This window comes from Oncorhynchus mykiss, chromosome 10 (genome assembly GCF_057628025.1).
Source record: "Oncorhynchus mykiss isolate SJ-2025 chromosome 10, ASM5762802v1, whole genome shotgun sequence".
In the NCBI taxonomy this organism is placed as follows: domain Eukaryota; kingdom Metazoa; phylum Chordata; class Actinopteri; order Salmoniformes; family Salmonidae; genus Oncorhynchus; species Oncorhynchus mykiss.
In genome coordinates this window covers 60,243,357-60,387,535 of record NC_143031.1, presented here as the reverse complement: position 1 = coordinate 60,387,535, position 144,179 = coordinate 60,243,357, and the positions used below count along the sequence as shown (strand labels likewise).

The window sequence follows — 144,179 nt, the reverse complement described above, 5'->3', positions numbered from 1 at the left end:
CTTATATGAACTGTATCTCAGAAACATCTTTGAAAATGTTGCATGTTGCGCTTATATTTTTGTTCTGTATACATTATAAATCAATACAGAAAAGAAATAGATACTACTTAATGAATTTTTCCTATATTATTTGAGGTCTCAAAGTAATACTGAACTAAAGTGCATAATTCCACAAAATAAAATGTTGAGTTATAATAGATATAAAATAATTAAGTTATTGCTGTGACTTCAAGGATGATTACTTCAGGGTGAAGGGGACCGAGTAGCAGCAGTTGTTTTAGAAGATCCTACAGCTATTTTATTTTCTCTCTAGGAATCTTTACTCTCTTCAAACTAAATATTATTTTATGATATATTTAAACAATAAGGCCTGAGGAGGTGTGGTATACGACCAAAGGATACCATGGCTAAGGGCTGTTCTTAGGCACGCAGAGTCCCTGGATGCAGCCCTTAGCAATGGTATATTGGCCTTTTACCACAACCCACAGACGTGCCTTATTGCTATTATAAACTGGTTACCAACATAATTAGTTATGTTTTAATTATTAATGTTTTTTTTTTGCCAGAAACATATGCGGTCTTATATACTACAGCTTTCAGCCAATCAGCACTCAGGGTTCGAATCACAAGGTTTATAAAAAATTCTGAATAGGATTTGGTTTGTGTATGTTGAGGTATGTTGTCAAGATGATGATTAGTCTACCAGTATAAGTGAAGCAGATATGACATCACATCCAGGCAGATTGTGAGAAGACTTATCTTCAACTGGAGGCTGCCACTGGAGGCAGCAGCTGTGGTTGTTGTTGCAGTAACAATGGTTGTTGTGGTGGCATCTGTTTTTATTTAGGAGCAGCTATGGTTGTCGTAGTGTCGTGGCTAATCATTTCAAAATATGACACTTGCAAGAACCTGTGAATTCAATAATAGACTTTTAATACAATGTATTGCAAGCCGGAGTGGTCCGCGGAACACACACCTTTTTCAGAGCACTGGCTCTGATTTATACACATACAACATATGAGTCCATCCCACATGCAAATGAAGTTACTTCCCTCAGTCCTTCTGCCACCATTATATCCCAATCTGTGCATCCTTCTTGTTCAGCTCGATAATGCCCATATCTGCTTTCAGTCAAGTTATAATGGTGACAGGACACTCTTCATGTCCCAAAAATAATACATGCCTATCTTATGCTATGGGCCCCCTTACGTTCAGCCTGGTGTGTTCTTTGGTATGTCTGTCCTTATTAGGATTCGTAGACTATGTGTCTCTTCTGACATTCCTTCAGCATCTCCATGTCCTAAAAATATGTGGCCTATGTATATAGTCCATCAGTTGGTCATTTGGCTGACCCCTTCCTTTGTATATCCCTCTGACCTTGGTATGTCCAGCTGTCCTAGGCGCCTATGTGTCGCCTTCTCTTCATGTGGTTATTTAAGATCAGCAGACTATATGTCTCCAGTTTTAGTGTTTCCAGCTGTCCCATACTCTCATGGCCTTAATCTGGCTTCCTGTCCTATACAATAGACAATGCATTTTACCAGAATGGCAAATGCACTCTATAAGTGTATCTCTCTCTTGTGTTACAGTATTATGTTCCTCCATATATGTACATCATTCTCCCATATAACCCTCCTCTGGTGCTTATTAAGCACCAAACATTACACTAAAAGGACATATATGGAGCTTAATACCAACAGTTGATTAACAAAAATAAAGCTTACTAATCACCTAGACCAAACATCTCCAAACAATAACATAGATAGGAGTAAAAGATCCAATTAAAAACATTTAAGGAAAACCTAACTAGACCAAACATCTCTAGTATTTCATAAGAGTAAAAGATCTCGTTCGGTATAGAAACAAAAAAAATTATACATTACATTTTGATGAAGCATGAGCATGTAGTATGCCCACACATCCAGAAACTATCAGCTATTCCTTAATCCTGATTCTTTAACATTTCAAGATATAATGTTACTTGTGTGATATTACCACATTTGACCTTTGTGTTTTACAATCCTTACTTTATCAAATTGACTAACTCCTGCAGTTTCTAACACCCAAATAGTTCATTCAATTAACTATAGTGTTTCCCACATCCATCCCATTATCTCCATAGCTGTAAAAACATTCATTTATTCGCCCTTTTCTTTTCCAATAGTAAACCCATCATTCTGAGGATCATTCAATTCAGTTCTTATGTTGCACATTCATGTTCTCCCAACATATTTTTATTTAATTCACTTCTGCCTTTAGGTGTTACCTAGTGCCAAACTGCATTCTATGTTACACATAGGAATGTAGTATTTTCTCTGAATATTGAACATTTTACATTTAACACACTCTTCAAATGATGCAGGTTCAGGTACTATCAAAATGATCAGACAAAGGTGATTTTCTACACAAAATACAATTTTCCCTCCTATGTTTATTTCTGCTGTATACTTAGCCCATTCGTACCACTCGTTTTTCACTACTTCTTCTCGTGTGGTATCCTTGAGTGGTTCTGATTCTGAGATAGATGTCGTTTTTACAATGTTCTTGTCTTGAGGTAAATCATTAGAGTTTGTCAAAAAGTTCCAAATGTCAATAAAGAACCCTCCTGGTTCTGATGCTTTCTAGCTACCACAGGCTCTTCCTGTTTAGGTATTGGCGTAAGACCAATTCTAATGACTGAGGTGCTACTCCCTTCGGTCAATCTTCTTCTCGTTATTTCAACTATTAATTCTTCACCTTCTGCTGGTGTTATCTTGTTCATGATAAACTCCCACTCCTCCGCATATTTGATTCATGTCAGGTCACATCCTTTGGAGTTCCAAATTACTTCTCCCTTCGTTTGATGATGTGTCCATCCACTGAATGCAATCTTCGGTAAGGGTTTGATCCTTTTGTCTTCTGTTCTCCTGTTTCAGTTATGTGTTGAGTTGGAACAGAGATTCTAACCTTGTCAGTATTTTTAGATTGTTTGACTGGTTCCTCTCTTCTCTTCCTGTTTCCACCCTACATCTTGATTGTGCGTGAGTCTGTTGTTGCTATACTAGCGTTCACTGTTACTTCTGTTATGTCAATATCATTGTTCTTCTGTGGTTCTAACTTCAATTGTTCATTATGGAGACAATTCAATAGCTGAAAAGTCAATTTTGGGGAAATCCCCATTTTCTTTAGCTTGCTGGACTTTTCCTCCTCTTTGTGGGGTCTCTCCCTCTGTTCCTTGTGAGACCTCTCCTCCTCTTTCTTCCCCTGAGGCTCCCTCCTCAGGCCGGACTGGGCTTCCATTTGGAAGGGTGTCAATTTTTAGGGAAGAGATGTTCCCATTCTATAGGTGATACTTCGGGGTCCCACTGTGGAGGGCTTCTGTCAAAGAGGTCTGCCCCAACAGGTATATCATCAGGAGTATCAGACATGTTACCCCCCCTCCCCCACTTCTGGGCTTTCTGGTCATACTGGAGGAAACTTTGGCTGTTTGTCTCTTTTCTTTTCAGGCTCTTTTCCCCTGGTGCTTCTTCTGAGTGCGTTAGTTGATGCACTCGTTGTTTCTTGGCTTTTATCTGGTCTGCCATTTTCTTGATTCCTCCCCGGCGCTTTGATCATTTCCGCTGCTCCTGCTCCCTCCGGGCTCCCCTCTGGTGAATCAGCATCCTCTGTGTCCTCATCTCTGTATGGTTGTGTCCTTCTCTCCGTCGGGACTCGGGTGCAGTGGTTCAGATGATACCACGTCTTGCTTCCTTTCACTTGGACGGCCGTGTTTGTGGCTATTGCCACCTCGTAGGGTCCTTCTCTCCTCGGCTGATCCCACTTCCTTCGGAACACTCAAACGTAGACTAGATCTCCTGGTATCACTGGGAGAGGTCCTTCTGGTCCCCTTGGATCATCAGATGTGGAACCTCTCGTCCTGGTTCAGGTTTCTGCCTTCTTTCTGTGGGGCATTCATACTTAGAGACTTATGGCCTCTGTTCTATGATTACACCATGCATTCTCTTACTTCCATCACTCATCACACAAACTGACATTCCAGCTGAAGCTGGCGAACCCTTCTCCATCTTTTTTCCTAAACATAAGACTTGAAAACAAAGGACAAAACATAACAGTATTGACAATGTTATGTGTTATGCATGACTGTATTCATGAATACTGAAATCTGAGACCATGACAATTCCCACTTTCTCTTCACCTGACTCTATGCCTCCAGGATACTTTTCTGCTGGACTCCACAAAAATGGTAGCCCCAATTAGCTTCCTCGTGCTTTTATCCAGTCTTCCCCTTTCGGCCGCAGGTTCAGAGAGGTGTTCCCAAATCATGTCATTTTTTACTTAGTTCCCCATCTGCTCTATTTCAACTGATAAGCATGTGCATAACTTTAGTCAACATTATTTATTCTTTAAGTAATTCAACACTGAATGGGCTTTCACATCGAGCCTTCAACATGTTGTTTAGAGTACAATTACCCTAACATCTATCCTTTTCCACATGATACATTAACAAATAAAACAAGTAACCCCCAAACTCAACCCAGTATGTCTACAGTGGAATCTAGTCTCTCTCTCTCTCTTGTTTCACGTCCTCTGTCATGGTGTTTTCATGCTCACCCATTATTCAGCTGGACCTGAGACTTATGCACCCACCAAAGAAAGACATGACGATCTTTACCAATGCAGGTGCTGTAAGAAGTATATCCCCAGCCTGGTGTATCTTGATGTACACTCAGTCTCCAGAATTCAGCCCATGCCCTTCCATCTGGCCTCTTATGTACTGTTTTTTCCTGGGGACATACAAATTAACTTGTGGGTTATTTCCTGACAACAGACTTTCTTCTTATAGCAAGATCACTAAATCTTAATTGTTAAATAACAGCCCTATGTAAACATTCTGTCTCAAATACCTTGCCTCCTGCCATTGATATAGTTATACATAATGATAGCCAAATTATGGTCCCTCAGCAACTGCTGTAAGAATAACATGTAATCAGTCAAGTGTCTTCCAGTTGGAAGAATATCCAATCCTAACAAAAGTCCTAAGCTTCTTAAACTTTTGCTCTAGTGTTCAAATTTAGGTATGTGTAATATTCTATTTACCTTTAGAATTGTCCCTATATTTTATATCCCTATTTTTTTTACAAGACCAACTGTCCTTCCTTTTCTGTGAATTATCTTGTCTATTAATATACATTGTTTCTAGAAATAACACCCCTCCGCTAACACAACCTTCATATATGAGCCCCCAATGTAGTTAGTTGTTCTAACCCATAACACATAAGTCACTACTCCTAATTTCCTTCCATAGTTTGATACATACTTAAACATTCTTAAATCATTTTTAGTCAATTTATATCAGTCCCTCCTCAGGAACAATATACACACTTATTTTCCTCAAAACAAAAATAAATTGACCAAACAAGAAAAATAGTAAAGTAAATTATAATAACTGCATATTTGCAATAAATTACCACTATTTGTAATGTAATTAAACCTGAGGAAAACGTCCATCCATTTCGTTCTACGCCCATATTGGTCTCTTTCTTCTTCATCCTTGGGTGTTATCGCACAACAGACTACCTTTTATTCAATTACTTATGTCATTCCAATGTATCACTCCAATTACAATGGTATTGTAAAACAAAAGAAACAAAAACCTTTAATCTAATATTCTGCAAGTTCTGTCAATCAACCTGTCTCAGGATTAGTTTCCAGAGCTTCCCTAGGCCTAGTACATTTAAACAGTCCTATAACCAAAACATAACTAAATGTTGTTTATAAATTGTCCAACCCAATATTCAGGATATCAGTCCTTAGTGCTAACTTTAACTCAAATTTGCCCTTCTCAATTCAATCCCTTTAATCATTAACATTATACTAAAAACTTTTAGTACCAGTACCTATTTTACAATGCGCCCTTTTGCCTCTGTTTTTCTGTCATGAGTGGCCTGGTAATAAAAGGTCCCAATCCCCTTTAGTCTTTCTTCTCCCAGCACATATCATTCCAGATACAGTTCACAGGTCATCAGACACACTTGTTGTGGTGATAATCTCTCCCAAGAATTAATGCATTCTGACGTCACACTCCCTTATTCTACTGGCGATCTCTCAGACGAGTTTATAGATTATGTAGTTATCAACATAACCCTCGCAGAGATCCCCACTCCAATAAACTATTTGGAGTAACTGTTATCCCTTGTTAACATATATTTCCATTTTATATTTATTTTATTTTATTTTACCTTTATTTAACCAGGCAAGTCAGTTAAGAACAAATTCTTATTTTCAATGACGGCCTGGGAACAGTGGGTTAACTGCCTGTTCAGGGGCAGAACGACAGATTTGTACCTTGTCAGCTCGGGGGTTTGAACTCACAACCTTCCGGTTACTAGTCCAACGCTCTAACCACTAGGCTACCCTGCCGCCCCATATGCAGAATGAACAAAGCACATTTTGTATTTACCCAAAGACCATAACCCCAGGGAACTGATAATTTCTCCTATGAACCCATGTTAAATAAAAATAAACCTATTTGAATAACTAGTCAATTCAAGAAATAATAGAATTTCAAAGTGATGGTACACTTTGAATAGAGACTGGTGTTTCTCAATCATTTTATAATTAAATCCCACCTGTTCCAAAAATTTCTAGTGAAGTTGATCAGTCTTCACAGGAAATTCTTAGGGTTCAGGGCATTTGACACCATTAAAATGTTTCCACTCTCTTTTCTTTAGAAACAACTTAAATACATTTTCAAAAACATTTCCATCCTTCTGCATACCCAATTTGAAACTGAACTGAAAAAACCCTTCCAAAGGAAACCCACTATCGCATATAGACCAAGAATACACATGAGCTGGCCTCACTTATCCGGAACTCCAGTTATAGCCTTATCCAGATACCAAGACTTTTAAAGTGGCCGAATATCTCTAACTGTTTTCCTCAGTACCACAGTCTCCAATGACATTTTGACCAGAGAAAATGTAACCCCTTTTTTCTGGAAAAGAAATGTACATTTCGTTAACATTCACAATGTTACCTTTTAAATCAGCAAGCCAATAGTATTACATATATATTGATTTTATTCTCTAAGCGTCTTAGCAGTTTCAGAAAATGACGCTATATAATGTCTAACAAAACTAAAATCCCCTTACTTTTCCTGAGCATGCGATAAAAGTTTTAGCAATGCACAGAACGCATATTTTCTTCCTGCTCGGTTATCTGTATCTTACCCTTTGAAATTGAAAACACCCATATATTACAATTTGCTTTTCTTCTAACTAATTTTACCACGTTTGTGATTTCTCATATACGTTTATTTTCCGTCTTTTGACGCTAATAACAACTTCTCCATGTATTTTATCACCACTGAAACTGTTGTTTCAGTGCAAAATGATTCCAAGTGGGGCTATTAGTAAATCACATCGGTACCTTACTAGAAGTTTGGTAAAACGTGATCTAGTACGTATTTTATCACATATAAATTGTAATCTCTTTGAACCACTTATTGATCGATCAGAGACTATACATCGCTTGGTGAAAATTCCATTCTTACTAGCCTCAAAATGATTAGTTGCTCTTTTGAAAGGGTGCAAACTCCTGTATAGCGGCATTCTCTGCTACCGTTCCAGTGTCATCTTACACTCATTTTCCCCCATACTTGTTAGCTCCACATCTACCACTTCTTACGCTTAGATATTTTCTATAGCTTTGCAAACCATTCGCACGTCTGCGAGGGCAAGCAGAATCACATCTGTCCCCCATCGTAATGTTTTTTCTGATGATAGAATGCTGACATCAGAACGCTGGTAAATTGAGCTTCTTATTATGGTTTTATATGATTGTTCCAATTCCTACCTGAATCGTTTATTTTATTTATCCTGTTTACCGGGTAATGTTGCCCTACATTATCCAGTTTGTTCTTTCATATTCAAGCCGAATTGGTAGAATTAACGTGCGCTTCTTTCAGCGACTCTATGGCTTTATTAAATTTCGCTATCCCTATATTTCAGGGAGAAACAGTCCATTTGTTTCCATGCCACTATTTATTTCTTTTTCCTAAATACTCCCTTTTATTAACTATTTCCCAAGGTAGGGCCACCCATTTTCCCAGATAATAATTCATTAGTTACAGCACTTAATACCTTCTATTAAAGCCTACTCTATAATGTCTACAACTGTATTACTGAATACTACAGAAGCCTTAATGTCTTATTCTAGTACAGCACCTCAAATATTACTGTGTTTCCCCTTTCACAGATATCATTACTATCATCATTTTATTAGTTTGCTTATTCTATTACTTTAACTTTATTCAGTGTATTAAATCCCATTTCATATAATTTTCCTTCTAATTCAGCTTATTTATAATGTCTGCACTTTCTTATCTCTTTATTTATCCGCTTGCTATATTCTCTCAGCCTATTTTACTGTTTAATTCCTGAGGCTATTTTTAAATTGCAGCCTCCTATTTCGTTTACAGGGCTCGTGATATTTTTAATATGTGTTCTAGACTTCTATTTTCATGCAGTTTTCTCACTTTATTCTAGACCGCCTAGATTTATTTTAACCAGTATATTTTAATTTATCTGTATATTTTTAAGTGATTTCTTCCTACTTCGCATCCGTTATATACTATCCATGCCTTGTTTAATCCCTCTTTTTAACACCTATTGTATTTTTTACAATGGTCGTTTAACTCATTATCCAGTCAATGTTTTATCCTTATGTATAACTTATCTTGCCCAATATTTATCGATTTCGTTTCCTCAAATTACACTCAGTTAACTGTCAGAGGCCTGCGCATTCCCAGTTGGTCACAGACACACAGCCTGTTCTTCCTCTTCTTTCTAATCTGCTCATTCATCACAAAGAATTGTCATTCATTAGTTTATTTTCATTCATTCATTCAATCCTTTTGTTTTTACCTAAAAACAACACAGTCTTTCTCTATTGGCTTAATACACTTCCTCTACATAAGCCTAGACTGATAGGACCCCTATGATATAACGAGACTACTGTCTAATCGGATCAACTTGTCCTTTTGTTTTTACCTAAAAACAACACAGTCTTTCTCTATTGGCTTAATACACTTCCTCAACATAAGCCTAGACTGATAGGATTTATGTGATATGACAAGTCTAATCGGATCAGCTTGTCTTCATATCCTATTCATCCACCCCGTATTGATCTTTATTCTACGTTAGAGCAATATCGTGGCGTGACCTACTGATTTATAAACCCCCGTTTAGCTAGAAGGAGCGTTTTATATTCACAGGATTTCCTTTTTCAGTTGAACGTCGCACAATCAGGCCAGCGTTCTTTCTGTTTTCTAAATATTCACCCGTTCGGACCTCCTTTTCAGAGCGGTAGCCATGAGTATTTATTTACTAAATACTCATCCGTTCAGTCCTCTTCTTTGGAGCGGTAGCCATGAATATTTATTGAACTACTTATTTATTGGTACGTTTATGACCTTATGAGCAGGCAACATCTGCGCACACCAGGCCAGGCAGCTCAGCCAGAACGAGTGCAAGCCCCCTCGACTAAACGCCCGACACCAGCAAGGTCCTCAGCCCCCACTCACTTAGTCCTTACATATGCACATATATGTTTATTTCTCTATTTTTAACAACCCCCACACATGCATGCAATTCATTGAATTCAAAAGTTATTTCGTTTACTGGGTTTTTAGGAAATTTTAAAGAGAGACCTACGTGACGCCCCTCTCGCTGAGACAGGATCTCTGACGCAATCTATACAAACATTTCAACTACATAAGAACAAGCTTACCTTTTTTATAGTTGTGTGGCCACATTTGTTTGCTAGATTGTCCAAAGAACCCGTCGTCAGCCAAGAACGTCTCAGTCCCTGTCACTCCTGGCCAAGCTCGCCAAGTTCTGTCGTGGCTAATCATTTCAAAATATGACACTTGCAAGAACCTGTGAATTCAATAATAGACTTTTAATACAATGTATTGCAAGCCGGAGTGGTCCGTGGAACACACACCTTTTTCAGAGCACTGGCTCTGATTTATACACATACAACATATGAGTCCATCCCACATGCAAATGAAGTTACTTCCCTCAGTCCTTCTGCCACCATTATATCCCAATCTGTGCATCCTGCTTGTTCAGCTCGATAACGCCCATATCTGCTTTCAGTCAAGTTATAATGGTGACAGGACCTCTTCATGTCCCAAAAATAATACATGCCTATCTTATGCTATGGGCCCCCTTACGTTCAGCCTGGTGTGTTCTTTAGTATGTCTGTCCTTATTAGGATTCGTAGACTATGTGTCTCTTCTGACATTCCTTCAGCATCTCCATGTCCTAAAAATATGTGGCCTATGTCTATAGTCCATCAGTTGGTCATTTGGCTGACCCCTTCCTTTGTATATCCCTCTGACCTTGGTATGTCCAGCTGTCCTAGGCGCCTATGTGTCGCCTTCTCTTCATGTGGTTATTTAAGATCAGCAGACTATGTGTCTCCAATTTTAGTGTTTCCAGCTGTCCCATACTCTCATGGCCTTAATCTGGCTTCCTGTCCTATACAATAGACAATGCATTTTACCAGAATGGCAAATGCACTCTATAAGTGTATCTCTTTCTTGTGTTACAGTATTTTGTTCCTCCATATATGTACATCATTCTCCCATAGTAGCAGCAGCTATGTTTGTAGTTGGAGCAGCTGTGGCTGTGGGGGCACTAGCTGTAGTTATGGTGGTGGCTCCTGCTGTGGTTGTAGTTGGAGCAGCTGTGGTTGTTATGTCAGCAGCTGTAGTTGCGGTGGCAGCAGCTGTAGTTGTGGTGGAAGCTGCATTGTTTGTAGTTCGAGCAGCAGTGGTTGTTGTGGCAGCAGCTGTGGATGTGGCAGCAGCTGTGGTTGTATTTGGTTCAGCTGTGGTTGTTGTAGCAGGGACTGTGGTTGTGGGGGCAATTGGATATTTAAAGAGTAGTGGGTCAGTTTACAATAATCAGAATAAGGACTGTGATCATTTTAGCATTCATCTTCAAACCATGTTCGTATTCTTCTAATATCACAGAGTACGGGGTGAAGTCATTACAGTTAACACAGTCGAAAGTTAACACACACTTAGGTTGGAGTCTGTGGATGTACATCAAGGCCTACCTTCAAACTCAGTTCCTCTTTGCTTGACATAATGGAAAAATCTAAAGAAATCAGCCAAGACCTCAGAAAAAAATTGTAGACCTCCACAAGTCTGGTTCATCCTTGGGAGCAATTTCCAAATGCCTGTAGTTACCACGTTCCTCTGTACAAACAATAGTACACAAGTATAAACACCATGGGACCACATCATACGCCTCAGGAAGGAGTTGCGTTCTGTCTATTAGAGATGAACGTACGTTGTGGTGTGAAAAGTGCAAATCAATCCCAGAACAACAGCAAGGACCTTGTGAAGATGCTGGAGGAAACAGGTGCACAAGTATCTATATCCACAGTAAAATGAGTCCTATATCGACATAACCTGAAAGGCTGCACAGCCACTGCTCCAAAACCGCCATAAAAAAGCCAGACTACGGTTTGCAACTGCACGTGGGGACAAGGATCATACTTTTTGGAGAAATGTCCTCTGGTCTGACGAAACAAAAATAGAACTGTTTGGCCATAATGACCATCGTTATGTTTGGAGAGAAAAGGGGGAGGCTTGAAAGCCGAAGAACACCATCCCAACCCTGAAGCATGGGGCTTTCAGCATCATGTTGTGTGGGAGTCCTTTGCTGCAGGAGGGACTGGTGCTCATCACAAAGTAGATTGCATCATGAGGAGGGACAATTATGTGGATATATTGAAGACATATATCTGAAGACATCAGTCAGGAAGTTAAAGCTTGGTCGCAAAGGGGTCTTCCAAATGGACAATGACCCCAAGCAAACTTCCAAAGTTGTGGCAAAATGGCTTAAGGATAACAAAGTCAAAGCATTGGAGTGGCCATCACAAGCCCTGACCTCAAACCTATAGAAAAATTGTGGGCCGAACTGAAAAAGCTTTCACGAGCAAGGAGGCCTACAAACCTGACTCAGTTACACCAGCTCTGTCAGGAGGAATGGGCCAAACTTCACCCAACTTATTGTGGGAAGCTTGTGGAAGGCTACCCGAAACATTTGACCGAAGTTAAACAATTTAAAGGCAATGCTACCAAATACTAATTGAGTGTATGTAAACTTCTGACCCACTGGGAATGTGATGAAAGAAATAAAACCTGAAATAAATCATTCTCTCTACTATTATTCTGACATTTCACATTCTTAAAATAAAGACCCTACAGCATGAGCAGTCATGAGTATGTTTTGAAATCAAAGCGAGAGCTGCATGTCGACATGTGCGCATATTTTGTTCATATCCTTTGCTAGTTAGTGAGTTATTAGCCCAATTATAGGTAATTTGTAGTCAGCAATAGGGGAGTGATTGCTTCCAACAAGAGCACAAATAGTATACATTTCTAGACATCCTTGAAAAGCAAGTCAATTAAAGAGCTTTTTTTTCAGGGCAGTGTTCTATTTTGAGACAGGCTTGAATAACTTCTCATGGCTGCAGGGGCAGCATTGAGTAGCTTGGATGAAAGGTGCACAGAGGTGCCCATATTCAATGGCCTGCTTCTCAGTCGTAGTTGCTCATATTTGCATATTATTATTAGTATTGGATAGAAAACACTCTGACGTTTCTAAAACTGTTTGAATTATGTATGTGAATATAACAGAACTCATATAGCAGGCAAAAACCTAAGAAATTCCACTTCCTGTTTTTTTTCTGGGGTTGGCAGATTTTCAACCAAGCTCTCATTGCAATTACAGCGAGATATGGATGAGTTTTCACATCCTACGCCTTCCACTAGATGTCAACAGTCAATATAACTTTGTCTGATGACTCTAATGTGAAGGGGGATCGAATGACACAGGAAATAGTCACCACTGCCATGAGTTGACCATGCATTCACCAAGCTCGTTCACAGGGGAAGGACCTGCGTTCCACCGGTCATCTGAAGTCATTCTAATTCTCCGGTGTAAACAACATTCTAAAGATTGATTCAGTACATCATTTGACATGTTTCTACTGACTGTTACGGAACTTTTTGACATTTCGCTTTGTGCTTTGTGACTTTGGAATTGTTTACCAAATGCGCTAACCAAAGTAGCTAATTGGACATAAATAACGGATGTTTTCGAACAAATCAAGCATTTATTGTGGACCTGGGATTCCTAGGACTGCATTCTGATGAAGTTCATCAAAGGTAAGGAAACTGTTGAATCGATGTGGCTATGCAAAATCACTGGATGTTTTTAGAACTAGTGAATGTAACGCGCCAATGTAAACTGAGATTTTTTAATATAAATATGAACTTTATCAAACAAAACATACTTGTATTGTGTAACATGAAGTCCTATGAGTGTCATCTGATGAAGATCATCAAAGGTTAGTGATTAATTTTATCTCTATTTGTGCTTTTTGTGACTTTATCTTTGGCTGGAAAAATGGCTGTTTATTCGGTGGCTTGGTGGTGACCTAACATAATCATTTGTGGTGCTTTCGCTGTAAAACGTATTTGAAATCTGACACTGCTGTGGATTTAACAACAAGATTGCCTTTAAAACGGTATAAGACACATGTATGTTTGAGAATTTTTAATTATGAGATTTCTGTTTTGAATTTGGCACCCTGCACTTTCACTGGCTGTTGTCATATCATCCCGTTAACGGGATTGCAGCCATAAGAAGTTTTAATGTTCAACTATATTAGCAAAATAGAGAGGTCAACATTTAAAATTAACGGACCCTGTGTGGAGACTCTGATCTAACCAACTGATCCAAGACTATCATGTACTCACAGACTCTGTTTTAGGATCTGTCCACAAGTTATCACTTTAGGATATTTGGCTGCTTTTACAGGCTACATTTGTATGCTTTATTTGCATATATGTGACCTGATTCAGGAAACTAGGCCTATGTCGCAATTCACTTCACAGGAGAGCCTTTTGAATGCAATTTTTTATTTATAAATTTATATTTTACATTTTTATCAAAATGCGTTCTTTGGCAGAAGTGCCTTCTCGAACATGTGAACTTTCATGTGCCTTAATATCAAAAGTGAATGTCATCATTAAAAAAGTTATATTTCGAGCCTAGATTGTTTAGCCACAGAAAAAGTCAGCAACCTTCCCACTAGCCATGATTGCCTGAGATAATGAATGGGCTGGACATGCCGAGAGATGAGTTTGGATTGGTCGGTGTTGTGTCTATAAAATGAGCTGCTCGTAATGCGCAAATAATTGTTTCTAATGCAGTTTTTTCCCGAAAGATATTATGTTAGCTATGGAGAACTGCAAATTTGTTGCTACTGCTCTCAATAAAATTTCTGCTCTGAACATGTTTTGAAATCAGTGGAACACAACAGGCCAAACAAGCTGTGCAAACTAAACAGAAACACAGGATGTCTTATAAAAGGTGTTGCAGTCTGCCATGAAGCTTTCATCTCATGTATACAGATAAGAATCTAGCTACAGAATCAGATATTTTACGTTTCAAATTTTGTCCAAAAGTAGTTTTCATAGCAAGCTAATGCTTTCTGTTAGCTAGCCAGCTGACGATAGATGGCTGTCTAGCAACAGTGTAGTGATATCTCAGAATGCCAATTTGCATCTATTGTATAATAATGATAAAATATTTGTATCTGGAATTTGTCTTCAGCAACAATCAGTGGAACACGCCTGACTCTAATCCACCAGTCATACAGTCATCAAAAAGAGAGCTGGCCCAAGCAAGCAAGCAAAGGCCGCAGCGTAGTCATTAACTACGTGCACCATTTCTTCAACTACGAAGTTGGGAAAACACGTGTGGACCTGAATTGTGATAACTGCAGTGGCCAAAACAAGAACAAGTTTGTCATCAGTTATTGTGCCTGGTGGACCATGCACAACTTCCAACACAATCTGGACCTTCCCTTCCTGATCACAGGCCACACCAAGTTTGCCCCTGACTTGTGCTTTGGCCTCATCAAGCAGCGCTTCAGAAAGGCCAGACTTTGTCTGAGATTGCTGGTATTGTGAAGGACAGCACTGTGACAGGGGTCAACATCCCACAGCTGGTTGGACTGGAGGATGGTACGGTGCTGGTGGAAAGCTATGGTGGCAACAACACCTGACTCCATACTTCAGGCCGCTGCCACAGATCAAGCAGTACCAGCACTTCAGGTAAAAAAATAGTTTTCTTTTTACGAGGTTATTTTTATCTAAACTTGGGAGGTGAATTGATGTTGTGCAAGGTTGTAATGTCTTCTGATTTTTGTTATTCCCTGTTTTACAACTTCAATGCTCTGGAGCCTGGTGTTGCGTTCAGACTGCGCAATGCTGACATCCTTCCTCCCATAGATGGTCTGCCTGTAAAAGCACCACCTGGACTGGACATAGCTAGACAAACTATATTTTTGACAAAATCAGGGAGTTTTGCGACGAAGAGGCTATGGACATCACATGTTCTGCACCAAAGTCAAGGAACGAACAGAAACAGGCTCTCTGAATATAGATTCCCTTGTTCATGTGTGGTTTAGAAGGACCAGTCATCAGCACTATCTGCAGTGTAACATGATTTTGTGGCATACCATAACAATATCATGTGACCGTATCAACTGTCCACCACTTAAATATATGGGGCATGCATCTGTTTATGTACTGTACATGTGCTCCAAACTCAGGTTTCATGGCCTTAACTTATGCATGGAATACTATGTGATAAGTGCATGTGTAACAGTATATAAAGTACGCCATTGTACTGCTGTGAAGGCATTTTGGCAGTGATATCAAAATACTTTAAAGTACTTTTTAGGTAGTGTTTTGTGGTATCTGTACATTATTTTTGCTATTTACATTTTTGGCAAATTTTACTTCACTACATTCGTAAAGAAAATAATGTATCTTTTACTGTCACGGTCGTCCTCCTCTTCATCTGAAGAGGAGAGGCGAGAAGGATCGGAGGACCAAAATGCGGCGTGGTATGTGTTCATAATGAATATTTAATAAAAGAAAGCACTGAATACAAACTATACAAAAACAATAAACAAATAACGACCGTGAAGCTATAAATGAGACCTGTGCTGACACAAGCAACTAACATAGACAATCACCCACAAACAAACAGTGAAACCCAGGGTACCTAAGTATGATTCTCAATCATAGACAACTAATGACACCTGCCTCTGATTGAGAACCATACTAGGCCGAAACATACAAATCCCCAAATCATAGAAAAACAAACATAGACTGCCCACCCCAGCTCACGCCCTGACCATACTAAATAAATACAATAACAAAGGAAATAAAGGTCAGAACGTGACATTTACTCCACATATTTTCATTGACACCCAATAGTACTTGTTACATTTTGACGGTAAAATTGTCCAATCCAAACACTGGTCATCCATTCTGCCTCTGATCTGGCATACTCACTAAACACAAATGGTTCATTTGTAAATTATGTCTGAGTGTTGGAGTGTGCCCCTGGCTGTCCATCAATAACAAATAATATTGTGCTGTCTGGTTTGCTTAATATAAGTAAGTTGAAATGGTTTATACTTTTACTTATGATACTTAATAAGTACATTGTGCCCCTGGCTATCCGTATTTTTTATATTTTAATTACAATTGTGCCGTCTAGTTTAATATAAGGAATTTGAAATGATTTATACTTTTACTCAAGTATGACAATTTAATACTTTTTCCACCACTGGATGTGGCTGGGGGTTATAGCATTTCTTTCACATGACCAATCAATTTAGACAAGTGTATCTGGTTAAGCATCATCTAATATTTATAAAATAGTTTTATCTGGACACTGTCAAGAGTCCGACCGAGGGTGGCTTCCCTTCCCGGTCGGGTGGCGCTCGGCGGTCGTCGTCACCGGCCTATTAGCTGCCACTGATTGTCTTCCCCCCCCCCCTTGTATGTTTATTGGTAGCACCTGTTTGTGATGATTAGTTGTGCTTCTTTAGACAGCTCTGTTGTAGAGGAACGTGTTTGTTCCTGGTCGTGCATTTTTCAGTTGTACATTTCTCATTCCCCGTGTTTGGGGCCGTTATTATTGTGAGCACCCTGTGGTGCGTTGGTGCATTAAAGAGCACAGCATTGCACTCTCTGTCTCCTGCGTTTGACTCCACACCCACGACACCCGGAGCATTACAGACACTCTGTTTACCTGGAATTTTTCCTTATTGTAGGCTACTACCTCTTTTAGTCTTTAGCTCATGACCTCATGTGCATCCTTAAAGAGATGGGTGGTGCTGGCTTAAGAGGGTGTGAACAATGCTGAATGGGTGTAGACAAAGGAGAGCTCTCCAGTAGGTACCAAAACATTCAAAGACCCCTTTCTCAAAAGTGAGTTTACAGGTGTATCAACTTTCAAAGTAGAATTACTTTCCCATTGTTCCTCAAAAATGATATGTATGATATACCAGTCTCTACTTTAATCCAATGTAAAATACTGAAATTCAAATGTTGCTACTTAAGACCGAATCCAGGTGGTGAGTCACATATTTTTACATATATTTAGCAGTCCTCTTGTGCAGGAATATGTTGCTTGGCACCATCATTTGTCCCAAACGTGTAATTAGTCTGCTCGTTATAATAGTTGTTTATTATCCACAGAATACACAACAACTGCGACACAATCTATTTTGTGTTTTGTTTTGCCTTTTAGATTCTTTACTTTACTAACCGTACAACTTTAAATACATGAAAATGTTTGCGAAGACAGTGTGTCTCCATGCCAAGTTTTCTGCATTGTAATAGTGGGCCTAGATAAACAAACATTTTATTCACCCGAAAGCAAGTTTGTCATCGGTTGATGTTAGAATCTGGAAGAAAGGTTTAACAGTTGCAGGGACTTTGTAATGTTTAATGCTCCTCAGTCACCTTCACATACCCACAGCCTGATTGATGTCATCTTCAATTGCAAGTGACTGAGGAGCATGTAAACAACAGCTGTGCGATGTTAGACAGCTTTGCAATTTGAAAAGTGATTTGAAAAATGCTGTGTTTGTCATTTAAACATCTAGTGATGTTGCAGTGGCAGATTCACTATCGGCAGATTGTGCCTCTAAAACAGCAAAGCCATTGCATGAATAGTCTTACAACACTTCCCGTTGGCCCTGTAACCATATTGATGTGTGCAGATTCAGAGTGAAAGAACCATGCCTATACTGCTTACATCTATCCACACACTTCAAATCTGCAAACATCAAAGGGTTAGGGCTAAGGGGAAGTGGTAGGGAGGGAATTGGGACCCAGATTTATTTCATAGTCACATTGCTTTTTGGGTCGGCCAGGTACGGGAACAAGGGAACTATTCTTCTTGCATTATGCCTCCTTCACATGTCATGGGAGACTTGTTCTTACTAATTATTAGACAGGCAGTAATGCTCCAATTCAAAACATTGATCCTAATGCTTTAAAAATGTAATGGTTTACCTATGATCCTCTGTCATATTTGCAACCAATATCTTGATCATGTCGCGTCTGGTGTGGTCAGTCAAGCCTTTTGTGCGAGCATACTCGTTCATGATCCTTTCCCCTCCAGCTTTGCTCTGGATAATGCCCTCAATCATCTAGCAAAAAGACACAGACCCTAGTAAACCAGGGTTTTTTCTCAATTTTTGTTATTGATTCCTCGCCTCCTTTTCAAATCACATTTGATAATAAGACCCAATGTTCCTCTCCTAATTCATTGTTCTGTAGTTGGTTTTGAGAAGGATGAGAAGAGGACACTTGAAGCCAAGGATAGAAAAATTGAGCTCAGTGGTAGACAGCCATCCTCCTGGAGAGCTACTGTGCAAGCATTGGTTTCAGCCCTGCTCCACCTAACTATATCACTAAGCTGCACGTTAGGATCTTCCAAAATGATTTAAGTCGATAAGAGCAGGACTGGAAAAAGCCTACATATTAAGTAACTCTCCTTGAGTAGGCCAACCCAACACCAAAAAGCTGGACCCTCAGGAAGATCAATACCATTTTTAATTATAAAAAACACAATCATAGCAAATAATGAAAGGCTTACTTTGGCTGCACTATCTTCCTCTGCTCTCCTTTTTCTGTTAGGACTTTGTGTCAGGGTAACAGTGTCATCAAGGTCTGATGAACCATCAAAATCAAATCAAATTGTATTTGTCACATGCTCCGAATAAAACAGACCTTACCATGAAATGCTTACTTACAAACCCTTAAGCAAAATGTACATTTCTGCCTAAATAGACAAAAGTATTTATGACATGCAAACACTTGGTATATTTGGAAAGAAGACATCTGGGATATTATGAGGAAATTATCAGAAGATAGATAGGAGTTACATAGTTCAGAATACACAAGCAAAAACAAAACATCTGTTTGTTTCTTTATTTTGAAAGTCAAAATAAATAATATAGCTTGTCTTTCATTGACAAGCTATAAGTGAATTGTTGATGACTAGACCTGGAAACAAATCAGATAGCTTCCACAACATGTGAACAATATCAGAAAAAATGGGCAGATATGTTAGTAATTGGTGTCCAGTGTGGTCAAAGGACGTTTGCGTGCATCCCAAAATCTCACCAAAGTGTCATATGTTTGTAAATTAGATCATTCCAGTGTATTACATATGAACATGCGTGACATTTGTCTATTGTGTGTCGATTTCAGCACATAAGATTGAGATAAACACCTAGCTAACTTTCTAACATTTGCTATGGTTTTATAAAATCCCTTAATGGCTGTGATAGGAGAGAACTGAGGATGGATCAACAACATTGTAGTTACTCCATAATACTAACCTAAATGACAAAGTGAAAAGGAGGAAGCCTGTACAGAATAAAATCTATTCCAAAACATGCTGTTCGCAATAAGGCATTAAAGTAAAGAAATGAACTTTATGACCTGTATACAAAGCATTATGTTTGGGGCAAATCTAACAGAACACATCACTGACTACTGCTCTTCATTTTTTCAGGCATGGTGGTGGCCGTATCATGTTATGGGTATGTTTGTCATCAGCAAGGACTAGGGAGTTTTTTTAATGATAAAAAGAAACTGAATAAAGCTAAGCACAGGCAAAATCCTAGAGGAAAACCTGGTTCAGTCTGCTTTCCAACAGACACTGGGAGACAAATTCAACTCTCAGCAGGACAAAAACCTAAACCAGGCAAAATATACACTGGAGTTGCTTACCAAGAAGAAAGTGACTATTCATCAGTGGCTTGAAAATGTATGGCAAGACTTGACAACAATTTTAGTTTGAAGAATTTAAAAAAGGATAATGAACCTGTCATGACGTTGGCCTGGGGGGTAGGTTTATGATAGTCATAAATACCTCTTTCCCCCCATTTTCCTCGCCTTTGGCCTACTGATGTTGCATTTGCAAAAACCTTGGTTAACATAGAGATTCTGGGAACATCAGAAGGTGGGTGAAAATGAACTATATTCTGGTAATCCTAACAATGGAACATATGCGGTAGTACTTAATGAATATGATGTCAGTTCGGTTGTCATCTGAGACATTCTCATCAATGATAAGATGACATATACTCTACAGTGGAAAGTCTACACATCAGAGTTATCGGATTCACATGGAATTGTTGTTCAATTTAAATGTTATTATTTGTGATGGTATGAAATGTGATTTTAGCTTCTAAAATGTGAGATTTGGGTTTTCAGAAGACAGGGCTCTGCTCAATGGCCCACCCCTGTGAAGGGACATGGGCTATAAAACTTTTCAAACACGAGCTCCTCTCCCTTCCTATATAAGCCCTTGACGACAATATAACTTCCTGTTCCGAGGATGTAGGACGACGGTCTGATGTCAGAATGGTTCAGATAATAACTACAGAACGAAGCCAACGTCAGCGTGAGCTTTGGTTGCGAATGGTATGTACTTTGAACTCTTATTCACTGTAGAAGTGATACCTCCTGGCCGTTGAGTTAGCAACAGCAGATGCAACGAGGGTTAGGAAGGAACACACAGAGTATCCCGTATATCACCCAACGACGTTACTGACAACCAGAGACATTCTTCAAAGGACTCGGTTTGGCAACACGGCCTTCCATCTACCACCAACCTACCGAAGCGCAGCTCAGAGTAAATATTTATTGCATTTTCCTTTTCCAAATGGGCGGTAATTTAGAATGCATCAGATACTGTACTTACGCTAGCACAGCTTCTCCCTGTGTCCTTCAGTCTTCCCGCTCAAACCCAGCCCTTTTCCTTTGTGTAACAAGCTGTCATATCTGTTCCGCCCGCCAGGGACGTTTTCCTTTATGACGTAATTTGTAATCAAGTTATGATTTAATTATGTGTATGTGTAATTCTGTGTGATTAGTTAGGTATTTAGTAAATCAATAATTAAACCCAACTTTCCGGCAGCGCCGGAGTTTCCGGCAGCGCCGGACAGGCGGGGGACTCCAATAGAGTCCCCAGCACATTATTGTGAACACCACTGACACCCATCTCCAAAAGGACACGGTTGATTAATCTTATGATATCCCCTATCACGTAACAGTCAGATTTCAGCAGATAAACATCTAGCAATAGCACTCTTGATAACCTGGATGAGGATAAGAAAAATAACCAGAACTATTGGAAGTATCATGCTCACAAAATGTGGAAGATAACCACATGCCTAAATCATCTGGATTGGAATCATGATATTTAGTGCCCTCAGTCCTGATCTTTTGGATTAGGTCAGTTATTTCCTCAGATTTATCAGAACTGTATGTACAGCATTCAGCGCCAATATCAGCACATGTACCCCCGTATGCGGACAAGAGATTGTCCAGGGCAAAAAGATTGTGCATCGCTACAATCCGAATGGCAAACATCTCAGCTGTAATTAACTGAAGACTCTCAGCCGTTCTATGAGCTAGGATTTCCAAAGAGTTGGCCATATTAATAACTTCCCATGCTATTTCAGAAATACCATAAGAAGAAACGCAATTGCAAGAATCTCTCAGTTTCTGTAATCACACGTTTATGATGGTGTAAAGAAGGAGAATTCACAGAATGTCTTACATGGGGTATGACATATCCCAAATGACCCTCGCCACAACTCTGGTAACCAGGAATAGGCAGAGAAGAATTAGGCCTCCTCCAGCACCTATCTGCAGAACTAGGTACTCTCGCATGTTGATACTCAACATTCGTACCCAAATTAGTACCAATAACCGTCTCACACCAATTAACATCTCTCCATATACCCAACATTTCGCTCTGGTTAAAATGAATAATCCTTAATGGAATACCTGGCCATGATGTGAATGGAGCATACGTACAAACCCAACAACTACTTTGACTGACTACTGTGGCATAATGTAGAGAGAGAGCTAGAAACGTATTGACGCCCGAGTGTCCCTCATCCTGCTGATGCATATCTGTGTTAGAAATGGAAACACCACCCACATCCTGTATTAGGAGGAAACTCACAAGGAAAATAATTTCAAACATCTTTCACTTGTCTGCAAGACAACAATATTCAATCGTCCTATTGACAAGGTAATCATTCGCAAAGTCCTTTAAAAATGACCAGCTCTTCCACCAATGTATCAGTCCCACATAGATAACTATTAGAAATTATGTTCTGACAGTCTGCAGGTAGTGAGGAATTCTTCTTCCCTTCCACTGGTTGCACTTCACCAGTGATCTTGTATTGTTTGAAGTACAGTCCTTGAATCGAAGGATATTGCTTCAGACTGTAGATGATCATAACCTGTAATGAAGGAAACAAAAAAGTGAATGTAACATGTCCTGATTTCAATAGAAATTGGTATTTCACAAAGATTTCCCTAAGTAAGCATGTCCCAGTTTTCAGGAAAACGTTGGACATTTCACCTAGATATCCCTATTATGATGACTGCGGTGTACAACATAGAAGCTCATCAGATTCTGATCATCTTACTATGCTTCTTCACCTGAGATTGGCCCCCAATTGCTAATCAATCAGTTCTTTATTCTCCAGGCTCTGCTTCGTAATTACAATGGACAACCTCGCAATGAATATGGACAACCTTGCAATGAATGACATGTACCCACCGTGATTTTCCCTGAACTTTTACTGCTTACCTCGTTAGGTGCATAACTTGATAAGGACCTTCCCATTTTGCCCTAATGTGTCTGTCACATATTTGTTTTACCATCACCCACTGTCCTGGTACTACGTCATGTCCCCCCTCGGGAGTTATGCCCCATTAGAGAGTTGTATGCAATAATTAAGCATTGTGTCACTCATAAAGTGAACGTCTGCTTTTCTCAAATCTAAAATGCCTGTATTATCACATTTTCCATTGTAGTAACTACCCAGTAACTACCCATGTCCAGCCTGCCTCACCCCCCCCCCCCCTCCACAGTGCTTGAACCGTCTGTGTATAAGATGAACTCAGGGTTTCCCAACTGATGACTCTATAAACCCATCGGATAGCTGATCCAAAACAACTCGCAACAGTCGTGTTCAAGTAATGTGGTATCTGTAGGATACAACAGGGTAGCTGGATTGCATTGTGTCTTTTCAACTATACCCATGTCCCATAGATCTTTAATCACTACTGTAGTAGCGTCCAAAGCTCCTTGCTAATGGGATACTGTTTTGCTCAAGGTGGGCAACACCTGTCAAGCACACTGATTCCAAATCCAAAATTCCACACTCATTTTTCTTCGTAGTCCAAATAGGATGGTTCTGAACCATAGATTCCTACATCAATCTTCATTGGACCAATGGAAGTTGATAATGGTTTGGTCTGTTTCATATCTGCGCACCCCCCCCCCCCCACCCACTCCTGTTGCTCTCATATCCTTGCCTGTGTACTGAGGACATATATGTTTTGCACAATATATGGGCAATACAGTGACTTCAGCACCCATATCTACTAAACAAATATACTGCAAAGTTATTAACCATCATGTTCACATATATTCCATCTGATTTCATATGTACACCAGCTGAGATGGGACGTCAGATGGGTCTATTAGTTTACCTCCACAGCATCCAGCAAACTCTGCTGCTGAGCCGGAGAGAGCTTCTTAAATTTCTGTACAAGTATTGTGTCGTTGGGGCTGTTGTCTTGTTTCCATCTTCCCTTGGACGGATCCTTCTTCTCCCGGCCACTTCTCATAAAATCAAATTTTCTTTTCCAACAATCTCATTGCCAGTGACCAGAAATCCCGTAATAATGACATACCCCAGGTTTCTTTTCTACTTAACGAATAATGTTGTTGGTTTCACTCGAAACGTGCATAACTCTGATAACCACGTCTCGTGGATGCTTAAAAGTTTCTGACCAACTGTTTTGGAGATGCTGATTTGTGTGTGATTACTGTCACTAGAAGTTTGCCTTTACTTCCGTTTACAGCCTGTGTTCTGGTTGGCCTAAGACATCGTTCATCACTGCTGTCAGAATCTGTTGACTCAAAGACAGACAGTGCTGACCAGTTGCTTGAAACCTGATCTACCTTGCCCAATTCAGTGGGAGAATAGATAGAGAAGACAAGAGCCCACAAGTGACTTTTTCACCCGTGTCTCCTGCTCTACTTTGAAACTTATTTTTATATCACTAGAGAGTGAATTTAAAATCTCAATCATATTCACATCCGGAAGAGCTGTTCCGCCCTCTTCCAGAGTGGTTTTCTCACTTAGCAATGACATTACCTTAACGTCAAAAGTTGGATAATATATATCTCTAGGTTAATATATATATATTTTGGGGTTAAATAAATACCTTGTCCTATACAGTTGAAGTTGGAAGTTTACATACACTTAGGTTCAAGTTATTAAAACTAGTTTTTCAACCACTCCACAAATTTCTTGTTAACAAATTATAGTTTTGGCAAGTCGGTTAAGACATCTACTTTCTGCATGACACAAGTCATTTTTCCAACAATTGTTTACAAACAGATTATTTCACTTATAATTCACTGTATCACAATTTCAGTGGGTCAGAAGTTTACATACACTAAGTTGACTGTGCCTTTAAACAGCTTGGAAAATTCCAGAAAATATTGTCATGGCTTTAGAAGCTTCTGACATCATTTGAGTCAATTGGAGGTGTACCTGTGGATGTATTTCAAGGCCTACCTTCAAACCCAGTGCCTCTTTTCTGGACATAATGGGAAAATCAAAAGATATCAGCCAAGACCTCAGATAAAAGTCCTATATCGAGTCCTATATCGACATAACCTGAAAGGCCGCTCAGCAAGGAAGAAGCCACTGCTCTAAAACTGCCATAAAAAAATCCAGACTACGGTTTGCAACTGCACATGGGGACAAAGATCATACTTTTTGGAGAAATGTCTTCTAGTCTGATGAAACAAAAATAGAACAGTTTGGCCATAATAACTATCGTTATGTTTGGAAGAAAAAGAACACCATCACAAGCGTGAAACACGGGGGTGGCAGCATCATGTTGTGGGGGTGCTTTGCTGCAGGAGGGACTGGTGCACTTCACAAAATAGATGGCATCATGAGGGAGGAAAATATGTGGATATATTGAAGCAGCAACTCAAGACATCAGTCAGGAAGTTAAAGCTTGATCGAAAATGGGTCTTCCAAATGGACAATGACGCCAAGCATACTTCCAAAATTGTGGCAAAATGGCTTAAGGACAACAATGTCAAGGTATTGGAGTGGCCATCACAAAGCCCTGACCTCAATCCTATAAAAGATTTGTGGGCAGAACTGAAAAAGTGTGTGTGAGCAAGGAGGCCTACACACCTGACTCAGTTACACCAGCTCTGTCAGGAAGGATGGGTCAAAATTCACCAAACTTATTGTATGAAGCTTGTGGAAGGTTCCCCGAATCATTTGAACCAAGTTAAACAATTTAAAGGCCATTCTACCAAATACTAATTGAGTGTATGTAAACTTCTGAACAACTTGGAATGTGATGAAAAGAAACAAGCTGAAATAAATCATTCTCTCTACTATTATTCTGACATTTCACGTTCTTAAAATAAAGTGGTGATCCTAACTGACCAAAGACAGGGACTAGGATTAAATGTCAGGAATTGTGAAAAACTGAGTTTAAATGTACATGGCTAAGGTGTATGTAAACTTCCGACTTCAACTGTACATATACATACATATACAGAATTTTCTGAATTGTTTTACTCTGTACTGTAAATACTGTATTCTCATCATAGATCATGCTAATATTTCTACTACTGCATTGCATTTTAGTTACACTGTTTATACACATCACATATTTATTCATATAGTGGACTCTTGACACAGCTCACTCTAATACACATACTGCTGCATATTATTCATAGCATATCTAGTGTAAATGAATCCGGTGTAGATACGTATAGATTGCATTTGGATTACTGCTACAGTGCTATTCGGATTGTTAGTTGGATTCGTGCTGACATTTATTCATCTATTTCGATTAATTGTGTACTGCATTGTTAGAAGGTAGTAAAATAAGCATTTCGCTGCACCCACTATAACATCTAAAAACGGTGTACGCAACCAATAAACTTTGATTTGATTTGAATATTGTTAGATGTTTTCAAAGCAAATTCTGAACATACAGTACTGCACTGTGTACTCCCACAATATCCCACAAATACTTTTGGCACAAACAAATCCTTCTGCATTCCGTTGCAACTATCCAAGAGCTGAAAAGACAAACAAAACTGGTTAGAAGTATTCATAAAATACAATTTGCACATAAATGGACTTGGTGTTGTCCCACCTGGTGGGTTCCCTGTCACAATTGTATCTCTGCAAACACACCTGACACACGCAAATAACTCCCAATAGTAACATATTCACGTTCATTGCTGATTTCACAGGGTTTAGACATTGTTAAAGGGTTTAGCCATTGTTAATGTTGGGAGTGAACGTGCTGTTTCAGTTATGTGGGTGTGTCAGGTGTGTTCGCAGAGATACAAATGTGACGGGGAGCTCACAAGGTGGGGCAGCACAATGCCCATTTATGTTGCAATCTTATGAAAACAAATACTTCTGACCTGTTTTGTTTGTAATTTCAGCTCTTGATAAGTTGCGAAGGACTGCAAAATGATTTGATTGTAACATAACTATTTGTGGGGAGATTCTGTGAGTATATAGTCTTTTCAGAACATAAAAGTATAACTGTTACACAAATCATAGAATGGAGTTGTATTCCCAAACTTATAGAGTGGAAGAAAAATCCCCAAGTTTTCATTAAACCTGTCAGTCATCTTTGTCGTTAAAGTTGTATGCTGCGCCAATTATATGTCCCAAACAAAAATAGCACATACAGGTAACTGACAAAATAAAGGAAACCCCAACATAAAGAGTCTTATTAGGGTGTTGGGACAACATGAGCCAGAACAGCTTCAATGCACGTTGGCATAGATTCTACAAGTTTCTGGAATTCTTTTGGAGTGATATGACACCATTTCCCCCCCAAGAAATTCCATATATTGGTGTTTCGTTGATGGTGGTGGAAAATTATGTTTAAGGCACTGCTCCAAAGTCTCCAATAAGTGTTCAATTGGGTTGACATCTGGTGACTGAGACAACCATGGCATACATCGTTTTCATGCTCATCAAACCATTCAGTGACCACTCGTGCCCTGTTGATGGGGGCATTGTCATCCAATGGGGGGATAGCCATGGTAGACAAAATAAGGCATGCCCAGAATTTTCATACATGACCCTAAGCATGATGGGATATTAATTACTTAATTAACTCAGTAACCACATCTGCGTGCAAGGACCTGCTTCCAATATACTCTGTGTCCCTTATTTACTCAATGTTTCCATTACTTTGGCAGTTACCTGTACATGACTAACAGTATGATGTCCACACCTAATCATTTTCATCCAGATGGACCAGATCTATTTTTCCTTTACATCTCATCCTTCTTCATACTTATGTCACTGTTACTGTTTACTGTTACTGATTATAATAGCGATTCAGAAGTTTTAAGATGTACTGCTGGGAGATAATTTAGATTTAGACTTAATTCTACAGCATCCTATGGGAGAGCATACTTGGCACTCTTGGGGAATAAACTCTTAAAATTACATGCATAATCCTTAAACCGGTTCAATTTCCTTGGGATATCTGACAAAAGTACAAGTATAATGTATAACATTACATTATGCATTACAATCAATTATAATTGATACATAAAGTGCATCAAGGAACGAACGTGTGGTGTATGTCCATGTACTCCTGGATTAGGATTAGGACTTCAGCCTTAATTGGAGAGAGTCGTTATTCTATTTTAGGCAAATGGGGAGTATAGGACACACCTGAGCACGCCCTCTAATCAAAACCAACGTTTCCTTTACATCTCAGCCTTTGTCATTAATGATGTCATCAAGGGTGTTCGTTAAACTATAAAAGCTGTAGCATTCCAGGATTTTAGGAGAAGTGTGGCGGTACACCGTTGGAAGAATGTACTCAGCTGCTAAAATGGTTTCTTCTACAGCATCACAATTGAAGAGCATTGCTGAACTGTCAGCACTTTTAAGGAGTAAACTGAAAATCATACAATTGTAAACCATTTTTGGGGGTAAGTGTGTTTTAAATTTATTGTGTAACAAATCATATTTTGAAGAGCAGTTGTGGATGACTTTGTTTGAAAAGTGAAAATCGTAGATCCCAAACTTTATGCAATACTAGAAAAAAACGAGTGATGGGCTATTACTCTAGTGATCTCCTATATTTTATTTGTCATGGTCATTCTGTTTGTCATCATTTATCTTTTACCTAATGAATCACGTGTTCCTATACACAGTTGAAGTCGTAAGTTTATATACGCCTTAGCCAAATACATTTAAACTCAGTTTTTCACAATTCCTGACAATTAATCCTAGTAAGAATTCCCTGCCAGTTGGGATCACCACTTTATTTTAAGAATGTGAAATGTCAGAATAATAGTAGAGAGAATGATTTATTTCAGGTTGTATTTCTTTCATCACATTCCCAGTGGGTCAGAAGTTTACATACACTCAATTAGTATTTGGTAGCATTGCCTTTAAATTGTTTAACTTGGGTCAAATGTTTCGAGCAGCATTCCACAAGCTTCCCACAGTAGGTTGGGTGAATTTTGGCACATTCCTCCTGACAGAGCTGGTGTAACTGAATCAGGTTTGTAGGCCTCCTTGCTCGTAAAAGCTTTTTCAGTTCGGCCCACAAATGCTCTTTAGGTTTGAGGTCAGGGCTTTGTGATGGCCACTCCAATGCCTTGAATTTGTTGTCCTTAAGCCATTTGCCACAACTTTGGAAGTATGCTTGGGGTCATTGTCCATTTGGAAGACCCCTTTGCGACCAAGCTTAAACTTACTGACTGATGTCTTGAGATGTTGCTTCAATATATCCACATAATTGTCTTTCCTCATGATGCCATCTATTTTGTGAAGTGCACCAGTCCCTCCTGCAGCAAATCACCCACACAACATGATGCTGACACCCCCATGCTTCAGGGTATGGATGGTGTTCTTCGGCTTGCAAGCCTCCCCCTTTTTCCTCCAAACATAACAATGGTCATTATGGCCAAACAGTTCTATTTTTGTTTCGTCAGACCAGAGGACATTTCTTCAAAAAGTACGATCCTTGTCCCCATGTGCAGTTGCAAACCGTAGTCTGGCTTTTTTATGGTGGTTTTGGAGCAGTGGCTTCTTACCTGCTGTGCAGCCTTTCAGGTTATGTTGATATAGGACTCGTTTTACTGCAGATATTGATACTTTTGTAACTGTTTCCTCCAGCATCTTCACAAGGTCATTTTGCTGTTGTTCTGGGATTGATTTGCACTTTGCGCACCAAAGTACGTTCATCTCTAATAGACAGAACGCATCCCCTTCCTGAGGCGTATGACGTTGTCCTATGTGTTTATACTTGCTTACTATTGTTTGTACAGATGAACGTGGTAACTACAGGCATTTGGAAATTGCTCCCAAGGATGAACCAGACTTGTGGAGGTCTACAATTTTTTATCTGAGGTCTTGGCTGATTTCTTTAGATTTTTCCATGAAATCAAGCAAAGAGGAACTGAGTTTGAAGGTAGGCCTTGAAATACATCCACAGACTCCAACCTAAGTGTATGTTAACTTTCGACTTCAACTGTAATGACTTCACCCTTACTCTGTGATTTTAGAATAATACTTACATGGTTTGAAGATGAATGCAACAATTATCACAGTCCTTCTTCTGATTATTGTAACCTGATCCACTACTCTTTAAATTGCAAATTATTTAAAATCGCTAAAATATACTCTAAAATCAATGCTTTAATTTACAACAGCATCAAGAAAATCTCAAAGCACAACAACCAATGCCACCCCAACCACAGTCCCTGCTACAACAACCACAGCTGAACCAAATACAACCACAGCTGCTGCCAAATCCAGAGCTGCTGCCACAACACCCACTGCTGGTCGAACTACAACCACAACTACAGCTGCTGCCACCACAACTACAGCTGCTGCCACCACAACTACAGCTGCTGCCACCGCAACTACAGCTGCTGCCATAACAACCACAGCTGCTCCAACTACAACCACAGCTGCCGCCACTACAACCAAAGCAGCTTCAACTACAACCAACGTAGCCGCCACAACAACCACAGTTACTCCAACTACAACCACAGCTGCCACTACAAACCCAACAGCTGCTGCCATGACAACAACAGCTGCTCCAACTACAACCACAGCAGGAGCCACCACCGCAACTACATCTGCTGCCCCCACAGCCACAGCTGCTCCAACTACAACCATAGCTGCTGCTATGACAACCATAGCTGCTCCTAAATAAAAATGGATGCCACCACAACATCCATTGTTACTGCAACAACAACCACAGCTGCTGCCTCCAGTGGCAGCCTCCAGTTGAAGATAAGTCTTCTCACAATCTGCATGGCTGTGATGTCATATCTGCTTCACTCATACTGGTAGACTAATCATCATCTTGACAGCATACCTCAACATACACAAACCAAATCCTATTCAGAATTTTTTATAAACCGTGTGATTCGAACCCTGAGTGCTGATTGGCTGAAAGCTGTAGTATATAAGACCATATATGTTTCTGACAAAACATTTTTTTTACTTGTCTGATTACGTTGGTAACCAGTTTATAATAGCAATAAGGCACCTCTGTGGTTTGTGGTAAAGGGCCAATATACCATGGCTAAGGGTTGTATCCAGGGACTCCGTGTGCCTAAGAACAGCCCTTAGCCATGGTATCCTTTGGTGGTATACCACACCTCCTCAGGCCTTATTGTTTAAATATATCATAAAATAATATTTAGTTTGAAGAGAGTATAGATTCCTAGAGAGAAAATGAAATAGCTGTAGGATCTTCTAAAACAACTGCTGCTACTCGGTCCCCTTCACCCTGAAGTAATCATCCTTGAAGTCATAGCAATAACTTGTTTATTTTATATCTATTATAACTCAACATTTTATTTGTGGAATTATGCACTTTGGTTCAGTATTGCACAACAAAGGCCTTAATCAATAGATTTCACATGACTGGGAATACAGATATGCATCTGTTGGTCACAGATACCTTAAAAAAAAAGGTAGGGGAGTGGATCAGAAAACCAGCCAGCATCGAATGTGACCACCATTTGCCTCATGCAGTGTAACACTTCTCCTTCACATAGAGTTGATCAGGCTGTTGATTGTGGCCTGTGGAATGTTGTTCCACTCCTTTTCAATGGCTGTGCAAAGTTACTGGATATTGGCGGAAACTGGAACATGCTGTTGCACACGTCAATCCAGAGCATCCAAAACATGCTCAATGGGTGACATGTCTGGTGAAGATCCAGGCTACGGAAGAACGGGGGCATTTTCAGCTTCAAGGAATTGTGTACAGACACTTTGTTACGTTCATGTTTTTGTTCAGTACTGGTTTGAAATTCACTGCTCGAATGAGGGATCTTACAGATAATTGTATGTGTGGGGTACACAGATGAGGTAGTCTTTCATGTTGAACACTATTATTGCACACAGAGCGAGTCCATGCAATTTATTAAGTGAGTCCATTTTACTCCTGAACGTATTTAGTCTCGCCATATCAACTGGGTTGAATACTTACTGACTCAAGACATTTCATATTTTATGTTATTATTATGTTTTCATTCTTAAAACATAATTCCACTTTGACATTATGGTGTATTGTGTGTCGGCCAGTGACACAAAGTCTCAATTTAATACATTTTAAATGCTGGCTGTAACACAACAAAATGTGGAAAAAGTCCAGATTCTGTAATACAGCTATTCTTAGATCATTATCATTGGCATAATAATAGCCTTTATTTACTTTATCAAAGACGTGGTTTGTAGACGTGTCATCAACGGTTGTCTTCATATGTATGCGGAAACATATGGGTGTGGTGTCATTTGAAAAATAACCTTGCATGTTTGTGGTTTTGGCATTTCCTTAGGAAAATTAGCTTGATGAAAACAAAATAAATGTATCACAATGATTATGTAATAGATGAATTTACATTATGTATTGCAATCAAACACAATTGATACATTAAATGGTCCAGGGGTGTAATCATTACAATGGCGTTTCTATTGAGCAAGTTCAGCAAACAGGGAGGTACCTATCTAAATCTGTACAATAGAAACAATAGTTGTAGTTGTAAAACAGAACATTTTGCATCTGTTTGTACAAATGATTGCACCCCTGGTATGTGTGTCTCCGTGTACTGCTAGATTAGGAATTCAGTCATAACGTGGGGGAGGCATCATTCATTATTCTTCAAAAGATTATCACGACACAACACAGCACACCTTTTCCTTTACATCTCATTCATCATAATGATGTCATGAAGGTTGTGCTTTAAACTATAAAGGCTGTAGCAAGGCAGGAGCTTAGTATGGTTTGGAGGTGCACAGTTACTGAACACTGAGGATTTCAGCTACAACACAATTAAAACAAATTGGTAGGTGTGGTTTTTGAAATATTGTGTTACATATATCTTTTTATTATGATTAGACTTCTGTGTATTTTTAAAAGTGAACTTTTGGAAGAAACATTTGTGTATGTTAACTGACAAGGCTATAACTCGTAAAACTTCCTCTATACCGCTGTTCCTTGTCCTTGTTCAGCCATGGATTTTATCACCTCAAATCATCTCTAGTTAAATTCTTATTCCAGGTACCAAGGGTCTGATCAGAATATCTGACCCCTTGGTCCAGGAATCATCTTCTTTAACCTAGAGTGCTTTGTCCTGATAGAGGAATTCAAGGCTATAGTTTCAGACTTGCTGCAGGAGGTGTGCAAATGTTTAAATTCTTAATGACTACATGTGTTTTATGATTGATGGTGGGTAATTACAGTCATTCATATTCATGTTTTTGCTCTGCTGTGTATGTGTTATGGTGAATGTGTAAAAACACTATATCGAAGGATTAGATTCTCATTTGAAAATCTACAGATTTAGTGGTAAATCTATACATTTACGGATTATACAATAACACATGCACTGTAGCGTATCTATGTGTTTTTATTCAGCTGACCTCTTAGCCAGGTCTAAATAAAAAAATACGCCTTCTGACCTTCACAGGACTTTCTGGATAAATAAATGATGGTTAAAATAATGAATAAAAGTAAAAAATACAAATGTGAATTAATAAAATATTAAATATCAAGACAAAGAAGTTGTGGATCACTTGATTAAAAACATCACAAACAAGACTTACTGTACATAAACAGACAAAACTACTGCATTTACCATTAGTGATCTCTTTCCACAATATTCAAGTTAATATTACATTGTTCAAAGTCATTCTGTTGATAAATATTTGTCTTTTACCGTTAAATTAATCATGTGTGCCCATCTCTCTGTGACCACAGACTAAAAAGAAAACAGTTTCAAAGATGAACAGAAAAAATCTCATAGTCCTTCTTATGATTATAGGTAAGTTCATTCTCTAGTCTTTAAATTGTAGATCATTATAAAATTCTAAAAGATATTCTAAAATCTATGCTTTTTAAATTGCAACAGCATCAGGGAATGCCCAAAACCCAACAACGAATGACCCCACAACCACAGCTTCTGCTGCAACCACAACCACAGCTGCCCCCACGACCACCACAGCTGGCATGACGACTACCACAATTCCGGTCACAATAACCACAGCTGCTTCGACTACAACAACAGCAGCAACCACCACAATCACAGGAGCTGCCACCACAATCCCTACTGCTCCAACTACAACCACAGCTCCTGTCATGACAACCACAGATGCTCCAACTACAACCACAAATGGAGTCACAACATCCACAGTTTCTCCCACAACAATCACAGTTGCTGCCACAACAACCACAGATGCTCCAACTACAACAACAAATGGAGTCACAACAACCACAGTTTCTCCCACAACAACCATAGGTGATGCTACAGTCACCACAGCAGGCATCACAACTACCACAGATGCTCATTCAACAACCACAGCCGCTCCAACTACAACCTCAACTACGTCCATGATGACCACCACAGTTCCTGCCATCACAACGACACCTGCAACTGCTGCAGCAGCCACCACAAACACAGTTGCTGCAACAACAACCACAGGTGCCCCAACTACAACAACAGCTACTGCTGCAACCACAACCACAGCTGCCCCCACGACCACCACAGCTGGCATGACGACTTCCACAATTCCGGTCCCAACAACCACAGCTGCTTCGACTACAACAACAGCAGCAACCATCACCATCACAGGAGCTGCCACGGCAACCCCTACTGCCGCTACTACAACCACAGCTCCTGTCATGACAACCACAGATTCTCCAACTACAGCCACAACATCCACAGTTTCTCCCACAACAACCACAGCTGCTGCCACAACAACCACAGGTGCTGCCACAACAACCACAGCATCCCCCACGACCACCACAGCTGGCATGACGACTACCACAATTCCGGTTACAACAACCACAGCTGCTTCGACTATAACAGCAGCAACCACCACAATTACAGGAGCTGCCACAACAACCACAGATGCTCCAACTACAACAACAAATGGAGTCACAACAACCACAGTTTCTCCCACAACAATCACAGCTGCTGCCACAACAACCACAGCTGCTGCCACAACAACCACAGCTGCTGCCACAACAACCACAGCTGCGCCAATTTCAACAACAAATGGAGTCACAACAACCACAGTTTCTCCCACAACAACCACAGCTGCTGCCACAACAACCACAGGTGCTGCCACCACAACCACAGGTGCCGCCACGGTCACCACAGCAGGCATCATAACTACCACAGATGCTCATTCAACAACCACAGCTGCTCCAACTCCAACCTCAACTACGTCCATGATGACCACCACAGTTCCTGCCATGACAACGACACCTGCAACTGCTGCAGCAGCCACCACAACCGCAGTTGCTGCAACAACAACCACAGGTGCTCCAACTACAACAACAGCTACTGCTGCAACCACAACCACAGCTGCCACCACGGCCACCACAGCTGGCATGACGACTACCACAATTCCGGTCACAACAACCACAGCTGCTTCGACTTCAACAACAGCTCCTGTCATGACAAGCACAGATGCTCCAACTACAACCATAAATGGCGTCACAACATCCACAGTTTCTCCGACAACAACCACAGCTGCTGCCACAACAACCACAGCTGTGCCAATTACAACAACAAATGGAGTCACAACAACCACAGTTTCTCCCACAACAACCACAGGTGCTAACATCACAACCACAGGTGCTGCCACAGTCACCATAGCAGGCATAACAACTACCACATTTGCTCACTCAACAACCACAGCTGCTCCAACTACAACCTCAACTACGTCCATGATAACAACCACAGTTCCTGCCGTGACAACAACACCTGCAACTGCTGCAGCAGCCACCACAGCCACAGTTGGTACAGCAACAACCACAGCTGCTCCATCTACTACCACAGCTGCTGCTGCAACCACAGCTGCCCCCACGACCACAACAGCTGGCATGACGACAACCACAATTCCGGTCACAACAACCACAGCTGCTTTGACTACAACAACAGCAGCAACCACCACAATCACAGGAGCTGCCACCACAATCCCTACTGCTCCTACTACAACCACAGCTCCTGTCATGACAACCACAGATGCTCCAACTACAGCCACAAATGGAGTCACAACATCCACAGTTTCTCCCACAACAACCACAGGTGCTGCAACCACAACCACAGCTGCCCCCACGACCACCACAGCTGGCATGACGACTACCACAATTCCGGTCACAACAACCACAGCTGCTTCGACTACAACAACAGCAGCAACCACCACAATCACAGGAGCTGCTACCACAACCACTACTGCTCCTACTACAACCACAGCTGCTACCACAACAACCACAGCTGCTGCCACAACAACCACAGCTGCTGCCACAACAACCACAGCTGCTGACACAATAACCACAGGTGCTCCAACTACAACAACAGCTACTGCTGCAACCACAACCACAGCTGCCTCCCCGACCACCACAGCTGGCATGACGACTACCACAATTCCGGTCACAACAACCACAGCTGCTTCGACTACAACAACAGCAGCAACCACCACAATCACAGGAGCTGCCACCACAACCACTACTGCTACTATTACAACCACAGCTGCTACCACAACAACCACAGGTGCTGCAACCACAACCACAGCTGCCCCCACGACCACCACAGCTGGCATGACGACTACCACAATTCCGGTCACAACAACCACAGCTGCTTTCACTACAACAACAGCAGCAACCACCACAATCACAGGAGCTGCCACCACAATCCCTACTGCTCCTACTACAACCACAGCTCCTGTCATGACAACCACAGATGCTCCAACTACAACCACAAATGGAGTCACAACATCCACAGTTTCTCCCACAACAATCACAGCTGCTGCCACTACAACCACAGGTGCTCCAACTACAACAACAGCTACTGCTGCAACCACAACCACAGCTGCCACCACGACCACCACAGCTGGCATGACGACTACCACAATTCCGGTCACAACAACCACAGCTGCTTCGACTATGACAACAGCAGCAACCACCACAATTACAGGAGCTGCCACAACAACCACTACTGCCGTTACTACAACCACAGCTCCTGTCATGACAACCACAGATTCTCCAACTACAGCCACAAATGGAGTCACAACATCCACAGTTTCTCCCACAACAACCACAGGTGCTGCAACCACAACCACAGCTGCCCCCACGACCACCACAGCTGGCATGACGACTACCACAATTCCGGTCACAACAACCACAGCTGCTTCGACTATGACAACAGCAGCAACCACCACAATTACAGGAGCTGCCACAACAACCACTACTGCCGTTACTACAACCACAGCTCCTGTCATGACAACCACAGATTCTCCAACTACAGCCACAAATGGAGTCACAACATCCACAGTTTCTCCCACAACAACCACAGCTGCTGCCACAACAACCACAGCTGCTGCCACAACAACCACAGCTGCTGCCACAATAACCACAGGTGCTCCAACTACAACAACAGCTACTGCTGCAACCACAACCACAGCTGCCCCCACGACCACCACAGCTGGCATGACGACTACCACAATTCCGGTCACAACAACCACAGCTGCTTCGACTACAACAACAGCAGCAACCACCACAATCACAGGAGCTGCCACCACAACCACTACTGCTCCTATTACAACCACAGCTGCTACCACAACAACCACAGGTGCTGCAACCACAACCACAGCTGCCCCCACGACCACCACAGCTGGCATGACAACTACCACAATTCCGGTCACAACAACCACAGCTGCTTTCACTACAACAACAGCAGCAACCACCACCATCACAGGAGCTGCTACCACAACCACTACTGCAGCTACTACAACCACAGCTCCTGTCATGACAACCACAGATGCTCCAACTACAGCCACAAATGGAGTCACAACATCCTCAGTTTCTCCCAAAACAACCACAGCTGCTGCCACAACAACCACAGCTGCGCCAATTACAACAACAATTGGAGTCACAACAAACACAGTTTCTCCCACAACAACCACCGTTGCTGACACCACAACCACAGGTGCTGCTACGGTCACCACAGCAGGTATTATATCTACCACAGATGCTCATTCAACAACCACAGCTGCTTCAACTCCAACCTCAACTACGTCCATGATGACCACCACAGCTCCTGCCATGACAACGACACCTGCAACTGCTGCAGCAGCCACCACAACCACAGTTGCTGCAACAACAACCACAGGTGCTCCAACTACAACAACAGCTACTGCTGCAACCACAACCACAGCTGCCCCCACGGCCACCACAGATGCTCCAACTACAGCCACAAATGGAGTCACAACATCCACAGTTTCTCCCACAACAACCACAGCTGCTGCCACAACAACCACAGCTGCTGCCACAACAACCACAGCTGCTGCCACAACAACCACAGTTGCGCCAATTACAACAACAAATGGAGTCACAACAACCACAGTTTCTCCCACAACAACCACAGGTGCTGCCACAGTCACCACAGCAGGCATCACAACAACCACAGTTGCTCATTTAACAACCACAGCTGCTCCAACTACAACCTCAACTACGTCCATGATAACAACCACAGTTCCTGCCGTGACAACAACACCTGCAACTGCTGCAGCAGCCACCACAGCCACAGTTGCTGCAACAACAACCACAGCTGCTCCAACTACTACCACAGCTACTGCTGCAACCACAGCTGCCCCCACGACCACAACAGCTGGCATGACGACTACCACAATTCCGGTCACAAGAACCACAGCTGCTTTGACTACAACAACAGCAGCAACCACCACAATGACAGTAGCTGCCACCACAACCACTACTGCTCCTAATTCAACCACAGCTCCTGTCACGACAACCACAGATGCTCCAACTACAACCACAAATGGAGTCACAACATCCACAGTTTCTCCCACAACAACCACAGCTGCTGCCACAACAACCACAGCTGCTGCCACAACAACCACAGCTGCGCCAATTACAACAACAAATGGAGTCACAACAACCACAGTTTCTCCCACAACAACCACAGTTGCTGCCACAACAACCACAGCTGCTCCAACTACTACCACAGCTACTGCTGCAACCACAGCTGCCCCCACGACCACAACAGCTGGCATGACGACTACCACAATTCCAGTCACAACAACCACAGCTGCTTCGACTACAACAACAGCAGCAACCACCACAATCACAGGAGCTGCCACCACAATCCCTACTGCTCCTACTACAACCACAGCTCCTGTCATGACAACCACAGATGCTCCAACTACAACAACAAATGGAGTCACAACAACCACAGTTTCTCCCACAACAACCACAGGTGCTGCCACCACAACCTTAGGTGCCGCCACCACAACCACAGGTGCCACCACCACAACCACAGCAGGCATCACAACTACCACAGTTGCTCATTCAACAACCACAGCTGCTCCAACTCCAACCTCAACTACGTCCATGATGACCACCACAGTTGCTGCCATGACAACGACACCTGCAACTGCTGCAGCAGCCACCACAACAACAGCTACTGCTGCAAGCACAACCACAGCTGCCCCCACGGCCACCACAGCTGGCATGACGACTACCACAATTCCGGTCACAACAACCACAGCTGCTTCGACTACAACAACAGCAGCAACCACCACAATCACAGGAGCTGCCACCACAACCACTACTGCTCCTACTACAACCACAGCTCCTGTCATGACAACCACAGTTTCTCCCACAACAACCACAGCTGCTGCCACAGCAACCACAGATTCTCCAACTACAACAACAAATGGAGTCACAACAACCACAGTTTCTCCCACAACAACCACAGGTGCTGCCACCACAACCACAGGTGCCACCGCCACAACCACAGGTTCTGCCACCACAACCACAGGTACCGCCACGGTCACCACAGCAGGCATCACAACTTCCACAGTTGCTCATTCAACAACCACAGCTACTCCATTTACAACCTCAACTACGTCCACAGATTCTCCAACTACAAACACTGTTGGCGTTGCAAAAACCACAGCTTCACCAACTACAACTACAGCTGCTGCCACTTCAACCACAACAGCTGCTCCCAAAACTACAGCTGCCACCACAACAACCACAGATTCTCTAACTACAAACACAGCTACTGCCACATCAACAACTTATCCAACTACAACCACAGTAGCTTCCTCTGCAACCACACCTTCTGCCACAACAACTATACCTGCTGCCACTACTACCACAGCTGCTCAAACTGCAACCAACACAGCAGCCAACACAACCACAGCAGCTGCCACAACAACCATAGTTGCTGCCACAACAACCACATCATCTCCAACTACAATCACAGCTGACAAAACAACAACCACAGCTTCTGCCACAAAAACTACAGATGCTCCAACTACAACCACAGCTTCTGCCACAAAAACTACAGATGCTCCAACTACAACCACAGTTTTCGTTACAACAACCACAGCTGCTCCTATAACATCCACAGCTTCTGCCTCAAACACCACTGTACCAACGCCAACCAAAATTGTTCCCACAACCACCACAGCCACCGCTACCACAACTAAGTCAACAGCGGCACCGACAGCGAATGAGGGGTCAATGGGATTAGGATTCAGAATGTTCCGTGCATTCCAAAGTGACTATACTGACTCTACCACAACAGCATATCAGGAACTGGCAGAAAATGTTACCACAGAGGTAATCAGCTCATCTTTTAAAAACATTGTGTCATTAACATGGTGTCACTGACTTAGTTACTGAAAATATTGATACTAGTTTGTTTCTTTTTTTACAGGTGAATCATGGTTACAAAAGAATTTACCCTTTAACATACGTAAGGTGTAGGATTATTCAGTTCACGTAAGTAACAATAATTGTTTCTGTATGTCTATGAATCTCTCCATTCAAATAGAATGATCTCAAAATAACAGTGATAGTGATATAAGTTTGAATAATACACTGCTCCAAAAAAATAAAGGGAACACAAAAATAACACATCCTGGATCTGAATGAATGAAATATTCTTATTAAATACTTTTTTCTTTACATAGTTGAATGTGCTGACAACAAAATCACACAAAAATTATCAATGGAAATCAAATGTATTAACCCATCGACGTCTGGATTTGGAGTCACACTCAAAATTAAAGTGGAAAACCACACTACAGGCTGATCCAACTTTGATGTAATGTCCTTAAAACAAGTCAAAATGAGGCTCAGTAGTGTGTGTGGCCTCCCACGTGTCTGTATGACCTCCCTACAACGCCTGGGCATGCTCCTGATGAGGTGGCGGATGGTCTCCTGAGGGATCTCCTCCCAGGCCTGGACTAAAGCATGGAGCGAGACATGATGTCCCAGATGTGCTCAATTGGATTCAGGTCTGGGGAACGGGCGGGCCAGTCCATAGCATCAATGCCTTCCTCTTGCAGGAACTGCTGACACACTCCAGCCACATGAGGTGGCTGAGCACATGAGCATTGTCTTGCATTAGGAGGAACCCAGGGCCAACCGCACCAGCATAGGGTCTCACAGGGGGTCTGAGGATCTCATCTTGGTACCTAATGGCAGTCAGGCTACCTCTGGCGAGCACATGGAGGGTTGTGTGGCCCCCCAAAGAAATGCCACCCCACACCATGACTGACCCACCGCCAAACCGGTCATGCTGGGGGATATTGCAAGCAGCAGAACGTTCTCCACGGCGTCTACAGACTGGCACATCTGTCACAGGTGCTCAGTGTGAACCTGCTTTCATCTGTGAAGAGCACAGGGTGCCAGTGGCGAATTTGCCAATCTTGGTGTTCTCTGGCAAATGCCAAATGTCCTGCACGTGTTGGGCTGTAAGCACAACCCCCACCTGTGGACGTCGGGCCCTCATACCACCCTCATGGAGTCTGTTTCTGACCATTTGAGCAGACACATGCACATTTGTGGCCTGCTGGAGGTCATTTTGCAGGGCTCTGCCAGTGCTCCTCCTGCTCCTCCTTGCACAAAGGCAGAGGTAGTGGTCCTGCTGCTGAGTTGTTGCCCTCCTACGGCCTCCTCCACATCTCCTGATGTACTGGCCTGTCTCCTGGTAGTGCCTCCATGCTCTGGACACTACGCTGACAGACACAGCAAACCTTCTTTCCACAGCTCGCATTGATGTCTCATCCTGGATGAGAATCACTACCTGAGCCACTTGTGTGGGTTGTAGACTCCGTCTCATGCTACCACTAGAGTGAAAGCACCACCAGCATTCAAAAGTGACCAAAACATCAGCCAGGAATCATAGGAACTGAGAAGTGGTCTGTGGTCACCACCTGCAGAACCATTCCTTTATTGGGGGTGTCTTGCTAATTGCCTATAATTTCCACCTGTTGTCTATTCCATTTGCACAACAGCATGTGCAATTTATTGTCAATCAGTGTTGCTTCTTAAGTGGACAGTTTGATTTCACAGAAGTGTGATTGACTTGGAGTTACATTGTGTTGTTTAAGTGTTCCCTTCATTTTTTTGAGCAGTGTATATTAAGAAAACAAATACAAATAATTACTATACCTTGTCTTGTTTTCTTAATGCTTTCTTGGACACAACGGTTTAAGATCTGACCTCGAAATGAAAACTAAATCTTTATATATTTCGTTTACAGGAGTGGGTCAATTATTGTCAACATGACCCTTATTTTCAAGAACCAGACAGTGGTTCCCAATGTAACGAGTGTGGAGCAGGGATTGAATGACTCTCTGTCTCACGGGAACACCTTCCTCGACATTGACACAACCTCCATTACTGCAAGTAAGTTAAGCCATCACTGCTGACCTTGTCATTGTCGTCACTCTCCACATTGACTCATGGCTCTCTATATTGGGTACATCTTTATGAGATAACTTCTGTGGTGTTACAGGAACTACAACTTCTGCAGCCACCACATTTGCCGCAACTACCACAGCCACCCCCACAACAACAGCTGGTCCTACACCAAACACAGCTGCTTCAACAACATCTGTTGTTGAAACAACAATAAACAATGCTGCCGCCTCCAGTGGAATAAGCTACAAGACAAGTCTACTCATCTGTCTTGTTATGTTGTCACAACTGCTTGACTAATACTGATATAACTGATCACCACTGTGACATATAAACTTACCAACAATGTAATCATATTAATTATTAGAACTGTATACTCTTTATTATTATTTATTACCCCAAAATGTACAGGGAAATGTGAATTGCAAACAGCTTGAGGATAATGTAAAAAAAAGATAGCTGTTCTACCAATTATCAACAGGATTCTAAGAATCTTGATAGTTATTCCTTCTACTTACTGCACTAATACTTATTGTAACTGAATGGTGTATTTATACTGTTTTGTAATTCACTATTACTCATACTTTGAATGAAGAAAATGCTGGGTTCATTTTCTGTACCGGATTAATGAAGAAATTAAATTAAATGCAATCCATTACCTGAAAAGACATTCACTTCCCTTAAGTTACATTTCAATAATTATTATTGTGTGCCAACTGCATCTGTTATGTCTTGTTCACATACAACATAAATACCACTTTAGTTCTATGATAGGAATGAGATATGAATATCAGAAGATCAATTTCAAGCAGAACAGGACATTTGTTCACAACAAAAACATAGACAACATAGGCAACAAAAACATAGACAATGGTTATGATACGGTTGGACAGTTATCCCAGAAAGGTTTTTTTAAATTCATGAATATCCGAAGGTATATTTCATAGGTCGAAATTCATTAAAATATTAGACTGGCTGTAATATGTTACTGGGTGTTTGTGATGTGAAATCTGTTGTCAACAAACTTTAAAAATGGGATAAACGAGATTAGTCCTTTCAGATATAATTTTTTGTTCCGCTTATATATTTCATTGTTCATCTCCTATAGTCTTGAGGGAGGGCTTTGAACACACCTCAACCATTTTTTTGCCACCCTGATTTCACCAATTATGTATCTATGCATTTCTCTGCTAGAGTTGATGTATTAGAGAGAGGCATTACAGACATTATAAAACCAGTGTCTGTCTCTCATATACACAAAACTGTGTCACGTATCACATCAAGGCAGAAAGATTAACATATGAGAATCAAGAACATTTTGGTGGCAAATAAAGGCCTAATCACAAAACGTTCATGCTATGCTAACTGAATGGTGGTCTTAGAGTATGTTGTTAATTTATATGCCTTCTAACTTCAGGCTCTTTGTAGAAGGTATCAACCTCAGAAAAATAACAATAAAGGGACTTTCAACCTCAACCCATCCAGTAAAAATACCATGCCTAAATATAATTATTTGCAGACTTGATGGATTTGATACAGGACTTGGTAAATATTCTTCATTCATTAGTAAGAGGGAACTACAACGCACAAGGCAATGTTTAATAGATTGTTTTATTTATTTCTACATTACAAAATTAATCTTACCTCCAAATGTTTTCTTGCTGGTTCCGAGTTTCTCATTGTGGTGACAACAGATTGTCTCGCATATCCTGAAAAAGGTTCTACTCGAGTAACATATGGAATTGTTTCATGCCGGTCATACCATGGATAATTTAGCTATTTGATTTTTAATTTTGGGGTAACTTTATTTTTGTACATTATTATTATTATTTCATGAAATGTGGAATTTGGACTTTACTACTATAGCCCATAGAAACACATTGAATAGAACATTCATAAATGGCAAAAAAGAGAGTAAAAAAACAAATCACGAGGAATAAGATTTTGAAGTGTCTGTCCGCTAATTATGAGACATAAGAAAACTAAGGAAATATATATATATATGTATATATATATATATATATATATATAATTTGTATTTTATCGATATCTCTAGCTTAAATTGACAGATTTTGATGGGGATTTTTTTAAATTATGTTCATTAGATTGACGTACGACTGCGTCAATAGAGAAGGATTTTATTGTATTTTTTAAACCAATTATTGGCCAAAGTTGTATCCTGAAAATGTCATCAGATGGCATAAACTTTTAATATTTTTGTGTTGTTTTAAGGGTGAATTGATTGTCCACATATGCATATATATATATATATATATATATATATATATATATATATATATATATATATATATATATATATATATATATATACACTTTATTTAAAGCTACAAAGTTGTTTGTTCATCATCCTGATTGACTAGAATATATTTAGGGCCGTGTATAGCCTTTTGGGGGCCCTAAGTGAGATTTCTTTGGTGGGGCACCCCACAAAGCGGGCAAAAACATTTAATGGCCTCTCTCTTGATGGCGGAGAGAATATGTTATATATATGTTATAAAGTTAATTTCCTGCAATTCCACACATTTTGCCATGGGTCTGAGAAAACAATTTAGCTATTTTATTAGACATTTGTTTTGCTCTTTTATTAAAGCACATTTACTGCATTTCTACTCATCTTTTTATGGTTCAGAGAGAACATTTTCCAACTTTTTATCAGTTATCTAGAGACATTTTTGCAGTTTTAAAACACGTTTTCTGAAGTTCTATACATTTTGCCATGGGGCGGAGACAACATTTAGCAATTGTATAATGCTACTTATTTTGCCATGGGGCAGAGAGACATTTTTGCAGTTAAAAAAAAAGTTCCTACAATTCTATACATTTTGCAATGATTTATGTCATGTTAATAATATCTGAGTGAGAGTGACTAGCTAAATCAATAGGGACCCCTAGATGACAGAGCCCTGGGCACGTGCCAGGTCGATTTTCGGCCATGATTACAGACCCTGGTTCGATTCCAGGCTGTTTCACAACCGGCCGTGATTGAGAGTCCCATGGGGCAGCGCACAATTGGCCCAGCATCGTCCGGGTTAGGGTTTGGCTGGGGTAGGCCGTCATTGTAAATAAGAATTAGTTCTTAACTGACTTACCTAGTTAAATGAAAGTTAAAGTAATGATGGACTATCATTTCTCTTTGCTTATTTAAGGGAAATTCCCCCACAACCACAGCTTCTCTAACAACAACCACAGCTGCTGCTACAACATTCACAGCTGCTACAACTACAACTACAGCTGCTCCTAAATAAGCCACGGCTGCCACAACAACATCCAATGTTGCTGCAACAACAACCACAGCTGCTGCCTCCAGTGGAATTTGCTTCAAACAAGTCTTCTCACAATCTGCCTGGCTGTGATGTCATATCTGGTTCACTCATACTGGTAGACTAATCATCATCTTGATAGCATACCTCAAAATACACATATCAAATCCTATTCATCATTTTTTATAAACCGGTTGATTCGAGCCATGAAAGCTGATTTGGTGAAAGCCATAGTGTATCACACCTTACACCATGGGTATGACAAAAAACAACCTTTAACTGGTCTAATTACGTTGGTAATCAGTTCATAAAAGCAATATGGCACTTCGGGGGTTTGTGGTATACGGCCAATATGCCATGACTAAGAGCTGTATCCAGGCACTCCGCGTGCCTTAGAACAGACCTTAGCCGTGATATATTGGTCATATGTCACACCTACTCGGGTCTTATTGCTTATATATATAATGAAAATAATATGCATTTTGAAGAGAGTAAAGATTCCTAGAGAGAAAATGAAATATCTGTAGGATCTTCTAAAACAGCTGCTACTTGGTCCCCTTCACACATAAGTAATCATCCTTGTAGTCACAGCAATAACTTATTTAGTTATTTTGTATTTATTATAACTAAACATTGTATTTTGTGCTATTATGCACCTCACTTTAATCCTGTATTAAACAAAAAAAAATTGAATACTTTGAATAAATGAAGGAAAAATAATTAGGTAGGATGTACTTATTTTTTTGTATTGGATTTAAAATGTATTTGATGTATTAAAATGTACTGTATGCCATTTGAAGTGACATTATTATAACGCGTGAATTAGCTGTATGACATGAAATGTGGAATATGTTTTACATACAGTGCATTAAACAAGAATTCAGACACTTTTTGTTGTCTTAGCCTTATTCTAAAATGGATTAAAAAACAAATCTGATCAATCTACACACAATATCCCATAATGAAAAAGCAAAAACAGGTTTTTAGAAATGTTTGCCAATGTAAAAATAAAAACAGAAATACCTTATTTACATAATGATTATAATTATCTCAAACCCTGAGACTGAAAAATGAGCTCAAATGCATACTGCTTCCATTGATCATCCTTGAGATGTTTTTACAACTTGATTGGAGTCCACCTGTGGTAAATTCTATTACTTAGACATGATTTAGAAAGGCACACACCAGTCGATATAAGGCCATACAGTTGACTGTGCATGTCAGAGCAAAAAACAATAAATTGTCCATAGAGCTCCGAAACAGGATTGTGTCGAGGCACAGATCGGAAAGAGTACCAAAAAATGTCTGCAGCATTGAATGTACCCAAGAACACAGTGGCCACCATCATTCTTAAATGAAAGAAGTTTGGAACAACGAAGACTCTTCCTAGAGCTGGTCACCCAGACAAACTGAGCAATAGGGGGAAGGGCCTTGGTCAGGGAGGTGGCCAAGAACCCGATGGTCACTCTGACAGAGCTCCAGAGTTCCTCTTTGGAGATGGGAGAACCTTCCAGAAGGACAACCATCTTTGCAGCTCTGTACCAATCAGCCCTTTATGTTAGAGTGGCCAGCCGGAAGCCACTCCTAATTAAAAGGTACATGACAGCTCGCTTGGAGTTTGCCAAAAGACACCTAAAAGACCATGAGAAAAAAGATGATCTGGTCTGATGAAACAAGGATGAACTCTTTGGCCTGAATTCCAAGCGTCGCGTCTGGAGGAAACCTGGCACCATCCCTTCTGTGAAGCATGGTGGTGGCAGCATCATGCTTTGCTGATGTTTTACATGGCAGGGACTGAGAGACTAGTCAGGATCGAGGAAAAGATGAACGGAACAAAGTACAGAGAGTTCCTTGATGAAAACCTGCTCCAGAGCGCTCAGGACCTCGGACCAGTGCGAAGGTTCACCTTACAACAGGACAACGACGCTAAGCACACAGCCAAGCCAATGCAGGAGTGGCTTCGAGACAAGTCTCTGAATGTCCTTGAGTTGCCCAGCCAGAGACCGGACTTGAATCCAATCAAACATCTCTGGAGAGACCTGAGAATAGCTGTGCAGCTACGCTCCCCATCCAACCTGACAGGGCTTGAGAGGATCTACAGAGAAGAATGGGAGAAACTCCCCAAATACATATGTGCCAAGCTCGTAGTGTCATACCGAACAAGACTTGAGGCTGTAATTGCTGCCAAAGGTGCTTCAACAAAGTACTGAGTAAAGTTTCTGAATATATATGTAAATGTGATATTTTATTACATTAGCAAAAAATCTAAAAAACAGTTTTTGCTTTGTCATTATGAGTTATTGTGTGTAGATTGATGAAAAAACAAACAATTTAATCCATTTTAGTCTAAGGCTTTAACGTAAAATTGGGGTCTAAATACTTTCCGAATTAGCTGTATATACTGAAATATATAAATGCAACATGTAATCCTTTCAAATATTTAACTGAGTTACAGTTCATATAAGGAAATCATTCATTTTGAATTATTTCATAAGGCCCCATGCTATGGATTTTACATGACTGGGAATACAGATATGCATCTGTTGTTCAGACACATTTTTCAAAAAAAGGTAGGGGCGTGGATGAGAAAACCAGTCAGTATCTGGTGTGACCACTATTTGCCTCGTGCAGCACGATATCTCCTTTGCATAGAGTTGATCAGGCTGTTGATTGTGGCCTGTGGAATGTTTTCCCACTCCGCTTCAATGGCTGTGCGAAGTTGCTGAATATTAGCGAGAACTGGAACATGTTGTCGTACACATCGACCCAGCGCATCCCAAACATGTCTCACATGTCTCGTGAGTATGCAAGCCACGGAAGAACTAGGACATTTTCAGCTTCCTGGAATTATGTACAGATCCTGTCGACATGGGGCCGTGCATAATCATGCTGAAACATGAGGTGATGGTGGCGGATGAATGACACGACAACGGGCCTCAGGATCTTGTCACATTTTCTGAGCATTCACTCTGTTTATAACGTTGACATCAGCAAACCACTCAACCACACGACGCCATACATGTGGCCTGCTGTTGTGAGGCCGGTTGGACATACTGGCAAATTCTTTAAAATTACATTTGAGGTGCCGCCCCACCCCACCCCCACACGAAATAGCCTATTTGAGGCTGTTGAGACAATGGCCAAAGTGAACAATGGCCAAAGTGAAATGGAGACAGTAGATACAGCTGGTCTGTTGTAATATAATAAAGACAGTAGATCTAGCTGGTATTCAACCTTATGTTCCCTGTACTCTATATATATATGTTTATTATACCAGTTGATACAGGGCTCATGTGTGAAACTATTCTAACTGAACATTATCTTTCACAGTGACACTAACTCCGAATGGGAGCCCCCAGTGCCAAGGTGTCCATCCCCCACTGAAGCTGGTTCATCCAGCCCCTGCCACAAGTGGTGTTCATCTGCCCAAATTTATTTCTGCAGGCATGGATGTGCCTCAGGGCCAAAAAGGCACAGCATGGAGGCGTCGCTGTGTTCTTTGCAAAATGAAGTCCCCCATCACCTGCACCACCTGGCATCAGCAGCACAATATTGTATAGAGGACTGAGGGTCTTCCAAATATTGAAAGTGTTATTTTGTAAAAGTATATTATTTTTTTTTTTGGGGGGGGGGGTGTATTAGAATACCATTTTGGTATTTTGTATATAGTTATTCCATTCAAAATGTATAACTTCACCAATATGGCCACTTGGGTACATTTGGTCTACTTGTGTGGGACACCTGGGTGACTTCATGATAAATGTCATGTAGCACACTCATATTGGAAGTTATCAGTCTGAAACTTTGCACAAGTACTGTTCCCCTCTTTTGTTTTGCACTGAAATTGCACATCATCCTATCTGAATGTTTGTTTTGTCTTGTTCATTTTAAAGATGATGATACAACAACAAAAATGAAAAAACATGGTTTTTCATTGTATTATCTAAACCAGATCTATTGTGTTATATTCTCCTACATTCAATTCACATTTACACAAACGTCAGAGTGTTTTCTTTCAAATGAAATCAAGAATATGCATATCCTTGGTTCTGAGCCTGAGCTACAGGCAGTTAGATTTGGGTATGTCTTCAGGCGGAAATTGAAAAAAGTATGGGGGTAGCTCTAAGAGGTTTTAAAAAACCACAGAATCTCCCACAGCAACCACAGCTGCTCTCACAACAACCAAAGCTGCTCTCACAACAACCACGGCTGCTCTCACAACAACCACGGCTGCTGCCACCACAACCACAGCTGTTCCAACAACAACCACAACTGTTCCAACAACAACCACAGCTGCTCCAACACTAACTACAATTGGGGCTACAACAACCACAGACACTCCAACGACAACCACAGCTTCTCCAACAACAACCACAGCTGATCTGAAAACAGCCAGAGCTGTTCCCACAACAACCACAGCTTCTCCCACAACCACAACATATTTTCCCACAACCACCACAGTCGCTACTTCAAAAACCACAGCTTCTCCCACAACAACAACAGCAGCTCCAACAACAACAACAATTGGGGCTACAACAACCACAGATACTCCAACAACAACCACAGCTGCTCTCACAACAACCACAGTCGCTACTTCAAAAACCACAGAATCTCCCACAGCAACCACATATGCTCTTACAACAACCACAGCTGCTCTCACAACAAAAACAGCTGCTCCCACCACACTCACAGCTGTTCCAACAACAACCACAACTGCTCCAACAACAATCACAGCTGCTCAAACAACACCCACATCTGTTCCAAAAACAACCACAGCAGCTCCAACAACAACTACAATTGGTAGTACAACATCCCCAGATACACCCACAACAACCACAGCTGCTCCCACAACATTCACATCTGCTCCCACAACAACCACAGCTGCTCACAACAACAACAGCTTCTCCCAAAACAACCACAGATGCTCCCACAACAAACAAAAAGGCTCCCAGAACAACCACAGCTGCTCCCACAACAACCACAGCTGCTCTCCCAACAACCGCAGCATCTCCCACAACAAACACAGCGGCTCCCACAACAACCACAGCTGCTCACAACAACCACAGTCGCTACTTCAAAAACCACAGAATCTCCCACCACACCAACAGCTGTTCCAACAACAACCACAGCTGCTCCCACAACAACCACAGCTGCTCCCACAACAACGACAGCTGCTCTCACAACATCGACAGAATCTCCCACAAAAACCACAGTCGCTACTTCAAAAACCACAGAATCTCACACAGCAACCACAGCTGTTCACACAACAACCACAGCTGCTCCCACAACAACCACAGCTGCTCTCACAACAACCACAGCTGCTCCCACAACAACCACAGCTGCTCTCACAGCAACCACAGCTGCTCCCACAACAACCACAGCTGCTCCCACAACAACCACAGCTGCTCCCACAACAAACACAGCTAATCCCACAACAACGACAGCAATTTACACAACATCATCAAGTGTTCCTACAGCAACCACACCTGCTCCAACAAAAACCACAGTGTCTACCACAACAACCACAGATGCACCAACAACAACCACAGCATATCCAACAAAAACCACAGCTGTTCCTACAAAATCCACAGCTGCACCCACAACAACCACATAATCTCCCACAGAACCACAGAATCTCCCACAACAACCACAGATGCACCCACAACAACCACAGCCATCCCCACAACACCCATAGCTTCTCCCACAACAACCATAGAAGCTCCAACGACAACTACAATTGGGGAAACAACAACCACAGATACTCCAAAAACAACCACAGCTGTTCCCACAACAAGCACGGCTACTCCGACAACAACCCCAGATGTTCCAACCACAACCACAACTCTTCCAACAACAACCACAGCTGTTCCAACAACAAACACAGATACATCCACAACAACCACAAAAATCCCCTGAACACTCACTGCTTCTCCCACAACAACCACAGCAGCTCCAATGACAACTACAATTGGGGCTACAACAACCACAGATACTCCAACAACAACCACAGCTGCTCCCACAACAACCACAGTCGCTACTTCAAAAACCACAGAATCTCCCACAACAACCACAGCTGCTCACAACAACAACAGCTGCTCCCACAACAACCACAGATGCTCCCACAACAAACACAAAGGCTCCCAGAACAACCACAGCTGCTCCCACAACAACCACAGCTGCTCTCCCAACAACCGCAGCCTCTCCCACAACAAACACAGCGGCTCCCACAACAACCACATATGCTCTTACAACAACCACAGCTGCTCTCACAACAAAAACAGCTGCTCCCACCACACTCACAGCTGTTCCAACAACAACCACAACTGCTCCAACAACAATCACAGCTGCTCAAACAACACCCACATCTGTTCCAAAAACAACCACAGCAGCTCCAACAACAACTACAATTGGTAGTACAACATCCCCAGATACACCCACAACAACCACAGCTGCTCCCACAACATTCACATCTGCTCCCACAACAACCACAGCTGCTCACAACAACAACAGCTGCTCCCACAACAACCACAGATGCTCCCACAACAAACACAAAGGCTCCCAGAACAACCACAGCTGCTCCCACAACAACCACAGCTGCTCTCCCAACAACCGCAGCCTCTCCCACAACAAACACAGCGGCTCCCACAACAACCACAGTTGCTCCCCCACAACCACAGTCGCTACTTCAAAAACCACAGAATCTCCCACCACACCAACAGCTGTTCCAACAACAACCACAGCTGCTCCCACAACAACCACAGCTGCTCCCACAACAACGACAGCTGCTCTCACAACATCCACAGAATCTCCCACAAAAACCACAGTCGCTACTTCAAAAACCACAGAATCTCACACAGCAACCACAGCTGTTCACACAACAACCACAGCTGCTCCCACAACGACCACAGCTGCTCTCACAACAACCACAGCTGCTCCCACAACAACCACAGCTGCTCCCACAACAAACACAGCTAATCCCACAACAACGACAGCAATTTACACAACATCATCAAGTTTTCCTACAGCAACCACACCTGCTCCAACAAAAACCACAGTGTCTACCACAACAACCACAGATGCACCAACAACAACCACAGCATATCCAACAAAAACCACAGCTGTTCCTACAACATCCACAGCTGCACCCACAACAACCACATAATCTCCCACAGAACCATAGAATCTCCCACAACAACCACAGATGCACCCACAACAACCACAGCCATCCCCACAACACCCATAGCTTCTCCCACAACAACCATAGAAGCTCCAACAACCACAGATGCACCAATAACAACCACAGCATATCCAACAAAAACCACAGCTGTTCCTACAACATCCACAGCTGCACCCACAACAACCACATAATCTCCCACAGAACCACAGAATCTCCCACAACAACCACAGCTGCTCCCACAACAACCACAGCTTCTCCAACAACAACCACAGCTGCTCCCGCAACAACTAAAGCTGCTCTCACAACAACCCCAGCTGCTCCAACAACAACCTCAGCTGCTCCCACAACAAGCACACTGCTCCCACAACAACCACATTATTTACTTCAAAAACCACAGCTCTTACCACAGCAACCATAGCTGCTCTCACAAGAACCACAGCTGCTCTCACAACAACCACAGCTTCTCTCACCAAAACCACAGCTGTTCCACTAACAACCACAACTGCTCCAACAACAACCACAACTGTTCTTACAACAACCACAGCTCTTCCCACAACAACCACAGCTACTCTCACAGCAACCACAGAATTTCCCACGACAACCACAGATGCTCCCACAACAACCACTGCTGCTCCAACAACAACCACAGCTGCTCCCACAACAACCACAGCTACTCTAACAACAACCACAGCTTTTCTGACCACATTTACAACTGGTTCTTCAACCACTACCACAACACCGGCCCCTCCACCACCAGAGGTTAAGTTGGAGTTCAAATTAGAGCAAAACTTCACAGCAGAGTTGAATAATGCATCTTCACCAGAGTTCCAAGCATTAGTAACCAGTGTGGCTACAGCGGTAAATTCTGTTTTACTTTCCACTCTTTTAATACTGTTCATCTTCATTTGTACAGTTTCTTAAAGGGGCATTTCATCCCTAAAATTCATTTTCATATTTGTCATTTTGTCAAACACATTCCCTCTAGTTGTTGACGTCAATGTTTCAGTTCTCAAGACAAATTTCTAAATTTGCTTATATTACGGATACAGCTGGACACAGTTTATCGAAACAAATATGGATCCAGTTTTAATCGCACAGACGTTCTAGGTTTCAGGTACTTAGTTATTCTTTAGTTTTTATTTAGATTTTGGGCCATTATTGGAATACATTTTAAGTTAGACATTGTATCCATCAATTAATTTAAAGGGAAATCATTAAATTGTGGTAGTGTTCATATTTGTCATAGCATTTAAATATGAATTTGCTTTACTGATGGTATCATATTAATTGTTTTTCATTTTGTTGTATTCCAGTCAAGGTTCGGTTGTGGTAGATGCTAAGCTGATATTTAACAATGCCAGCTCAGTCCCTGAGTCCAGTGCAGTGGTTGCAACCTTGATAGAGAACATCTCAAGCAACAGCTCTTATATCTCTCTCCCACTGAACACAACTTCTATCGTGGCAACAAGTACAAAACCTTAATATTCTGAACTCTAAGTTACTTAGTATTTCCAAGCACTCTCTCTACCTCAAGTGTTTTAAAGACCAAGTTATCATGCAACTGCACTTCTTTATATGTCTGCATTTTACTTTCCTATGTTTGAGTATATTCAATTAATTAGAGTTATCTGGTCTCTATATTACTTAACTGTTTAACATTCTAAGAATATTATAACAACTGAAACAAATCCCTTTAAACGATTATTGAATGGAAATCAAGTAATCTATTCTATCATGTCATGTCACAATACAATTCTGATCGTTAACAGTGATCAGATGTTGTCGAAGCTGTGTGCAATGCTTAATGTAAATGTTTCTTTAACATCAATACATCTTCTGTTATACACACATAATGATATCTGATGATTTGCTGTCTTCCAGGAGTCATTTCAACCTCAGCTACAACTACTACTTCTACTCCAGATCCTCCAATATCAACACCATATACGGTCATGAAAGCAACTTCAGCCCCCTCAAACAGGTCAATTACAAACATGGTTGTCATCAATGCAACATCGGATCCTGTGAACATGTCAACAACACACATAGTGCTCAATGGAACATCAGCGCCCATAAATGTGTTAACATCAGCCCAAAATGCTATCAATGTCACATCAGGACCTGTAACACAAAGCAATACAACTTCAACACTATCAACTACAACCCCATCGTTGTCAACTACCCCAATAGTCAACACAACAGCTCCTTCAACTCCACCCATAGTCAACACAACAGCAACTCCAACTACCCCAGTAGTCAGTGCAACAACATCTCCAACTACCACAGTAGTCAGTTCAACAATCTCTCCAACTACCAGTGTGGTCAGTGTAGCAACTCCTCCAACTACCCAAGTAGTCAATGCAACAGCTCTTCTAACTACCCCAGTAGTCAAGACAACACCTAATTCAACTACCCCAGTAGTAAATGCAACAGCTCCTCCTACTACACTAGCAGTAAGCACAAAAGTTCCTCAGATTAGTCCAGTAGTCAATGCAACAGCTCCTCCAACTACACCAGTAGTCAATGCAACAGCTTCTCCAACTTCCCCAGTAGTCAGTGCGACAGCCACTCCAACTACCCCAGTAGTCAGCACAAGTTACTCCAACTACTGCAGTAGTAAAAACATCTCTAGCTCCAACCGCTCCGATAACCAATTTGACCGAAGTACTAACTACCCCATTACCAACTACGCCGGTAGCAACTAACCCAGTACCAACTATCCAAGTGCCAACAAAGGCGCCACTGACCAGCCCACAACTGTCACTGCAGTTCAGCCTGATATCTATATTCACTATCTCTCTGAGCAACAGTAGTTCACCAGTTCCTGGCTTTGGCAAATCATGTGACTACACAGGTAACTTTCATTCAATTTAATACAGTGTCGTTAGTTGTTTGAAAGACGCATGACAAAATCATAATCATGATCATCTTCGTCATAATTCATCATATGGCATCTTGATTACTAGCCTTACATTGTTGAATTGTTATTATAATATAACTTAAAATTCTGTATACACTTTTTTCAGCTGGATAATTTGTTCAAGGCTCAATTTGGAGCCAGATTCTTTCGAACTGTTGTCAATAGTTTCAGGTGGGTACATAATTATCATCTGAATGACTTTGAAACAGTGTGGATGATGGAGAAAAATAACATTTCAATGAGTATTGTTATTTTGTATTCCTTGGGAGTGGGTTGTTACTGAAGTAATGCTTGCAAAAGTTCTTACAATTTTTCTCATATTATTTTCAGGTCAGGGTCAATTGTGGTGGATTCTACGTTGATATTCAACAACATCAGCTCAGTGCCCAACGATAGCCTGGTAGCACAAACTTTACAAACTGCCATTACTTCCAACACGTCTGGCCTGACCTTGCCAATCAATTCATCCTCCATTGTGGTCACACGTAAGACAATTCATCAACACATCGCTTTACCTATTCTCACACACTCAAAACACTAGATGGCGCCGAAAGATAGGGCTGCTTCGCTTCTAGTTCTTAGGAGACTTTGCAGTGTTTAGTTTTTTAATGTATTTTTTCTCACATTGTTAGCCCAGAAAATGTACGTGTTATTGATTACAGCTGGGAAGCACTATTAGATATCAGAGCGACGGTGACTCACCAGCACTACCAGCATTACGACCTGCAATACAACTTTCCCCAAGCAGATCCTTTGTTTGCACCAATTGAACTGATTCCAGAGGCTGACCCAAAACAAAAAAGGGGTACTCGGAGGGTTCTTCTAGTCCAATTTAGAAGGCGCACACATGACACACCTTTCCAGAGTGTATTATTTGATAATGTTCAGTCCCTGATTAAAAACGTTGATGAGATTAGGGCAATGTTTTTTTTCCAGAGAGACATCAGGGATTGCAACATACTCTGTTTCACGGAAACATGGCTCTCTCGGGATATACTGTCGGAGTTGGTCTAGCAATCTGCATTATCAGTTCATCGCACCGACAGTAATAAACATCTCGCCGGGAAAAAGAAGGACGGGGATGTATGTTTGATGATTAACAAAAAATGATGTAATTGTGATAACATACAGGAACTCAAGTAATTTTGTTCACCTGACCAAGAATACCTCACAATCAAATCTATATCCCCCCTCAAGCTGATACCACGATGGCCCTCAAGGAACTTCACTGGACTTTATGCAAACTGGAAACCATATATCCTGAAGATGCATTTATTTTAGCTGGAGATTTGAACGAAGCAAATTTGAGAAAAAGGCTGCATAAATTCCACCAGCAAACTCTAGACCACTGTTACTCCAACTTCCGGGATGCATACCAGTCCCTCCCCCGCCCTCCTTTTGTCAAATCTGACCACAACTCAATTTTTCTGCTCCCTTCCTATAGGCAGAAACTCAAACTGTTAGTACCCAATCTGAGGACTATTCAACGCTGGTCTGACCAATTAGAATCCATACTTCAAGACTGTTTTGATCACGTGGACTGGGATATGTTCCGGGTAGCTTCCGAGAATAATATGGACGAATTCACTGAAACGATAACTGAGTTTTCAGGAAGTGTATAGGAATTTTGTACCCACTGTGACTATTAAAACCTACCCTAACCAGAGACCGTGGATAGATGGCAGCATTTGCGTAAAACAGAAAACACGAACCACCGCATTTTAACATGGAAGGTGACTGGGAATATGGACAAATACAAACAGATTAGTCATTCCATCCGACAAGGCAATCAAACAGGCAAAACGTCAGTATAGAGACAAAGTGGATTCACAATTCAACGGCTCAATACGTCTGTGGCAGGGTCTACAGACAATCATGGACTACAAAGGGAAAACCAGAGGAAACAAAAGGAAAACCAGCCATGTTGCGGACACCGACGTCTTGCTTATTGGTTACTAACACAATGCAATAACTGGTCCCTAGTGGACTAAACCGATATGACGGCTTGGTAGACAATGGACAGGGTGGGGACAGATAAAGAGTGGGAAAGACATAATGGGACCCACTACACACAGTTGATAACTAGGCTCATTGAAATGATTATACTTTTCACATGAACAGCCGCTCATTTGAAAATAATTGCAATATATATATTCACGCCTGTATGTCTTGTTGTCTCTGACGAAATCTTCGGTCTGTTTGCTGGAGAGTCGGTCGACAGAAATTCTCTGGCTGTGTCCACCAGAGATCAAAATCTTTCATAGTTGTAGCCCTGTTACAATGGATACGTCAGATGTACCAATGGCCGTTCTATAGGGAAATCATCTCCAGAATGGATCTTTCAGAGTACGATTCGGTCGTTTGATTGTGAAATGTTCTCCTCTCGTCTTCGGTCGAGTTTCCTAGACTTTTCACATAAACAGCATCAGACTGTGAATGTGTGCATCTTCAGTTTTGTAGATTTCCTAACCATTCGCAACGTCCGGTTCAACACTGTCCGTCTGCTTGTTCTATAGAGTAGTTGCCATTTCAACGTGGGGACTCCCGTCCCTGCGTTTTCTTGACTAATTGTACATTTTCTCACTAGTGGGTTTTATGCACTCGGGGGAAAAGGGTTGTTCCCTCCTTTTGTCGTAATGTCTGTACTTACATGGGTATGGCCACTGACTAGGTTAAGGAAAGACGCATACGATCAAAGTGAAAAGTGATGACATGGAAATGTGTAAAACAGGATTTATCGATCTCGGTTCATTTAGTGCATTTTTAAGGGATAGTTCTGGAAGTTTCTGAGAAGTCATATGACTTCTCTGTAAGCAATTTAGCGACAGTAAGAAGTATTATCACAACTACTCCCCTCTTACCCCCATTCAACGAAAGAGCATAAACTAATATCATACTGTGCTATCAATAACTGGCAATAAAAGTGATATTTTATACTCTATACAACCATTTGTCTAACTGAGTAAAGAAAAGATCAGTCTACATTATTTGTTGACATACTTACAGGTCAGTAGTGTCAGACCTTAAGTGTGTGCACACAACACTGGTGGTGTTTTCTCTACGGGTTCTATGTAATCTAACTCAACAGTACACCCCTTGTAGTTGCTCATAGTTCTTTGCAGAGGCCTACTGAGCACTTGGAGGTGGAATTGTAAACACTTGAATGCTGAATCATTCTTTTAAAGCTTAACATCTAAGGGTATAAGAACTCGCTGTTTGTTATCTACGCATAGTCACTTCACCCCTACCTACATGTACAAATGACCTCAACTAACCTGTACCCCCGCACATTGACTTGGCACCGGCACCCCCTGTATATAGCCTTGTCATTGTTATTTTATTGTATTTTTTTAAATGATTTTTTACTTTAGTTTATTTGATACATTTTTTCTTAACTCTTTCTTGAACTGTGCTGTTAAGGGCTTGTAAGTAAGCATTTCACGGTAAGGTCTACACATGTATGTATGTATTCGGCGCATGTGACAAATAAAGTATGTATGTATGTATTCTAATACAGTATAGTATATGATGTAGATAATATAGTACAGATAGAACATCTATTTATAGTTCCTATTGGGCTATTTCACTGATCTACACAACTTACTCCACATTTTCAAAGTGAAATCCACAGTCCTGATCCAGAAAATATTGTCTATTTCTTTCTCAGCAAGGGAGAAGACTTGGCATATGTTTTCAGGTTACAGAAATTCCCACCATGAGATGTCATAGTTTTGTGCTGTTATGCATATACAGTATCACCACCAACAGCATCACTAGTTCCATGACATTTACACCTTTGGAATATGTGGAATGCACAAGACTCCACTTTGCCAATAAACTGGTGTAAACATCCCTAGTAATCTGACCGATTACTCAGTACTTGAGCTCTTTTGAATGACACCCATGTGCTGCCTTGAAGTCACAAAGTGCACATTCCCCAACAAACCTCCCACTGAGTGACAGAAAGACCAGGTTAGGTAGGGGACAGAAAGGGACAGAGAGGACCCAAGATCAAAAGCAGTCACTCCTCACAGGTGGCAGTCAATAGACAGTTGAGTCCAAAATTAGATTCATTTTCATTTACCTGCATATTCTTGTCGAATGCCTCAACACCTAAACAGCAATAAAAACAAATGAAAGGTAAGCATAAATACCATATTTATGCTTACTCTTTCATGTATACCTTACATAGAGATGTATTGGTCATGGACATGTGGTTAAAAGTCATGGATAAGTCATATAAAAGTAATGAAATTCCATCTCTCAAAATGTGTATGAATCCTGATCTATATACGGTCTTAGCTTATATTTTCAGAGAAAGTGATGCTTCTGCATCCAGAGGTGGAGACGTTGAGGGAGTCTTGCTGCCAGAGTGACACATTTTCAACCCCACCAGAAATGCTTGTCAATGAAAAATATTAAGATTTAATTCCTTAGACTTTGTTCTAATTAATTCTTTACAATCTTGTTTTTTACATCGTATTTGTAAAATACAGTATTTCAATTGTTTTTATTGGTTGATATGTAACTTATTTATTTTGTTACAGCTACCACAGAACAAGTAGTTCACCAAAAAGTACCAGTCAAAACAGCTGTGGTGAAGCTAAGACTACATGATAAACGCATGCAGTGACTTCGGAAGGTATTCAGATCCCTTGACCCTTTCCACATTTTGTCACGCTGAAAAGTTCTAAAATTGATTACAAAAAATATATAATCCTCAGCAATCTACATGACGAAGCAAAAACACATTTTTAGACATTTTTTCAAATGTATTAAATATAAAAAACAGAAATGCCTTATTTACAAAAGTATTCAGACCCTTTGCTATGAGATGCGAATTTAAGTTCAGATGCATCCTGTTCCCATTGATCATTCTTGAGATGTTTCTACAACTTGGAGTCCACCTGTAGAAAATTAAAATGATTGGACATGATTTGGAAAGGCACACACCTGTCTATATAAGGTCCCACAGTTGACAGTCCATGTCAGAGCAAAAACCAAGCCATGAGGTCGCAGGAATTGTCCTTGGAGCTCCGAGACACGATTGTGTCAAAGCACAGATCTGGGGAATGGTACGAAAACATTTCTGCAGCATTGAAGGTCGCCAAAAACACAGTGGCCTCGATCTTTCTTTATTGGAAGAAGTTTGGAACCCCCGAGATTTCCTAAAGCTGGCCACCCTGCCAAACTGAGCAATCGGGGGAGAAGGGCCTTGGTCAGAGAGGTGACCAAGAAACCAATGGTCACTCTGACAGAGCTCTAGTGTTCCTCTGTGCAGATGGGAGAACCTTCCAGAACGACAACCATCTCTGTAGCACTCCACCTATCAGGCCTTTATGGTAGATGGGCCAGACGGAAGCCACTTCTCAGTTAAACGCACATGACAACCCAATTGGAGTTTGCCAAAAGGCACCTAAAGGACTCTCAGACCATGAGACACACGAGTCTCGGGTCTGATGTTGACTATGACGTTAGCTAATACGGTGACAACAATGATTTTTGGTCTGGTCACAGACAGCTGATATGTTGTCCTCTGAAGTCCACAAGGGAAAAGCTGAGAGGAGGAGAGCAAGTAGATGTGAGACTTATACAAAATGATCATTATGTTTTTATGTGGCTGCTATGAAAGTGAACTGTGTTTGTTAGTGATCAGGTGTGTTTTCATTCCGCCGATTATGTGGGAAAACATTTCTTGAATGGAAGCAAACGGAACGAAATGGGGATAAACATTCCTGAATTTGTCCAATAGAAACTCTCGTTTGCAACGGTTGGACTAATGATTATACCCTAGATCAGCTATATGTGCAGGCAAGAGTGTGCAAGGCGGTATTGAATGTGTCACTGTCTGTCACCTTGATTTCTATCATTTTTCTCTTTACCTGTGCAGCTACGTTGTAAACTTTTATTTATAGTCTAGGTTGTACCAACCTCATAATGGCTATAGGGAAAATTTGAGTATAATGTAGTAGCCTAAACCTAACAATGTTACATTGAGCTAGGTGAATGGAATATGAATGACAGTCAACCAATATGTTGTAATAGAAATAAGCCCCTCATCTTATGTCACCGACCGCCACTGGTTGAACATTGTTTTGCAGTATACATTCTGATATCAGGAAGTAAACATGGGAGGGCTGGTTTCTCAACAACCAAGATGCGACAAACACACTTGTGCCTCAGAGTGACCACACCCTCCATCTCTCTCTCTCTCTCACGCACTCTCTTGCGCTCTCTCTGTAATTCAATATCCTTTAATCGCATTAATGACAAGGTCAACGTTGCCAAAGCAAAGTGACACACATAAACTGTCATGTATTGTCATGTTGTGTCTTGTTTCTGTCCTTTCCCTTCACCCTGTCTCCCTCTGCTGGTCGTTATTAGGTTACCTTTTCTCCCCCTCTTTCCCCCAGCTGTTCCTTGTCTCCTCCTAACTACCTCGTCACCCCTTTTCCCACCTGTTCCCTTTTTCCCTCTGATTAGTCCTCTATATCTCTCTCTGTTTTTGTTTCTGTCTTTGTCGGATTCTTGTTTGTGTTATTCATGCCTGAACCAGACTATCGTCATGTTTGCTGCAACCTTGTCCTGTCCTGTCGGAATCTGCCGGTCCATCTGAGCCTACGTTTGTTTTGTTATTAAAGAAGCTCTGTTTACGTTAATTCGCTTTTGGGTCCTCATTCACGCACCGTAACAGAAGAATCCGACCAAGAATGGACCCAGCGACTTCGGATCCTCTCCACTCAGCCGTCGAGATCCAGGGAGCGATGCTAGGCAGACACGAGCAGGAATTGTCTGCTGCTCGACATGCCGTTGAGACCCTGGCCACCCAAGTCTCCAACCTCACAGAACAGGTTCACCATCTCCGCCTCGATCCACCGGCCACTTCCAGGGCTTTCGAATCTCCGGAGCCCAGAATCAATAACCCGCCGTGTTACTCTGGGGAGCCCACTGAATGCCGCTCGTTCCTCACCCAGTGTGATATTGTGTTTTCTCTCCAGCCCAACACTTACTCCAGGAGCACTGCTCGTGTCGCCTACGTCATATCTCTCCTTATTGGACGGGCTCGTGAGTGGGGCACGGCAATCTGGGAGGCAAGGGCTGAGTGTACTAACCAGTATCAGGACTTTAAGGAGGAGATGATACGGGTTTTTGATCGATCTGTTTTTGGGGAGGAGGCTTCCAGGGTCCTGTCTTCCCTATGTCAAGGTAATCGATCCATAACAGACTACTCTATTGAGTTTCGCACTCTTGCTGCCTCCAGTGGCTGGAACGAGCCGGCTTTGCTCGCTCGTTTTCTGGAGGGTCTCCGCGCAGAGGTAAAGGATGAGATTCTCTCCCGGGAGGTTCCTTCCAGCGTGGATTCCTTGATTGAACTCGCTATTCGCATTGAGCGACGGGTTGATCTTCGTCACCGAGCTCGTGGAAAGGAGCTCGCGTTCTCCGTTGCCCCCCTCTCCGCATCACTACCATCTTCCTCTGCCGGCTCGGGTGCTGAGCCTATGCAGCTGGGAGGTATCCGCATCTCGACTAAGGAGAGGGAACGGAGAATCACCAACCGCCTCTGTCTCTATTGCGGTTCTGCTGGTCATTTTGTCACTTCATGTCCAGTAAAAGCCAGAGCTCATCAGTAAGCGGAGGGCTACTGGTGAGCGCTACTACTCCTGTCTCTCCTTCAAGATCCTGCACTACCTTGTCGGTCCATCTACGCTGGACCGGTTCGTCAGCTTCCTGCAGTGCCTTAATAGACTCTGGGGCGGAGGGCTGTTTTATGGACGAGACCTGGGCTCGGGAACATGACATTCCTCTCAGACAGTTAAGGGAGTCCACGGCCTTGTTCGCCCTGGATGGTAGTCCTCTCCCCAGGATTCAGCGTGAGACGCTACCTTTAACCCTCACTGTTTCTGGTAATCATAGCGAAACCATTTCTTTTTTAATTTTTCGTTCACCTTTTACACCTGTTGTTTTGGGCCATCCCTGGCTAGTTTGTCATAATCCTTCCATTAATTGGTCTAGTAATTCTATCCTCTCCTGGAACGTCTCTTGTCATGTGAAATGTTTAATGTCTGCTATCCCTCCTGTTTCCTCTGTCTCTTCTTCACAGGAGGAGCCTGGTGATTTGACAGGGGTGCCGGAGGAATATCACGATCTGCGCACGGTGTTCAGTCGGTCCAGGGCCACCTCTCTTCCTCCACACCGGTCGTATGATTGTAGTATTGATCTCCTTCCGGGAACCACTCCCCCCCGGGGTAGACTATACTCTCTGTCGGCTCCCGAACGTAAGGCTCTCGAAGATTATTTGTCTGTAGCTCTTGCCGCCGGTACCATAGTCCCCTCCTCCTCTCCCGCCGGAGCGGGGTTTTTTTTTGTTAAGAAGAAGGACGGGTCCCTGCGCCCCTGCATAGATTATCGAGGGCTGAATGACATAACAGTGAAGAATCGTTATCCGCTTCCTCTTATGTCTTCAGCCTTCGAGATCCTGCAGGGAGCCAGGTTTTTCACTAAGTTGGACCTTCGTAACGCTTACCATCTCGTGCGCATCAGGGAGGGGGACGAGTGGAAGACGGCGTTTAACACTCCGTTAGGGCACTTTGAATACCGGGTTCTTCCTTTCGGCCTCGCTAACGCTCCAGCTGTCTTTCAGGCATTAGTCAATGATGTCCTGAGAGACATGCTGAACATCTTTGTTTTCGTTTACCTTGACGATATCCTGATTTTTTCACCGTCACTCCAGATTCATGTTCAGCACGTTCGACGTGTCCTCCAGCGCCTTTTAGAGAATTGTCTTTTTGTGAAGGCTGAGAAGTGCTCTTTTCATGCCTCCTCCGTCACATTTCTCGGTTCTGTTATTTCCGCTGAAGGCATTAAGATGGATCCCGCTAAGGTCCAAGCTGTCATTGATTGGCCCGTCCCTAGGTCACGCGTCGAGCTGCAGCGCTTTCTCGGCTTCGCGAACTTCTATCGTCGTTTCATCCGTAATTTCGGTCAGGTGGCAGCCCCTCTCACAGCCCTTACTTCTGTCAAGACGTGCTTTAAGTGGTCCGTTTCCGCCCAGGGAGCTTTTGATCTCCTCAAGAATCGTTTTACATCCGCACCTATCCTTGTTACACCTGACGTCACTAGACAGTTCGTTGTCGAGGTTGACGCGTCAGAGGTGGGCGTGGGAGCCATTCTTTCTCAGCGCTCCCTCTCTGACGACAAGGTCCACCCTTGCGCGTATTTTTCTCATCGCCTGTCGCCGTCGGAACGTAACTATGATGTGGGAAACCGCGAACTGCTCGCCATCCGCTTAGCCCTAGGCGAATGGCGACAGTGGTTGGAGGGGGCGACCGTTCCTTTTGTCGTTTGGACTGACCATAGGAACCTTGAGTACATCCGTTCTGCCAAACGACTTAATGCGCGTCAGGCGCGCTGGGCGCTGTTTTTCGCTCGTTTCGAGTTCGTGATTTCTTATCGTCCGGGCTCTAAGAACACCAAGCCTGATGCTTTATCTCGTCTCTTCAGTTCTTCAGTAGCCTCCACTGACCCCGAGGGGATTCTCCCTGAGGGGCGTGTTGTCGGGTTGACTGTCTGGGGAATTGAGAGGCAGGTAAAGCAAGCACTCACTCAAACTCCGTCGCCGCGCGCTTGTCCTAGGAACCTTCTTTTCGTTCCCGTTCCTACTCGTCTGGCCATTCTTCAGTGGGCTCACTCTGCCAAGTTAGCCGGCCACCCTGGCGTTCGGGGTACGCTTGCTTCCATTCGCCAGCGTTTTTGGTGGCCCACCCGGGAGCATGACACGCGTCGCTTCGTGGCTGCTTGTTCGGTCTGCGCGCAGACTAAGTCCGGTAACTCCCCTCCTGCCGGCCGTCTCAGGCCGCTTCCCATTCCCTCTCGACCGTGGTCTCACATCGCCTTAGATTTTGTCACCGGACTGCCTTCGTCAGCGGGGAAGACTGTTATTCTTACGGTTGTCGACAGGTTCTCTAAGGCGGCTCATTTTATTCCCCTTGCTAAGCTTCCTTCTGCTAAAGAGACGGCACAAATCATCATCGAGAATGTTTTCAGAATTCATGGCCTTCCGTCAGACGTCGTTTCGGACAGAGGTCCGCAATTCACGTCTCAATTTTGGAGGGAGTTTTGCCGTTTGATTGGGGCTTCCGTCAGTCTCTCTTCCGGCTTTCACCCCCAGTCTAACGGTCAAGCAGAACGGGCCAATCAGACTATTGGTCGCATCTTACGCAGTCTTTCTTTTCGCAACCCTGCGTCTTGGTCAGAACAGCTCCCCTGGGCAGAATACGCCCACAACTCGCTTCCTTCGTCTGCGACCGGGCTATCTCCTTTTCAGAGTAGCCTCGGGTACCAGCCTCCGCTGTTCTCATCTCAGTTCGCCGAGTCCAGCGTCCCCTCCGCTCAGGCTTTTGTCCAACGTTGCGAGCGCACCTGGAAGAGGGTCAGGTCTGCACTTTGCCGTTATAGGGCGCAGACTGTGAGGGCTGCTAATAAGCGTAGAACTAAGAGTCCTAGATATTGTCGCGGTCAGAGAGTTTGGCTCTCCACTCAGAACCTTCCCCTTAAGACCGCTTCTCGCAAGTTGACCCCGCGGTTCATTGGTCCGTTCCGTATTTCTCAGATCATTAATCCTGTCGCAGTTCGACTTCTTCTTCCGCGATATCTTCGTCGCGTCCACCCGGTCTTCCATGTCTCCTGTATCAAGCCCGTTCTTCGCGCCCCCGCTCGTCTCCCCCCCCCCCCCCCATCCTTGTCGAGGGCGCACCCATCTACAGGGTCCGTAGGATTTTGGACATGCGTCCTCGGGGCCGTGGTCATCAGTACCTAGTAGATTGGGAGGGGTACGGTCCTGAGGAGAGGAGTTGGGTTCCCTCTCGGGACGTGCTGGACCGTGCGCTGATCGAGGATTTCCTCCGTTCCCGCCAGGTTTCCTCCTCGAGTGCGCCAGGAGGCGCTCGGTGAGTGGGGGGGTACTGTCATGTATTTTCATGTTGTGTCTTGTTTCTGTCCTTTCCCTTCACCCTGTCTCCCTCTGCTGGTCGTTATTAGGTTACCTTTTCTCCCCCTCTTTCCCCCAGCTGTTCCTTGTCTCCTCCTAACTACCTCGTCACCCCTTTTCCCACCTGTTCCCTTTTTCCCTCTGATTAGTCCTCTATATCTCTCTCTGTTTTTGTTTCTGTCTTTGTCGGATTCTTGTTTGTGTTATTCATGCCTGAACCAGACTATCGTCATGTTTGCTGCAACCTTGTCCTGTCCTGTCGGAATCTGCCGGTCCATCTGAGCCTACGTTTGTTTTGTTATTAAAGAAGCTCTGTTTACGTTAATTCGCTTTTGGGTCCTCATTCACGCACCGTAACATAAACAGTGACAACAGTAAGAATAGTGCATTTAATACCAAATTAATTCTATATATAATACTGAAAAAAAAATGGAAAAAAATCTGATACATACAGTGCCTTGCGAAAGTATTCGGCCCCCTTGAACTTTGCGACCTTTTGCCACATTTCAGGCTTCGAACATAAAGATATAAAACTGTATTTTTTTGTGAAGAATCAACAACAAGTGGGACACAATCATGAAGTGGAATGACATTTATTGGATATTTCAAACTTTTTTAACAAATCAAAAACTGAAAAATTGGGCGTGCAAAATTATTCAGCCCCTTTACTTTCAGTGCAGCAAACTCTCTCCAGAAGTTCAGTGAGGATCTCTGAATGATCCAATGTTGACCTAAATGACTAATGATGATAAATACAATCCACCTGTGTGTAATCAAGTCTCCGTATAAATGCACCTGCACTGTGATAGTCTCAGAGGTCCGTCAAAAGCGCAGAGAGCATCATGAAGAACAAGGAACACACCAGGCAGGTCCAAGATACTGTTGTGAAGAAGTTTAAAGACGGATTTGGATACAAAAAGATTTCCCAAGCTTTAAACATCCCAAGGAGCACTGTGCAAGCAATAATATTGAAATGGAAGGAGTATCTGACCACTGCAAATCTACCAAGACCTGGCCGTCCCTCTAAACTTTCAGCTCATACAAGGAGAAGACTGATCAGAGATGCAGCCAAGAGGCCCATGATCACTCTGGATGAACTGCAGAGATCTACAGCTGAGGTGGGAGACTCTGTCCAGAGGACAACAATCAGTCGTATATTGCACAAATCTGGCCTTTATGGAAGAGTGGCAAGAAGAACGCCATTTCTTAAAGATATCCATAAAAAGTGTTGTTTAAAGTTTGCCACAAGCCACCTGGGAGACACACCAAACATGTGGAAGAAGGTGCTCTGGTCAGATGAAACCAAAATTGAACTTTTTGTCAACAATGCAAAACGTTATGTTTGGCGTAAAAGCAACACAGCTCATCAACCTGAACACACCATCCCCACTGTCAAACATGGTGGTGGCAGCATCATGGTTTGGGCCTGCTTTTCTTCAGCAGGGACAGGGAAGATGGTTAGAATTGATGGGAAGATGGATGGAGCCAAATACAGGACCATTCTGGAAGAAAACCTGATGGAGTCTGCAAAAGACCTGAGACTGGGACGGAGATTTGTCTTCCAACAAGACAATGATCCAAAACATGAAGCAAAATCTACAATGGAATGGTTCAAAAATAAACATATCCAGGTGTTAGAATGGCCAAGTCAAAGTCCAGACCTGAATCCAATCGAGAATCTGTGGAAAGAACTGAAAACTGCTGTTCACAAATGCTCTCCATCCAACCTCACTGAGCTCGAGCTGTTTTGCAAGGAGGAATGGGAAAAAAATTCAGTCTCTCGATGTGCAAAACTGATAGAGACATACCCCAAGCGACTTACAGCTGTAATCGCAGCAAAAGGTGGCGCTACAAAGTATTAACTTAAGGGGGCTGAATAATTTTGCACGCCCAATTTTTCAGTTTTTGATTTGTTAAAAAAGTTTTAAATATCCAATAAATGTCGTTCCACTTCATGATTGTGTCCCACTTGTTGTTGATTCTTCACAAAAAAATACAGTTTTATATCTTTATGTTTGAAGCCTGAAATGTGTCAAAAGGTCGCAAAGTTCAAGGGGGCCGAATACTTTCGCAAGGCACTGTATATATACTGTATATACACAGTACCAGTGTGACAAAAGTGGGCCAAGCTATCAAGGCAAATGGATACTTCAAAGAATCTAAAATCTAAAATATATTTTGACTTGTTTTTATAACACTTTCTTTTGTTACTACATGATTCCAAATATGTTATTTCATAGTTTTGATGTCTTCACTATTCATTGACATTGTATAATATAGTAAAAATAAAGAAAACCCCTTGAATGAGTAGGTGTGTCCAAACTTATGACTGGTACTGTGTGTTGTCTATTACTTATAATATATGGATTAAATAGCACATAGAGACGTATAAAACATACTCTCAATAGTTGTTTGTCTCTCATTTTCTGTAAAGTGACAGAACTAACATTACCAGTTGAGCAATATAACAATAACCACAGTAACCAGAATAACCACCACTTCGTGCCAGGAAGTTACTACTGTCTTGATTTCTTTGAATAAGACAAACATTTTACCTGCAGAAGCAGTGGAAAAGACTGCCATTAGAGTTTGGAATTTACATATAACCTTTGTATGATTCGTGTGATTAAATGTACACAATGTGTATAGTCTTTCAGACATGCCACATATAGGAATCAGTGGACGTGTCAGTTAAATGTCAAAAATCGGACGTATTTAAAATACATCTGTTACATATATGACATGCACTCAGGTCCATCATTATTGCCACAGAGGAGTTCATCTATTAAATAACATTGTGATCAGATGTGAAAGTATTATACAGTGGAATTGTGAACTGTTGATTTTGGCACCTGCCTATAATTGTACCTGCAGAAGCTGTAGGAAAGACTGCAGCTCAAGGATTGTCCTTCGCAGCCACACATGATGCTGCACAACCAACAGTTGAAATTTAAAAGCACGAGGAATTCTCTCGAGTCAAGCAGGCCTACTATATATGTATATAAAACGTCTTTTCAAGCCCCAGTTTTCTAAAGTTTGGAATTTGCATATAACTTTTGTTTGCGTCATGTGATTAAATGCTCAGAATGTCTATAGTCTTTTAGCAAACAATATGGTCTAATATTGAGGATGAAAACATTACAGATTAGTGGATTTATTCAGGTGAATACAACATTTAAGGACAATACATACAGTTGAAGTATGAAGTTTACATACACTTAGGTTGGAGTCATTAAACTCATTTTTCAACCATTCCAGACCTCACTACGCTCTTGAGAGTCTTACAGTTGTGGGCAGAGCAGTTGCCATATCACGCTATGATCCAGCCCAAAAGGATGCTCTCGATTGTGCATCTGTCAAAGTTTGTGAGTGCATTTGGTGACAAGACTAATTTCTTCAGCCTCCTGAGGTTGAAGAGGCACTGCTGCACCTTCTTCACAACGCTGTCTGTCCGTGATGTGTATGCTAGGAACTTAAAACTTACTACCCTCTCCACTACTGTCCCGTCGATGTGGATAGGGGAGGTGCTCCCTCTGCTGTTTCCTGAAGTCCACTATCATCTCCTTTGTTTTGTTGACGTTGAGTGTGAGGTTATTTTCCTGACACCACACTCCGAGTGCCCTCACCTCCTCCCTGTAGGCCGTCTCATTGTTGTTCTTAATCAAGTCTACCACTTTAGTGTCGTCTGCAAACTTGATGATTGAGTTGGAGGCGTGCATGGCCACGCAGTAGTGGGTGAACAGGGAGTACAGGAGAGGGCTCAGAACGTACCCTTGTGAGGCCCCAGTGTTGAGGATCAGCGGGGTGGAGATGTTGTTACCTACCCTCACCACCTGGGGGCACAGGGTGGGATCGAGACCCAGGGTCTCGAGCTTAATGACGAGTTTGGAGGGTACAATGGTGTTCAATGCTGAGCTGTAGTCGATGAACAGCATTCTCACATAGGTATTCCTCTTGTACAGATGGGTTAGGGCAGTGTGCAGTATGGTTACAATTGCGTCGTCTGTGGACGTATTGGGGCGATAAGCAAATTGGAGTGGGTCTAGGGTGTCAGGTAGGGTGGAGGTGATGTGGTCCTTGACAAGTCTCTCAAAGCACTTCATGATGACGGAAGTGAGTGCTACGGGGCGGTAGTCGTTCAGCTCAGTTACCTTAGCTTTCTTGGGAACAGGAACAATGGTGGCCCTCTTGAAGCATGTGGGAACAGCAGACTGGGATAAAGATTGATTAAATATGTCCGTAAACACAACAGCCAGCTGGCCTACGCATGCTCTGAGGACGCGGCTGGGGATGCCGTCTGGGCCTGCAACCTTGCGAGGGTTAACACGTTTAAATGTTTTACTCTCATTGGCTGCAGTGAAGGAGAGTCCGCAGGTTTTGGTAGCGGGCAGTGTCAGTGGCACTATTGTCCTCAAAGCGAGCAAAGAAGTTGTTTAGTCTGTCTCGGTGCAAGACATCCTGGTCCGCGACGGGGCTGGTTTTCTTATTGTAATCTGTGTCTGGTTCATTCTTGGGAGCAATTTACAAACGACTCAAGTTACCACGTTCATCTGGCCAAACAATAGCAAACAAGTATAAACACCATGGGTCCAAGCAGTCATAATACCACTCAAGAAGGAGAAGCCTTCTGTCTCAGAGATGAACTTACTTTGGTGCGAAAAGATCAAATCAATATCCACAGGAAAACGAGTCCAATATCGACATAACCTGAAAGGCCACTGTTCCAAAACCTCCATAAAAAAAGCCAGACTACAGTTTGCAACTGCACATGGGGACAAAGATGGTACTTTCTGGAGAAATGTCCTCTGGTCTGATGAAACAAAAATAGAACTGTTTGGCCATAATGACCATCGTTATGATTGTAGGATTGAAGGGGAGGCTTGCAAGCCGTAGAACACCATCCCAACCGTGACGCATGGGGGTGGCAGCATCTTTGTTGCAGGAGGGACTGGTGCACTTCACAAAATTGATGGCATCACGAGACAGGAAAATTATGTGGATATATTGAAGCAACATCTCAAGACATGAGTCAGGAAGTTAAAGCTTGGTTGTAAATGGGTCTTCCAAATGGACAATGACTCCATGCATACTTCCAAAGTTGTGGCAACATGGTTTAAGGAGAACAAAGTCAAGGTATTGGAGTGGCCATCACAAAGCCTTGATCTCTATCCTAGAAAAATGTGTGGACAGAACTGAAAAAGCGTGTGCGAGCCAAGAGGCCTACGAACTTGACTCAGTTACACCAGCTCTGTCAGGAGAAATGGGCTAACATTCACCCAACTTATTGTGGGAAACTTGTGGAAGGCTACCTAAAACCTTTGACGCAGGTTAAACAATTTAAAGGCAATGCTACCAAATACTAATTGAGTGTATGTAAACTTCTGATCCACTGGGAATGTGACGAAAGAAATACAAGCTGAAATGAATTATTCTCTCTAATAGTATCTTAACATTTCACATTCTTAAAATAAAGTAGTAGTCCTTACTGATCTAAGACAGGGTATTTTTACTAGGATTAAATGTCAGGAATTGTGAAAAACTGAGTTTAAAATGTAGTTGGCTAAGGTGTACGCAATCTTCCGACTTCAACTGTATATTGTAGATCAGAAATGGCTGTGTTCCAATATCTGCAACTGCATTCTTAGAATGGCATGCCAAAGACAGAGCCTCCTGTTCTTCTTTCTGAATGTTTTGCAATATTAGTCCTCATCTGAAAATACCCCAGTGGTCTTTTCCTTTAGTTGCAATGCTTTGAAAGTTGCAGATAGAAACATGATGCATATGGTTGACTTTATTTCCTAGTCAAACCAAGATAATCATGATTGTAGACACAGCATATTGGAAGACATGTTTAACTGTGCCTTTACTTTCATGTGTTACTATTCGAAACTGCTTGATGTTGTATTTAAGCGCCAAGTCTAATGATCTGATAGGATTGAGGAAGTAAAATCAGGATCTGGCAGATTATCAATTAGATGCTTTCGTGAGGAACACAAATGTAGAACAGAGACACTGTCAGCCAACAATTAGTGAAACCACAACTAGGTACCTACCGCCCAGTTTACCTTGAGAGGAATGCGGATAGACATACCAGATGGCTGTTAAATTATTCAGGACTTCTTAAAACATTCAGCTTTGACTATAAAGTTTTACTATTCCTTTATACTGAACATTTGAATGTGGGTTTTAAGAAATTATGCTTCTGTTTCCTGTTTGACTGACTCAGTTAGGTCAAAGTACTTTCCAACATGTTATTATTGGAAAACATCAAAATGCTGACATCTAGGCATTTTACCTTTTTGTAACCTATAAGCTGGCATATTGGTCTATAGTTCTATTTCAAGTAAGGGGGTTTCTCTAGAGTTGAACATCACATCAGTGAATGTGTCAGTTACATGTCAAATATCGGATATATTTGAAATATGTCAGTTACATACAGTATGAAATGCAGTCAGGTCCAATATTATTGTCACCCTTGATAAAAATGAGCAAAAACGACTGTATGAAGTGCTTTGAGAGGCTACATAAGTATCCTATCATCTCCACCGTACCTGTCACCCTAGATCCACTTCAATTTGCTTACCACCCCAATAGGTTCACAGATAATGCAATCGCCATAACACTGCACACTGCCCTATCCCAACTGGACAAGAGGAATACCTATGTAAGAATGCTGTTCATTGACTATAGCTCAGCATTGAACACCATTGTACCCTCCAAGCTCATCATTAAGCTAGAGGCCCTGAGACTCAACCACACCCTGGACATTTGGGTCCTGGACTTCCTGATGGGTCACATATAGGTTGTGCAGATAGGAAACAACATTTCCACTTCGCTCAACACTGGGGCTCCACAAGGGTGTGTTCTCAGCCCCCTCCTGTACTCCCTGTTCACCCATGACCGCGTGGCCATGCACGCCTCCAACTCAATCATCAAGTTTGCAGACGACACAACAGTAGTATGCTTGATTACCAACAACTACGAGACAGCCTACAGAGAGGTGGTGAGGGCACTCTGAGTGGGCTGTCAACAAAATAACCTCTCACTCAACGTTACCAAAACAAAAGAGATGATCGTGGACTTCAGGAAACAGCAGAGGGAGCACCCCCTATCCACATCGATGGGATAGCAGTGAAGAAGGTGTAAAGTTTTAAGTTCCTTGGCGTACACATAACGTACAAACTGAAATGGTCCACCCACACAGACAGTTTGGCGAAGAAGGCGCTAAAGCGCCTCTTCAACCTCAGGAGGCTGAACAAATGTAGCTTGTCACCTAAAAACCCTCACAAACTTTTACAGATGCCCAAATGAGAGCATCTTGTCGTGCTGTATCACTGCTTGGTACAGCAGCTCACCGCGCCCAACCTCAAGGCTCTCCAGAGGGTGGTGCAGTCTGGACAACGCATCACCGGGGGCAAACCACCTGCCCTCCAGGACAGCGCCCGATGTCACAGGAAGGCCAAAAATATCATCAAGGGCAACAACCACCCAAGCCACTGCTTGTTCACCTTGCTACCACCCAGAAGGCGAGGTCCGTACAGGTGCATCAAAGCTGAGCCTGAGAGACTGAAAAACAGCTTCTAGCTCAAGGCCATCAGACTGTTAAACAGCTGTCACTAACACAGAGAGGCTGCTGCCTACATACAGACTTGAAATCATTGGCCAATTTAATAAATGAATCACTAATCACTAGTTAATAATGTCACTTTAATAATGTTTACATATCTTGCATTTTTCATCTCATATGTCTATACTGTATTTTATACCATCTATTGCATCTTGTCTATGCCGCTCTGTCATTTCTTATCCATATATTTGTATGTTCATAATCTTATTCCATTCCTTTACATGGATTTGTGTGTATTTGGTAGTTGTTGTGGAACTGTTAGATTACATGTTAGGTGTTGCTGCACTGTCAGAACTAGAAGCACAATTATTTTGCTACACTCCCAATAACATCTGCTAAAAATGTGTACGTGAACAATAACACTTGATTTGATTTGAGAATAAATACTCCAACTACTGAGCTATATTGCATGCTCAAAAATGATGGAAAAAGTATTATTTTATACTAATACAATAATGAATTTAACAATGAATACCATGAAATATAAAAAAAGATAAATGTCAAAATTATTGGTACCCCTGTTTTCAACACTCCAGCACACTACCCTTGAAAGTATAAAGAAACTGAGGAGCCTTTTTCTAAAATGAACACATTGAGAGGAATCTTAGACCATTCTTTGATCCAGCTCTATGCAGATGACACCATTCTGTATACTTCTGGCCCTTCTTTGTACACTGTGTTAACAACCCTCCAGGCAAGCTTCAATGCCTATAACTCTCCTTCCGTGGCCTCCAATTGCTCTTAAATACAAGTAAAACTAAATGCATGCTCTTCAACCGATTGCTGCCTGCACCTGCCCGCCTGTCCAACATCACTACTCTGGATTGTTCTGACTTAGAATACGTGGACAACTACAAATACCTACGTGTCTGGTTAGACTGTAAACTCTCCTTCCAGACCCACAAACATCTCCAATCCAAAGTTGAATCTAGAATTGGCTTCCTATTTCACAACAAAGCATCCTTCACTCATGCTGCCAAACATACCCTTGTAAAACTGAACATCCTACCAAATCCTCGGCTTCGGCGATGTCATTTAAAAAATAGCCTCCAATAAGCCCCATATACTACCGACCATTGCGACCTGTACGCTCTCGTTGGCTGGCCCTTGCTTCATACTTGTCGCCAAACCCACTGGCTCCATCTCATCTACAAGACCCTGCTAGGTAAAGTCCCCCCTTATCTCAGCTCGCTGGTCACCATTGCATTACCCACATGTAGCACACGCTCCAGCAGGTATATCTCTCTGGTCACCCCCAAAACCAATTCTCTCTTTGGCCGTCTCTCCAACCAGTTCTCTGCTGCCAATGACTGGAACGAACTACAAAAATCTCTGAAACAGGAAACACTTATCTCCCTCACTAGCTTTAAGCACCAACTGTCAGAGCAGCTCACAGATTACTGCACCTGTACATAGCCCACCTATAATTTAGCCCAAAAAACTACCTCTTTCCCTACTGTATTTATTTATTTATCTTTTGCTCCTTTGCACCCCATTATTTTTATTTCTACTTTGCACATTCTTCCACTGCAAATCTACCATTCCAGTGTTTTACTTGCTATATTGTATTTACTTTGCCACCATGGCCTTTTTTTGCCTTTATCTCACCTCATTTGCTCACATCGTATATAGACTTGTTTATACTGTATTATTGACTGTATGTTTGTTTTACTCCATGTGTAACTCTGTGTCGTTGTATGTGTCGAACTGCTTTGCTTTATCTTGGCCAGGTCGCAATTGTAAATGAGAACTTGTTCTCAACTTGCCAAACTGGTTAAATAAAGGTGAAATAAAAAATACAGAAAAAAAAAGGTACAAACACAACAACAAATGATTCTCTCCGTGGGAGAGAGGGGTTTGAAGGATGGCAAAACTCCTTCTGGAGACCTACTGTGTGTCGGCATGATTTTGTTCTATCCTTGCTCTATCATAGTATGTCTATGGTTGCCTAGATTGGTTCTCAATTAGAGGCAGCTGTCTATCATTGTCTCTGATTGGGAACCATCTTTAGGCAGCCATAGTCTGTGGGTAATTTGTGGGTGATTATCTATGTCTATGTTAGTTGCTTGTGTCAGCACAGTTTTCTTATTATAGCTTCACGGTCGTTATTCGTTTATTGCTTTGGTTCAGTTTACTTCATGTTCTTTCTTCAATAAAGAAGAATGGATACTAACCACGCTGCGTCTTGGTCCTCACCTTCTACTTCATACGACGATCGTGACAGAATCACCCACCACCAACGGACCAAGCAGCGTGGTAACAGGCAGCGGCAGCAGGAGCAGCGAAATAGGAAGAAATGGACATGGGAGGACGTTTTGGACGGCAAGGGTTGCTACACATGGGAGGAGATCCTGGCGGGAAAGGATCGCCTCCCATGGGAACAGGTGGAGGCAGCTAGGAAGGCAGAGGCAGCCAGAGAGAGGAGCCGGCGATACGAGGGAACACAGCTGGCAAGGAAGCCCGAGAGGTAGCCCCAAAACACATTTGGGGGGGCACACAGGGAATTTGGCCATGGCAGGTAGGAGTCTTGCGCCAGCTTCCCGTGCTTACCGGAGTGAGAGAGGTCGTCGTACTGGTCAGGCACCATGTAATGCGGTGGAGCACACGGTGTCCCCAGTACATGTGCTTAGCCCGGGGTGGTACATTCCAGCTCCTCCTTTCAGCCGGGCTAGGTTGAGCATCGAGCCAGGTGCCATGAAACCGGCTCTGCGCATCTGGTCTCCAGTGCGTCTCCTTGGGCCGGCATACATGGCACCAGCCTTACGCATGGTGTCCCCGGTTCGCCTGCACAGCCCAGTGCGGGCTATTCCACCTTGCCGCACTGGGCGGGCTACGGGGAGCATTCAACCAGGTAAGGTTGGGCAGGCTCGATGCTCCAGATCTCCAGTACACCTTCTCGGGCCGGTCTATCCGGTGCCATCTCCACACACCAGCCCTCCGGTGGCAGCCCCCCGCACCAGGCTTCCTGTGCATGTCCAGAGCCCAGTACTCCTTGTTCCTCCTCCCCGCACTTGCCCTGAGGTGCGTGTCCTCGGCCCAGTGCCACCAGTGCCAGCACCAAGCACCAGGCCTACAGTGTGCCTCGTCTGTTCAGCGCCGCCAGAGCCTTCCTCCTGTCCTGAGCCGCCAGAGCCGCCAGTCTGCAAGGAGCCGCCAGAGCCGGCAGTCTGCAACGAGCCGCCAGAGCCGCCAGTCTGCAAGGAGCCGCCAGAGCTGCCAGTCTGCAAGGAGCCGCCAGAGCCGCCAGTCTGCAAGGAGCCGCCAGAGCCGCCAGTCTGCAAGGAGCCGCCAGAGCCGCCAGTCTGTAAGGATCCGCCAGAGCCGCCAGTCAGCCAGGATCCGCCAGAGCCGCCAGTCAGCCAGGTTCCGCCAGAGCCGCCAGTCAGCCAGGATCTGCCAGAGTTGTCAGCCAGTCCGGAGCTGCCCTTCAGTCCGGAGCTGCCCTTCAGTCCGGAGCTGCCCTTCAGTCCGGAGCTGCCCTTCAGTCCGGAGCTGCCCTTCAGTCCGGAGCTGCCCCTCAGTCCGGAGCTGTCCCTCAGTCCAATAGGGCCCTTTAGTAGGATTGCCAGTCCTAGGTTGGCGGCGAGGGTCGCCATTCCCAGGAGGCCACAAAAGCGGACTAAGACTATGGTGGAGTGTGGTCCACGTCCAGTGCCAGACCCTCCCCTATCGGTTTAGGTGTTAGCCGGGAGTCCGCACCTTTGGGGGGGGGGTACTGTCACACCATATTGTCATATGTCATATTCTTTGTTTTCCTTGTTATTTTGGTTAGGTCAGGGTGTGACATGGGTGATGTATGTGTTTTTTATGTTGCCTATTGGTTTTGTATGTTTATGGGGCTGTTCCCTTTCTAGGTAAATTGTATGTCTACGGTTGCCTAGATTGGTTCTCAATTAGAGGCAGCTGTCTATCATTGTCTCTGATTGGGAACCATCTTTAGGCAGCCATAGTCTGTGGGTAATTTGTGGGTGATTATCTATGTCTATGTTAGTTGCTTGTGTCAGCACAGTTTTCTTATTATAGCTTCACGGTCGTTGTTCGTTTATTGTTTTGGTTCAGTTTACTTGGTGTTCTTTCTTCAATAAAGAAGAATGTATACTAACCACGCTGCGTTTTGGTCCTCACCTTCTACTCCATACAACAGCGTTTAGGCTTCTACTTTCATTTTATACACACTACATAACTATTGTACACTGTGTAAAATGTATCTTTTGTTTGTTTTTAATCCCATCCTTCAGCTACCCTCAACCACTCCCATCTATTGCTGAAGACCATACAGTTTTGATTTCTATTTGCCATATATTTTTCAATTGTGATGTGATAATTCCCACCTGCCACAGCCAACACTGCCAGTACTCAATTACAGAAGGTACTGTGGGTCTCTCTACTCTGGAACATTCTCTACTGTAGAACACGTACGTCTACAGAGTATTGCCAAAAACCTCCATACCAATCAACAACGTCAAGCTCTGACCACCCCAATGAGCCAAACTATTTAAAGAATCCCACAGTACCCAAACAATTACAGACTTAGTCTCTCTCTCTCTCTTAGTCTCTCTCTCTCTCTCTCTCTCTCTCTCTCTCTCTCTCTCTCTCTCAAACACACACTGTGCAGTAATTAGAATCCATAGAGCAGCTTTAAGTGATACAGTCTGAGTGCTCACCCCTCCTCAGACTCTCCATTGATTTCCCAGTGTCATCTGTTGCTGTCCCTCTTGTCTGCCCTCTTCTGTCACCTCTTTTGTCTACCCTCCTCTCTCATCTTGTTCTAGTTGTTAAAAGTAACAACTATTTTAAAAGCAATTTCACAGGATTTTTCAGCTCAACCAAAAATTATTTTTAAACCATGTTTTACTTTTTCACTGTATTTCACCTGTTATAATTTGTGCAAATAAAACACATAATAGTCTATAGAGCAGTGGGAAGTCTATTGTGTGCCTAACCTACCTGTTTTCTCTCCATCTGACTTCAATGACTTTTTCTGTGTCTTGTCTGTTGCTGTGTCTTCTGTAAAGAATAAGTGTCTGCACAACACAACTCCAAAAACAACACACAAGAAGCTATATAACCCCTAGTCTACATGAACTAATAAAAACACCTGTTGAATGGAATACGTTATATGATTGATTCATTTAAATGAGTCAGTCCTACAAGCTAATGTGAGATTTTTAGATGACATAACATTTGAGGAAACATACCTTAAGGGACGATGTGTTTTAAATGTTTTGTTCACCTCAGTGCTGAGCGAATAATCAAAATGTTGGTTTTAAACAATGACTTGACCGACGTTGTTTCAACTTTTTACATTTCACCTAATTAGTTTTTTCTTCACCGAACTCAATGTGTAGTTTCTCTAGAGAAATCAGATCAAGCCAGAACTGTGTGATGATGTGTAGATAGGAAATTGCTGTGTTCCAATACCTATAACTGCCTACTTAGAATGCATGCTCAAGACAGACATAAAGAGCCTCCTGTACTTCTTTCTGAATGTTTTCTAACATTTGTCCTCATCTGAAAATGCCCCAGTGGTCTTGTCCTTTAGGTGCAATGCTTAGAAAGTTGCAGATAGATAATGAATTATACAGTTTACCTTGTTCCCTAGACAAACCAAGAAAACCAAGATAATCATGTTTGTAGACACAGCATATTGGAAGACTGGAATGTTTAACTGTGCTTCTACTTTCATGCGGTAGTATTCGAAACTGCTTGATGTTGTATTAAAGTGCCAAGTGTAAGGATCTGATAGGATTGAGGAAGTAAAATCAGGATGGGGCAGATTATTAATTAGAGACTTTCGTGAGAAACACAAATGTAGAACAGAGACACTGTCAGCCAACAATTAGTGAAACCACAACTAGGTACCTACCGCCCAGTTTACCTTGAGAGGAATGTGGATAGACATACCAGATGGCTGATAAATTATTCTGGACTTCTTAAAACATTCAGCTTTGACTATAAAGTGTTATTGTACCTTTAAATGTGGGTTTTAAGAAATTATGCTTCTGTTTCCCGTTTGACTGTCAGTTAAGTCAACATACTTTCCAACATGTTATTATTGGAAAACATCAAAATGCTGACATCTAGGCATTTTACCTTTTTGTAACCTATAAACTGGCATATTGGTCTATAGTTCCATTTCAAGTAAGGGGGTTTCTCTAGAGTTGAACATCACATCAGTGAATGTGTCAGTTACATGTCAAATATCGGATGTATTTGAAATATGTCAGTTACATACAGTATGAAATGCAGTCAGGTCCAATATTATTGTCACCCTTGATAAAAATGAGCAAAAACGACTGTGTGAAGTGCTTTGAGAGGCTACATAAGTATCCTATCACCTCCACTTTACCTGTCACCCTAGATCCACTTCAATTTGCTTACCACCCCAATAGGTTCACAGATAATGCAATCTCCATAACACTGCACACTGCCCTATCCCATCTGGACAAGAGGAATACCTTTGTAAGAATGCTGTTCATTGACTATAGCTCAGCATTGAACACCATTGTACCCTCCAAGCTCATCATTAAGCTAGAGGCCCTATGGGCCGCCCATAGGTTGTGAAGATAGGAAACAACATCTCCACTTCGCTGATCCTCAACTCTGGGGCCCCACAAGGGTGTGTTCTCAGCCCCCTCCTGTACTCCCTGTTCACCCATGACTGCTTGGCCATGCACGCCTCCAACTCAATCATCAAGTTTGCAGACGACACAACAGTAGTAAGCTTGATTACCAACAACTACGAGATAGCCTACAGGGAGGTGGTGAGGGCACCAAAACAAAGGAGATGATCGTGCACTTCAGGAAACAGCAGAGGGAGCACCCCCTATCCACATCGACGGGATAGCAGTGAAGAAGGTGTAAAGTTTTAAGTTCCGTACACATAACGTACAAACTGAAATGGTCCACCCACACAGACAGTGAGGTTTTGTACATTGTCCACCTATTTTAGGGGAGCAAAGGTATTGGGACAATTCACATATGTGTATTTAAGTAGTAAAAAGTTAAGTATTGGGCCCCATATTCATAGCACACAATGACTACAGTATGTCAAGCTTGTGACTCTACAAATGTGTGGGATCAGTTTGCTGTTTGTCTATGTTGTGTTTCAGCCAATAGATAGATATAAATGGTAAAAAATGTGTTTTGTCATTTTGGAGTCACTTTTATTGTATAAATATGAATAGAAATCCTTCTACAATTAATGTGGATGCTACCATGATTATGGATCATCCTCACTGAATCGTGAATAATGACAGTTATAGAAGCACCAATATCCTACCTCCCCAAAAAATGTATTCTGACGGTGAAAGGTTAGCATGTCTTGGGGGTACGATATTTTGCAGTTCACCTGATATGGATAAAAATACTCTCAAATGAAAGCTTACAGAATGCACTTTAACTTCACATTCATTGTCTGATTTGAAATCCCAACCTTTGGATTATAGAGTCAAAAGAAGAAAAAAATGCTTCACTGTCCAAATAATTATGGCGGGCACGGTACTTTTTATCATAGGCCTAATACTACTGTACAGTAGACCTCTTTATTTGCACACAATATACTGTAGCTGGATTGTCCTGTCGCTAGGGGTCCACAGCCCTGCAGCTCCAAAACCCCACACATCCCACTCAGCTTTAGGATCTTAGTGAAATATTCATTATTGGTTTCAGGTGTGTTAGGCCAAGGCCAGTGACAACCAACCCCAGGGCCAGGACTGAGCAGCGCAACGGAGCAACTAGTGATTGCTTAAGTAGGTATTTCCCCTGACGTGGACATGTTTTCAATACAGACTCCTTTTGTCATACAGTATTCCAAATAAGTCATCCAGACTCTATGACATTTGCACAGTACACCCTTAATATTGCAATAAATAAAATCTAGTGATAAGTTTACATTTATGCCATCCATCAACTTTAGATGTTTGTCAAACTGCCTTAAAATAGTTTTGATCAAGCTTCTGGCTTGTCCTATGTTTTCTGTCCAGTGTTTTCTGTATCTGCAAAAGTTCACCTCAGTGCCGTCACAGACTGTTCTTCCCTGGTTGCCTGACCCTGCTAGACCCATAACCATCTGATCCTCCTAAGATGAGGCATGACAAATAATTACGTTGGTGTACATTTATACATTATATCAAACAAGAACAGAATCAATGGTTAAATAAATAAATTACCATTATTCCCAGATCCCAGACTGTAGCCCATCAACTCAAGATGGAAAGTTGTATCCATTCACTGATTGCAATAATATACTGTAAAATTCACCTGAGCTTCGTAGACTAATCTTACCTGGCTGTCTGACCCTGCTGGGACACCTGTCACCATCTGATCCTTCCAAGAAATGATGAGCATGTTGTTGTGTACTGACTGTGTTCACTTTGACAGTGAAGCATGTAGAGCTGTTTATACCATGTCAGTGTGAAAAGTAGTGAATTAGCTAGTGATACTGACAGATCAATAGCGTTACAGTGCTCAAAGTCAAAACATTTATCTTCGATTGTTTGGCCGTTTGTTTCATAATTTGATTCAAGTCTAATGTTTGTGTGATTTTGGTAAAAATCATAGATAGCTCACTAACCAACTTTTGGCTAGCTCTAATGGTACATCAACTGGCGAAAACTGTCCAAGTTAATTTACTTCTGTTGAAAACGTGATAAAAAAAGGCCAAAAAACATTTCATTACACAACAGCTGTAATATACTGCTACCTGACAGAGAGCTAGAGCTGCACTAGCTGTGGTAGCTAACTACTACTAGGTAGATAGCTAGCTAATGTTAGAACTTCAGTCAAGAGGGGAGGAAACTTTAACCAACATTACATGTCAGTTGCACTACTAGCTCAGCACTGGGAATAAATACTTTCTGTTAAGTCAAACAACAGTTGCCTTGCCAGCTACATCAGTCAAATAAAGAGTTTCTGCTCTGCTTGCTTTTACAACATGGAGAAAACGCGCAACACACAGACAGGAGTTGTCACTTTTTCTTCTTCTTCTTCTTCTTTAGGATTTTGTTGTCAGATTGCATTCAACAATTAGGTGCATAGACCCCCACCTACTGTACTGGTGTAAAAAGCCATTAACAGCCTACCTATATTAAATTCATGATACCGTAAGAAAACATTTTGAAAAGGGAAAAGGAAAACTGCCCTGCCAACTATTAGCCCTCTATAAAAAAACACCACCCCATTCCACTATTTCACATGATTAATCTTGCGGTGTGAGAGGACATAACACTACCACTCAACACCCCCTACAACAGTTATGCAGTAAATTATCGCAATCCCAAGTACTTCTTTGCTGCTGCGACCACAACCTCTATTTTCTGTGACTTCCATCAGGTACAATATTCTTCCCATCACTCTCTTGGTCTCTGCCTATTCACAGGAATCCTCTCAGGATCCCTCAACCTGTACCCATCCTTCTCTACAACTCTTTTCACAGCTTCGGCAATTGACAAATTCTGTACAACTCTAACCCTGGCAAACTCAACCTGCCTTTCTCTCACTGGACACCCCAAATCTCCAGCCCCATGGGCACCTCCACAGCTAACACACACAACTTTCTCCATCGATACTACACATTCCTTCACCTCATGCCCACCTGCACACTTCTCAAATCTAGGAATCTCCCTCCTACACACTGCTGCAACATGCCCATACACTTCACACCTTTAAAACACTGAAGTATTTTTGGAACAAAAGCTCTAATATGGGATAACTTACACTTCCTAAATTGACCTTGTTGAACAAAGACTCTACATCAAAACTCAGCAGGACAGACAATGTCTTTTCCCACGCTCTCCATCGGATATGTGTAGCACCAAATGGCTGGCATCGCAGACACCGGGAATTTTTCAATATCAAGTGATCCTCCTCAACACTTCATGCTATCCCCCATTATCACTCCTTTCAATGGCGCCCTACTCCGGATAGCAAAGCAAGAAACATTTATTTTCCCTAATCACTTGATCCGGAGCACCCACTCCCTTTGGACTGAAGAAACGCAATAACTTATCACTAATCCACTTCGAGTTACTCTCACATACTCAATAGTCCCCAACTTCTTCTCCACTCAATCTGACACCACATATGGATCAGCTAAAATGCAAGGAGCCATTCTCTCCACAAATCTCTCTCCCACTGGGCCAGAATCATGCTTTTCATCCTCGCGAAGATGTCGGAACTATCCTCCTTTTTCCCGAAACCACCATCTTCCCCTTCACAAGATCTTGCAGAAGGCTTGTGCAATCCCCCACTTCATAACTATTAATAATATGTTCCCACTTTCTTCCTTTTTCCTTGTCTGTCATCTTCTTCCTCCTCATCAGCTACAAAACCTAGAGAAGCTATGAGTATTTGCCAAGCTGCACTTCCATTTCCCAGTAGTTGCCTCGCTTCATCTCTCCTGTGAAACTTTGCTTTCACACAGTCTGTCTGCATGCTCTGTGGTGTCCACGTGGTCCTAAATCCAGCCGGCTGACACCAGTGTCCTAAAGCACACCGATGCCTCTTTTTGTATCACAGTTCAATGATAAAACTGGGGGGGAAAAAAATGCAAATTCTGAAAGAGGGTCTGGTCATGTCCCCCCACTGTCCCCATTGAAAGTTGTTCCCCTGGGACAATGGATGCCAATTGCTGGGACCATGGCTTCTAAGTGAGCTGCATCACATACGCCTAAAATAATATTGCGGAGCTGCTGTTGGGTTTGGGACCAGATCTTGTGGTAGCGGGTAGGAGTCGGACAGAAAGAAAGCGGGTGCTGGTGGAGTGTGGTATGAAAACCTACTGGTGTGGGTTGGAGCGGGATGAAGAAATCAGTCCCGCACAGGCCCCTACCTCCAACTACACATATCATTGCAATGACACCATATACCAGTGCTACATCGATAATGAAAGCAACACTTTCACCGCAACCAGCCGACAACTTCATTACTTCTTTACCTTCAAATCTGACAACTCAAAATCAAGGTACAAACACAACAACAATTTATTCTCTCATTGGGAGAGAGGGGGTTGAAGGATGGCAAAACACTTTCTGGAGACCTACTGTGTGTCGGCATGATTTTGTTCTATCCTTGCTCTAGCATCATCAGGTGTTCTTCAGGACCTTGATGAAAGAATGGAGCCCCTCTGATTTATGGGAGGAAAACTGTCCTTCGAAATGATTTCTCCTGTTGCTCTGGTCACACAGAAGGCCGTTCTGAGGATCTCTCTCATCTTGCATAAGAACAGCCCTTAGCCGTGGTATATTGGCCATACAACACACCCCCTCGGGCCTTATTGCTTAATTACAGATGTTATTTTAATAGCAGGCACTTTTGCCGCATTGTGTCTGCATTGGATTCGGATCTCACTTTTCCCTCCCATTTCTGCAGATTGTTAGTGGTCAAAATTCAAATTGTGATTGAATTATAGCCTATACATCACATGTAATCGAGGTGCTACACTATTTCAATGTGGGTCCTTGCATTTTATTAGACAATAACCCTGGTTATGGGCACAGCATACCATTGGATAGGCCTTTAAATAGTTTGAGGTGCAACCTTTAAATAAACCCATTTAAGAGGACCAAAGCTTCTATCATTTATTTTACAAATAGATTGCGTATTTTGATGAGTGTCAATGTGCTCGTTGAGATGCTAGGCACAGTGTCCAACTGATGGTACTGAAATAGCGGAGACAGTGCTGCTGTTCTTTGCTGTGACTCAGTAACTGTCCGTGGTCCTGAAACATCATGTGCCTTAGTGGCGAAACCACAAGTTAACATCAGTATTACGAGGCTTCTCCCTATAGTTAGCCTTCAACATGTCATAGTTGAAGTGCATTGTGGCCTGTATTTCACATCATTGTAATCTTGCTGCTTCAGAATTGTTTTGGGTGAGGACAAGTTGAGCAAACCTTTGGCAAACTAACATGAACTTGAATTGCATCATGCTGTCTACAGTAGACCATGTATCAGTCACATGCAACATTTGCTTTGCAGACTTTATCAGACAGATGTGGCTTTTGTATTCATAAACGTTCACTCACGTAGCCTATTATGGGGTAGTCTAGCCCCGTTTATAGACAGATACAGGTAACTGACAACATAAAATAATAACTTTAGTAAATAAGGGATACAAAGTATATTGAAAGCAGGGGAAGGGTTCAGGTGTCTCTGTTATGGTGTGCGGTGCATTTCCCTGCATAGTTTAGGTCCACTCAACCCCTTTGAAGGCCAGGTATATGCCAATAACTACACATCCATTCTGAGTGATCACCTTCAACCTATGCTGAAGCATTTCTATCCCGATGGGGGGGGTCTCTTCCAGGATGAAAATTCCCCTATTGTCAGGTTGGTCACTGTATGGTTTTATGAATATTGAAGCAAGGTAAACCATATGCCATTGCCATCTCAGTCACCAGATCTCAACACAATTTACATAATTTACATACTCGTTTATTAAAGTTTCCTTTATTTTACCAGCTGTATCGCCGTCAGGAAACTGGGCTAGGTTACCCCATAATAGGTTACGTGACTGAGTAGTTATGAAGACGAAAGCCAAGTCGAAACATGGAATTATTTGATTTCAATGGACGGTTGACAAGACAGAAAGGTGTGCACTCTCAAAAAATTAGAAGGAAGTTATTTGTATACAAGGCTTCAATGACGCGATATCATTAGGCTCTTTGGGGGGAAGATTCAATAGTGGTACACAGTAATCAAAGCTTAGTGTAAAAATGGGTCAAAGTTACCAAGATGATAGAAACCTTCACAAGAAGTTGAATTTATGACCAGAATATCACAGAACACCATGTAATAGCTAATTGTTTACCACAGTTCATATAATATGTTGGGTGATATCATTTCCTATATAATATAATGCATTTGTGTGCTTCATAATATATAATTACCCAAATTGTATTATACTGTCGGTTTCACAGTTGTAATCTAACACTGCAATTACATTGTACCTGCCTTTGTAACACCCATCCAAAATCTACAACTACAGGTGCCAGTGCTCAGTCCTTAGACCCATCCTAATAACCACGCTTGATGAGTCAGGTGAGAGAGTAGATAAGGTGACACATTCTGTTAACCATAATAGAGAAGCATTTAAAGACTCAAAAACCCTTAGATCTGACTGAACCCTCTCTATTCATCTCTCCATATACCAACAGGTATATCTACCAATGCATCAATCAGCATGGCAGTCTGTCCATAAATATATCCACCAAGGAGGTTACAAAATGTATTTTTCATCTCACCAACTCAATATCACCAATGAATTCCCTGTATCTGAGCCATACACAGACATCCATCATAACATCCTGTCAATATCTAACAAATGATCAAATTATTTATCAATCAATCCACGATTTAAAGGCCAAGTTCCTAGTTCTTAATTCGAACAACAACAAAACAGCAGCTCAGTCACGTGGTTCTATGTGTTCTTCAAGAGTCAATAAGTATAAAACATTCATTTAAAAAAATCAAAAATATTCATTTACATGATCATTTAATTCGTTTTAGGGTTATATTTTTAAAAATGGTATATAATTTCCTTTATTATTTTCCCCTAACCTTAGCACCCTTCCTCTAATTGAAGTAAACTAATGGACAACAGCATTTTGGCTTCTACTTCCATCTTATACACACTACATACATTTTACACAGTGTACAATAATTATATTTTGTTTGTTTATAATCCCATCCTTCAGCTACCCTCAACCCCTCCCATCTATTGCTGAAGACCATACAGTTTTGAATTATATTTGCCATATATTTTTCAACTGTGATGTGATAATTCCCACCTGCCACAGCCAACACTGCCAGTACTCAATTACAGAAGGTACTGTGGGTCTCTCTACTCTGGAACATTCTCTACTCTAGAACACATACATCTACAGTGGATTGCCAAAAACCTCCATACCAATCAACAAGGTCAAGCTCTGACCACCCCAATGAGCCAAACTATTTAAAGACTCCCACAGTACCCAAACTCACTCACTCTCTCTCTCTCTCTCTCTCTCTCTCTCTCATAGTCGACATGAATTAATAAAAACACCTGTAGAATGGAATACGTTATATGATTGATTCATTTAAATGAGTCAGTCCTACACGCTAATGTGAGATTTTTAGATGACAAGACATTTGAGGACACATACCTTAAGGGACGATGTGTTATAAATGTTTTGTTCACCTCAGTGCAGAGAGATTAATCCAAATTTTGGTTTTAAACAATGACTTGACCGATGTCGGTTCATCTTTTTGAATTCCACCTAATTTGATTTTTCATCTCTGAACTCAATGTGTAGTTTCTCTAGAGAGAAATCAGATCAAGCCAGAACTGTGCGATGATGTGTAGATAGGAAATGGCTGTATTCCAAGATCTATAACTGCCTACTTAGAATGCATGCTCAAGACAGACATAAAGAGCCTCCTGTACTTCTTTCTGAATGTTTTCTAACATTTGTCCTCATCTGAAAATGCCCCAGTGGTCTTGTCCTTTAGGTGCAATACTTAGAAAGTTGCAGATACATAATGAATTATACAGTTGACCTTATTTCCTAGACAAACCAAGAAAACCAAGATAATCATGTTTGTAGACACAGCATATTGGAAGACATGTTTAACTGTGCCTTTACTTTAATGCGTTACTATTCGAAACTGCTTGATGTTGTATTAAAGTGCCAAGTGTAATGATCTGATTGAAATGAGGAAGTAAAATCAGGATCTGGCAGATTATCAATTCGATGCTTTCGTGAGAAACACAAATGTAGAACAGAGACACTGTCAGCCAACAATTAGTGAAACCACAACTAGGTACCTACCGCCCAGTTTACCTTGAGAGGAATGCGGATAGACATACCAGATGGCTGTTAAATTATTAAGAACTTCTTAAAACATTCAGCTTTAACTATAAAGTTGTATTATACCTTTAAACTGAACATTTGAATGTGGGTTTTAAGAAATTATGCTTCTGTTTCCTGTTTGACTGTCAGTTAGGTCAACGTACTTTCCAACATGTTATTATTGGAAAACATCAAAATGCTGACATCTAGGCATTTTACCTTTTTGGAACCTATAAACTGGCATATTGGTCTATAGTTCTATTTCAAGTAAGGGGTTTTCTCTAGAGTTGTACATCACATCAGTGAATGTGTCAGTTACATGTCAAATATCCGGTGTATTTGAAATATGTCAGTTACATACAGTATGACATGCACTCAGGTCCAATATTATTGGCACCCTTGATAAAGATGAGCAAAATGACTGTATGAAGTGCTTTGAGAGGCTACTCAAGTATCCTATCACCTCCACCTTACCTGTCACCCTAGATCCCCTTCAATTTGCTTACCACCCCAATAGGTCCATGGACGATGCAACCGGCATAACATTGCACACTGCCCTATCCCATCTGGACAAGAGCAATACCTATGTAAGAATGCTATTCATTGACTATAGCTCAGCATTGAACACCATTGTACCCTCCAAGCTCATCATCAAGCTACAGGCCCTGAGAATCAACCACACCCTGGACATTTGGGTCCTGGACCTCCTGATGGGCCGCCATAGGTTGTGAAGATAGGAAACAACATCTCCACTTCGCTGATCCTCAACTCTGGGGCCCCACAAGGGTGTGTTCTCAGCCCCCTCCTGTACTCCCTGTTCACCCATGACTGATTGGCCATGCACGCCTCCAACTCAATCATCAAGTTTGCAGACGACACAACAGTAGTAAGCTTGATTACCAACAACTACAAGACAGCCTACAGGGAGGTGGTGATGGCACTCTGAGTGGGCTTTCAACGAAATAGCCTCTCACTCAACGTTACCAAAACAAAAGAGATGATCGTGGACTTCAGGAAACAGCAGAGGGAGCACCCCCTATCCACATCGACGGGATAGCAGTGAAGAAGGTGTAAAGTTTTAAGTTCCTTGGCGTACACATAACGTACAAACTGAAATGGTCCACCCACACAGACAATGAGGTGAAGAAGGCGCTAAAGCGCCTCTTCAACCTCAGGAGGCTGAACAAATGTAGCTTAAAAACCCTCACAAACGTTTACAGATGCCCAAATGAGAGCATCCTGTCCGGCTGTATCACTGCCTGGTACAGCAGCTGCACGGCGCCCAGCCTCAAGGCTCTCCAACGCATCACCGGGGGTAAACCACCTGCCCTCCAGGACAGCACCAAATGTCACAGGAAGGCCAAAAATATTATCAAGGGCAACAACCACCCAAGCCACTGCTTGTTCACCTTGCTACCACCCAGAAGGCAAGGTCAGTACAGGTGCATTCAATCTGAGCCCGAGAGACTGAAAAACAGCTTCTAGCTCAAGCGCATCAGACTGTTAAACAGCTGTCACTAACACAGAGATGCTGCTGCCTACATACAGACTTTAAATCATTGGCCAATTTAATAAATTCATCACTAATCACTAGTTAATAATGTCACTTTAATAATGTTTACATATCTTGCATTACTCATCTCATATGTATATACTGTATTTTATACCATCTATTGCATCTTGTCTATGCCACTCTGTCATTTCTTATCCATATATTTGTATGTATATATTCTTATTCCATTCCTTTACATAGATTTGTGTATTTGGTAGTTGTTGTGGAACTGTTAGATTACATGTTAGGTGTTGCTGCACTGTCAGAACTAGAAGCACAATTATTTTGCTACGATCACAATAACATCTTCTAAAAATGTGTATGTGACCAATAACATGTGATTTGATTTGAAAATAAATACGACAACTACTGAGCTATATTGCATGCTCAAAAAGAATGGAAAAATATTTGATTTTATACTAATACAATAATGAATTTAATAGAAAAAAAGATAAATGTCAAAATTATTGGTACCCCTGTTTTCAATACTTCAGCACACTACCCTTGAAATGATAATGACACTGAGGAGCCTTTTTCTAAAATGTTTATGATATTGAAGAACACATTGGGAGGAATCTTAGACCGTTCACGCATTTAAAAAAAATCCACGTCTTTGATATCCTTCGTCAGTGCTTATGGACTGCCCTCTTTCATTCAAAACGTCGGTTTTAATAAGTTGATGTCAGGAGACTGATGAACAGCATTGACACATGGATTTGAACCAGTGCTATTGTCAGATTCAGATGACATGAAAATAGAGCTGTTTGGTAAGGCACAGCAGCAAATGCAGAAAAGTACCTCTCCACCTAAGGTGGGGGATCTTTGATGATTTAAGATGCTATAGAACTATTTTGTTTCACCTGGTACTGGGGACCTTATTATGTTAGCGTCATCATGAACTTCAGCAAGTACCAGGTCATTTTAGCCAAAAACCTTGCTTCCACTGAAAAGAAGGAATACAATTATTCCAAATAATTCAAAGCAATTAACACCCTAGAGTCGATGTCCGCTTCCCCGTGGAAAGCTAATTAGCATTGTAAAAAAGTCTCCATAAAAATCTGTCAGTTTAACTAGAGATTTCCATTTTTACATCGAATGAATCTCAATCCACTGGGGAATGGGAAATGGTGGCGTGTAGTACGGACAAAATGAAGGATTTTGAGAAAAAGCTATTCACTTTTAATAAGGCACACCTGTTCATTGAAATACATTCCAGATGACTACCTCATGAAGCTGGTTGAGAGAATGCCAAGAGTGTGAAAAGCTGTCATCAAGGCAAAGGGTGACGACTACTTTGAAGGATCTCAAATAGAAAATGTATTTTGATTTGTTTAACACTTTTTTTGTTATGACATGATTCCACATGTGTTATTTCATAGTTTTGATGAATTCCCTATGATTTAACAAAGTAGAACATAGGAAAAATAAAGAAAGACCCTGGAATGAGTAGGTTTGTCCATACTTTTGATTGATACTGTAGGATACCATGGTGAGCGAGCTTTGCAACTTTTCGTTTTCAGTAAGTATTGATATTAATAGATATATTGTTTTTTATGCAGTCGGATAACCATTAAAACGCATGGTCCTCTTTTTATTTGCACACAATATACTGTAGCTGGATCACCCTGTCCTGTCGCTAGGGGTCCACAGCCCTGCAGCTCCAAAACCCCACACATCCCACCCAGCTTTAGGATCTTAGTGAAATATTCATTATTGGTTTCAGGTGTGTTAGGCCAAGGCCAGTGACAACCAACCCCAGGGCCAGGACTGAGCAGCGCAGCAACTTGTGATTGCTTAAATAGGTATTTCCCTGACGTGGACATGTTTTCAATACAGACTCCTTTTGTCATACAGTATTCCAAATAAGTCATCCAGACGCTATGACATTTGCACAGTAGACCATTAATATTGTAATAAATAAAATCTAGTGATAACTTTACATTTATGTCATCCATAAACTTTAGAGGTTTGTCAAACTGCCTAAAAATAGTTTAGATCAAGCTTCGGGCTAATTATGTTGGAGTACATTTATACATTACATTAACCAAGAACAGAATCTATGGTGAAATAAATTAAATTACCATTATTCCCAGATCCCAGACTGTAGCCCATCAACTCCTGATGGAAAGTTGTATCCATTCACTGATTGCAATAATATACTGTAAAATTCACCTGAGCTTCATAGACTGATCTTACCTGGCTGTCTGACCCTGCTGGGACACCTGTCACCATCTGATCCTTTCAAGACATGATGAGCATAGTGTTGTGTACTGACTGTGTTCACTTTGACAGTGAAGCATGTAGAGCTGTTTATACCATGTCAGTGTGAAAAGTAGTGAATTAGCTAGTGATACTGACAGATCAATAGCGTTACAGTGCTATACTAATTAATAAAAACTCACGTGGCGTCAAAACATTTATCTTCGATTATTTGGCCGTTTATTTCATAATTTGATTCAAGTCGGTGCGTGATTTAGACAAAATTATAGATAGCTTTTGGCTAGCTCTAATGGTACATCAACTGGCGAAAACTGTCCAAGTTAATTTACTTCTGTTGAAAACGGGACAAAAGAAAGGCCACAAAACATTTCATTACACAACAGCTGTAATATACTGCTACCTGACAGATAGCTAGAGCTGGACTAGCTGTGGTAGCTAACTACTACTAGGTAGATAGCTAGCTAATGTTAGAACTTCAGTCGAGAGGGGATGAAACTTTAACATTACATGTCAGTTGCACTACTAGCTCAGCACTGGGAATAAATACTTTCTGTTAAGTCAAACAGCAGTTGCCTTGCCAGCTACATCAGTCAAATAAAGAGTAGTCAGTTTCAGCTCTGCTTGCTTTTACAACATGGAGAAAAAGCGCAACACACAGACAGCAATTGTCTCTTTTTCTTCTTCTTCTTCTTTAGGATTTTGTTGTCAGATTGCATTCAACAATTAGGTGCAAAGACCACTACCTACTGCACTGGTGTGTAAAGCCAGTAACGGCCTACCTATATTAAATTCATGACCGTAAGAAAACATTTTGAAAAGGGAGAAGGAAAACTGCCCTGCCAACTATTAGCCCACTATAAAAAAAACACCACCCCATTCCACTATTTTACATGATTAATCCTACGGTGTGAGAGGACATAACACTACCACTCAACACCCCCTGCAACAGTTATGCAGTAAATCCTCGCAATCCCAAGTACTTCTTTGCTGCTGCGACCACAACCTCTATTTTTTTGTGACTTCCATCAGGTACCATATTCTTCCCTTCACTCTCTTGGTCTCTGCCTACTCACAGGAATCCTCTCAGGATCTCTCAACCTGTTCCCATCTTCCTCTACCAGTCTTTTCACTGGTTCGGCATAAGACCCTTTCTGTTCAACTCTAACCCTGGCAAACTCAACCTGTCTTTCTCTCACTGGACACCCTGAATCTCCAGCCCCATGGGCACCCCCACAGCTAACGCACAACTTTCTCCATCAATATTACACATTCCTTCACCTCATGCCCACCTGCACACTTCTCAAATCTAGGAATCTCCCTCCTACACACTGCTGCAACATGCCCATACACTTCACACCTTTAAAACAATGTAGTATTTTTGGATCAAAAGCTCTAATGGGATAACTTACATTTCCTAAATTGACCTTGTTGAACAAAGACTCTACATCAAAACTCAGCAGGACAGACAATGTCTTTTCCCACGCTCTCCATCCATTTCAAGTGATCCTCCTCAACACTTAATGCCATCCCCCGTTATCACTCCTTTCAATGGCGCCCTACCCTAAGCACACAGCCAAGACAATGCAGGACAGGCTTTGCGAAATGTCTCTGAATGTCTTTGATTGGCCCAGCCAGAGCCTGGACTTGCACCAGATCTTACATCTCTGGAGAGACCTGAAAATAGCTGTGCAGCAACGCTCCCCATCCAACCTGACAGAGCTTGCAAGGATCTGCATAGAAGAACGGGAGTAACTCCCAAATTACAGGTGTGCCAAGCTTGAAGTGTCATACCCAAGACGACTCAAAGCTGTAGTTGCTGCTAAATGTGCTTCAACAAAGTACTGAATTAAGGGACTGAATACTTATGTAAATGACGTTTTTTTTTTTTTTTTTTTTTTTTTTTAGTTAGCAAACCTTAAACCTGTTTTTGCTTTGTCATTATGGTGTATTGTGTGTAGATGTGGCTGTAACCTAACAAAATGTGGGAAAATGGAGTACACAGTACAAAGACATACTTACTTGCAGGTTCACCTCTGAACAATGCAACAACAATAGGAAAGGTAAGTAGCTAAATTAATAAACAGTCACAAAATTTTAAAAGGAATTAAATCATTTCACAATTTTTTTAAACTATATAAATGTTTACATAGTCTATATGGAAATAACAGACATGAGCCAAGCATGTTGACCTGTAGAATGAAATAGGTTGTATTAGGTTCTAAATAACAGGGTAAAAACCGACGGGCAACTATAAAAGCACAAACCAAGTTTATTCAACCAATGACAGCTGAACAGACAAAAACCAATTCACACAAGCACTGGTATTTAACCTTTCTCATTTTCTGAGTTTCCTCCTTACATATCTGAACAGCCAATCCACCTCTGTTGCTAGACTGAACTTCAGTGATATCCCTTCTTCCTCACTTCACCTGACCTCGTCCCTGTTTCCTCACTCCACAACTCACGGCTGTCCTGTTAACTTGTACCAGACTGTGGACCTGATGTGTAACACTAACCTATTCTGTCAGAATGTAAATAAATGTTCTACATTCCCCTCTCTCCGTCAGTGCCATGACTAAGGATTTTTCATATTTTCAGTTTTAGAAGTCAGAGCCCCCCCATTGGAAGATTTACCCATACCGTTCAACATTATTTAAACTTGGAAACTACTTATAAACAAACACAAAATAAAACATGACGAAAAAATAGCACATGATTAACATTCACAGTTGATTATTATGTTTATAACTCCAAGCCTTATGACCTCTAATCACACTCTGCACACTCTAATTTCCATTTCTCGTCGGACAACAGAATGACATTTCAGCTGGAGCATTTGACTTCCTCCATTTCAGCTGGTGCTTTTGGTTTCTAAGAGAGTGACAGCACAAGACTTGAACATATAAAACAAAACAAACATAACAGCATTAATAACGTGTTAACCTCTGCATAATTATATATGCAAAGACAAAACCTGTAACGGCAATTAGAGGTGGAAGAAGGAGAGGACCAAAGCGAGGCGTGGTAAATGTCCATGTTTTACTAGAAAAGACTGAACACTATGAAATACAAAAACAATAAAGTGAATATCAACAAACCAAAACAGTCCCATGTGCCACAAACACTGACATAGGAAACAACCACCCACAAAACACAAAGGGAAAACAGGCTACCTAAATATGGTTCTCAATCAGGGACAACAATTGACACCTGCATCTGATTGAGAACCATATCAGGCCAAACACAGAAATAGAAAATCATAGAAAAACTAACATAGACAACCCACCCAACACACACCCTGACCATACTATAACAAAAGACAAAACAAAGGAACTAAGGTCAGAACGTGACAAAACCAAAGTTTGATAACATGACAATTCCCACTCTCTCTTTGCCTGACTATGCCTTCAGGATACTTTTCTGCTGGGTTCCACAAAAAAATGAAGGCCCTAAGAAACCTCCTCATGCTTTCATCCGGTCTTCCACCTCCGGCCACAAAAGGTGTTCCCAAGCCATTTCATTTTCACTTCGCTCCCCATCTCCTTCCTTATCCATAGGCACCTGATATATCAACTTTATCTCATCTTGAGGTAACTCAGCACTCATATGTTTCAACATCAATGCCCTCAGAAGATAATATCCCAACAAAGTAACAACCCTTGCTATTACTAACACTGCCCATGACGAATTCTTCACAATCCCTCATTTGCGCCGTAGTCCAATTCCATGCTGTTACTATAGCATCCTTCAGTTACTGTTCCTACAGCGACTGCCGTGAGAATAACAATTGCAGGGAATCTGTCTCCTGCTCTCCTATTATCTTCGGTGTTCACTGTTAGATCTAGGACTGAACCTTTCAGATGCTCCCTACATGTCTCCCAACTCAAACCCGGTTCCCTAGCCACCAACATCTCCAATGACCTCCTGTGTTCTGCTACAGTCGGTACCTGTGGATAATACTTCCATGTGCTCAACTTAGGTACACATCCCACATCCCAAGGCCGATCCACACCCCACCCGTTTGTGAACACCCCCGTTACAGTGTAAACGTTGGGTCCCAACGGTTGATATGCAGCCACCTTCTGACACTTTCCGTTTACCGTCACCCGGTCTCCTGGGAGATATGTCAAGTGTTTTCTGACTTTTAGACGTTGTTTATGGTCTACTGGTGTTTAAAACGTTCCCTGACCACTTCACTCCCTTAGGTGCTGTACTAAATTGCATCACTTGTTAATAAAACCTAATTTTACGAGATAGCACTTCCCCGACTCTATCCTTTGCTTCTCCTTCGTCAGCCTACGTTCAATGTACTAATCTATCCAAGTGACTCTACCCAGATCACCATACCTTTGTGATTAGTGATCAATGTCATCACTCAGCAAATACTTGTCTCCCAGTCAGAGCCTGGACCATAACACATAGCAACTGTGGATTTTGGAACTTCATCCAAAAGAGACAGGTAAGAGCATGAAAAGGTAGCAGTGAATCAGGTGGAGAGGACAGAACAGACAGAAAGTCAAAGTGCAGCTGCTGCAGCAGCAGAGTTAAAATAGTTTTGCCGTCTGCCATAGGGTTGATTTGTAGAGGATGTTGATTTGCACAGATCATTTTTCTGAAAACCCCATAGTAATGCATACCGTCGTGCTGGCTTGCTTTTGCTTTCACCGTCTTTCAATTTTTGCATACCCCATCTAAACGCATAATTAGCAACAGGTTAAACAGGGTTGGTGGTAATTAACTACACTGAAAAAAAGTGACAGTCCCATGTTTCATGAGCTGAAAGAAAAGAGCCGAGAAATGTTCCATACAAAACAAAAAGGTTATTTATCCTAGTCTGTGCTCAAATTTGTTTACATCCCTGTTATTGAGCATTTATCCTTTGCAAGTATAATCCATTCACCTGACAAGTGTGGCATATCAAGAAACAGATTAAACAGCATGATCATTACACAGGTGCACCTTTTGGTGGGAAAAAAAGGCCACTCTAAAATATGCGATTTTGGTAAACAACCCAATGCCACAGATGTCTCAAGTTTTGAGGGAGAGTTCAATTGGCATGTTGACTGCAGGAATATCCACTGGAGCTGTTCCCTGATAATTTAATGTTAATTTCTCTACCATAACTCTACCATAAGCCGCATTCAAGGTCATTTTAGAGATTTTGGCAATACGTCTAACCGGCGTTAAAACTGTAGACCACGTTTATGGCATCATGGGGATAGTGGTTTGCTAATGTCAACATTGTGAACAGAGTGCCCCATGGTGGGAGTGAGTTATGGGACAGCAGGCATAAGCTACGGATAACAAACACATTTGCATTTTATCAATGGCAATTTGAATGCAGAGTGATACCGCAAACAAAATCTGGAGGCCCAATGTTGTACCATTTATTCGCCTACATCACCTCATGTTTCAGCATGATGATGCACGGCCCCATGTCACAAGGATCTATACACAATTCTTGGATGCTGAAAATGTCCCAGTGTTCCACCGTGCATACTTACCAGACATGTCACCCATTGAGCCTGATCGAAATGCTCTGCATCAACAAAACGGAGGTAAAACCAGACATTCACTGGCTTCTGATCCACGCCTTTACCTTTTTTTTCCCTCCAAGATATCTGTGAGTAACAGATACATCTCTGTATTGCCAGTCCTATGTGCAATTATCTGTGACTTGTGGTATAACCGGTATGGAAAATAATTTTGATACCTCTTTTGCAATCAGACTATCAAGAAAAAAAACAACCGATAGGCAGATTGCATTGATGATGTCTTTCCACGGTATGGCAGGGTAGATGGATTTGCCAGGGTGGAGGAATGTTTAGGAATGTTGTCACCTATAAAGAGGGCCAAACAACACAAGACACCACCCAACCCGCTGATCAGCAATTGCCACAGTAAGGCTTTAAATACGGTCTGAGATTCAGATTGAGCATACCTGCATCCTCCTGTCATACTGGCATTACTGATTGTGAGGTGATAGAGAGAGAAGACGCTGTACTTTTCAACTTGTATACCTGGTTGACCATAACCCTGTGACCCCTTTCGGAGAACAATTTCAAGTGGACTTGATTTATTTATTTCCAGAACTTCAGGTGAGTGGAATCTGGCATGCAAGATACTGAATTTAGTGTTAGAATGCTACAGTTGTTCTTCCTTTAAATGTTTTGAGCTTATGCCATGACTGTTTGTGGTAGATGGTGGCAGATTGTGGTAAATTGTGATCATTCTGGCAACAATGGCTGACACTTAAATAACGTGCCATAGCATTAGTTTTATAGCATTACTTTATAAAGATATCTATCATTATCCAACTAATTTAATTGTCATGACAGTATTTGTGTATTTCATCATTTTAATCAATTGTTTATTTATGTGCAAACGTTATACACACATATATCTGAACATCAAAAATAGCAGTTCCACATTTAAAATCAATAAAAACAAATGAGTGAAAAATAATAAGAATTCTTAATTTCAACATATGTCATCAAAATAGTTATTTGACAGAAATGTATTTGAAATTACACACTAGTAATGAAGACTAAAACATTGAAATGCCTCTCAAAATCAGTGAGTGATATTTCACCAATCCAATAATATGAGATGATCTTGCCACCAAGTAGGCCTGTGGCCCCAAATATCATTAATTTATATCTGCCAAATCAATCAAGAAGGATATCAAGTAAGTTCAAGAAATGACATGAGACATAATAGGATTATTTCATTATACAATGCCTTCCAGAAAGTAGTCATACCCCTTCCACATTTTGTTGTGTTACACCCATCTACACGCAATATCCCATAAGGACAAAATGAAAACATGTTTACTGGTTTACTAAAAAGGAAATACAAAAATATCTCATTGACATAAGTATTCACACCCCCGAGTCAATGCATGTTAGAATCATATTTGGCAGCAACTACAGCTGTGAGCCTTTCTGGGAAAATCTGTACAAATGGAATGTACAATATTTATGTATTTACATAAGTCTTACCATAGAGTTTCAAGCTGATTTAAGTCAAAACTGTAACTAGGCCAATCAGGAACATTCTATGTAGTCTTGGTAAGCAACACCAGTGTATATTTCGCCTTGTGTTTTTGGTAATTTTTCTGCTGAAAAGTGCCTTTTTTGCACTCAAGTCATTTAGGTTAATATTGTGGAGAACTACAATGTTGTCAGTTTTTACCTATCACAGCCATTAAAACTTTGTAACTGTTTTAAAGTTGGCCTCATGGTGAAATCCTTGAGCAGTTTCCTTCCTCTCCGGCAATTGAGTTAGACAGTTGAACTAAACTCATGAGGCATTAATTAGTTAATTTAATTTAACATATCATTAATTTATAGCAACTGAATGCCCTTTTAAATCTCAGTTATATGAAAATAACACATACACACAAATCATAACACAATATGCCAGCGTAGTTTCAAAATAATGTCACAAACAATTATTGGCAGCTATGATAAAGATTAGCAAAAAGACTGTATGAAATAAATAGTAAAAATACTGAGCTATATTGTATGCCCAAAACATTATATTATTTTAGACTAATACAATTGCTCAGAGAAAGAGATTTTATTTAACAAGTAATTGTTTTTCTTCTAAAAATGAATTAATAACAATTATTGGCCCTGTTTTCAATACGTTATCACCCTCCCCTTGCGAGAATAACAGCATTGAGTCTTTTTCTAAAATGTTTTATGAGATTGGAAATCGCAATGGGAGGGATCTTTTACCATTCCTCGATGCATAATCCTTCCAGATCCTTGATATTCTTTGCCTGAGCTTATGGACTACCCTCTTTGATTCAAACCACAGGTTTTAAATGGGGTTCCAATCTGGAGACTGAGATGGCCATTGCAAATGTTGTAATTTTGTGGTCAATTAACCATTTCTTTGAAGATTTTGATGTGTACTTTGGGTAATTGTTTTGGAAGATCAACTTCCTTGCAGAGGACACCATGTTTTTGGCTAAAATGTCCTGGTACTGGGTAAAGTTCATGTTTCCATTGACGTTAACAAGGACCCCAGGACCAGCGGAAGCAAAATAGCCTCAGAGCATCAAAGATCTGCCACTCTATTGTACAGTAGGTATTTTCTTTTGACACCAAACCCACCAACCACTGTTCCAAAAACACGTTTTCATGTGCTCACGTGATCTTAAGTGAAGATCATGTGATAACATATGACAACATGTAAAGTAACATAAAACTACCCACTGGAGAAAAATATAGTTGAATCAACGTTGTTTCCACGCCATTTCAACCCCCCAAATCTATGTGATCACGTTGAATCAACATGCAAAACTGATTGGATTTGCAAAAAGTGGAATGTATTATTTTAAAGCAAGTCAAAGCGCAGACGAAGGACATCAATGATCTGGAAATATTCTGTATGGAGGAATGGTCTAAGATTCCTCCCAATGTGTTCTCCAATATTAAGTCTCAGTGCCATTATCCTCCCAAGGGGAGGGTGCCGGACTATAGAAAACCGGTGTGCCAATCATTTCTTTTTGAGAGAAAAAAAATTACTTCTTAAACAAAAAATGTTTCTCTAAGCAATTATATTTGTATTATTATTATATAATCTTTTTTAAAAATGTAGTCTTTATCAAGGGTGCAAATGATTGCAGTCATGACTGTATGTGACATATGGAAGGAAAATGTGACTCAGATTATCGAAAACCATTTGGGTAAGTGTGTAAACAAATCTACATGCCAAAATGTACATATATTGGGCAGAATATATATAGGCAGTATATCAAAATATACTTCCAACAGTTATGTGTACAGTAGAAAACCTGATATCATCCTTTTCTCTTAGGTGGTGGAAATATGGCCAAAATCAAGATGAGCACTACACTGCTATGTCTAACAGGTAAGAAATGAGAGCAGAACATGCTCAAAAACCTTGGGGTTTAGCTCCATAGTTTCAAGAGTGGTGCAATAAACTTCTGTGTCATTACTTAGTTCCTGAGGTTCATATGAGAATATGCCTTAAACATTGTGTAAAACAATTATATGGAGATTGTGAAATTGTTAACATCCCAGTGCAGTCCACAATGTGATGTTCCTGTGTTTTATATATATTTCCACACTATGAGGTTGGAACAATACTGTGAAAATTATGACAAAGCCTTTTTGGTGTAAAAGCGATTTGAAAAGCCACTTGAAATTTGAGAATGTTCCAGTGGGATGTAGTTTTGGCCATCCATGGTGATGTCACCATGTGGTAAATTATATAATGGAACAATACGAATATTTCCAAACCTCTCCAATAACAGCTCATTTTCAGTTTTCCCACCCCAATCCATGCCAGTCCTGGCAAACATGTTGCTTGAGAAATTGCTCTTTGCTAAAAAGCTATTTTTCTTTTTGACCATTTTAATATAAAACAATCATTTTGGTAGTGAGATAAAAACAGGGAGACACAAAATCTGAAGGTAGGGAGACACAAAATGTACATCTCTTTATTTTAGTAGTGGTTGCATTGAAGACAAGGATGGTTATATTTATCCCTGGATGTCAGTATTTGCAAAGCCCAGTCATTTCAGTCATTTTTGTGATATTAAAACAATTCTGATAATGTCTCAAAGCATGTAAAACGATATAGAGTTATTTGAAATTGGCTACTACTAGCCAATAATTAGCCGAACGTTTCAACAATGCATGGGTGGCTGTCTAACCAGCTAACGTGTGCACGAAATATTTCCAGTCCTAGAATCCTGAAATACATTGCAGTGGAGAAGAAGCAAGCAGAAACAGTGATAATGTTCCACCCACACTAGATACGGACCAACCAAACTTGCCTGTGGCATGGGGCACACGCGTGCATGCATTTATTGCATTGAATCATCATTTCACCACCTTGGCTACATACCTTTAAACAAGTGGTAAAAGTTATTTATTTAGAAATTTGACTTTCTGGTTCAGCACATCACACAACAGGCATCAAATCGGTTATATATAGAGAACATGGTTATAATACAATATTATATTTATGCCACTTAACACAGAACTACAATAAATGGATTGATAGAGATTCCCTTTTCTATACCCTTTGCGGGCAGAGTCAAAGTTAATGCCTGGGAAACAATACCTGAACGCATCCAAATGATTAAACTTGGGAGAATCTCAATTGCATTTCCTTTATTCCTTTCATGCTCTCTTAATTGCACTCATTCCTGCAGCATACTTTCAATGATCAGTTCTGAACATGTATTTGTCTTCTCTATGCTGCCTGCAACATTATGTATTTTCTTTCATGAAGATATGATAGACAGTTGGGAGTCAGAGCAAATCTCAGCAGCCGGTAAGCAGGAAGAGCGCAAATTAATCCTGTTGTAGGATTCATTGTGCCAGCAGGTCAAACAAATATATACAAGGAAGGAGTCACTTGGGAAAAAAAATGATGACTCTTGAATCAGTAGAAAGATAAATAAAAAAAATAATGAATCGTCCGCGAACTGCACAATTTTGCCTGGACCTTCGTTTACCCCTGGGTCTGAGCCCCAAATGCCTCTGAAAGGCATCTGCAGTAGGTTGCCATCTCTTCAAAATGGAAGACATAATTTTTCATTTCCTGATCCTGAAATTGGAAAATGTTTAGCAAAATCTAATTTGACCAATCATTACTGCATAACACAGTCCAAGAACCACACAACAAATGTTTACGCAATGCCAAATGTATGCAATGCCAAATGTATGCAATGCCAAATGTATGCAATGCCAAATGTATGCAATGCCAAATGTATGCAATGCCAAATGTATGCAATGCCAAATGTATGCAATGCCAAATGTATGCAATGCCAAATGTATGCAATGCCAAATGTATGCAATGCCAAATACAGCAGGCAGAAATGATTAAAAACTCGTTATACCAGCTGTATTTCTACCTGGTTGAATGGCAATAGCTCAGAAACATATTAAAACCCTCTTGGGTCAATTTCCGGAAATGTTTTTATTTATTTATTTTACCTTTATTTAACCAGGTAGGCAAGTTGAGAACAAGTTCTCATTTACAATTGAGACCTGGCCAAGATAAAGCAAAGCAGTTCGACAGATACAACGACACAGAGTTACACATGGAGTAAAACAAACATACAGTCAATAATACAGTATAAACAAGTCTATGTAATGTAACTCGCATAATAAAATAAATCCCTGTTCAAATCAGACTGTCTCAATGGACCACATTCCGCCCATATCTGCCTTCCGCATCTGCAGTGGAAAGTGGCAGAGCTAAAAACAATGATACATTCAAAAAAAATTACTCTGTAGTGTCCGAATGGTTTGGCCTACAAACTATTGACCCATCGATGTAAAGGTGAGTCTCTCACGAACACGTGCGTCAGTTGTCTTGTTCTAGGACGCCATCAAGCCTCATAAGACTTCCCTGAAGGCAGCACGGTACCAGTTCATGCAAATGATGAAAATATGTAAGGAAATTGTTTAGTGACAAAAATAGGGGTCAAACATGTGTAAAAAAAAAGATGAAGATGAAACGTGAAACAACAAAATAAATACCAATAATAATTTCCATTCCATCAACAGTACTTACGGCAACAGCAATCGTGGCAGGACAATCAACCACACCTGAGCCCATAACAACCATGCAGCAGACACAACAAAATGAGTTGCGGCTACAACAACCACAGCTGCATGAACAACAACATCATCTGAAACAACAGCAACAACAGCAGGGGCAACAACACCCGAAACCCTGCCAACAACAAACAACCAAAGTCGTCCCCAGAAAATCCCCAGATGCTCCCACAACAAGCACAGCTGAGGCTGCTACGACAACTAAAAATGTGGCTACAACAACCAAAGCCAAACCCACAACCACAGACGCTCCCGCAACAACCACATCCACAACGACAACCACAGCCGCAGCTCCGACAACCACAGCCAGCCCCACTACAAACACAGCTTCCCCCACATCAAACACAGATGCTGCTACGACAAGAACAGCTGTCCCCACAACATCCACAGCTGTTCGTACAACAACCGTAACTACCCCCACAACAACCACAGCTGCAGCCACAACAACAACAGCTTTTTACACAACAACCACAGCTTCACCAATGATAACCACAGCTGTAACAACGATAACTACAGCTTCTGCTACAACAACAACAACACCTGTTGCTCCAAAAACTACTGTTGCCCCAACCAGTGATTCCACTGACCCTCAAACAGCAAATGAAGGTGTACTTATTCTGCATTTCCGGTTGAATAGTACATTTTTGGAAGCCTACAAAAGTCCACAGTCCAATGACTACCTTAATTTGGCTTCAAATCTGACAACTGAGGTAAATGTTGATAATTGACATAAGCACAAATCTTTAAATGTACATTTATAACAAAACTTGATTGTGAGTTATATTTACTATTTCTCCTGTCCTTTTAATGCTTATTGTGTGCACTGATATTTTTCTACAGTTGAATCAAGGATTCAAAAGAATATATCCTGTAATCTTCCTCAGATGCATCATCATCAGTTTCTGGTATGTTCACTTTCTTTTTGGTCCACATTTCTACAACTTACTTATTTGCAGGTAGACAAAGTGTATTAGACACATGTAAAACTTTCCTTAACAATACTAATATGGCTAATAATCCTACTAACAACAGTAATAACCTTTATTGCATTTCACATCAATTCTGTTCTTTGATAATTAGGTCTGGTTCTGTGGGTGTGACAACTAACTTGATCTTCACAAGCCAGTCTGTGGTCCCTAACGTTACAAATGTAGAGGACTCCCTCAAGACATCCATCAGCACGTTCACAGTCTTCTTAGATGTTATTATTGGCAGTATCAAAGCTGGTAAGGATTCATCTAAACACAACACATTATGCAATTCAAACACATTATGGGGAGAAAGAGTAGTTGTCCGAGTTGTCCAGGACTGTGGTGTTGGGTTACCAAACAAATGTAATTCAGCACATTTAACAGATATTGCAGAGTATTTTAATGGTCGTAATAAAAACATTTTTTATACAGAACTCCAGAATAACACGACTGCTACTACGACTACCAAAAAAATGACAGCTGCTCCCACAATTACCACATCTTCCCACACAACAACTGCCACTGCTGCTACGACAACAACGACTGCTGCTACAACAACCACAGCCATTACAACAACAACCACAGCTGCTCCCCAAACAACAACAGATGATCCAACAACAACCACAGCCACACATATGCCATCTACAGCTGTGGCCACGAAAAGTACAGCTGTGGCATCAACAATCACAGATGTAAACGAAACAACCACATCGGCATCAATGACAACCACAGCCGTAGCTCCGACAACCACAGCCACAGCTCCAACAACCACAGCTGCTCCCACAACAACCGCAGATGCACCCACAACAACCACATATTTTCTAACAGCTACTACAGCAATTCCAACAACCACAACAGCTTCCTCTTCAACAACCACAGCTGCTCCAACAACAACCACAGCTTTCCCCACGACAACCACAGTTGCTGCTACTACAACAACAGCTGTGGATTCAACAACCACAGATGCACCGACAACAATCCAAAAAATGTTAACAACTACAGCAGCTCCCAGAACCACCACAGCTTCCCCTACAACAACCACAGCTGTACTCACAACAACCACAGCATCTACCACAAAATCCACAGTTACTGCTGCTACGACAACTACAGCTGTGGCTACAAAAACAAATCTTTCTCCTACAAAAACCACAGCAGCACCAACAACGACTACAGCTGCTCCCACAACAACCACACTGCAGAGTCAAGCAGAAGAGCTGTACCCTCAAAAACCACAGCGGCACCCAGATCATCATAAGCTGAAACATCAACAACAGCAGGGGCAAAAACACCCTAAACCATGCGATCAACAAACATCCACAGTCGTCCCCAAAAAAACCACAGCTGCTCCAACAACAACCACAGCTGCTTCTGCTACGACAACTAAAACTGTGGCTACAACAACAACAGCTGTTCCCACAACAACCACAGCTTCCCCGACAACAACCATAGCTGCTGCTACGACAACAACAGCTACAACAACCAAAGCCATCCCTACAACCACAGATGCTCCCGGAACAACCACGTCTACAACGACAACCACATCCGCAGCTCCGACAACCACAGCCAGCCCCACATCAACCACAGCTTCCCCCACATCAAACACAGATGCTGCTACGACAACAACAGCAGTCCCCACATCAACCACAGCTTCCCCCACATCAAACACAGATGCTGCTACGACAACAACAGCAGTACCCCCAACATCCACAGCTGTTCCCACAACAACCACAGCTTCCCCCACAACAACCATAGCTGCTGCTACGACAACAACAGCTACAACAACCAAAGCCATCCCTACAACCACAGATGCTCCCGGAACAACCACGTCTACAACGACAACCACATCCGCAGCTCCGACAACCACAGCCAGCCCCACATCAACCACAGCTTCCCCCACATCAAACACAGATGCTGCTACGACAACAACAGCAGTCCCCCCAGCATCCACAGCTGTTCCCACAACAACCATAGCTTCCCCCACAACAACCATAGCTGCTGCTACATCAACAACAGCTACAACAACCAAATCCATCTCCACAACCACAGATGCTCCTGGAACAACCACGTCTACAACAACAACCACAGCCGCAGCTCCGACAACCACAGCCAGGCCCACATCAACCACAGCTTCCCCCACATCAAACACAGATGCTGCTAAGACAACAACAGCTGTCCCCCCAACATCCACAGCTGTTCCCACAACAACTACAGCTTCCTCCACAACAACCATAGCTGCTGCTACGACAACAACAGCTACAACAACCAAAGCCATCCCTACAACCACAGATGCTCCCGGAACAACCACGTCTACAACGACAAGCACATCCGCAGCTCCGACAACCACAGCCAGCCCCACATCAACCACAGCTTCCCCCACATCAAACACAGATGCTGCTACAACAACAACAGCCGGCCCCACATCAACCACAGCTTCCCCCACATCAAACACAGATGCTGCTACGACAACAACAGCAGTACCCCCAACATCCACAGCTGTTCCCACAACAACCACAGCTTCCCCCACAACAACCATAGCTGCTGCTACGACAACAACAGCTACAACAACCAAAGCCATCCCTACAACCACAGATGCTCCCGGAACAAACACGTCTACAACGACAACCACATCCGCAGCTCCGACAACCACAGCCAGCCCCACATCAACCACAGCTTCCCCCACATCAAACACAGATGCTGCTACAACAACTACAGCCGGCCCCACAACATCCACAGCTGTTCGTACAACAACCGTAGCTACCCCCACAAGAACAACAGCTGCCGCTACAACAACCACGGCTTTTTACAAAACAACCACAGCATCACCATTGATAACCACAGCTGTAACAACGATAACTCCAGCTTCTGATACAACAACACCTGTTGCTCCAACAACTACTGTTGCCCCAACCAGTGATTCCACTGACCCTCCAACAGCAAATGAAGGTGTACTTATTCTGCATTTCCGGTTGAATAGTACATTTTTGGAAGCCTACAAAAGTCCACAGTCCAATGAGTACCTTAATTTGGCTTCAAATCTGACATCTGAGGTAAATGTTGATAATTGGCATAAGCACGAATCTTTAAATGTACATTTATAACAAAACTTGATTGTGAGTTATATTTACTATTTCTCTTGTCCTTTTAATGCTTATTTTGTGCACTGATATTTTTCTACAGTTGAATCAAGGATTCAAAAATATATATCCGGTAATCTTCCTCAGATGCATCATCATCAGTTTCTGGTATGTTCACTTTCTTTTTGGTCCACATTTCTACAACTTACTTATTTGCAGGTAGACAAAGTGTATTAGTCACATGTAAACCATTCTTTAACAATACAAATAGAACAAATTATCCTACTAACAACAGTAATAACTTTTATTGCATTTCACATCAATTCTGTTCTTTGGTATTTAGGTCTGGTTCTGTGGGTGTGACAACTAACTTGATCTTCACGAGCCAGTCTGTGGTCCCTAACGTTACAAATGTAGAGGACTCCCTCAAGACATCCATCAGCACGTTCACAGTCTTCTTAGATGTTATTACGGGCAGTATCAAAGCTGGTAAGGATTCATCTAAACACAACACATTATGTAATTCAAACACATTATGGGGAGAAAGAGTAGTTGTCCGAGTTGTCCAGGACTGTGGTGTTGGATTACAAAACAAATTTAATTCAGCACATTTAACAGATATTGCAGAGCATTATAATGGTCGTAATAAAACATTTTTTTTATACAGAACTCCAGAATAACACGACTGCTACTACGACTACCAACAAAATGACAGCTGCTCCCACAATTACCACATCTTCCCACACAACAACTGCCACTGCTGCTAAGACAACAATGACTGCTGCTATAACAACCACAGCTGCTCCCCAAACAACAACAGATGATCCAACAACAACCACAGCCACACATATGCCATCTACAGCTGTGGCTACGAAAAGTACAGCTGTGGCAACAACAATCACAGCTGTAAACGAAACAACCACATCGACATCAATCACAACCACAGACGTAGCTCCGACAACCACAGCCACAGCTCCAACAACCACAGTTGTACTCACAACAACCACAGCTGCTCCCACAACAACCGCAGATGCACCCACAACAACCACATATTTTCTAACAACTACATCAATTCCAACAACAACAACAGCTTCCTCTTCAACAACCACAGCTGCTCCAACAACAACCACAGCTTTCCCCACGACAACCACAGTTGCTGCTACTACAACAACAGCTGTGGATTCAACAACCACAGATGCACCGACAACAATCCAAAAAATGTTAACAACTACAGCAGCTCCCAGAACCACCACAGCTTCCCCTACAACAACCACAGCTGTACTCACAACAACCACAGCATCTACCACAAAATCCACAGTTACTGCTGCTACGACAACTACAGCTGTGGCTACAAAAACAAATCTTTCTCCTACAAAAACCACAGCAGCACCAACAACGACTACAGCTGCTCCCACAACAACCACACTGCAGAGTCAAGCAGAAGAGCTGTACCCTCAAAAACCACAGCGGCACCCAGATCATCATAAGCTGAAACATCAACAACAGCAGGGGCAAAAACACCCTAAACCATGCGAACAACAAACAACCACAGTCGTCCCCAAAAAAACCACAGCTGCTCCAACAACAACCACAGCTGCTTCTGCTACGACAACTAAAACTGTGGCTACAACAACAACAGCTGTTCCCACAACAACCACAGCTTCCCCGACAACAACCATAGCTGCTGCAACAACAACAACAGCTGCAGCTACAACAACCACAGCCAGCCCCACAACCACAGATGATCCCGGAACAACCACGTCTACAATGACAACCACAGCCACAGCTCCGACAACCACAGCCATCCCCACATCAACCACAGCTTCCGCCACATCAAACACAGATGCTGCAACGACAACAACAGCAGTCCCCCCAGCATCCACAGCTGTTCCCACAACAACCACAGCTTCCCCCACAACAACCATAGCTGCTGCTACGTCAACAACAGCTACAACAACCAAATCCATCTCCACAACCACAGATGCTCCTGGAACAACCACGTCTACAACGACAACCACAGCCGCAGCTCCGACAACCACAGCCAGGCCCACATCAACCACAGCTTCCCCCACATCAAACACAGATGCTGCTAAGACAACAACAGCTGTCCCCCCAACATCCACAGCTGTTCCCACAACAACTACAGCTTCCTCCACAACAACCATAGCTGCTGCTACGACAACAACAGCTACAACAACCAAAGCCATCCCTACAACCACAGATGCTCCCGGAACAACCACGTCTACAACGACAACCACATCCGCAGCTCCGACAACCACAGCCAGCCCCACATCAACCACAGCTTCCCCCACATCAAACACAGATGCTGCTACGACAACAACAGCAGTCCCCCCAACATCCACAGCTGTTCCCACAACAACCACAGCTTCCCCCACAACAACCATAGCTGCTACTACGACAACAACAGCTACAACAACCAAAGCCATCCCTACAACCACAGATGCTCCCGGAACAACCACGTCTACAACGACAACCTCATCCGCAGCTCCGACAACCACAGCCAGCCCCACATCAACCAAAGCTTCCCCCACATCAAATACAGATGCTGCTACAACAACAACAGCCGGCCCCACATCAACCACAGCTTCCCCCACATCAAACACAGATGCTGCTACGACAACAACAGCAGTCCCCCCAACATCAACAGCTGTTCCCACAACAACCACAGCTTCCCCCACAACAACCATAGCTGCTGCAACAACAACAACAGCTGAAACCACCAAATCCATCCCCAGAACCTCAAATGCTCCTGGAACAACCACGTCTACAACGACAACCACAGCCGCAGCTCCGACAACCACAGCCAGCCCCACATCAACCACAGCTTCCCCCACATCAAACACAGATGCTGCTACAACAACTACAGCCGGCCCCACAACATCCACAGCTGTTCGTACAACAACCGTAGCTACCCCCACAAGAACAACAGCTGCCGCTACAACAACCACGGCTTTTTACAAAACAACCACAGCATCACCAATGATAACCACAGCTGTAACAACGATAACTCCAGCTTCTGATACAACAACACCTGTTGCTCCAACAACTAATGTTGCCCCAACCAGTGATTCCACTGACCCTCAAACAGCAAATGAAGGTGTACTTATTCTGCATTTCCGGTTGAATAGTAAATTTTTGGAAGCCTACAAAAGTCCACAGTCCAATGAGTACCTTAATTTGGCTTCAAATCTGACAACTGAGGTAAATGTTGATAATTGGCATAAGCACGAATCTTTAAATGTACATTTATAACAAAACTTGATTGTGAGTTATATTTACTATTTCTCTTGTCCTTTTAGTGCTTATTTTGTGCACTGATATTTTTCTACAGTTGAATCAAGGATTCAAAAATATATATCCGGTAATCTTCCTCAGATGCATCATTATCAGTTTCTGGTATGTTCACTTTCTTTTTGGTCCACATTTCTACAACTTACTTATTTGCAGGTAGACAAAGTGTATTAGTCACATGTAAACCATTCTTTAACAATACAAATAGAACAAATTATCCTACTAACAACAGTAATAACTTTTATTGCATTTCACATCAATTCTGTTCTTTGGTATTTAGGTCTGGTTCTGTGGGTGTGACAACTAACTTGATCTTCACGAGCCAGTCTGTGGTCCCTAACGTTACAAATGTAGAGGACTCCCTCAAGACATCCATCAGCACGTTCACAGTCTTCTTAGATGTTATTACGGGCAGTATCAAAGCTGGTAAGGATTCATCTAAACACAACACATTATGCAATTCAAACACATTATGGGGAGAAAGAGTAGTTGTCCGAGTTGTCCAGGACTGTGGTGTTGGGTTACAAAACAAATTTAATTCAGCACATTTAACAGATATTGCAGAGCATTATAATGGTCGTAATAAAAAAATTGTTTTATACAGAACTCCAGAATAACACGACTGCTACTACGACTACCAACAAAATGACAGCTGCTCCCACAATTACCACATCTTCCCACACAACAACTGCCACTGCTGCTAAGACAACAATGACTGCTGCTATAACAACCACAGCTGCTCCCCAAACAACAACAGATGATCCAACAACAACCACAGCCACACATATGCCATCTACAGCTGTGGCTACGAAAAGTACAGCTGTGGCAACAACAATCACAGCTGTAAACGAAACAACCACATCGACATCAATCACAACCACAGACGTAGCTCCGACAACCACAGCCACAGCTCCAACAACCACAGTTGTACTCACAACAACCACAGCTGCTCCCACAACAACCACATATTTTCTAACAACTACAGCAATTCCAACAACAACAACAGCTTCCTCTTCAACAACCACAGCTGCTCCAACAACAACCACAGCTTTCCCCACGACAACCACAGTTGCTGCTACTACAACAACAGCTGTGGATTCAACAACCACAGATGCACCGACAACAATCCAAAAAATGTTAACAACTACAGCAGCTCCCAGAACCACCACAGCTTCCACTACAACAACCACAGCTGTACTCATAACAACCACAGCATCTACCACAAAATCCACAGTTACTGCTGCTACGACAACTACAGCTGTGGCTACAAAAACAAATCTTTCTCCTACAAAAACCACAGCAGCACCATCAACGACTACAGCTGCTCCCACAACAACCACACTGCAGAGTCAAGCAGAAGAGCTGTACCCTCAAAAACCACAGCGGCACCCAGATCATCATAAGCTGAAACATCAACAACAGCAGGGGCAAAAACACCCTAAACCATGCGAACAACCAACAACCACAGTCGTCCCCAAAAAAACCACAGCTGCTCCAACAACAACTACAGCTGCTTCTGCTACGACAACTAAACCTGTGGCTACAACAACAACAACTGTTCCCACAACAACCACAGCTTCCCCGACAACAACGATGGCTGCTGCAACAACAACAACAGCTGCAACAACCACAGCCAGCCCCACAACCACAGATGTTCCCGGAACAACCACGTCTAAAACAACAACCACAGCCGCAGCTCCGACAACCACAGCCAGCACCACATCAACCACAGCTTCCGCCACATCAAACACAGATGCTGCTACGACAACAACAGCAGTCCCCCCAACATCCACAGCTGTTCCCACAAAAACCACAGCTTCCCCCACAACAACCATAGCTGCTGCAACAACAACAACAGCTGCAGCTACAACAACCACAGCCAGCCCCACAACCACAGATGTTCCTGGAACAACCACGTCTACAACGACAACCACAGCCGCAGCTCCAACAACCACAGCCAGCCCCACATCAACCACGGCTTCCCCAACATCAAACACAGATGCTGCTACGACAACACCAGCAGTCCCCCCAGCATCCACAGCTGTTCCCACAACAACCACAGCTTCCCCCACAACAACCATAGCTGCTGCTACGACAACAACAGCTACAACAACCAAAGCCATCCCCACAACCACAGATGCTCCTGGAACAACCACGTCTACAACGACAACCACATCCGCAGCTCCGACAACCACAGCCAGCCCCACATCAGCCACAGCTTCCCCCACATCAAACACAGATGCTACTAAGACAACAACAGCAGTCCCCCCAACAACCACAGCTTTTTACACAACAACCACAGCTTCACCAATGATAACCACAGCTGTAACAACGATAACTCCAGCTTCTGATACAACAATACCTGTTGCTCCAACAACTACTGTTGCCCCAACCAGTGATTCCACTGACCCTCCAACAGCAAATGAAGGTGTACTTATTCTGCATTTCCGGTTGAATAGTACATTTTTGGAAGCCTACAAAAGTCCACAGTCCAATGAGTACCTTAATTTGGCATCAAATCTGACATCTGAGGTAAATGTTGATAATTGGCATAAGCACGAAACTTTAAATGGACATTTATAACAAAACTTGATTGTGAGTTATATTTACTATTTCTCTTGTCCTTTTAATGCTTATTGTGTGCACTGATATTTTTCTACAGTTGAATCAAGGATTCAAAAGAATATATCCTGTAATCTTCCTCAGATGCATCATCATCAGTTTCTGGTATGTTCACTTTCTTTTTGGTCCACATTTCTACAACTTACTTATTTGCAGATAGACAAAGTGTATTAGTCACCTGTATTCTTTAAAAATACTAATATTGCTATTACTCCTACTAACAACAGTAATACATTTTATTGAATTTGACATCAATTCTGTTCTTTGGCATTTAGGTCTGGTTCTGTGGGTGTAACAACTAACTTGATCTTCACAAGCCAGTCTGTGGTCCCTAACGTTACAAATGTAGAGGTCTCCCTCAAGATTTCCATCGACACGTTCACAGTCTTCTTAGATGTTATTATTGGCAGTATCAAAGCTGGTAAGGATTCATCTAAACACAACACATAATACAATTCAAACACATTATGGGGAGAAAGAGTAGTTGCCCGAGTTGTCTGGGACTGTGGTGTTGGGTTATCAATCTAATTTAATTCAGCACGTTTAACATATTGCAGAGCATTTTAATGTTCGTAATAAAAAAATATTTTATACAGAACTCCAGCAAAGCACAACTGCTACTACGACTACCAACACAACGACAGCTGCTCCCACAATTGCCACAGCTTACCACACAACAACCACGGCTGCTTCTACAACAACCACAGCCATGGCAACAACAACCACAGCTGCAATCGAAAGAACCACATCTGCATCAATGACAACCACAGCCATAGCTCGGAAAACATTAGCCACAGCTCCAACAACCACAGTTGCCCCCACAACAACCCCAGCTTCTCCCTCAACAACCACAGATGCACCCACAACAACCACATATTTAATAACAACAACTACAGCATTTCCAACAACAACAATAGCCTCCTCTTACACAACCACAGCTGCTCCAACAACAACCACAGCTTTCCTCACTACCGAATCCCTGCCCACAACAACCACATCCCTGCCCACAACAACCACAGCTCCAGCTACAACATCTGAAGCCCTTCCCACAACAACTGAACCACTGCCCACAACAACCACAGTGAATCCAACAACCATCACAGATTCACCGACAAAAAAAACATCTGCTCCCACCATTACAGCAGCTCCCACAACCATAATAGCTACAATTGCACCAACAACAACCACATCATCTTCCACAATAACCTCAGCTGTTTCCACAACAACAGCTGCAGCAACAACAACCAATGTCCTGCCCCCCACAACCACATCTTCTAAAACTACAACAACAGATTCACCCACAACAACCACAATTGCTCCCACAACAACAGCAGATCCGTCAACTGAGGTTTTTCCCACAACCACAGCTACTCCCACAACAACCAGAGAACCTGTTACAACAACCAAAGCCCTTCACACAACAACCGAACCCCTGCCCACAACAACCACAGCTTCTGCTACAACACCCGAAGACCATCCCAAAACTGAACCACTGCCCACAACAATCACAGATTCACCCGCAACAACGACATCTGCACCCACCACTACAGCAGCTCCCACAACCATAATAGCTTCCATTACTACAAGCACAGCTTCCCCCAAAACAACCACAGCAACATTAATGACATCTACATCAGCAGCTACGACAAGTACAGCTGTAGCTACAACCACCACAGATGCACCCACACCAACCAGAGCTGCTGATTCAACAACAACAGCAGCTACAGCAACACCCAAAACCTCGCCTTCATCGACCACAGCTGCTGAAACAACAATAGCTACAGCAACAACACCCCAAATCTTGCCCACATCAACCACAGCTACTCCTACTACAAACACAGCTTCTCCCACAACAACCACATCTGCACCAACCACAACCACAGCATCTCCAATAACATCTACAGTGGAGGCTTCAACAAGTACAGCTGAGGAAACAACCACAGTTGCACCAACAACCACAGCTTCTTCCACAACATCCACATCTGCTCCAACAACTACAGCAGCTCCCACAACCATAATAGCTTCCATTACTACAAGCACAGCTTCCCCCAAAACAACCACAGCGACATTAATGACATCTACAGGAGCAGCTACAACAAGTACAGCTGTAGCTACAACCACTACAGATGCAGCCACAACAACCACAACACCCGAAGACCTTCCCACAACAACTGGACCCCTGCCCACAACAACTGGACACCTGCCATCTACAACTGGACCCCTGCCCACAACAACTGGACCCCTGCCCACAACAACTGAACCACTGCCCAAAACAACCACATCTGCTCCCACCACTACAGCAGCTCCCACAACTGAACCACTGCCCACAAAGACGACAGCGGATACAACAACAATTACAGATTCACCCACAACAACCACATCGGCTCCCGCCACTACAGCAGCTCCCACAACTGAACCACTGCCCACAACAACCACAGCTCCTGTTAAAACATCGGAGGACCTTCCCACAACAACTGAACCACTGCCCACAACAACCACATCTGCTCCCACCACTACAGCAGCTCCCACAACCACAATAGCTTCCATTACTACAAGCACAGCTTCCCCCAAAACAACCACAGCGACATTAATGACATCTACAGCAGCAGCTTCAACAAGTACAGCTGTAGCTACAACCACTACAGATGCAGCCACAACAACCACAACACCCGAAGACCTTCCCACAACAACTGAACCACTGCCCACAACAACCACAGCTCCTGTTAAAACATCGGAGGACCTTCCCACAACAACTGAACCACTGCCCACAACAACCACATCTGCTCCCACCACTACAGCAGCTCCCACAACCATAATAGCTTCCATTACTACAAGCACAGCTTCCCCCAAAACAACCACAGCGACATTAATGACATCTACAGCAGCAGCTTCAACAAGTACAGCTGTAGCTACAACCACTACAGATGCACCCACAACAACCACAACATCCGAAGACCTACCCACAACTACTGGACCCCTGCCCACAACAACCACAGCTCCTGCTACAACATCCGAAGACCTTCTCACAACAACTGAACCACTGCCCACAACAACGACATCTGCTCCCACCACTACAGCAGCTCCCACAACCATAATAGCTTCCATTACTACAAGCACAGCTTCCCCCAAAACAACCACAGCAACATTAATGACATCTACAGCAGCAGCTATGACAAGTACAGCTGTAGCTACAACCACTACAGATGCACTCACAACAACCACAACCACAGCTGCTGCCACAACAATAACAACAGCTACAGCAACAACACCCAAAACCTCGCCAACAACAACCACTGCTGCTCCCAATACAAACACAGCTGCTCCCACAACAACCACATCTGCACCAACCACAACCACAGCATCTCCAATAACATCTACAGCAGAGGCTTCAACAAGTACAGCTAAGGACACAAAAACTACAATTGCACCAACAACAACCACATCATATTCCACTACAACAACAACAGCTGCTCCCACAACAACAACTGCTGAAGCTACAACAACAAAAGCTACAGCAACAACAACCAATGTCATGCCCACCACAACCACATCTGCTCCAACTACAATAACAGATTCACCCACAACAACCACACCTGCTCCCACGACTACAGAAGCTCCCACAACCATAATAGCTTCCGTTACTACAAGCGCAGCTTCCCCCAAAACAAGCACAGCAACATTAATGACATCTACAGCAGCAGCTATGACAAGTACAGCTGTAGCTACAACCATCTCAGATGTACCCACATCATCCACAGCTGCTGATACAACAACAACAACAACAGCAACAACACCCAAAACCTCGCCTTCATCAAACACAGCTGATGATACAACAACAACAACAACAACCATAGATACAGCAACAACACCCAAAACCTTGCCCACAACAACCACAGCTGCTCCCACTACAAACACAGCTGCTCCCACAACAACTACATCTGCACCAACCACAACCACAGCATCTCCAATAACATCTACAGCAGAGGCTTCAACAAGTACAGCTGAGGCCACAACAACTACAATTGCACCAACAACAACCACATCATCATCCACAACAACCTCAGCTGTTTCCACAACAACAACTGCTGTTGCTACAACAACAACAGCTGCAGCAACAACAACCAACGTCCTGCCCCCCACAACCACATCTGCTAAAACTACAACAAAATATTCACCCACAACAACCACAATTGCTCCCACAACAACAGCAGAACCGTCAACTGAGGTTTTTCCCACAACCACAGCTACTCCTACAACAACTAGAGAACCTGTTACAACAACCAAAGCCCTTCACACAACAACCGAACCCCTGCCCACAACAACCACAGCTCCTGCTACAACACGCGAAGACCTACCCACAACTGAACCACTGCCCACAACGACCACAGCGGATACAACAACAATTACAGATTCACCCACAACAACCACATCTGCTCCCACGACTACAGCAGCTCCAACAACCATAATAGCTTCCGTTACTACAAGCACAGCTTCACCCAAAACAACCACAGCAACATTAATGACATCTACAGCAGAAGCTACGACAAGTACAGCTGTAGCTACAACCACAACAGATACAACCACAACCACAGCTGCTGCTACAAAAATAACAACAGCAACAGCAACAACACCCAAAACCTCACCTTCATCTACCACAGCTGATGATACAACAACAACAAACATAGCTACAGAACAAACACCCAAAACTTCGCCCAAAACAACCAAAGATGCTCCCACTACGAACACAACTTCTACGACAACAACCACATCTGCAACAACCACAACCACAGCATCTCCAATAACATCTACAGCTGAGGCCACAAAAACTACAATTGCACCAACAACAATCACATCATATTCCACTACAACAACAGCTACTCCCACAACAACAACTGCTGAAGCTACAACAACAAAAGCTACAGCAACAACAACCAATGTCATGCCCACCACAACCACATCTGCTCCAACTACAATAACAGATTCACCCACAACAACCACACCTGCTCCCACGACTACAGAAGCTCCCACAACCATAATAGCTTCTGTTACTACAAGTGCAGCTTCCCCCAAAACAACCACAGCAACATTAATGACATCTACAGCAGCAGCTATGACAAGTACAGCTGTAGCTACAACCATCTCAGATGTACCCACATCATCCACAGCTGCTGATACAACAACAACAACAACAGCTACAGCAACAACAACCAAAACCTCGCCTTCATCAACCACAGCTGATGATACAACAACAACAACAACCATAGATACAGCAACAACACCCAAAACCTTGCCCACAACAACCACAGCTGATCCCACTACAAACACAGCTGCTCCCACAACGACTACATCTGCACCAACCACAACCACAGCATCTCCAATAACATCTACAGCAGAGGCTTCAACAGGTACAGCTGAGGCCACAACAACTACAATTGCACCAACAACAACCACATCATCATCCACAACAACCTCAGCTGTTTCCACAACAACAACTGCTGTTGCTACAACAACAACAGCTGCAGCAACAACAACCAACGTCCTGCCCCCCACAACCACATCTGCTAAAACTACAACAAAATATTCACCCACAACAACCACATCTGCTCCCACGACTACAGCAGCTCCAACAACCATAATAGCTTCCGTTACTACAAGCACAGCTTCACCCAAAACAACCACAGCAACATTAATGACATCTACAGCAGAAGCTACGACAAGTACAGCTGTAGCTACAACCACAACAGATACAACCACAACCACAGCTGCTGCTACAACAATAACAACAGCTACAGCAACAACAACCAAAACCTCACCTTCATCTACCACAGCTGATGATACAACAACAACAAACATAGCTACAGAACAAACACCCAAAACTTCGCCCAAAACAACCAAAGATGCTCCCACTACAAACACAACTTCTACGACAACAACCACATCTGCAACAACCACAACCACAGCATCTCCAATAACATCTACAGCTGAGGCCACAAAAACTACAATTGCACCAACAACAATCACATCATATTCCACTACAACAACAGCTGCTCCCACAACAACAACTGCTGAAGCTACAACAACAAAAGCTACAGCAACAACAACCAATGTCATGCCCACCACAACCACATCTGCTCCAACTACAATAACAGATTCACCCACAACAACCACAATTGCTCCCACAACAATAGCAGATCCGTCAACTGAAGATTTTCCCACAACCAAAGCTGCTCCTACAACAACCAGAGCCCTTCACACAACAACCGAACCCCTGCCCACATTAACCACAGCTCCTGCTACAACATCCGAAGACCTTCCCACAACTGAACCACTTCCAACAACAACAACATCGGATCCAACAACAATTACAGATTCACCCACAACAACCACACCTGCTCCCACGACTACAGAAGCTCCCACAACCATAATAGCTTCTGTTACTACAAGCACAGCTTCCCCCAAAACAACCACAGCAACATTAATGACATCTACAGCAGCAGCTATGACAAGTACAGCTGTAGCTACAACCATCTCAGATGTACCCACATACTCCGCAGCTGCTGATACAACAACAACAACAGCTACAGCAACAACACCCAAAACCTCGACTTCATCAACCACAGCTGATGATACAACAACAACAACAACAACCATAGTTACAGCAACAACACCCAAAACCTTGCCCACAACAACCACACCTGCTCCCACGACTACAGAAGCTCCCACAACCATAATAGCTTCTGTTACTACAAGCACAGCTTCCCCCAAAACAACCACAGCAACATTAATGACATCTACAGCAGCAGCTATGACAAGTACAGCTGTAGCTACAACCATCTCAGATGTACCCACATACTCCACAGCTGCTGATACAACAACAACAACAGCTACAACAACAACAACAGCTACAGCAACAACACCCAAAACCTCGACTTCATCAACCACAGCTGATGATACAACAACAACAACAACAACCATAGTTACAGCAACAACACCCAAAACCTTGCCCACAACAACCACATCTGCACCAACCACAACCACAGCATCTCCAATAACATCGACAGCAGAGGCTTCAACAAGTACAGCTGAGGCCACAACAACTACAATTGCACCAACAACAACCACATTATCTTCCACAACAACCTCAGCTGTTTCCACAACAACAGCTTCAGCAACAACAACCAATGTCCTGCCCCCCACAACCACATCTGATAAAACTACAACAAAATATTCACCCACAACAATCACAATTGCTCCCACAACAACAGCAGATCCGTCAACTGAGGTTTTTCCCACAACCACAGCTACTCCTACAACAACCAGAGAACCTGTTACAACAACCAAAGCCCTTCACACAACAACCGAACCCCTGCCCACAACAACCACAGCTTCTGCTACAACACCCGAAGACCATCCCAAAACCACTGAACCACTGCCCACAACGACCACAGCGGATACAACAACAATTACAGGTTCACCCACAACAACCACATCTGCTCCCACGACTACAGCAGCTCCAACAACCATAATAGCTTCCGTTACTACAAGCACGGCTTCACCCAAAACAACCACAGCAACATTAATGACATCTACAGCAGAAGCTACGACAAGTACAGCAGTAGCTACAACCACAACAGATGCACTCACAACAACCACAACCACAGCTGCTGCTACAACAATAACAACAGCTACAGCAACAACACCCAAAACCTCACCTTCATCTACCACAGCTGATGATACAACAACAACCATAGCTAGAGCAACAACACCCAAAACTTCACCCACAACAACCAAAGATGCTACCACTACAAACACAACTTCTCCCACAACAACCACATCTGCAACAACTACAACCACAGCATCTCCAATAACATCTACAGCAGAGGCTTCAACAAGTACAGCTGAGGCCACAAAAACTACAATTGCACCAACAACAATCACATCATATTCCACTACAACAACAACAGCTGCTCCCACAACAACAACTGCTGATGCTACAACAACAAAAGCTACAGCAACAACAACCAATGTCATGCCCACCACAAACACATCTGCTCCAACTACAATAACAGATTCACCCACAACAACCACAATTGCTCCCACAACAACAGCAAATCCATCAACTGAAGTTTTTCCCACAACCAAAGCTGCTCCTACAACAACCAGAGCATCTGCTACAACAACCAAAGCCCTTCACACAACAACCGAACCCCTGCCCACAATAACCACAGCTCCTGCTACAACATCCGAAGACCTTCCCACAACTGAACCACTTCCCACAACAACAGCAGATCCAACAACAATTACAGATTCACCCACAACAACCACACCTGCTCCCACGACTAGAGAAGCTCCCACAACCATAATAGCTTCCGTTACTACAAGCACAGCTTCCCCGAAAACAACCACAGCAACATTAATGACATCTACAGCAGCAGCTACGACAAGTACAGCTGTAGCTACAACCACTACAGATGCACTCACAACAACCACAACCACAGCTGCTGCTACAACAATAACCATAGCTACAGCAACAACACCCAAAACTTTGCCCACAACAACCAAAGATGCTCCCACTACAAACACAACTTCTCCCACAACAACCACATCTGCAACAATCACAACAACAGCATCTCCAATGACATCAACAGTGGAGGCTTCAACAAGTACAGCTGAGGAAACAACAACCACAGCTTCTACAACAACCACAGCTTCTTCCACAGCAACCACATCTGCTCCCACAGCTCCTGCTACAACATCCGAAGACCTTCCCACAACAACTGAACCACTGCCCACAACAACGACATCTGCTCCCACCACTACAGCAGCTCCCACAACCATAATAGGTTCCATTACTACAAGCACAGCTTCCCCCAAAACAACTACAGCAACATTAATGACATCTACAGCAGCAGCTACAACAAGTACAGCTGTAGCTACAACCACTACAGATGCACCCACAACAACCGCAACCACAGCTGTTGCTACAAGAATAACAACAGCTACAGAAACAACACCCCAAACCTCACCTTCATCTACCACAGCTGATGATACAACAACAACAACAACCATAGCTACACCAACAACACCCAAAACTTCGCCCACAACAACCAAAGATGCTCCCACTACAAACACAACTTCTCCCACAACAACCACATCTGCAACAATCACAACAACAGCATCTCCAATGACATCTACAGTGGAGGCTTCAACAAGTACAGCTGAGGAAACAACAACAACAGTTTCTACAACAACCACAGCTTCTTCCACAGCAACCACATCTGCTCCCACAACTTCAGCAGCTCCCACAACCATAATAGCTTCCGTTACTACAAGCACAGCTTCCCCCAAAACAACCACAGCAACATTAATGACATCTACAGCAGCAGCTACAACAAGTACAGCTGTAGCTACAACCACTACAGATGCACCCATAACAACCGCAACCACAGCTGTTGCTACAACAATAACAACAGCTACAGAAACAACACCCAAAACCTTGCCCACAACAACCACAGCTGATCCCACTACAAACACAGCTGCTGCAACAACAACCACATCTGCACCAACCACAACCACAGCATCTCCAATAACCTCTACAGCAGAGGCTTCAACAAGTACAGCTGAGACCACAAAAACTACAATTGCACCAACAACAACCACTTCATCTTCCACAACAACAACAGCTGCTCCCACAACAACAACTGCTGATGCTACAACAACAAAAGCTACAGCAACAACAACCAATGTCATGCCCACCACAAACAGATCTGCTCCAACTACAATAACAGATTCACCCACAACAACCACAATTGCTCCCACAACAACAGCAGATCCATCAACTGAAGTTTTTCCCACAACCAAAGCTGCTCCTACAACAACCAGAGCATCTGCTACAACAACCAAAGCCCTTCACACAACAACCGAACCCCTGCCCACAATAACAACAGCGGATCCAACAACAATTACAGATTCACCCACAACAACCACACCTGCTCCCACGATTACAGAAGCTCCCACAACCATAATAGCTTCCGTTACTACAAGCACAGCTTCCCCGAAAACAACCACAGCAACATTAATGACATCTACAGCAGCAGCTACGACAAGTACAGCTGTAGCTACAACCACTACAGATGCACTCACAACAACCACAACCACAGCTGCTGCTACAACAATAACCACAGCCACAGCAACAACACCCCAAACCTCACCTTCATCTACCACAGCTGATGATACAACAACAACCATAGCTACAGCAACAACACCCAAAACTTCGCCCACAACAACCAAAGATGCTCCCACTACAAACACAACTTCTCCCACAACAACCACATCTGCAACAATCACAACAACAGCATCTCCAATGACATCTACAGTGGAGGCTTCAACAAGTACAGCTGAGGAAACAACAACCACAGTTTCTACAACAACCACAGCTTCTTCCACAGCAACCACATCTGCTCCCACAGCTCCTGCTACAACATCCGAAGACCTTCCCACAACAACTGAACCACTGCCCACAACAACGACATCTGCTCCCACCACTACAGCAGCTCCCACAACCATAATAGCTTCCATTACTACAAGCACAGCTTCCCCCAAAACAACCACAGCAACATTAATGACATCTACAGCAGCAGCTACGACAAGTACAGCTGTAGCTACAACCACTACAGATGCACTCACAACAACCACAACCACAGCTGCTGCTACAACAATAACCACAGCCACAGCAACAACACCCCAAACCTCACCTTCATCTACCACAGCTGATGATACAACAACAACCATAGCTACAGCAACAACACCCAAAACTTCGCCCACAACAACCAAAGATGCTCCCACTACAAACACAACTTCTCCCACAACAACCACATCTGCAACAATCACAACAACAGCATCTCCAATGACATCTACAGTGGAGGCTTCAACAAGTACAGCTGAGGAAACAACAACAACAGTTTCTACAACAACCACAGCTTCTTCCACAGCAACCACATCTGCTCCCACAACTTCAGCAGCTCCCACAACCATAATAGCTTCCGTTACTACAAGCACAGCTTCCCCCAAAACAACCACAGCAACATTAATGACATCTACAGCAGCAGCTACAACAAGTACAGCTGTAGCTACAACCACTACAGATGCACCCATAACAACCGCAACCACAGCTGTTGCTACAACAATAACAACAGCTACAGAAACAACACCCAAAACCTTGCCCACAACAACCACAGCTGATCCCACTACAAACACAGCTGCTGCAACAACAACCACATCTGCACCAACCACAACCACAGCATCTCCAATAACCTCTACAGCAGAGGCTTCAACAAGTACAGCTGAGACCACAAAAACTACAATTGCACCAACAACAACCACTTCATCTTCCACAACAACAACAGCTGCTCCCACAACAACAACTGCTGATGCTACAACAACAAAAGCTACAGAAACAACAACCAATGTCATGCCCACCACAAACAGATCTGCTCCAACTACAATAACAGATTCACCCACAACAACCACAATTGCTCCCACAACAACAGCAGATCCATCAACTGAAGTTTTTCCCACAACCAAAGCTGCTCCTACAACAACCAGAGCATCTGCTACAACAACCAAAGCCCTTCACACAACAACCGAACCCCTGCCCACAATAACAACAGCGGATCCAACAACAATTACAGATTCACCCACAACAACCACACCTGCTCCCACGATTACAGAAGCTCCCACAACCATAATAGCTTCCGTTACTACAAGCACAGCTTCCCCGAAAACAACCACAGCAACATTAATGACATCTACAGCAGCAGCTACGACAAGTACAGCTGTAGCTACAACCACTACAGATGCACTCACAACAACCACAACCACAGCTGCTGCTACAACAATAACCACAGCCACAGCAACAACACCCCAAACCTCACCTTCATCTACCACAGCTGATGATACAACAACAACCATAGCTACAGCAACAACACCCAAAACTTCGCCCACAACAACCAAAGATGCTCCCACTACAAACACAACTTCTCCCACAACAACCACATCTGCAACAATCACAACAACAGCATCTCCAATGACATCTACAGTGGAGGCTTCAACAAGTACAGCTGAGGAAACAACAACCACAGTTTCTACAACAACCACAGCTTCTTCCACAGCAACCACATCTGCTCCCACAGCTCCTGCTACAACATCCGAAGACCTTCCCACAACAACTGAACCACTGCCCACAACAACGACATCTGCTCCCACCACTACAGCAGCTCCCACAACCATAATAGCTTCCATTACTACAAGCACAGCTTCCCCCAAAACAACCACAGCAACATTAATGACATCTACAGCAGCAGCTACAACAAGTACAGCTGTAGCTACAACCACTACAGATGCACCCACAACAACCGCAACCACAGCTGTTGCTACAACAATAACAACAGCTACAGAAACAACACCCAAAACGTTGCTCACAACAACCACAGCTGATCCCACTACAAACACAGCTGCTGCCACAACAACCACATCTGCACCAACCACAACCACAGCATCTCCAATAACATCTACAGCAGAGGCTTCAACAAGTACAGCTGAGGCCACAAAAACTACAATTGCACCAACAACAACCACTTCATCTTCCACAACAACAACAGCTGCTCCCACAACAACAACTGCTGATGCTACAACAACAAAAGCTACAGCAACAACAACCAATGTCATGCCCACCACAAACACATCTGCTCCAACTACAATAACAGATTCACCCACAACAACCACAATTGCTCCCACAACAACAGCAGATCCATCAACTGAAGTTTTTCCCACAACCAAAACTGCTCCTACAACAACCAGAGCATCTGCTACAACAACCAAAGCCCTTCACACAACAACCGAACCCCTGCCCACAATAACAACAGCGGATCCAACAACAATTACAGATTCACCCACAACAACCACACCTGCTCCCACGATTACAGAAGCTCCCACAACCATAATAGCTTCCGTTACTACAAGCACAGCTTCCCCGAAAACAACCACAGCAACATTAATGACATCTACAGCAGCAGCTACGACAAGTACAGCTGTAGCTACAACCACTACAGATGCACTCACAACAACCACAACCACAGCTGCTGCTACAACAATAACCACAGCTACAGCAACAACACCCCAAACCTCACCTTCATCTACCACAGCTGATGATACAACAACAACCATAGCTACAGCAACAACACCCAAAACTTCGCCCACAACAACCAAAGATGCTCCCACTACAAACACAACTTCTCCCACAACAACCACATCTGCAACAATCACAACAACAGCATCTCCAATGACATCTACAGTGGAGGCTTCAACAAGTACAGCTGAGGAAACAACAACCACAGTTTCTACAACAACCACAGCTTCTTCCACAGCAACCACATCTGCTCCCACAGCTCCTGCTACAACATCCGTAGACCTTCCCACAACAACTGAACCACTGCCCACAACAACAACATCTGCTCCCACCACTACAGCAGCTCCCACAACCATAATAGCTTCCATTACTACAAGCACAGCTTCCCCCAAAACAACCACAGCAACATTAATGACATCTACAGCAGCAGCTACAACAAGTACAGCTGTAGCTACAACCACTACAGATGCACCCACAACAACCGCAACCACAGCTGTTGCTACAACAATAACAACAGCTACAGAAACAACACCCAAAACCTTGCTCACAACAACCACAGCTGATCCCACCACAAACACAGCTGCTGCCACAACAACCACATCTGCACCAACCACAACCACAGCATCTCCAATAACATCTACAGCAGAGGCTTCAACAAGTACAGCTGAGGCCACAAAAACTACAATTGCACCAACAACAACCACTTCATCTTCCACAACAACAACAGCTGCTCCCACAACAACAACTGCTGTTGCTACAACAAAAAAAGCTACAGCAACAACAACCAATGTCCTGCCCATCTCAACCACATCTGCTCCAACTACAATAACAGATTCACCCACAATAAACACAATTGTTCCCACAACAGCAGCAGATCCACCAACTAAAGTTTTTCTCACAACCACAGCTGCTATGACAACAAAAGCTGTATCCACAACAACAACAGCAACTCCAACAACAGTCCCAGCTCCTGCTATAACAACATTTGTGGCATCAACACCCAAAACTCTACCCACGACAACCACTGCTGCTCCCACAACAAACTTAGCTGCTCCCGCAACAACCACATCTTCACCAATCACAACCAAAGCAACACCATCTACAGCTGAGGCTTCAACAACCACAGCTACACCAACAACAACCACAGGTGCACCAACAACAACAACAGGTGCTCTCACAACAATCATAGCTGCTCTCACAACCACTGCAAATCCCACAACAACTTCCCTTACAACAACTGCAGAAACAACAACCACAGCCCTGCCCACAACTACCACAGCTGCTCCAACAACAATCACAGATTCACCCAAAACAACCACATCTGCTCCCACAACTACAGCAAGTCCCACAACCACAACAACGTCCCTTACAACAACTACAGCTTCTCCCACAACAATCACAGTTTCTCCCACAACCACAACGGCTTCCCTTACAACCACAGCTGTTTCCACAACAACTACCGCCGTCCCCACAACAACAGCTACACCCAAAACAAACACAGCTGATCAAACAACAACCACATTTACGCAGATGACAACTACAGCTCCTGTTAAAACAACAGTGGCTCCCACAACAACAGGAGCTCCCACAACAACCACAGTTGCTCCCTCTACAACAACAGCTGCCATCACAACAACAGCAACAACAAAAGCTTCTGTAACAACCATCAATACTAGCCCTACCACAATTACAGCTAACCTCACAACAACCACAGGTGCTCCAACGACCACCACAGCTGCATCCACAGCTACCACAGCTGCTCCATCAACCACAACATTTGCACTAACAACATCCCCAGCTGCTGCTATGACAACAACAGCCACCCCTACAACAACTACAACTGCTCCCACAACAACCACAGCAGTGCCAACATCAACCACAGCAGCTCCCACTACACTCACAGCTTCACCATCGACAACCACAGTTGCTGCAAAGACCACCAACACCCACCACACAACAACCATCATTTCAGCCACAACAACCACAGCTGCTGTAACTACCACAGCTACAGCTGCACCAAAGTCAACTACAGCTGCTAAGACAACAACAACTGTTTCCCCAACCACCGCATCCACAAACCCTCCAACGTCAAATGAAGGTGTACTTATTCTAAAGTTCCGGTTGAACCGTACGTTTATGGAAGCCTACAAAGATTCAAATTCCTTGGATTACATTACTTTGGCTTTAAATGTCACAACTGAGGTAAAAGTTGATCATTAATATAAATATTGAAATGGACATTTACAAAAATATCTTGCTTGAGAGTTATTAGTAACTACTACACATTTTTTGTCCTTAAAATACTCATTATGCCCTCTGATATCTTTCTACAGTTGACTCGAGGATACAAAAATGTATATCCTGTAATCTTCCTCAGATGCATCATCATCAGTTTCTGGTATGTTCCGTTTTCATTTTGGTCCATATTTCTACAACTTACTTGCAGCTAGAACAAGTGTGTTATTTACGTTTACCATTATTTAATCATACTAATACTACTACAACCAATAATAATAACTTTTATCCAATTTCACATACATTCTACTTCTTTGATTTTTAGGTCTGGGTCGGTGGGTGTGACAACTAACTTGATCTTCACACGCCAGTCTGTGGTCCCTAACGTTACAAATGTAGAGGACTCCCTCAAGACATCCATCAACACGTCCACAGTTTTCTTAGATGTTATTCCTGGCAGTATCAAAGCTGGTAAGGATGAATCTTAACACAATATTTATGAAAATTCGTATAGTACAGATGATTGTTTGAATCAATATTCCCAACTGTGACACCATGTTTTTGCTGTTGTTGTTGTTGTTTTTTATGCCCAAAGCTTATTTACCAGCTCTGGTTTCATCAGTTGTGTCCAAATTACATCATACTTGAAATACTGTACCTCATTTAAAGGTCTATCTTTTCATTTCAAAACCATTTCAATCATAGTAGTCTTTTATTAGACTATCTTTACCCGTAGATGTGAGCAAAAATGATTCTGGTTCTCTGGTTTGCATCACTGATTATTTGAATCAGGAATGGAGAACTTTGATGGAGTTGGGGCCGCAAAAAAACATGAGAGGTTGCAGTGGCTGATGGGTCTTCATACTCACATCCCACATTTGCCATTGGGCATAACAAAATTGTTGCTGTTTTAAAGCAAGTTTGCTGCAAATCTACACATTTTCCCACGGGACAGAATTTTTGGGGGGGAAGTTTTACACCTTGTGTATTCTATTATTCTAACGCTCAACAGTAAGCTGAGACCCTGACTGAGTCCCTAAATATATATACTGTGTATATATCTACAGTGCATTCAGAAATTATTCAGACCCCTTGACATTTTCCACATTTTGTTATGCTACAGCCTTATTCTAAAATGGCAGCATTGGGGTCAAACTATAGAACCCAGTTCCTACATTTGAATATAAAAAGGGATTTTATCAAACAAAACTGTGCTACATTTTATGTCTGGGACCCTCAGGATGTGAAATCAGAGCAAGATTAATGAATGGAAGTATATTATTTACCTTCAGAAGTGAATGTATCAAACAATATTCTGTGATGAAAGTGTTTTGTTGCACTATCCTCAAAATAATAGCATGTTATTTTTTGCTGTAATAGATGCTGTAAATGGGACACTGCAGTTCGATGAACAACAATTTAAGATTTCTGCCTATATTAGACATGTCGATGCCCCGGATTTGGCTTTTGTTTACAACGTTATTTTAGTCACATTATTGCATATTGAGCGAGACCTGTCCCAATTTAGGGACACCAATCCCATAGAGGTTAAATCACTTTTTCCCCCTGATCAATCTTCACACAATACCTCATAATGACAAAGCAAAACGGGTGAAGAAAGTTTTGCAAATGTTTTAGAAAAAAAACACTGAATATCACATTTACATAAGTTTTCAGACCCTTTAATCAATAAATAGTTGACACACCTTTGGCAGCAATTATAGCCTCGTGTCTGCTTGGGTAAGGCTCTACAAGCTTGGCACACCTGCATTTGGAGAGTTTCCGCTGCTGCTGAAAAACATCCCCACAGCATGATGCTGCCACCACCATACTTCACCATAGGGATGGTGTCAGGTTTCCTCCAGACAAGACGTTTGGCATTATGGCCAAAGAATACAATCTTGGTTTCATCAGACCAGATAATCTTGTTTCTCATGGTTTGAGAGTCTTTAAGTGCCCTTTGACTAACTCCAAGTGGGCTGTTTTACTGAGAAGTGGCTTCCTTCTGGCCACACTACCATAAAGGCCTGATTGGTGGAAAGCTGCAGAGATGGTTGTCCTTCTGGAAGGTTCTCCCATCTCCACAGAGGAACTATAGAGCTCTGTCAGAGTGACCATAATGTTCTTGGTCTCCTCCCTGACCAAGGCCCTTTTTCCCCTGATTACTCAGTTTGGCCGGGCAGCCAGCTCCAGGAAGAGTCTTGTTGCTCCAAACTTCTTCCATTTAAGAATGATGGAGACCACTGTGTTTTTAGGGACCTTCAATGCTTCAGAAATGTTTTTAGTACCCTTCCCCAGAGTTGTGCCTGGACACATCCCTGTCTCAGAACTATACAGATAATTCCTTCGACCTCATGGCTTGGTTTTTGCTTTGACATGCCGTTTCAACTGTGGGACCTTATATAGGTGTGTTTTTACAAATCATGTCCAATCAATTGAATTCATCACAGGTGGACTAAAAGTTGTAGAAACATCTCAAGGATGATCAATGGAAACAGGATGCACCTGAGCTTAATTTCATATCTCATAGCAAAGGATTTGATTACCTATGTAAATAAGGTATTTCTGTTTTTTTTATTTTTACATTAAATTTACTAAAAACCTGTTTTTGCTTTGTCATCATGCAGTTTTGTGAGTAGATTGATGAGGGAAAAAAACTTAAATCAATTTTAGAATAAGCCTGTAACGTAACAAAATGGGGAAAAAGTCAAGGGGTCTGAATACTTTCCGAATGTACTGTATAATATACTAAAGGGATACTGCTGGACACCAGTTGAACATCCCTGATTTGCATGAATCATTATTTTGTTCAGGTGGTCTACAGCTTACATCTTTTATATTTTTGCAAGAATATAGACTTTGGGAAGGCTTTGCAGAGGCTTTTAAATGGTCAAAATCTGATAATTTTTTTTACAGAACTCCGGAACTCGACGACTAATGCTACAACTGATGCTACGACTACAACTACGACTACTGCTACGACTACTGCAACCACCACGACAGTCACGCCAGCAGCAACCACACACACTACAGAGGGTTCACATACCTGCAGCAGCGCTATGGCAAGAAACACACCTCAAGAAATGGTCACTATATTACTTGCTTCAATGCTGATCTATTTCTTCTGAACAGAATAACTCTAGGACTCAATTATACCCACTAAGCTGATAATGTACTGAAGCTAATTCTGCCACAATACCAGAAAATGTATCATTGTGAAATTGTGTGATGTTTTGCTATTTAATATTTACATTTTGTTTTAGTATATTGCAATAGCTTATGAATAATGTAATATCATAACAATTAAATTAACAAATTAAATTATAAAATAAGCATGTAAACTTAATTGTCTATTCTGTCATCTATATTTTTCCTTATTGTATCCCAACCTTAGCCATACGTTGTAATCTTTGGAAATTACTTTGAAAACCCTTGAATAAATATTGCCATATAAAACCATATACCAATAAACATGTATTAACAAATACCCTTTAGATAGTAGATGTATTGTAATAACACTGAAATAAACTCAAATGAATCTTATCAATGTTGTTGAAGTCAACATACTACATTATACAGACTGTACCCATCTGAGATATTGAGTGCCATGAACATGAAAATGTTCAACAGTCGGTAAATCACTGAATTGTACATTTCCGAAATGCCTGACAAACAAAATATTGTCTGGAGGAAGTATCAGCAAGTGAGATCTCATAACAGATATCATACACTACCTTCAGGAAGTATTCACACCCTTTGATTTTTTTTCAGAAAGAAAATGTTACAGCCTATTTAAAATGTATTCAATTAAGATTTTGTGTCTGTGGTTTACACACACAATACCCCATAATGTCAAAGACAGGTGACGTTTTTAGACATTTTATAAATTAATAGAAAAATAACATCTGAAGTGTCTTAAGTTAATAAGTATTCAACCCCGTTGTTATGGCAAGCCTAAATAAGTCCAAGAGTACAAATCTGCTTCACCCTTGTGATGTCTTAAGGGTCATACATTTCCCTTTAAAGCCACTTTGTTTAAAAGCAGAGAAAACCCCCTACATTTTTTCAACTTGACATTTTATGACTTTTCCTAGAGTGACCCCAACATTAGAAAAGTGAAACATCGCCTTTGTTCATATTTCCATGAAAGCTGAACACCACCAGGGTACAAAGATTGTCTTAGGGTCATTTTGACCCCAGGTTATCAAATCATTTACACACCACAATAACCACAAAGACACACACACACACACCACACTGTCACGCCCTGACCATAGTTCCTTTTTTATGTCTCTATTTTGGTTTGGTCGGGCGTGAGTTGGGGTGGGCATTCTATGTTGTTTTTCTATGTTTTCTTTTCTATGCGTTCGGCCTGGTATGGTTCCCAATCAGAGGCAGCTGTCTATCACTGTCTCTCATTGAGAACCATGCTTAGGTAGCCTTTTCCCACCTGGTGTTTGTGGGTAGTTGTTTCCTGTTTTATGTTTTGACCTTTCAGGACTGTTTCGATTTTCATTTCTTACATTCACTTTGTTATTTTGTATTTTCATGTTCTGTGTTAATAAATGATCATGGACACTTACCACGCTGCGTTTTGGTCTGATCCTACCTACTCCTCATCCGATGAAGACGAAGATCGTTACAGAACTACCCACCTCCAACGGACTAAGCAACGTGGTAAGGAGGAGCAGAGGGTTCGGGACTGCTGGACTTGGGAGGAGATACTAGACGGTAAGGGACCCTGGAGTCAGGCTGGGGAATATCGCCGCCCGAAAGCTGAACTGGAGGCGGCGAAAGCTGAGAGGCGGAGATATGAGGTAAGGCAGCGCAGCAGGCACGAGAGGCAGCCCCAAAAATGTTTTGGGGGGCGACACACCGGGAGATTGGCGGAGTCAGGCGATAGACCTAAGCCAACTCCCCATGCTTACCGGAAGCAGCGTAGTACTGGTCAAGCACCGTATTATGTGTATTATGCGCATTATGCAAGTGCCATGCGAGAGTAGGCATACAGCCAGGGCGGATTGTGCCAGCCCAGCATGTTTAGTCTCCGGTGTGCCGTTTCGGCCCAGGGTGCGTACCGTGTTTCCGCGCTCCACCCGTGCCGGAAATTGAGAAATTGAGATTGTGTATTACTGATTGAACTCAGGCAAAACTAAAACGTTCTTGTGCATGTGCAGCATCTCCCATCCACGACCCCACACATGACTCAAGTTCACAGACAAAAATAAAATATAATCGGAACAAAAAAAATAATTTCAGACAAAATAAACATTTCTTGAAAACATTGTTTATTAATGGGGAATGCAGTCATAGGCTATAAAGGTGCTGCAGATGACCGTCCCCAGAGTTGTCTCTTTCCTGAAGCCATGAATGCACGTCTCAGTGCCTGATTTTTTTCAGATGTCCAGGAGGAACAAGAGAACAATGATTTAGAAGAGGAGGGGGTATCTGGAGAAGAAGATCGGGAAGAATACAACCCAGAGCACGATGCATCATCTTCAGATGAAGAGGAAATCCTCCAAATTGAAAGAGATACATTTTTGTCAAAGAACAGCACAATAACATGGTCCTTGTCGCCATATGACAACCAGGGCAGGATGGGATCACAAAATGGATGACCCAAGGGCCCACAAGACATGCATTTGCCCATGCTGAGGACATAGCCTCAACATTCTACATGTTCATCATAAAAGCCATTGAAAAAATCATCCTGGAGATGACACATTTGGAGGGTTTCCGTAAATATGGAGACAACCGGAACAGGATGGATGAGATTGACCTGCGTGCCTACATAGGGCTGCTACACTTAGTGGGTGTGTATAGGTCCCGAGGCGAGGCTACATGTAGACTCTGGGATGCAGAGAGTGGAAGGGCGATTTTCTGTGCTACGATTCCACTGAAAGTCTTTTACACTTTCTCAAGAATGCCACGATATGATAACAGTGAGTCAAGACCCAACGGCAGACTCAACAGCCTTGGTTTCTCAAATGACTGCCTCGCCTGGTTCTCCAACTACTTCTCAGACAGAGTTCAGTGTGTCAAATCGGAGTGCCTGTTGTCCAGACCTCTTGCAGTCTCTATGGGGGTGCCACAGGCTTAAATCCTCGGTCCAACTCTTTTCTCTGCATACATCAATGATGTCGCTCTCGCTGCTGGAAATTCTCTGATCCAGCTCTACGCAGACGACACCATTCTGTATACTTCTGGCCCTTCTTTGGACACTGTGTTAAATAACCTCCAGACGAGCTTCAATGCCATACAACTCTCCTTTAGTGGCCTACAACTGCTCTTAAATGCAAGTAAAACAAAATGCATGCTCTTCAACCGATTACTGCCCACACCTGCCCGCCCGTCCAACATCACTACTCTGGATGATTCTGACTTAGAATATGTGGACAACTACAAATACATAGGTGTCTGGTTAGACTGCAAACTCTCCTTCCAGACTCACATTAAGCATCTTCAATCCAAAATTGAATCTAGAATCGGCTTCCTATTTTGCAACAAAGCATCCTTCACTCATGCTGCCAAACATACCCTCATAAAACTGACTATCCTTGACTTCGGTGATGTCATTACAAAATAGCCTCCAAAACTCTACTCAGCAAATTGGATGCAGTCTATCACAGTGCCATCCATTTTGTCTCCAATGCCCCATATACTATCCACCACTGCGACCTAAATGCTCTCATAGGCTGGCCCTCGCTTCATATTCGTCACCAAACCCACTGGCTCATCTATAAGTCTTTGCTAGGTAAAGACCCGTCTTATCTCAGCTCACTGGTCACCATTGCAGCACCCACCCGTAGCACGCACTTCAGCAGGTATATTTCACTGGTCATCCCCAAAGCCAATTCCTCCTTTAGCCGCCTTTCCTTCCAGTTCTCTGCTGCCAATGACTGGAACTGGAACTGGAACTGCAAAAATCACTGAAGCTGGAGACTCATATCTCCCTCACTAGCTTCAAGCACCAGCTGTCAGTGCAGCTCACAGATCACTACACCTGTACAAAGCCCATTTGTAAATAGCCCACCCAACTACCTCCTCCCTATATTGTTATTTATTTAGCTCCTTTGCACCCCAGTATCTTTACTTGCACATTCATCTTCTGCACATCTACCATTCCAGTGTTTAATTGCTATATTGTAATTACTTCGCCACCATGGGCTATTTATTGCCTTACCTCGCTTATCCTACCTCATTTGCACACAATGTATATAGACTTGTTCTATTGAATTATTGACCGTATGTTTCTTTATTCTATGTGTAACTCTGTGTTGTTGTTTGTGTCGCACTGCTTTGCTTTATCTTGGCAAGGTCGCAGTTGTAAATGAGAACTTGTTCTCAACTAGCCTACCTGGTTAAATAAAGGTGAAATAAAAAATAAAAGACCTGCAAGACATGTGAGAGACTAACTGGAGGCCTTAAGAGAGGTCTGAGAGAAGTGGGTGGAGCGTGTGCCATACCTCTACAACCCTGGGCCCAGTAACAGTGGATGAGCAACTGGTTCCATTCAGAGGTACATGTTTATTTTCATATCTGTAATATAAGTAATTTGCACTGTTAATTTTATTATGTATTGCTGTAATATCATTGATTTATGTGATTGTTTTTTGTGACACGGATACGAATTACTGATAGTAATCTCTTTGGTCAAAAGGTTGCTGTCCTTTCCGGCAGTATATGCCCGGTATGGCATCAAGATATGGGTGGCCTGTGACGCACAATCCAGCTACACTTGGAACACGTAAGTCAACACAGGGAATCTGACCAGTGGAGGCCCAGGGAAGAACCAGGGGATGCAGGTTGTGCTTAATGTGACAGATGGACTGAGGGGGCACAACGACAATTTCTTCACCTCTAATGACTCAGCCAGCAGCTCCTGAAGAGGAAGACCACCATGGTTGGCACAGTTAGAAAAAACAAGCGTGATTTTCCCCCTGCACTCCTTGCAACAAGGGGGAGAGAGGCATTCTTATCAAAATTTGCCTTCACCCCCACCACCACTCTAGTTTCTTATCTCCCAAAGAGGAATAAGATTGTGGGTCTCCTGCGCACACAAAGGCTGAGATCAGTGATTTTGAGGACAGGAAGCCAGCCATCGTCCTGGACTACAACCACAAGAAAGGAGACGTGGGCAACCTGGACAAGGTGATTTAAACTTACAGCTGCAGGAGGATGACTGCCCGCTGGCCCCCGGTCATCTTCCATAACATCTTTGATGTGTCCTCATACAATGCCTTCGTGATATGGAACAAGATCAACCCTGCCTGGATGCCTGATAAGCGAAACAAGAGAAGGGTGTTCCTGGAGCAACTGGGAAAGGCACTTGTAACCCCACACATTCAAAGAACGGAGCGCATCCCCCGTACAGCAGCATCTCACCTGTTCAGGTGGCTGAATCTTGTCTTGATCCACCTGAGGCTGCAGCTGGGGCAGGCAAGAGGAGGAGATGACAATTCTGCCCCACAAGGAAGGACTGTAAAACAAATACTAAGTGCTGCACCTGTGAGAAATACATCTACAAAGTCCATGCACACACATTTGCATACTGTCCTACATGTGATAATTAGAGTTGATTGATTTATGTTCTTCACGTTTTTGTTTTGCATCTATCATCTTATTTTATTCTTATTTACTGTTGTTGTTTATACACCTTGTGGGTGGGAGCAATGGATAACAAAATGGGAGAAGACTAGTATTTTGAAGTAGAATTCCTCATTGTAGAATATATAAGAATATATCACTATTTTGCCAAAAAAAAGTTCAAGACTGTTATTGTTTCCGTTCAATAAAATGCATTCAAAACTACTTTCTGCTACATTCTTAGAAAATACAAGTTCTATCTCTTGCAAAAAAAATTGTATGTTTACACCTATACAGTACCTTTAGTAATAATAATAAACCTCTACTTTAGTAAAGAAAACAATTGTGACAGGTTTGTAATTTTTTATTTATTTTTAATTTCACCTTTATTTAACCAGGTAGGCCAGTTGAGAACAAATTCTCATTTACAACTGTTACCTGGCCAAGATAAAGCATAGCAGTGCGACAAAAACAACAGTTACACATGGGATAAACAAACGTAGTCAATAACACAATAGAAGAATCTGCAAAAAAGAGTGGTGTCCACTGATTAAATGCAGTCTTTCTGCATTGTGAAGAGGGAAAACCCAGATATTCACAAATTTTGTGATGAACGACATGCAAAATAGATTTAGGATTTAAAATAAAATTAAGCTGCTTTATTTTAGGGGTATGGTGAAGGAGGGTCATTTTTTACCATTAGGACAACAAGAGTATACAGAATCTTAAGACTTCACAAGGGTTAACAAGTTCCATAATACGTTGCATGGATTCACTCTGAATGCAATAACAGTGTTTAAAATCCTTAAGAGTCTATTGACGGACCCGTGTGTCAATCTATAACTAAGTTCTCCGTTTTGCTCTACGACCCCCACAACTGTCACAGGACTAGTCTGAAGGTAACACACACAAACAAATGGAAGCAGTTTAGAGGTAGTTTAGATTCAACAAAAATAAGGGGTTAAATATTTGTACAAAAAAACACAAATATTCCTTCAGCTTTGTAATATCTCCTAGATATACAGTAGTACAGTCACTTTAAAACCTCATTCCTTTTTTTGGCTGTTTTTTTTCATCTATGAAGGTGTTTTTCGATGTGTTCCTATGGGCTATAGTCGTAAAGGCCAAATTCAATATTCTATCAAATATATTTTATATATTTTTGGTATAACTAAAGGGGTCTACAATTCAAAATCAAAGCTCAATTACCATTCAATTTATTGTGAATTAAATTTATTTGGGTAACAGACATATAGTACAAGACAAAAGTTGAGACACCTACTCATTCAAATGAAATCAAATCAAATTGTATTTGTCACATGCGCCGAATACAGCAGGTGTAGACCTTACATTGAAATGCTTACTGACATGCCCTTAACCAACAATACTTTAACAAGTTAAGAAAAGAAAGTCTTAAGTAAAAAATTAAAAATAAGTAACAAAAAACAGCAGCAGGAAAACAACAATAGTGAGGCTATATACTGTACAGGGGGAAGAGGTACAGAGTCTGTGTGTGGGGGCATGTAGGTAGAGTTAAAGTGACTATGCACAGGTAATAAACAGAGAGAAGCAGCAGCGTAACAGAGGGGTCTGGCTAGCCCTTTGATTAGCTGTTCAGGAGTCTTATGGCATCAAATAAAATAAAATAAAATGGTATTGGTCACATACACATGTGCAAATGCAAATGTTAATTCAAGTATAACGAAATGCTTGTGCATCTAATTCTCATAGCGCAGTAATATATAACAAGCAATCTAACAATTTCACAACAACTACCTAACACACACAAATCTAAAGGGGTGAATGAGAATATGTACATATTATTACATGGATGAGCGAATGCCGAGCGGCATAGGTAAGGTGTAATAGATGGTAAAAAAAGACAGTATATACAGCTGAAGTCTGAAGTTTACTTACACCTTAGCCAAATACATTTAAACTCAGTTTTTCACAATTCCTGACATTTGATCCTAGTAACAATTCCCTGTCTTAGGTCAGTTACAATCACCACTTTATTTTAAGATTGTGAAATGTCAGAATAATAGTAGATAGAATGATTTATTTCAACTTTTATTTATTTCATCACATTCCCAGTGGGTTAGAAGTTTACATACACTCAATTAGTATTTGGTAGAAATGTCCATAAATTGTTTAACTTGGGTGAAACGTTTCGGGTAGCCTTCCACAAGCTTCACACAATAATGTGAATTTTGGCCAATTACTCCTGACAGAGCTGATGTAACTGAGACAGGTGTGTAGCCTCCTTGCTCGCACACGCCTTTTTAGTTCTTCCCTCAAATTTTCTATGGGATTGAGGTCAGGGCTTTGTGATGGCCACTCCAATACCTTGACTCTGTTGTCCTTAAGTCTTTTTGCCACAACTTTGGAGGTATGCTTGGGGTCATTGTCCATTTGGAAGACCCATTTGCGACCAAGCTTTTACTTCCTGAATGATGTCTTGAGATGTTGTTTCAAAATATTCACATAATTTTCCTGCATCACGATGCCATCTATTTGTGAAGTGCACCAGACCCCCTGCAGCAAAGCACCCCCACAACATGATGCTGCCACCCTCGTGCTTCACGGTTTGGATCGTGTTCTTCGGCTTGCAAGCCTCCCCCTTTTTCCTCCAAACATAACAATGGTCATTATGGCCAAAAAGGTATATTTTTGTTTCATCAGACCAGAGGGCATTTCTCCAAAAAGTATGGTCTTTGTCCCCATGTGCAGTTGCAAACCGTAGTCTGTCTTTTTTTATGGCAGTTTTGGAGCAGTGGCTTCTTCCTTGCTGAGCGGCCTTTCAGGTTATGTCGATATAGGACTCATTTTAATGTGAATATAGATACTTTTGTACCTGTTTCCTCCAGCATCTTCACAAGGTCCTTTGCTGTTGTTCTGGGATTGATTTGTACTTTTCGCACCAAAGTATGTTCATCTCTAGGAGACAGAACACATCTCCTTCCTGAGCGGTGTGACGGGTGCGTGGTCCCATTGTATTTATACTTGCGTACTATTGTTTGTACAGATGAACGTGGTACCTTCAGGCGTTTGGAAATTGCTCACAAGGATGAACCAGACTTGTGGAGGTCTACAAGTTTTTTCTGAGGTCCTGACCGATTTGTTTGGATTTTTTCAAGATGTCAAGCAAAGAGACTCTGCGTTTGAAGGTAGGCCTTGAAATACATCCACAGGTACACCTCCAATTGACTCCAATTATTTCAATTAGTCTATCAGAAGCTTCTAAAGCCATGACATTTTCTGGAAGTTTCTAAGCTATTTAAAGGCACAGTCAATTTAGTGTATGCAAACTTCTGACCCACTGGAATCGTGATACAGTGAATTATAAGTGAAATAATCTGTCTGTAAACAATTGTTGGAACATTTACTTATGTTATGCACAATGTAGATGCCCTAACCAACTTGACAAAACTATAGTTTGTTTAACAATACATTTGTGGAGTGGTTGAAAAACACGTTTTAATGACTCCGACATAAGTGTATGTAAACTTCCGACTTCAGCTGTATATCTTCAACATATGTAAATCATTGCAACTTACAGTGTTGCTATGATTTGAAACATTATTTGATAATTTTTAATTTGCATGTATGATTCTGTCATTTAATATCGTATACTTGTCAAAATGCCTTTATGCCACTAGAGTCAAAAGATGAGATGCTTTCAAATTAACATCAACATGGATTTGTTCAGGAATTTGAAGAATCTGGGATTCTCGGCTGATGAAACAGCAAGTATGTTTTAATATCATATCGGGGAGGACAGTGAAATTGTACTATTTTGGTTTCTTTTTTTCCATAACTCAAATCATGTCTTTATTTCAGTCCTCACTCTAATTAGCGGAGCCACAACCAAAACTCCCACGGCAATTACAGAAACACAATCAGCTTCCACAGCAACCACGTCTGGGTCAACATTATTTGGTTCTCCCAACTCACTTACTGGTTCTACAGTGACATCTTCTGGAACAAGTTCAGTATCAACAAATCCTGTAGACTACAGCAACCGGTTCCACAGCATCAAATGCACCATCCACTACAACAATTGGTGCTTCGGCAGCAATCACTAAAATAACTACAACCCATGTTAGTTCAGCCACAACAAATGCTGCTTCCACTGCAAAATCTCCTGCTACAACTTTAACCTCTACAATTGCGCTCGCAGACTAAACAGCAGAGCCCACTGGAGAAGAGGGGTAACTGAAATTTGAATTCAGAATGGCACTTCCCTTCATAAGTGACTATTCAGACTCTTCCACTGCAGCATTCAAGAATCTGGGAGCAAATGTTTTTGCAGAGGTATGATGTTTGTATTTCTTGGTAAATTTGGACAAGATAGTTTTATTGGCTCCATTGAGTTAAAAGGTCAAGATGACATTGGTACCTACATCAAAACGTGATTAAAACTATAATGTTGATCTTGTGGATTTGAGAGTTGTTATATTTCTTCAGTTCCATCCCTCAGCTGTTTAAAAAAAATACCGGCTTACTCCTCATTATTTAAACCTTATTTGTATTGTTCTTCTGTCAGGTGAATCATCTGTCATAATGACCAGTCTATCCCATTACATACAAAAGATGTCGTGTCAATACATTCTCATAAGTACAAACTTGTTTCTAATTTTAATCTGATAGGCATGACTCTTTTACATAAAGCATTTACAATGCTGTTGTGCTTTACCTGTGAAAATGAATTATATTTTACATTGCAGGAGCGGTTCAGTGATAGTCAACATGACTCTTATACTCAACAACACAGTGGTTCCCGATACAACCAGTGTTGAGCAGGCATTTACTAAAGCTCTGTCCAAGGGGAGCGCCTACCTTTCAGTTGAAATAGCATCCATCAGAGCAAGTAAGCCACATTTTTTAGTCATTGTCATCAGTGTCGTGAAAAGAGATGTTCTCTGCACATAGAGTTGAAGTCGGATGGAGTCATTAAAACTTAGGTTGGAGTCATTAAAACTTGTTTTTCAACCACTCCACACATTTCTTGTGACCAAACTATAGTTTTTGCAAGTCGGTTAGGACATCTACTTTGACATGATACAAGTCATTTTTCCAAACAATTGTTTACAGACAGATTATTTCACTGAATGCAAGTTAAGCCATCATTCCTGACCTTGTTGTCATTATCATCACTTTCAACATTGACACATGGCACATTAATATTGGGTACATTTTTATTAGTTAT

At 42.2% G+C, this 144,179-nt stretch overlaps 5 protein-coding genes and 1 pseudogene across 5 annotated transcripts; 5 read left to right on the top strand and 1 right to left on the bottom strand.

Moving 5' to 3' along the window:
• Nucleotides 1-21,507: 21,507 nt before the first annotated feature.
• Nucleotides 21,508-22,083, bottom strand: LOC149980112 (endogenous retrovirus group FC1 Env polyprotein-like; annotated as a pseudogene).
• Nucleotides 22,084-32,765: 10,682 nt separating this feature from the next.
• On the top strand, nt 32,766-43,447 carry LOC110533168 (uncharacterized). The gene is made up of 6 exons (XM_036933487.2): nt 32,766-32,885; nt 33,800-33,863; nt 33,951-40,693; nt 40,791-40,855; nt 42,624-42,769; nt 42,879-43,447. The coding sequence occupies exons 2-6, from the start codon at nt 33,824-33,826 to the stop codon at nt 43,079-43,081; spliced, it is 7,197 nt and encodes a 2,398-aa protein (XP_036789382.2). The 5' UTR covers nt 32,766-32,885; nt 33,800-33,823; the 3' UTR covers nt 43,082-43,447.
• A 62,170-nt stretch (nt 43,448-105,617) lies between these two features.
• LOC149980111 (uncharacterized) lies at nt 105,618-109,266 on the top strand. The gene is made up of 2 exons (XM_090188544.1): nt 105,618-109,002; nt 109,249-109,266. The coding sequence occupies exons 1-2, from the start codon at nt 105,892-105,894 to the stop codon at nt 109,264-109,266; spliced, it is 3,129 nt and encodes a 1,042-aa protein (XP_090044670.1). The 5' UTR covers nt 105,618-105,891.
• A 112-nt stretch (nt 109,267-109,378) lies between these two features.
• On the top strand, nt 109,379-112,515 carry LOC149980110 (uncharacterized). Its single transcript, XM_090188543.1, has 3 exons — nt 109,379-109,518; nt 109,697-112,251; nt 112,498-112,515. The coding sequence occupies exons 2-3, from the start codon at nt 109,738-109,740 to the stop codon at nt 112,513-112,515; spliced, it is 2,532 nt and encodes an 843-aa protein (XP_090044669.1). The 5' UTR covers nt 109,379-109,518; nt 109,697-109,737.
• Nucleotides 112,516-112,627: 112 nt separating this feature from the next.
• On the top strand, nt 112,628-114,924 carry LOC149980109 (uncharacterized). The gene is made up of 2 exons (XM_090188542.1): nt 112,628-112,767; nt 112,946-114,924. The coding sequence occupies exon 2, from the start codon at nt 112,987-112,989 to the stop codon at nt 114,922-114,924; it is 1,938 nt and encodes a 645-aa protein (XP_090044668.1). The 5' UTR covers nt 112,628-112,767; nt 112,946-112,986.
• Nucleotides 114,925-115,244: 320 nt separating this feature from the next.
• On the top strand, nt 115,245-133,927 carry LOC149980108 (uncharacterized). The gene is made up of 5 exons (XM_090187243.1): nt 115,245-115,384; nt 115,560-130,351; nt 130,483-130,547; nt 130,710-130,855; nt 133,301-133,927. The coding sequence occupies exons 2-5, from the start codon at nt 115,673-115,675 to the stop codon at nt 133,510-133,512; spliced, it is 15,102 nt and encodes a 5,033-aa protein (XP_090043369.1). The 5' UTR covers nt 115,245-115,384; nt 115,560-115,672; the 3' UTR covers nt 133,513-133,927.
• The last annotated feature ends 10,252 nt before the right edge of the window (nt 133,928-144,179 follow it).

Bases quoted from the DNA above. Each gene is read 5' to 3' on its own strand.
- LOC149980109 (XM_090188542.1), top strand. From the start codon at position 112,987: ATGACAGCTGCTCCCACAATTACCACATCTTCCCACACAACAACTGCC.
- LOC110533168 (XM_036933487.2), top strand. From the start codon at position 33,824: ATGAACAGAAAAAATCTCATAGTCCTTCTTATGATTATAG. The intron at 40,856-42,623 runs GTAAGTAACAAT...TTTCGTTTACAG, and splicing joins TGTAGGATTATTCAGTTCAC to GAGTGGGTCAATTATTGTCA. The intron at 42,770-42,878 runs GTAAGTTAAGCC...GTGGTGTTACAG, and splicing joins CACAACCTCCATTACTGCAA to GAACTACAACTTCTGCAGCC.
- LOC149980111 (XM_090188544.1), top strand. From the start codon at position 105,892: ATGTTCACTTTCTTTTTGGTCCACATTTCTACAACTTACTTATTTGCA.
- LOC149980108 (XM_090187243.1), top strand. From the start codon at position 115,673: ATGGCAACAACAACCACAGCTGCAATCGAAAGAACCACATCTGCATCA. The intron at 130,548-130,709 runs GTATGTTCCGTT...TTTGATTTTTAG, and splicing joins TGCATCATCATCAGTTTCTG to GTCTGGGTCGGTGGGTGTGA. The intron at 130,856-133,300 runs GTAAGGATGAAT...TTTTTTTTACAG, and splicing joins TCCTGGCAGTATCAAAGCTG to AACTCCGGAACTCGACGACT.
- LOC149980110 (XM_090188543.1), top strand. From the start codon at position 109,738: ATGACAGCTGCTCCCACAATTACCACATCTTCCCACACAACAACTGCC.